At 47.7% G+C, this 113,889-nt stretch overlaps 2 protein-coding genes across 5 annotated transcripts; one reads left to right on the forward strand and one right to left on the reverse strand.

The window, feature by feature from the left end:
- Positions 1-18,133: 18,133 nt before the first annotated feature.
- On the forward strand, positions 18,134-28,928 carry SMNDC1 (survival motor neuron domain containing 1). Of its 2 annotated transcripts, none has more exons than XM_075717231.1 (6): positions 18,134-18,166; positions 18,867-18,986; positions 22,870-23,012; positions 24,924-25,085; positions 26,235-26,388; positions 27,145-28,928. In XM_075717231.1, exons 2-6 carry the CDS (start codon positions 18,867-18,869, stop codon positions 27,280-27,282), a joined length of 717 nt encoding a protein of 238 aa, XP_075573346.1. In that variant the 5' UTR covers positions 18,134-18,166; the 3' UTR covers positions 27,283-28,928. The 2 variants fall into 2 exon arrangements, with proteins under 2 accessions (XP_075573346.1, XP_075573347.1); XM_075717232.1 differs by lacking the exon at positions 18,134-18,166 and adding an exon at positions 18,551-18,689.
- Positions 28,929-36,248: 7,320 nt separating this feature from the next.
- On the reverse strand, positions 36,249-95,385 carry MXI1 (MAX interactor 1, dimerization protein). Of its 3 annotated transcripts, none has more exons than XM_075717715.1 (6): positions 95,202-95,385; positions 82,981-83,113; positions 66,140-66,169; positions 40,896-41,010; positions 39,545-39,716; positions 36,249-38,144 (listed from the first exon to the last, which is right to left on the reverse strand). In XM_075717715.1, exons 1-6 carry the CDS (start codon positions 95,383-95,385, stop codon positions 37,981-37,983), a joined length of 798 nt encoding a protein of 265 aa, XP_075573830.1. In that variant the 3' UTR covers positions 36,249-37,980. The 3 variants fall into 3 exon arrangements, with proteins under 3 accessions (XP_075573830.1, XP_075573831.1, XP_075573832.1); XM_075717716.1 differs by lacking the exon at positions 95,202-95,385 and adding an exon at positions 83,775-83,881; XM_075717717.1 differs by lacking the exons at positions 82,981-83,113; positions 95,202-95,385 and adding an exon at positions 75,125-75,208.
- Between the last annotated feature and the right edge of the window lie 18,504 nt (positions 95,386-113,889).

A 113,889-nucleotide genomic window follows, 5' to 3' on the forward strand; every position in this document is an offset into this window, starting at 1 on the left:
GCTGAATCAGAGCCTTTTGAAATTGAGTCATTTTGTCTAGTTTGCTCTAATGTGATAAGCTAGATGGGATAGAAATTCTATATATTATTACACAGAATTATTTCAAAACATGGAGCTAAGATAAAAGCAGAGTCCAGGGAAGGCTAATCTGTGCCTGGCAGCCCACACTTTAATCACATGCCGATTACTTTGTTAGTCATCTCATCAGTGCTCTCAACCCACTTCTGCTCCTCCTGCAGTAAACTTTAATTAACCAAAGAAACACTGGAGTTACTCACTGAGAACAGAGAAGTAGGAAAATGGAGGAGCTGAATGCCTCTCATCATAGAGGAGAGTGAATCAGTTTGGAGGTAGAGGAAAAGTCAACTCTTTAAACCAAAGCAGCAGAAATACCTGTCTGTGAGTGAACATTTTGAAAGAATGCAAAAGGAAGATTTTTGTACCATTGCACTTTCATGTTTCTTTCCCTGGCATATGTTTCGGGATAGCAGCTGGTCTTTTACAATAAATTAAATCGATAAAAAAGCAAATAGAACAACACATGAGTCACCTACGTGAAGAGTTCACTAAAATCACTGCTCTTCATCTGCTGTGCATCATCCTTACTCTGATGGGACAATTGTTAGCTAAAAGCCAAAAACAAGCAAGTCACATAATATCAATGTCTGTACTTCAGGCTGAGCCTTCAGTTCTTTCTAATTTTAGTGAGCTAGCACCACCCCTACATGTCATGCCGATTACCACAACAGTAACAGCATCTGTCATGCTACCAGCAAGTAACATCTGAGGTGTTATGGTTTTGTTGTGCTCTTAGGGATAATAATTAACCATTGCTGGAAAGGAAGACACTACAGCAAAGGATGATCCCACTGTGCAACTAGTTGAACAAGTTGTCATGACTTGCCAAAGAGAATCCGCAGCAGAGGTAAGGTTTTATCCTCCTGGATCACCATCCTTGCACCAGCACTAGCACTCTTCCCCGCCACATCAAGCCAGGCAGCAGGAGATCTGGAAGATGATTAAAGTAAAATACGGTCCTGGCTTTTCAGCAGGGCCCATTTCCACATCAGTTCTGGAGTGCAAAGAACCTACTAGATTACTTTAGCTATTAGGTAAGTATCAGAGAAACATAACAGTCTGGCAGGTCCCAGACTCTGCTGGGTTTTACAATAGCAGCCTGTACTCTGAGTCACACGGAAGAGCTGTGCTTCGGATGAAAGCTGCCTATTAGCCTTGCATGCTCATAAGAGATTCTGCATAGCATCCTGCACCCAGCATGCACCTGGCACATTTGCATAATTTGCAGTATTAGAGCAGAGAGAGAATTACGAAAACAATGACTGGGGCAATATTCAGCTTCAAATGGATGTGCTGCTACTACCTAACCATAACAGGCTGCTGACAGAACCACCTTTAGACAGATTTGTCACTTCCTTGGCCTCATTGTTCCTAACCTCTGTATTACTCCATTAATGGCTCTCCCAGCTTCTCTTTCCTCCCACTCCTCACCGTGATCTACATTTTGCCCATCCATAGCACTCTGCCACCGCACCACTCTCTCCCTTTCTCCCGCTCACGATGATATCTTTCTTTGTGCCAGCATCTCTGCTTCAGCCACAACAGACCAAGATCAGCTACACCAGGATCCTGCTTTCGACAGTGACTACTGGCCAGATACCAGTAAGAATCAGACTCTTTCCCCTTCACTTGTGGAGCCTCCCCCCTTCTTCTGCCACTCACCTTGCTGTCAGCCAGCACTTGCTCTCATGCCTGATCACGTGAGGATACAAAAGATCCTAATAACTACGTTCGAGAGGAACAAGAGCAAAGCTTTACAAGAGCTCGCCATCTGGACAGTGCTTGGTAGAGAGCTGTCACTCAGCACATTCACATGCCAAGTTGGATCTATCATTAGAGAGATGCCTGTACGCACAGGCTATATTCACAGCTGAAGCAGGGCAAACCTCAAAGAATTAACCTCCATTTTTACACACTCTCCTTTATCTCAGGCAATGCTGTAGAACCAGTGTCCCTGATCTGGCACTTCAAGATGCTATTGCTGCATCCCAAACAGCAAAACAAACACCAAAGGTAACGAGGGCTTGCTCCGCCTAAGCACAGTGCAAGAGGCAGGAGATTCTTTCTTACCATTAAGGCTCCTATTCCCTTTAAACAATTTCAATTTTGTGGCAGCAAACTGCCATCTCCCTCCCCTAATCAAAAACGCACAGTGGTAAGTGCACTTAGCCACCTCTGTATTTCACAGTCTAGAAAAAGAGAATGACTGTTGTGTTGGCACAGGAAGGATATGCAGGCAGCCGCGCACAAACCTGCTGACCTGGCACAACATTCAGCTGTAATGCAGAACTATTTTCCCATGCAACTCATTGTTAGCATTTAATTGTGAACACTGTAGCAAAGGCTAAGGGATTTGGACGGAGGTTATGGGAAGCGGAGCATGATTCAGAATGCTGTTCTGCAGCAGTTGGGAGAAGAGAGCAGAGGCTGCCTGGATAAATGGGGAAGGCTGAAAGAAACTAGCACTGTGCAAACAGCCTGTCTCCAAACACAAATAAGACTGGATTGCCACAGAAATCAAGTTTCATAGCTGCTCTCATGCCCACTGTAAAAGGTATATAAATCACATCAGTAATAAGAGTAATAAATCACATAAGTATCGCAGGATTCGGGGGGAGCAAAGGGAAAATTCAGCATGGGATTTGCAGAAGACTGCAGTCCTGTGACTACAAAGGGGTGGCTTTGGAGCTGAAGGAGCCCATGTTATATAAATCAAATGTGAATCAAATTCAAAACTGAATTTCAGGAAATTCACATACCAATGTAAAACAAGCAGAGCATAACGAACTGCTAATTTGTTGTCAGTTATGTCAAGTTCAGACCCTCTTTTTGATGTAAGGTTTTCAACTCGGATATAGATATGTCTTACAGTTTGATTTATACCAAGAGGTCGTATCTCCTCTAGACTGCACAGAGGAGTTTTGATAGTGGAATAATTACTCACACACATAAAGAACAGACTTCATCATGCCTTCTGTCATGGTGTGTTACAACTCAAGTCCAAATCACTGATAAATGCTGTATCTAGTATGCCTGTAACTGCAGAAATGCAGGAATACCTATATTCCTTACCTGTTCTCTTTCATATGCTTGTATGCTTTGATTAGAGTTCTAAAATAGTAATACAGCCATCAGAGAGGTAGATCAGAGACAGAAGTTTCAAGAGCCCCAGGTCCTCCCTGTGCAAGAAGCTCTTCTAAGCACTAAGTTCTTCTGCTGGTTCCCCTTTGTACTTGCCTGAAGCCCCACTCATTTCTGAAACTCTAATCATCTGTTTAGCTAGCATGAGACTTCCTAATAAGGGCTGAGTTTTCTTCCTAAATCCAAGATCACTATATGATCCATAGATGGCAGAAATCTGCATCTAGACATTTTGTCCCTGCCAGCTGGTAGAGAAGCTACTCTAACACTACGTATAGTTAAAAAAAAAAAAAAAGAAAGTCTTACCTAAGCTTCACAGTCCCTTTATTACAAATAAACATCATGCTTCACTATATCATCTTGCCCACCACAGTCCCCGTCCTTTTGGCTCAGTGGAACCCTTGAGTCCCTTCTGATATCAAATTCCTACCAGGAGCTGTGACTTACTATGTCACCCAGCTGGAACTCTGCTTAGGATATTAAAAAACAAAAATATATGCTTCTCAATAGCACTCTCTTGATTACCTAATTGATTTTTAGAAATTAACAATAATAATGCTAAAACACCCAGCAGCCTAATTATCAGCCGCTTTTCATTTATACTGCCATTAAATTCACAGCTGCCTTGCAAAGTGACAGGCTGCTGTATGAAGACTGCCTTGTATGCTCTCGCTCAAGTCCCTCCATTTATTCCATAGAGAATGACGACACAAATAACTTGGATGCCTGCTTGGTATTTGGCAGATGCCACTCGCATATGACACACTATTCAAAAAGCAAACAGCAAGAATGACATGATGTTCTAAAGGAAAAAACAGGGCATTTTCTTCCTCTCATGCTAATAGAACAGTTAATATTCAAGTATCCACTAATCTCTTCACTATCCAAAGGAATTTTACGTGAGCCAAATCTGCCAGCTTACCTGTCTTGTAACAAACCATAGCTGAAAAGTGGATAGCTGTGAATGCAGCCACTGCTGTTGAGTGGCGTGGGAAGAATCGGCAAGCAAGGTGTCTGTATGACTGGCAGACTCTAGATAGGACCCTGAGGTGTCGAAGTACTGTCTTCCAAAACACATCCAGCTGGGTTCTTTGGCAGGAACACCTCAAGAAGAAGAACGAACCTCCAATTACATTTTGTTGGCTTTGAAACATGCTAAATTGACTGAATATGTGTCAACTTTATGCAGTGAGATGTTTTAGCATCTTTAAAATGTATTTGCAGGTGTATTTCTAATTTGCCAGGGCACTCTCATGCCAAGCATGTGGGCACTTAACTGACAACACAAATCTACACCAAGAACAAGCCTGCATCACTTCAGCTAAGAACTTGAGTAGTTTTGCTAGACAGAACTAGGCTGATTTCAGGCTGGACGTTATAAGGAAACACAGAGAGATGTATCATACCCATCCATTACACAGGAACAGCCTTGATGTAACTCAATCTGCTAGTGCTTTGGCCCCTGAACTATTGTTGCCCGTAAGGTGGTCTGTCAAAACTGATGAAGTTTTTACACGCACATTCCTATCCGCTAAGATGCAGGCTGGGATTTGCCTGCCTGTTTCAGGTTCAGCAAAAGGCTCCCACTGTAAAATTTTACTTACTACGTGTTCCAGCTGGAATCATCCAGATGACCTAAGGAAAAATATTCTAAATAATGAACAGACACCCTGAGGCGTTTTGTTTTCCAGGATCACCTAATCACACTCTGTCTGATAGCTTAATTCGGTGTCTCCAACGGAAGTGAGAAGCACAACTGAGACATCTTCAGGTAATTACATTTTCACAGCAACCAATTTTATCACCATATAAAATGAAGTTATTTCTATCCATACACACTAACCATAACTAAAGAACCAGGAAAAATATAGAACACATGAAATACTGTTTTTAAAGCAGCCATCAAAGGCCAAACACAACCTTCAGGCTCAGATGATGTTTGTCTATTCTTGATTTAAAACAGCAAGAAAATGGGATATTTGGTTTAAAAGTTTTCTTAAATAGAGTCCTCAAAGCCAGTCACAGGACAGAGAACAAAACATACAGGTTAAAATGTTGGACATGCTCAATTTCTGAAGACATTGATTATATTTAAAGAAGAAAAGTTTGTCATGAAAGTATGAATATGAAGAAAAGGTGCTGGACTCAAGCAGGATACAGAGTAATATACAAAACCAGTTTGGCATTATCAGTTGACATGAGAGGTGACAATCCCACATTTTAGTGGTTTAAGAGTTTTAAAAAAGCATCCTCATTTAGCTCAGAGCCCCTGCACCGACAGCAATACTCCTGTACATTCATCTGGAGAGGAGGTTGCTAATTTTGTGCACAAAAATCTTGTGACAGTTGCAGTTTATAAACTACATAACAACCCCAAAGTACAAGATGCAGCCTTAAATACTGATTTGCAGTAAATGCCACAACCTGAGCTGAAAGGAGGGAGAAAGAAAATTTGCACTTGTTATTTTAGGGGTTGACGCTGCCAAAAAGCCAACAAAACCACCGTGAAATCGTAAATTTTGTTAAAATTTTTTGACTAATTTTTGTCTTGTTAACGTTATTTTGAAAGACCAATTAAAAACCTGAAATAGTAAAATACGGAAAAGCATAATAAACCTAAGAGCCTTGCAGAAATCTGCAATAGGATCTGCATGCCTTGGTTCATGTTTTAGAATAAATCAGATGTCAAGTTTGGATTCAGCCTAGAATTTTGTGGGTTTTTTTTATTATGGGGTAACCAAACTATGAATAATATACTTATTTTAAGTTCTGTTACCAAGTCCATCAAAAAAACCTGTGTGTCCTACAGTCTCTTCTAACTACCCTCAGCCAACATACACGGCTTACCAATGACATAAACCTGATGAATTACATCTGGTTCCATCATCATGTAGCTCATAAACCACAAAGCAGACCAAAAGCATGTTTTTACAAAATAATTTGGGGTGAATCAGGTTTCAGAGTTTTAAGATTTTGAACTTGGAAAGAGAGCAAGAATCAGGAGGCAAACACATGTAAATTTACAGCAAAAAGTGTGTTTACTATAAATGATGTTACCTCTCTTGCATGGCTATAAACATTTGGGTGGCTTATTTTTGAAGGGGAAAGGAACAGATGACAAAATTAGATTCAATGATTCTGTTTGTAACAGAAAACAAGATGTTTTTATTTATTGGTTTATAACTGAGTGCTCTGGGACCTTTCCTGATAAATCCTGCACTAGCTGAGTCACAGCGTGCGCAGGATTAGTCACGGCTGTAGAAGAGTCCTAAGGTTTCATTTACATCCACAGTTTACCTGATGTATATTCATTTCTTCTGTAAGTTGAAACTCTCTGAAGTTGTATGCTTCAGAAGCTCCTGGCTCCATCATCTCCTGGCTCCATCATCTCCTCCACATCACCACACAGCCCACCTGCACCCTTCAAACATGAGGGTCAGACTGCGATAGCACGCAGGAAGGAAGGCGATGTCTGCGGGCTGCGTTAGGGAAAAGGAACGGAGGGCTCACAGCTTGCACATCAACATATGTTATGTGGGCCACAACAGAGCAGAGCATGCGTCACGCTGACTTGACGCTATTTTAAGTCGCAACGGGTAACTGAATGACTTAGATGAGTGACCAAGCACCCTCCTTTCACAGCCACAGCAGAGAAGTCTGAGTGTCCAGCAGTACTTCTGTGCGTGTTAACTTCTACCCTGTAGTATTCCCACTCTGCAGATGGGGAGCAAGGACAAGAGATAAGTAACTTTGGCCAAGGTTAAACTGCAAATCCCTGGCAGAAAAAAAACCCTATCAATACCTCAGGCCTCCAGGGTTTAAGTCACCCTCTCCATGTAATCCCTAAAAATCCTCTGCCTGGAAGATCTGATCTAGCAAAGCCCAGCTCTTCCATGAGAGGTGTCAGTAACTGCCTACATCAGATCACCAAACAAACACCAGGCACCTTATCTCAGTTACCTTTCCTCACAAACTCGAGCAAAGTCTGAGCATGGGTGCGTGCACAAGTTAGCCGCGTGTCCTCTGTTTTGAGAGGCTTGCACGAAGTAAAAGGAAGATCAAACCTGACCACGTGAGCAACAGGACAAAACCAGAAACGTAGGATTCCTAAATGGCTTAAATGTGTAGGCAGCCTCTGAACCTTAAGGTTTCCCTTTGAAGCCTTAAGGCACCCAGCTTTTCTGCACCTTACATCCAGCTTTTATACACCTTACATCCAGCTTTTACACACCTTACATCCAGCTTTTACACATATCTTAAACATGGCACTATTTAGACATGAAGAGCCCTTCCACTGGTGCCCACATCCTTACGCTACCCGCGTGAATGATGCTGCTTTCTCAACGGGTAGTTCACTTGCTGCCCAAGGGACACCTCAGAGACTGGTCCTGAACCAAGTGAACTACAGACACATTTGAAATTACCTCAAATGGAAACCTATCTTAATGGAAAAACATTTGAAAAGAGAAAATTGTAAAGTAAAAATTATTTAAACTGCACTTAAAGAGCATGTTAGTACAGGAACAGCCCCTAAATAAACTTACAATCTCTGTTAAATAAAATTTTTTACACAGAAGCAAATCACAGTGAAGCAGACAGTGAAGTCTAAATGATGGCACTTAGCTGCTCTATGCTGCCTTACATTGTTTACAGCTTCGAAGAAAAATACAGAGGCCAATTTGGCTAATGAAAACAAACAGCTACACAAGACTATTCTGTTTCTTGTGAGGTGAATATACATTTTATTCAGTTTAGCATGTCCATGTGGTATGTGCTATGCATTGACTCAACCTTGCATTTCTTCTGCAGCAGAACCCAAATTGTTAACCCTCATCTGCAGGTTAAACCGCCCTAATTTCCTTCCTTCTATTATTCCATATTTTCCTTCCTCTCTTCCTGTTTCTGTGCTAAGGATACTGACATCTACTTATGACAAAATTTTCCTCCTCACTTTGAACAGTTTCTCCAATCAACAAATTGCTGTAGAAGGTTCTTAACTGGTCTTAGTAGACACACTGAGTCCTTTAATACCACGTAAATGCAAATATACTATCTGAAAACTTGACTAGCTCCAAAAGAGAAGTGAATCAATATCTACGGAACACTCTATACTAAAATCACTTATATTATTAATACAACTGATGATAGGACTAGTCCACAGAGAATTATCCAGTGATTTAAAGTTTCAAAACCAATAGTGTTTCCCTGCTCAGATCTATACAGATGCTCCCAAAGAAGTCTAGAAAGATTATTTCCAAAGAGGTTTTGCTAAAAAAAAGGCAAAAGATTAACATAGCTGATCTAGTATTTCAACCACTCTGCACCACAGTTCCTGACAACAGCTCCCTCAAGGTTACCCTTAAAATTATATCACAGCCTAATTTGGCCTTGGTTTACATTCGTCTGAAACCATGTCTATATTTTATTGAACTCTGATTCTGTTACTGGTTTTACATATTATCCAGATTAAATTTTTAAGATGGTTTCATGGTTTGAAAAGCATCATCATCTACTGGTAGGGAGTTTTTAGTGCAGAGGGAAATGGAATTAGGAAAGATCTACTGACTTAATTGAAGACGCCACTAAAAGCATTTGTCAACTGCAAATATCCTGCCCTTCCGATTTCAGCAGTGATCCTGGGAGGAAAGTGTGGAGCGAACTACTCTCCATGCACAAAGCAACTCTACTGTAGAGAAGTCTGTGATATAGAACGGGCCTGCCTATGTACATCAGGACTACCTTTAGACAGTACTGCCTTTAGACCCACTAAAGTCAGAAGTATGATTTTTGGATGTGCAAGAATTTGATATGATAATTGTGTTATGGTGTGCCTGCTCTCTAGCTCCAAAGGAAACACCATCTCTGCAAGGAAAACATAGTTCAACACCACAAAAACCTGTACCTTCTCTACTGCGGCAATGTATATTCGAATCCCCAAAGTGACTAAAAAAAGGAGAAATGTACTATGAGAACTCATCTAGAGATACACAAATGGTATTTCCTACGCTCACTATTCTGATTTACCGTGCAGTTACCATCTTCATTCTACTACAATAAAAGGGAGGTGGAGAACCCAAATGAATGCCCTAAATCTAGACATATTAGCACCAGGAGTGTTAGTGAAATAAGCCTGCTTGGGAATATCTCCAAAAAAAGGCAGAAGATAAAAACCCTACGTTTGAGTTTTGCTACCATGTTTTATCCCTGTGGCTTAAGATATCAGTGTCATGACTCACTCCGGGGATTGAATTGCTCCCTGGGTGACACAACCTCCTCATACCAGCTTTGTTCCTCATACCAGCACAAACTGGTCATCCACAAATGCTGAATGAAGAAACTTCCTTATTAGTCATATCTGGATCTATAAAACTAATACCAGAAAATGATGTTTAAACAAGCCCACTGCTGCTTGGTATGTGGCCTTCCAACATTTCAAAGCTAAATAGTTTCATCAGGTGTGGGAGGGAGGATAGAAAAAGGGAACAAAGTTAGACACATAAGACATCTACTTTGTGGCTCTAGATAAAATCTATAGATCAGCACTGCTTGCAGCAGTTTGGATCCATATTTAGCTTTTCATGTTTATTTGCTTGACTGGCAAATCCCAAGGAGATTCTGAGACTGACGCTTAAAAAAATAAGCAAACATAAAAACCCACCAAGTCTTCAAACTCAGAAGGCTCAGCTCTCAGCCGCACTTCAGCTGATTAGCTGTCCATCTTTACTTATGCTGTAAACCACTGTGTCTTCCCACATTCAATTAAAAACTACACATCAAATCCTCCTGCCAAACACAGGAAGAACAGGTGTTTGTCTACACATGCTCTTGCCTGCATGTCTCCTGCAAAAGCTCAGCACGTTACCTGGCACAAAACTAAAAACTCAGAGAAAAGCAGGCTGCATCTCAATAATTAGTGTGATTATAGGCTCGGTTGCCAAATTCAAAAGATACTGCAATAGGATTAAATAATACCCGTTATAATAGTCACTGACAATAAACATCATCTTGTTCCCACTGACATTGGTTGCTTTTTGTCTTAAGCTCCCTCCACTGGTAACAGTACAGGGTTGAATGCCATTGAACAGCATATTTTACTCTCTCACCAAATTATGTGAATAGGCTTGACCAAGATGAGGACAAACATCCCTATAATTTCAAGGGGACCTAATCAGAATCCATCACCTATCCCTGAGTCAACAAAGTACCAAGCTAAGTTCTAAATGCTCCTGCAGCTCTAAAGCTTTGGAAAGACTCTGCATGTATAACTACACTGAAGAACCGAAACCTTCTCTCAAAGGAAGCATAGCACGGGGAATCAAAATCCTCATGGAAAAAAATCCAGCGTACGAAGCAGCACGACGTATCAACTATACCTTTTCTCCTCTGTAAATAAAGGATGTAGATAGCACTGCACTTAAGAAGATTAAGGTGAAATTGCTAGAAAACTTGAAAGAAAACTTAAAAAAAACAACCAACCAAAAACCTCCCATAGATTTTTAGCCAATACACAACGAGTAAAAATTATCCCAGAGCCCTAACATGGTGTTGATACCTCTGTGTGAACAAGAATCACGTAGTTAGGCTTCCAAATCTCCTGTATCTTAGTATACTCTTGGTAACCTGTCATCTTGGTTTCCATGTCACATGAAGATGGATATCACAATATTTTTTATATGAAATTTAGCATTTAAAGAAATATCAACCAGTAGCTCCACATCTTTTTTTCCTTCAAGTGACATATAAATAGAAACATTGGTAAAGAGAGTTCTAAGTGCCCATCTGATACCCTCTTCTTTTATTAGTAGCCTCTGCAAAGCACCATTTGCTGGCCAAGGATCCAAACTGACTTCATTTGGAGACAGCTGCAATGACATGCAAGACAATTACTGTAAGAGACATTTCAGTTTCATTTTCAGAGGAAACATCTGTAGAAGGACTTTCAGTTTCTCTAGGCATTGGATCAGCTGTAGGATGCGAGACAACACTCTGATTACCAGGAACAGGATGCTAAACCACATGAAAGCAGTCTCACTGCTCAAGTAGTGACTAACATGATGTAGAAGGGAACATTTAACAAGTTCGTTCACGCAACAGGATGGGTGGTTGCCATCTCTCACCGCTATGTGCATACCAGAAATTCTCTCACTTTAGGAAAATGTGTCTGAAAGTCTGTCAGTGAAATGAACGATGGAAAAGTCTGGAACAGTGATGTGCGTATTTTGCATTTTATGCACAATGTTGTACATGTTGTTTATATTGGTGAAGAAAGCACATTGATGCATGTGACTTTTGCCGCTACTATAGCACAGTTAATGTTTTTAAAGGTTCATGTACAGTGTAGTTAGCAAAAATACCCTTATCATAGTTCAGCATTAAAAATGTTAACTGTGGGCAACTTCTAGGTTCACAGGATGGAAGTAGAACCTGGCATGGCAAAGTCAGACTTCAATAGTCCTTGATACTGCTCTGATGCCAGACATTCACAATCTGGTTCTATGTCAGCGGAACTCACTATTTGCCACGGGCTCCTCAAATTCTATTTTAAAGAGAGAATTCTTCACTTTCTTACTGGCTTTCATTTGATATTCATCAGTACTATGTTGCAGCATTTTTTAAGCATTCTTTTCTACCACATAAGGTAGCTTTATCATCCCTTGTTCTACGGGAGGGCAAAGAAACAGAGATACAGATGTCCAAAGGTGTGCGAGTGACTAATTAAAGTTCTGATCTCGTTAACTTCAGGAGAGGCAGCAAATAATCAGAACCCTCTTTATAAATAAGTATCACTGTTTCACATTGCTTCTTGCTATTTTTGACCGCCCCCAAAAAACTACTCATATGGCCTAAGTAACACTGATCAGGAGTGGTAGCTGTCCCATGCCAAGAAGCTATGATTTTTCAAGACCTGGGAATGCGTGACAATTCCTAAAAGCAATCTAACCATGCCCCAGTGGCAGCAAAATTACCTCCAGCTGAATTAGAGCTTCTTTGGTCAGTTTTCAGTGACAAGTCCCATTGGGCAATTAGCTCTAAGTTTACACTCTGAGCTTTCTTTTTTCCTTTTTTCCAGGTCTGCCTCACTCATACTATGTAGCTACTCCTGCAAAGGAGAGTAAATCCAGATCTTTATGGTGGTATTCAGTAGCCCTCTTGCAAAGCTCTCTTCCTCTTCTTTCAGCTCACTTTCCTTTAAAATTCAGCAGAGATACAGGACGTACAAACAACAGCCTATTTTTAACTACACATCCTTGATTACTGTAAATCCTGTGTTCTGAACAGAGTGCTTAGACCAGGAGCATGCAGCTCCTGTGTGGGTGGACCTCCAAAGACTGACTGCCAGCGCCGAGCTACAGCTGCGGGACACAGCAGCGCGGCTCACCGACGCAGGGCGGCCACCCAGCTCTTTGTGGGTGACTGCTGACCGGCTGCCACAAACCCCAGCCGGTGCGTGGCACAGGGCTGGCAGAAACCCGGTGCTGGGGAAAAGGCACGCCGGCATCACTGCTGTCAGCTGCACCTAATATCCCCCTGCAGCACTTAGGTCTCCTCTCCCCCATAGCAACCCCGCAATCCATCACAGCAGTCCGCCTTGTTCTTTACTTCCCAGGTCACTCCCCACATACAAACACAAAATACCCCCACACTGTTCCTGTATTAACCTCGAGTTCCTGCTTCCCAAACCTCCCACGCTGCTGGCTCGCTGCTTCAAGCTCCTCTCCTAATCCTCCCAGGCTCCTCTGCCCACTGCAACGGCCCTTGCTCCCTACTTTCCAAACTCCCCTCATCTTCTCAACTTTCCTGCCATTCAAACCCCTTCTGGCTGTAAGGAATCTCAGCAACAGACTTCCCGGCACCCCGAGAAGAACCAGCATCTCCAGCTGCCTCCTTCTGAAGTCCCCAGGCCTCCAGCACTGACATGCTCTCTGACGCAGATGGCAGAATGCCTCTGAGAAAGAAGTCACACCTTGAGTTGGCATATTGCTCCCAACTGAAGACTCACGTTAAGCTGAAAATACCATCTGACAAACTGCATGTTGCGCAGCCCTGATTAAGACCCATCAAACGGACCTGCTGCTTGTGCCAGTAAAGTAAATGATCACACTGGCAGGCTGTCATTTCCCACGTAAGCCGGCATTTTGTCAGCTCTCACAAGCCGTCAGTTGCAGGGGAATGGAAATCCAAGAGCCTCAGACCCTTCTGAAGCAGATCACGTCCTAACAGATGCAAGCTTTCGGTCCGTTATTCCCAATTCTGACATTTTCTCTTTATCTCCATGCTTGCCCCACCCTGGCTTTTACTCCTCATCCAGTTCTGATTCACTTTTCCTCCTCAGTTTTAGTCACTGAGCCTTCTTCACTGATGGGGCATAATTACCGCAATCATTCAGAGCACACAACATGTTTGAGCTCTCGGTGTCTTTGCTTAGCACCACAATCCGTGTTGGCTACCGCTATTACAGAGAGTTAAATTATGTTTAGAAATGTGCACATGCTCACTTAACTGACTTCACTTCCACACAAACTTCTGTGTAAACAGGTATTTAAAAACCTTACAATTAGGCCAAATATCAGCAGAGTAAAACAGCAAAAAGTGAAGCCTTTCAAAACAAGCAGAACTTCCCCAAAAAGTTTCAAGCCCGTGCTTTAAAATGAAGAGGTGCTTGAACCTCTCAACAGAATAGCTGTGTATTTTAATCATGTGCCTGGCCAGTCAGCATTTCTTTCTATAACTTGATTTTATAAGTGTCAAACTGTTGAAGCTTTCCAAAGTTCAGCCAGAGCCAAACAGCCAGTGCAGGAAAAAAATACAGCCTAGAGAAATTTTGCAGGAGCAACAACAAAAAAAAGCCTCATAATGAGAAATATCACATAATTGCATCTATGTACAAAGTTGACAGCTCTGCCCATGGTGACAAATGGTAAAAAAAAAAAAAAGAAAAAAAAGCCAATTTTGCTTAAAGGCACAGGTGAACTGAAAGAAAAACAACCCCACATCTTCAGGCAAACAACCCTCTCATGATATTTTCTTGATGGTTTGATCCAAATGAACATACCAACGACTTTCAAGCCTGACATACTGCCCTACTAACAGGGCAATGCCTGCCAGGCCGGCAGCCTACCAGAAAAGCCTAAAAAAATCCAGTGTCTCCATTTTGGCCTAGATTTGTCATGAGGACAAACTCTTTTGTTTGCAGAAGCCAATTTTTTGCTAGCAACTAGGTCCCTGTGCTGAGCACAACAATCCATCCATGCAAAGTTAAGAAACAGGGACATTAAACCATTTGGATCTAATTGTCTTTACGGCATTAGTTGCTGCTGAGCGCTCCGATCTCTGACCCTTAGCTGCTTCGGGATTTCACATTAAGGATTGCAGAATATTGCTGATTTAAGCGTACTTATTTAACTTGCACACATTTCAAAAGACTGGATAGTCCTGGCAATCTTCAAAAATAACTTCAGCTATATGTTACCGTTAGCTCTCACTATAAAAATAATGCATCAGACTGTAAAAAAGAGACATAACTGTGGACCTACAACAGAGTAAGCTTCCCGCGTTGCTAGCTGAGCATGGCTGGCGTGCAGACGTGTTGCGCAGCACCACCACCACCTCCTGGACGAGCCCAGCACGGCTGCAGGACGCGCCAGTGGCTCTTCCAACTCTAAATTAGTTTGCCTTGAAGACAGGCAGCCCCTTTATAAGCCCCAAGGCATGTCTAGCTATACTGCTTATTAGAAACCTCACCTTTCCAACAAGCCCTGCCATCCACTACAGAGCACCGACCGCTGCCCACGGCACCGGCATGGTGAGAAAATCTCCAGTTACACCCATTTTCCCTAACTGTTCCCCAAGGACAGTCACAGCTTCCCACTAGGAATCACAGCTGAAAGGCTCAATGCTAACGGCAACAGAGTTTGGCTTAGTTAAAAGCTGATCAAGTTGCCTTTTCTTTCTGTTACTAAGTCAGGGAAACAAATTCTACGGCATTTGCGATGAAGAACTGTCTTAAATTTACATGCCTTCATTTGGCCATAAGCGACACGAAAATTCTATGTATCATATCTGATAAAACACATGGTATCAACTACCTTGTAAGAATGATATCACTGTGGTATAGCTTTATACTCTGTAAATAATACAGCTCAGTTCTATGAATACACTGTAATACCGCACTACAACATACAAACAGCTCCTAACTTGTAAGGATTAATGAAGAGCTACAGTTCTGGTAGCTACTCTGCTGCCCATGGGTTAGAGGAAAGTACTGGATACGTTAGAAACGTTCAGGTACGGCACAACCATACCGGAACTTGCCTGGATCTCCTAATACAGAGAGAACAAAATCTTGACAACTGGATGTACATTGTTTTAAATAGTGCTAACGTGCTATTATGCAGATATGCCTCCAAGCACCAATCATTTTATGAACTGCAAACTGTACTGTTTAAAAATTGTAATCTGTAAGAGAGCAGGAAGAAGTCCCGCTTATACCATTTTTGTCCTCGATATAGTATAAAAGAGCTTCTTCCGTCAAACATAGAAAAAAACCCTCTATTTTGGGGTGAAGACAAATCCAGTTTTAAGGACGCAATTAATGAGAATTTCCAATTTATAAGAGTTAAAGATCAGCGGTTTCGAGATCTGGCTTGTCTTCCTGTACGTAGCAGCACGTGCTCGAATGATAGCATGTGTTGAAATAGCTTCTAAAAAGGCACTATCCTGATCTGAAGAAACCAAGAGAAAAAAAAAAAACCGCTTTTAAAGGTAATTGTACCTTTAGCTTCCAGTCAACTGGGTGGTGCAATGTTTTTTATGTTTCGAGTACTTCATGCTATTTTCCTTTCAAATTAGTTACATGTTGTCATCAAGTCACCTCCGGCCTTCCTTTATGAGCTGAACAGACCGGGCATTTCAGCCTTTCACTGAGGGAAGGGCGTTTTCTCCAGCCATCGAATAACGGTGGTGGCTCTTCTTAGAAGCCTGCAGACCCTATACAACTCCAGACTCTAGAACCATATATACCATTTCAGTATTAACTCTCACCAAAACTTTTATGGAAGTAAAATACCTCCTTACGCTTGCTCCTGCTGATGCAACCACAGAAACGTTCTCCTTTTTGCTGTTGTTGCCTTTGGAGATACCTGGACGCTACAGGCCTCCTCAGTCCCTCTCTGTCACTTCAATCCTGCAGACACGGCCCGGATTTCTTGTTCTGAGGGGCGAAGCGGAAACTGAGCGTACATTCATAGAATCATAGAATCATCTAGGTTGGAAAAGACCTTTAAGATCATCCAGTCCAACCTTTAACCTACACTACCAAGCCCACTCTAGACTAATCAAGGGTAGACCAGACTAAACCATATCCCGAAGTGCCACATCTACCCGTTTTTTAAACGCCTCCAGGGATGGTGACTCCACCACCTCTCTGGGCAGCCTGTTCCAATGCCTGACCACCCTTTCCGTAAAGAAATTTTTCCTAATTTCCAGTCTAAACCTCCCCTGGCGCAGCTTAAGCCCATTTCCTCTCGTCCTATCGCTAGCTACTTGGGAGAAGAGACCAACACCCACCTCACTACAACCTCCTTTCAGGCAGTTGTAGAGAGCGATAAGGTCTCCCCTCAGCCTCCTCTTCTCCAGACTAAACAACCCCAGCTCCCTCAGCCGCTCCTCATAAGACTTGTTCTCCAGACCCTTCACCAGCTTCGTTGCCCGCCTCTGAACACGCTCCAGCACCTCAATGTCTTTCTTGTATTGAGGGGCCCAAAACTGGACACAGTATTCCAGGTGCGGCCTCACCAGTGCCAAGTACAGGGGGACAATCACCTCCCTGCTCCTGCTGGCCACACTATTCCTGATACAAGCCAGGATGCTGTTGGCCTTCTTGGCCACCTGGGCACACTGCTGGCTCATGTTCAGCCGGCTATCTACTAACACCCCCAGGTCCTTTTCGGCCAGGCAGCTTTCCATTGTGCACTTTAACGCCTAGGTACGCTCACAACATCAGTGGGATTGCTCTGTATCGGTACGTTTGTCTGTCTTTTCAGCGGTCGCTGATCCGACCGCAGTGTCTCATCAGAAATAGACGTTTTCTATGCCTATTTCTAGATTATTAATGAAAACACGGCCCAGATGCTCCTGTTCTCTCGTTACACTCGGTCTCATGACCGGCCTGTGAACAGCGCCCAGCGATGTCGGTATTTTCGCTATCAAACCGTACGCCGACACGGAGACACCCGTTCGGTCCTCGCTCAGGATCCCCCGCGGGCACACGCCAGGCGCTGCGCTGCCTTCGCGCCCAGCCCGGGGCGCCCCGCGGGGCCCGGCCGAGGCCGCGGGCCGAGGCGCGGTCGGGACGGGCCTTGGCGGCAGGCGCGGCTCCCCGCCCGGGCCCAGCCCGCCCCGGCGCCTGCTCCGCCCGCCGGGCTCGCGGGCTGCAGGCCGAATTAATTGCGGGATTCCCACCGGGGAATGCTGTTTGTTGTTTGTTTGTTTGTTTGCGCTTCCCTTCCTGTGACAGGCTCAAGAAGCCACCGAGCCGCCGCTGCCCGCGGCAGGGCCGCGCGCCCGAATCCAACCCCTCCCCGCACCCTCTGGTGCTGGCCCCGCGCACGCGCGGTCGGCCCCTCCCTCCCCCTCCCGCCCGAGCTCCCGCGCGCCGCGCTCGCGGCCTCGCGAGGCGGTGGGGGGGGGGGGGGGGGGGGCACCTCCCCCCTCCACGTGACCGCCGGGCCGCGTGAGGCGGCTCCGCCTCCCTCGGCCGACCGGCGCCGCGCGCCGGCAGGCACGTGACCGGCGGGGCGCTCTCGCGAGCGCCGGCGCGCGCTGGGCCTTAGCCCCGCCCCTGCCCCCGGCCCGCGGCGGAGGAGGCGGAAGCGGCCGCGGCCCGAGGGGAGCAGAGCGGCGCCAACCCGCCCGCCCGGCCCGGCCCGGGGCCCGCACGCCCGCCGAGGTGAGAGCCGGCGGCTGCCCGCCGCCCCCGCGCCGCCCCCGCCCGGCGGCCTCGTCCTTCCCGCGGGGAGGGAGCCGGGCCTGGGCCTGGGCCTGGGCCTGGGCCTAGGCCTCAGCCTCGGCTTAGGCCCGGGCCTGGGCCTTCCCGCCGGCGCGGGCCCTTCCCCGCTGTTCGCCGCGCCCCGAGTCGCCCGGCCGGCTCCGGCAAGGAGCGGGCGGCCCAGGACCGGGCTCGCCGCCGGGCCGCCCTTTTGCTCCCGGGAGCGCCCCGGGAGGGGCCCCGCTTCCCGGGTGCCGCCGAGGATTCCGCCGCTGTAAGCGCGGAGGCTGTGGCGGCCGGAGGGGAGGAACTGCCGTGCGCGGCGGTTTTTAAAGGTGTGGGTAATTTCGAGGCTGCCCAGAGAGCCGGCTGCTCGCCTGCCCTGAGTTACGCGTTTTCTCTGAGCGTGCACGCAGGCGCGGCGCGTTTAAGCGTGCTTTTTTTAGAAATTGCTCGGGAGTAGTTGAACAATACAAAAATTAAGGTGAGCGGCTGTCTATAGCCAAATAGTGTGTTCCTGAAACTTGGCGAGTTGTATTTCTAGTATTTCAGTAGGAGTTTTTCGTGTTACTTATCAAGTTCACTTTACTTGCACCAGAAGGCGTGATTAAAAAGCAGCAAGCCTGTTTTGATGTGTTTTGTGTGCGTATGTTTCTTGCAGATGTCGGAAGACCTTGCTAAGCAGTTAGCTAGCTACAAAGCTCAGCTTCAGCAAGTTGAGGCTGCATTATCTGGCAATGCAGAAAATGAAGATTTACTAAAACTGAAGAAAGACTTACAGGTGAGAACTTGAGAGTATGAGTAGCTGAAACTTCAGAGTCTTCAGCAGGTGTTTCATCTTTCCTAAATATTTGCACTGCCACAAAAGTATATACTTGGTGGGTTTATTACTTTCTTTTCACATAATTTTATGCAATTATGGTAGGGTTGGTTTGAAAAGCCTGAAGTGTGGCCTGTTTTAAACCTGTCTTGTAGATTAGTAAAAAACTTATATAGCAAACTCTTCTGCTAAAAACTTCAGCCAGTGATGAAAGATATACTGCTACTGTCCTTACGATCTTTTTTTTTTTTTTTTAAAGCATTTCTCAGAAAGTCATCATGTTTTGTTGCTTTTACTATGCTGAAGCCCAATGGTTGGGCTTAACATTATGCCTTTCTGCTTATTTTTGAGTTGTCAAATAATTTGTTCCAGAATCTGTTTATTCATTGCATGCATTTGCAGTGATAACAGCTTTAGAGTGTAGTTCTGTATTCCTTGTACCTCTTAAGCCTTGATTGTGTTAAGGTTTTTATATAAGAAAGGAAAAGAGTAGTGTTCTTCATTTGCTGCCTTTAAGTTTTTTTAACATTTGAGAGCATACCGCATTCTTAAGAGCTAAAAACCATTTCTGGTTCTTACGGTATTGTTTGGTGATAGGAAGACCACCAGCCTAATTTTAAGTGGATAAGTGGTCTTCTAGATTCTTGTGCATATAAAGACACATTGGCATGTTAAAAAAAGAAAACCAAACCAGCAGTACGGTTAAAATTTGTCGTCAGAGTGCAAGATGCTGCTTCATTTCTGTTGTGGATTGCCTTAGCCATCAGATCTAAAAAATGTATAAAACTATCCAGTACAAGATTCAGTAACCACTATTCTGTATGGAAATAACAGCAAATAAAAATGACACTTCAACCAAAATACAAGTAGTGCCTCAAATCAGTGATCTTTAGAATTCTTTTTAAATTACAAAGGCTTTGTGCCCACAAGGCACTTTATAGATCATCTTAATGTCCTTTGTTGTACACTGTTAAAAGCATGTGTATATTTTTATATTTTTAAAATGCACAGCAAAACCCATATGGGATGATATTTCCGATACCAACACGACCTCGGCTTTGATATGCAGAGATCATTGATGTGAAAGGACAGCTTGCAAACTTTTTTATAAAAGCTTTCTGCACAGAATGGGGAAGATCTTTACACTTTCGTCCCCAAAAGGTTTGCTATCCATATGTTCCACCTTGAAAATGACCTAATGTTTTGCAGACTTAATATATGCCAACCTAAAAATTGTGAAAGTGGGTTCAATGCTTCAGTGTCCCAACTAAATAGCCTTCAAATAAGTTCAAAAAGATTGCTACAATGTACAATAGCTTTCAAATTAGGTCACAATGATTGTTACAATGTAATTGAAACATTTTTTTCCTATCATGAATAGTGATGCACTACTGCATTTTGTATACTCAACTTATTCCTCAGTGACAAGATTAAAATAAATATTACAAGAATTTTTTATTAGTACTTCACTTTTCACCTTTTGTTTCAGTGAAGTGCTTTTAGGACGGTGTCTGTGCACCCAAGGACCAAACTTACCTTTTGTATCATGTAGAATTGATGGCAGCTGTCATCTCCTGTAATTGGAGATGATATCTGTGGGTGTTGTGTTCTGGAGTGTGGATCTCTGGCTTTGTAAAGACCAGTTGGTCAGGAAAAATCTTGGCAAACTTTAACTAGTATTCTCTGCGGACCATACCTTCATGTCACGGGGACGTGGCAGCAAGCCACAATGTTCAACCCATTTGGCCGTATTGAGCTGCTGTGGTAATCTAACTCGTGGTTAGAAATTTTCTGTGAATGAGATATTCCATTACAGACTTTAGAACTATCTCATGGGTTGCAGTAGAATTAATGGTTCTGTCTTGTGTGCTTAGCACTATGATATATGGATATCAGATGAAGATTTTTACCAAAAGTTTGCTATTTATAGCCTGGTGTGTAAGTGACTTTTATCAAATTCAAAGGATCCTTGGCAGACTTGTCTGAAACTACTCACATTTGAGTTCTACAATAAGCCATCCATGAATGTGGCAAGAATAAGTCAACAGTTTCATATTACTGGTAGTCTACATAGCTGAAATACTCACTTTCAGGTAGCCTGTGGCTGATGTATTGTATTTGACCTACTGAGATAAGATACCCATTTCACACCGTGATGCCTCTTGGATCTGCAGCATATAACTGTTTGTTGAGGAATAGTTTGGATTTTTGTAGCTGGGAGGGAAAATTAGGCTAATGCTGTATGTTCTGTGGAGTGCTTTCAAATTGGGTAACTTGATAATCAAAATCTGTCCTGGTTCAGCTGTAGTATTACGGAAAAAGACCAAAGTAGTAGAAGTAATTGTAAGCATGTTTCTGTGCTTACTGTTGCACTTATTAACTAGCAGCTCCTCTAAAACAAAGAGCACAACTTTTGTTAGGAAGGTGCTGGAAATCCAGACATTAACAGCTGCAACAGAAACAAACTGTTAGGCCATTCATGCTAGTTGTGTAGTTTATCACATAGAAATCCATTATATTGTATTAACTTCTTATTTGGGAGCTGCTTGTGGTCCTTTAGGTTCTTGAGGACTGAAGAACAGGTTCTTTACTGCTTTTTCCTGAGCTAGTCTTTGTATGCCCATAGCTGAACTAGAATGTGAAACTGGGAGGAAAGTTCAGGCTCCACTGAGCCTCAGTTGAACATTGTTTATCTGTAACCCTCCCCTAATTTAAATGTTTACTGTTGGTTAGGAGAGTGACAGTGGTTCATGCCAAGATACTCAGAGAACTGAAAAATTTTTATTCAAGGACTGCGGAGTTGCTTTGCCTTATACAGAAAGTTTAAATGGCCTTTTAGGTCCTTTGACTTTTAACACTAGTGAAAACCAGTGGTCTTGACTGTGGAGAATAAGAATATAACATTGACAGGAAGTTGGGGAGGGGGTTTTGTGTGCTCCTGTCTGTGAATGAATAATATTTAAAGGAACTGGAAGATATTTGTTATTTTGTTATTCGTCTTGCTGGATTAGCAAGGGAAGGCCTGACCTGAAATCTTGAGGTCAGGGAATTTAGAGAAGAACACACACATCAAAATGACTTAAGGAAAGCAATTTCTTTATTATGCACCTGAGTGCTTTCTATAAAGGAGAGGGCTTTACAGAGTGGCAGTCTTCGAAGGCCCTCCTCCACCCTGACGGTGGGTGCTTCAGTTCAGCCAATCCATGTATGTTTGTGTAAACTGAAAAATGTTTCATCTCTTAGAAATGCTGCACTTAACGCTTGTAGTTGTTGTGTGTTTTAAAGATTACTATGTACAATACAGGCAGCCAGTCCCAAATGGGAAGGGGTGAAAGAAACTGCCAGCTAGAGGGAGAATAGAAGCATTACGTCCTTTCACGTTTTGTCTCCAGAGCACTGTCCTGCTGAATACTTGCTCTGCCACATGTGTGATTTTTTTTGGTCAATAACCAACATCACATGCAGCCATGTGTACAGAGTCACACCGTTGATATTTTTTTTTTTTTTCCTTGAGACTGTCTAGCTCTGTCTTTGTGCCTATGGATAAACAATTCATCTAGAAAGAAATGCTATAAAAATAATAGGCTACTTCTTGAAATTGTGAGGAGGGCATGGGTAACTTTACGGCAATACAGTGAGGACCGTACATCTTTTTATCTACATTGGCATTGAGTGAGTTTAGTTAAATGATGAAAAAAACCAAACCAAACTTAGTCCACTTTACATCAGCTATGAATTTAATACAGTAACTTCAAAAAAATCAAACCAGTAAGCTTGAGGTAAAAATATGCATGGTAACAGAGTTTGAAAAATTATTCTTTGTGGGTTTTTTTGTCTTTTATAGGAAGTCATAGAATTAACCAAAGATCTCCTTTCAACGCAACCTTCGGAAACTCTTGCAAGTTCTGACAGTTCTGCTTCTGCTCTGCCCAGTCACTCCTGGAAGGTTGGGGATAGGTGTATGGCGATATGGAGTGAGGATGGACAGTAAGTGTAGAAAACTTCTCTAACAGTTACATGAAATAGTTCAATGGTAAGAGACTTTCATTCAGTTTGAACTGCCCCTAGGGTGACTAAAAGCAAAAAGAAATTTGGAAAGAAATATGATATTAGGTATTCTTGTACTCTATTTATTAAAGGTCAGTATTTTCTATAAAAAGCAAAGAGATGTAGAGTTGTTTTCTAGAAATGCCCTGTTTGACACTCACCTTATAAAAGTAGGGTAGCTTTGGGAAATTACCATTTGCTAATGTAATAAATAGCAGACTTTCATGAATTGATCTGTCAGAGCAGTCTTTTGTAAAGGTTTCAGGATGTATAATTCATAACTTGTCATTGCATTCATATATATGTAATTGATTGCTATCAGGAAAAACCCCTGCTGTATCTTAGTTTGTGCCACTAATTGGAAATTAATTTTTAATTGGAAATGCTCTTTCTTGGCTATGAAATAACTAGCTGTGTAATGTAACTATAGAATTAATCAACCTTTTGGATTTAGTCTCCATTATATTAGCCCATGAAGTTCTGGGAACCCAAGCAGTTCATTCTGACTTCATAATCTTTGAAATAAACATTCTAAAATTAGTTTCCATACTGCAAAATGTATAACTGTTGCAGCTTTTTTAAAAATTACAATTTGTGCAGGACTAATATCCAAATCATTACCACTTAGAGAGAAACTCTGTTGTTCAATGAATGTGGTTCTGTTAACAATGTAGTAACCACACAAGAGATTTTGGTATAGCTGTTGATGTCTTAGGTAGAAAACAAATGTAAAACTGAACAGTTTTTCTGTCACAGATTATTAATGAGCAAAGTGCTTTTGTATAAGAACTTACAAATTGAATCTTACTATCTTAGGTCACCACTGGGTCATTCTTGCTCTGATCACTGGGTTAGAGGATCAGAACTTGGGGAAGAATGTGCCAGAGTGTCCACTGAAGTGGATCTTATTGGACTTTAATTGTATTGCTTTTTTTTTTTAACCCCCCTGCTTCTGTTACATTTCTGAAGTGACCAGTGATTCACGAAGAGCTAGCCAGAGATTAGTATTTTTTTACCTCATGCTGTTTGGGTTTCCATGTATTTTCATATAGCTCAATTGAAGATGATGTTGGCCCACTAAAATCGCACAAGAAATTATTTTAGTAAATGTTAACTGGAATATTGTCTGTGAAACATCTCATTTTATTCCTCTCTTTGCTTTAGATGTATCCTTTTGCTCTGAATTTAGACTCAGTGATTTAAAATATTTTTGGAGTTGTCACTTGTTTTTTTCCCTTTTTTGCATTATGAAGTCAGTTTGGTTGACCAAAGTGTTTCATACACATAAATATGAAATGGACTGATTTCTGCTAAAACTTCAAAATTGCTATTTTAAATCAATAAGAAAACTTTTAACTTTAAGTGTTGAAGGGGGAATATTTTGAAAGCTTCAGTTTTTCTTCTTTTTCATATGGTGAAAAATGGAACCAAAATCTGCTCTTGTGAGCTGACATTTTCCAAAACTCCTCAGTGAATTCCCTGAAAGCTGTGTTCTTTGAATGCAGTATTTTGTTGGGTCTTTTTTTTTTCAATCCCATGACCTGACAGAACTAGAACCAAATCAGGATATCTGATTAGATTGGCCCCAGCATTAATCATTAGTTTTGATAACTGTGAGGCCATTGCTTCTTGATGCTAAAGGTCAAATACAGCAGATTCCAGTCTTTGTATTTGCATCCCCTTGACCTTAAGAAAATAATCTCTTGGCTTGATTTGTGTATTGTCCCTGAAAATGAAGGCCGATGTTTGCAAATGTTTTACTTAATGCCATTAGCTGGCTGACAGTGTAGGTGTTGAAGGGCTGAGTATTAAAGCTTTACTCACATGCTTACAGCCATGATATCTTTACAGGTGTTATGAAGCTGAGATTGAAGAAATAGATGAGGAGAACGGAACAGCTGCAGTCACATTTGCTGGATATGGCAATGCTGAAGTTACACCTCTGTTCAACCTCAAGCCTGTGGAAGAGGGAAGAAAAGCAAAAGAGGACAGCGGCAACAAACCCATGTCCAAGTAAGTAATACACAGGCAGAAGTCTGAAAGCTGCTTTGTGTGGGGTGTGTGTTTCCCACCTGCCCAGCTATTAAAAATTAGTTAATGAAATAGAATCTCTCTTTTCTGAAATTTTACATACCTTTAATTTAATCTTCACATGCCTGCCTGAAAAAGGATCTTAAGTCAATCTAACAAATAATGTTTGGTAAATTATTGTGGCTGGTATCATGTACGTTATATATCCTGGCAAGAAAACATGATAGACTCTGTTTTACTCAGATTATGCTATCTCAAGATATCAAGTATGTAAGCAGTAGATTAAAAAAAAAAAAAGGTTAGTACTCTTTCATTGACAGCAGAGAGCCTACAAGTTTCAGCCCAGATCTAGTGCAGGCTCTACTCAGATCTGTGATCTGGCTCACGACAGAGCATACTTACCAGTACGAGGGACTTTTGCTTCTGCCCTGTCCCTGCATTAGGACAGCTGCATTGAGCCCATCGCTGGGGAGATGTGCTTTGCTCAATATCCTACTGTGTCTAACACAGAAAGGTATTTTTAAGGGCTGAAAACTTTTTTTGGGGGAACAAAAAAAGGGGTACAATTACAGAGTTTGTTATAGGCAATGATCCCTTCCCTAAGGGATCATTCTGAGGGGTGCTGCATTGTGGCACAGATCGACTCCTTGAACTTCCTTATCTTTACTGAAGTAACTTATGTTTGTCTTTTCCTTCCATCCCTGTCCAATACTTGGTAGCATGAGAATCCTGCAAACTTCTGGAAAAGTTAGGGCTTTTCACTTGAATGGGCTATTTAAATTTTCCAAACCCTAGATGTTTCTGAAATGTAGAAGAGCTGATAAGTAAATTTTCAGTTTCAGAAACGAATTTTATTCAGTCCCATGAGTTGCTGTGTTTGGCATGGTCTTAATCAGGTGGTGGTGGTTGTTGTTGCTCTTATGCTCAAATATATAAATAAGCAGTGTGGTGCTTATGCATGGAAAGACTTGTTTGGGTTTTTTTCTAGAAGTGGAGAATACTTACAAGCTTTGCTTTGTGTCATTTACTTATGGAAAACTATTGTGCATGTCTGTCTTACAGGGGTTTTAGTTTCTTACAGGAAAAGGCACAAACATAAAATGTTTCTTTTTTTTGATTCCTTCTCCCCAGAAAAGAGATGATAGCCCAGCAACGAGAATATAAAAAGAAGAAAGCTTTGAAAAAAGCTCAGAGAATTAAAGAACTTGAACAGGAACGAGAGGACCAGAAAGTCAAGTGGCAACAGTTTAACAACAGAGCCTATTCTAAAAACAAAAAAGGCCAGGTTGGTTTGGTTTTGTCAGTATGTGAATAACAACAGGATATAGAATTCCGTGCAGTACTTTGGGAGAGAGGAGGAAGTGGTTTTTTAAAGGGATTTAAAGGGGGTTCATCTTTGGGATTCTGAAGTGGGCGGTTTGGTATTTTGTCCACTTAAAAGGCCTGGTTTTGTCCTGGGTGATTCTGGAGGAGTGCTGTTCTTAAGATGCTGAGCTTGCACTTAGCTTGGAGAGCTGGGCTCGCTGTCGGTTGCCAGGTCGTGTTTGTTGGAGCTTAGACCTGAGGGCCTCTCTAAACCCCCAAGCCTGACTTCTTGCTGTGTGTATGACCTGGCAGACGCAGCACTAATTGCCCTGGAATAGCAAGCGTAGTGCAAAAAAGGTAACGAGGGCATTTTAAAGCCTTATTTCATTTTTATCATGGCTTGACCAAGAGCTGCCAGACATAGTGGTAAAACTTCAGTCTTCCTTATGAACAATTATTAGAGATCATCTTACGAGAGGTAAATTTTATTCATTATTGGCCTGACCCAAGGTCCCGAGTACCACAGTCACATCCAGTCCTTAGGTGCCAGGAAGTTCTGAGCTCTCCCGTCTCACCCACTGATAATGTGCCACGGATGAGCTGGCCTTCAGAAAGCATGCCTGTCTATAGAGTAAGAAGTTGGGGATGTTGAACACTTCAAATGGTAACGATTGCTTGTTTTTTTAAGAGCAAGTTAGTAATTATTCAGAAATGGTGTTTTCTGTTTCATTTGCAGGTAAAGAGGAGTATTTTTGCTTCCCCTGAGAGCGTAACTGGCAAGGTTGGAGTTGGAACATGTGGAATTGCAGACAAACCTATGACACAGTATCAAGATACCTCTAAATACAATGTCAGGCATTTGATGCCTCAGTAACAGGGGAAAAAGGAGGAACTTCATCTCTGCAGGGCTTTACACTTATCTTTTTATCATTATATTTTTCTAAAAGTAAATTATTTGTTGGCACATAGCAAGTAGTCCATTTTGTCACCATCACTTTGGCTTCAGCTGATATGAGCCTTAAATCTCCAGTTATTGATTTGACCCCCCTAATCATTAAACTTTTTGTAGTTGCATTAAAATACATTCTGCAGGTAAATGCTTTCATGAACTGCTGTTACCTGTTACTCTGAAAGCAGTAGTTATCTGCAGCTTTGATCTCTGGAATCTTCTGTTCATACTAGTAGAGAAATTTGGGTTTTTTTCCTTAAGAAAAGTGGTGGTATAAAAATGGCACCGTAACAGGCTCCCTTGTTTCTGTAGTCACAGTGCTGTCTGCTGTCTCAGCACCAAGCTCAGCGTTACAGAGCCGCTGCAGCTGTGGGAGAGAGAGCTGGACTCCATCATAGCTTATATGTCACATGGAATTGCTGAGGAAGTTCTAAATTACTCCCTTACAGATCCACTGAAGATCGACTTGTACAGCTGCAAAAGAGGGCAAAACAGGGCCGACAGGGTCTTTATTACTAGTGAGGATTCACGTGCTAGAAACAATAAATCTGACTTCAATTCCAGTCTGAATTTCCTGCACTAGAAGTTAAGTGGAGGAGATTCTTTTTTTTTTTTAAATACTCATCAAATTTTAATGGGAGGTTATTGAAGGGTTATTGAAATATAACCAGAAAACCATAGGACAAAGTGTTTAGGCTCCAATTTCAAAGTAGAGAACTGTACTTAAAAATACCCACCCCGCTGCTCCCTAAGGGTCAGAGAGTTGGAGAACACGCAGGGTTGTGCTTTCCCCTCTTGTCGATCGGGTAGGTTGGATGGTGCGGTCACAGACCTGGAATACGCGGCAAGGGCTTGTGGCTGGGCCTCCTCCATCCAGGCAAGTAGAAGTGCAGCACAGCAGCTGCGAGTGCTAGATCCCACTTAGGTAGTTGTGAGTAAAGGTTAGTCTGAAGTTTCTGTCCTTAAGTAATTGACTGGCCCTAGTGTTCGTTGTGACTTCGGCTGTATTACAGTGCTGCTGAGCCCCTTCGATTTTATTCAGGAAACCACGTGTAAAAGCTCTTGCTTTCTTGTATTTTATATGTGACTTGCTTTCCTCTGTTACTTGTCTCTCACTTACGGTAGTGGTGCCATCTCTGAATCCCTGATGTGTTTAAAGAAGTTAATGGGTAGCCCTGTATACAATGTAGATATTATTTTTGTAAAATCTAGGGCTGAGTTAATGGACAAGAGTACATCGGCTGTTTCCCCCATCGAATAATTAAAGGGTGTGTCTTGTCCATTAACCCTGACCATTATTTCCCTGTATATTATGTTAATGTAGCTCATTTTGTAATTTGTTAACTAGATCAGGTCCCGTCAGCAATTGTTGATGCACTGATTGGTGGCAATGTCCATCAGTTACCCGAGTCACAACTCAAGCTAAACTCTACAACTGGTAGTTTAGAATCCATACATAGAAAAAGGTTCTCCCTATAATGGGAAAAGGTGATTTTTATGAATACGAAGTGTGTTAATTTCAGTTTTGTATGTTTAACTTTTATTAAATAAAGTGTTTAAAATCTGCTGGATATATTTGACAGAGTGAAAGTATATGTGGGGGGCAGTAAACGATCAGGAAAGGGGGAAGTACAGAATCTGCTGGGCACAACGTTGTACTCAACAGTGAATTGAAAATACTTCATGCTCACTGCAAGGTGAAGCAGATGTTGCCTGATTGCTCATCTTTGCTGATGGAAGACCTCAGTGCTGTTTAGAAAGGGAGTTTGTGCTACAGCCTGCGCCCTACAGAGCCGCATCTCAGCAGGGACTTCAAATAGGTGGCAGTCCTGCGAGGCTGACGGCTATCTGTTGAGGAAGGTCACCCCTCTCTGCGATACAGAGGCACTGGGTCGCTTTCAGTATCCAAAAGGAGAGGAACAGTTGGAAGAGAGAAGTTAGAACAGCAACACAGTGAACTAGGCAGAACTGGCGTTTTCAGGAAACCAGATGAGCCTTTCCTGAACTCCACCTGATCAAACTTTTTAAAGCTTTGGAGAAAGCAACATCAACAGTACCTGGCATGCACTTTGGTTTGCTCATCTTTTGATGTAATAAATACAGTAAATGGTCTATCACAGGACTGTTTATTCACTAGTCCTGAAGAGAGCTTGGTATTTGAGTCTGGTAATGGACAGTCCAGCCTAAGTTGAAACTAGCTGGTCTCATGGGCTGCTTTGTATTTGCTGAGCCTTTCCAAAACAAAAAAAAAAAATTTGCAAAACTAGCACATAGTATTGTGTTGTCTTGCTGTAGGAAAAGCACCGTTTCCTTTGAGCAACTTATTTATTGGTCACCTCTTACAACCTGGGCTACCTGGTAAACCTGGCTGTAAGGCCTCTGTCGGGCGTTGCAAAGCAACACTGCAGAGAGAAACCCTTCAGGGGCTTTTTCCTTACCAGCCACACCTGAAGAGCCTGTGCCACGGTGATACCGCTGTGGCTGGGTGGGCTGAGCCATGGAGGAGAGCCCCTTCTGAAGACAGCTTGTATAACCGGCACCACAACCGCTAAAGCTGCCCGCTTGGCCATGCAGCCATCCCTTCTTGCACTTGATTTTTTTTTTTTTTTTTTTTATGCTGTTTCCTCATCTGCAGGCTAGAGTCAGTTCACAGGTAGTCTGACTTTGGAACACAGCCTTAGTAAAGTGCCTTGAGAAATTCACATAGAAAAAATAAATTGTGAGTTAAGCGATGCTGGTAATTGCTAAAACAAACAAAAAGTTCTTTATTTTACAAACTCGAAGTGACCTGAAATGTGCAGCTGAAAGTGTTTTGGTTTGGGTGTGGGGTTTGGTTTTTGGTTTTTTTTTTTTGTTATTTCCCAGTTTTATTAGCTGCTCTAAACAATAAGAAACCTGAGTTTTTTCAGAATGCATGCTCCATTGACTTCTGGGCCTCTCAGCAAGCAGAGTAAGTACCTACCCCAGTGCTAGCAAATCCTACCATAAGGCAGACAGTACTTAGAAATACTGAAATGACAGAGGGAAAGTTAGTTAAGTGTAGAAATAGAGTGCAAAACCACTAAGCTAGAGCCATTATAGAAAAGATATTTGTCAGAGAACACAGATTTGTTCCTTTCAGGTAAGGATACTGTGCAAGATGACTAGTGTGGATCACACATTTCCTCTTAGGAGTAAGTTACCAGAGGAAATAGTTTATCTAGTACAGCCTCAATCTTCTACAAATTTTAATCTGTCAGGGAAATCAAACCAGCAAAAAAATCCAACTCACAAATCTGGGACTGTACCAGTTCATTTAAGTATTTAGAATAGTCTGAAGAGTGGCAACTAACTTTTCATGGTCACGGCTATCCATTTCTCTTTTGCTTTCCCTTATGCCAGCGTGAGATTGTTGTTTCACTTCTGTAGATGCTTGGTCTCAGACGTTTATAAGTAGAAAAAAGGACTTTAACTTCAAAGACTGCAATTCAACACTGGAGATGTTCAGAAGGCAAAGCTGACAGCAGACTTCTGTACTTCCTATGGATGTTCTTCCACTCACCTGAACTGGCACTGCGGCAGGTTTTGGTGAAACAACCACCACGTGCGTGTCTCCGCTAAGCCCGAGATTATGGAAAATGTTCCCGAGTCAGGCCCAAGAGAAGTAACCCTACCTCGCAGCTGGTGCTGCTCTTCCAATTGCAACTTGTGCAATCTTCATCTGAGCTCTAAAAAGCTTCACTTACCAGACTGCAAGGTAAGCAGGGATGTTTGCATCAGGACTACGGTAAACATCCGTGCCACATACCCAAGCTAGCGACCTGTTAACATATGACCTGATTAAGCAACTTCACCAACATGTGAAAACCTCTAGAGTTGAGCTGAAGGCTCTGCTACGCAAAAGCACTTGCATTATTTCCTTCTGTAATGCGACTGCCCTTCTGTGCTGACCTCACCTTGCAACGATGCCTTGGTCTGTACAGAAGCGCAAAGCTTTCCCGCGACGGATGCTGACAGAAAAAGTCTTGCTCCCACCTAGACTGAAAGGTGATGTCACTTCCCAAAGAGAAGTTCTCTGTGAGGAACACAAGTGATGGTAAGTTTTAAACCTTACATTTTTAGCAGACCTGCTCAAGCTGGTATTCCCTAGGATGACGAGTGCTATTTTGTACAGTTGTCCACCAGTCCAGAAGAAGAAAGCATTTTTATATTTCCCCATCAAGCCTTCCAGGAGGAGATCCAAAACAATTGTTTTGAGACAAGTATTTTTGAAATGGGGTTAAATAGAAAGAATTTCCTAGCCTGAACACCAGCTAGAGCATGGGTAGCCCAAGACAAGTAATGAACGAGGTCTGTGTATGTTCTGACTAGCAACCACAACGTTAAAGCCACCATAAAATGCTTTAAATTCCTTTGATGGTTTATCCTGCTTTGCTGCAGCGTCCTTCAAGATCAAAATTAATCCTTGCTGAAACGCAGACCTGCTGCAACATTCATGACTGCGATGAGACCTTACAGAAGGGGTGAATTTGGCCCAAAGCTGACTGCCCGTGCACGGAGTGTCTTTCTTTCAGCGGGAATCACGGCAGGGGGAGAACAGATGAACGCTAAAGCCGTCTTCTCTCAAACCACTCCGTGACTGTCACCTCGCGGAGGAGGCACGCTAGACCTATTGCTTGCTGAAGGCAACAAGAAATGCCAGCATCCTCCAGCCCCATACACGCTGCCGTCAGAGCTGTACGACGAAACACCCTGGAGGACCCTACTGCAGAACATCCCAACCTAGGAGCACTCCTGGAGGTGAGATTAGCATGATTACTAGTGCTCAGAGCCACTTACTCATCATTCCTCTCTGCCCGATTTCTCCAAATTGCCACATTTCCAGTACGTGGGTACCCATCATGGCCTTAAAAGCACTGGCTGAGGCCACCCTGGGCTCCCCAGGAACATAGGGAAGCCGGCTGCCTTCCCTTGACCCGCTGAAGACCAACATCAGTCCTCCGCAGCACTTTGTTTCCTCTGAGTAAATGCTGTATTAACACTTCGGCACAAGACTGTAGCACAGCAGACTACAAGCCACGATGTTGAATGACTTGTTGAAGGCCAAATTAAGCAGCTCACGCCACCAGCTGGTGGGGCCTCATCATTACAAACCGAGGGGCTGATTTTCTCCAGTGCGGTAAAAATAAATTAACATGTTACCCACAGCCCTTACAGCATGGTTAACATTGGAAGTATTTCCGAAGGAAAGCGACATTTCCCACCGTTGACCTGCTTCAGCCAGGCCAGCGGTGCAGCGTGGCTGTCGTTAGCCCCGTACGAGCGCACGTCCTCCCTTCCCAGCGGCTGCTCGGCAATTCCTGACCCTTTGTATTTTTGAAGGGGCCTCAACATGAGCATCCCTCCCTGCGAGACAACGCTTTAGCTTTAGTAAAGCACAGCAACACCCCAAACAGAAACCCTAAATGCTACATAGAGCCATAGTACCGACACCCATAGACTCCTTATTTCCGCTTCTGCCTAATGATGACAGGGATCGGTCCTTTCTTCAGCAGGAAATGAGCAGAGAAGCAGAGGTCAGTGCTGATGCATTATCCCCAATTACACAACCTGCCTTTCTGTAACAGGTCGCTGCAAAGGAAAAGATCGTGTACGCAGACAACCACTCTCCTCTCCCGCGTTCTCCCTCCTAAACATCGCTCAGACCTGCTGGCCAATTTCAAGCAGATTTGACAGCGCATCAGTACTGTCCAGGGTATTTTGTGCAGACTGGTGAACAGAGAGGAAGAAGGACACACTCCTCCTCCCACAGGACGATTCAGAAACTACTGCGGAGGCAGAGGAGTTTCAGTCACTAATCAGGTCACAGAATTTGTCACTCACCAGAGAATCTGTCCACAGCACAAAGCCCCAGGAAAAAACATCAGACTTTATTCTGTTATTTATGGACTTCTTTTTCATTACTGATATTAACACCTCCTTAACCTTAGAACCAAGTCCTGGTTTTTACCATTATCTTCCCAGTTTCTCTTCCCAGTGACATATGGCTGGTGCCAGGAAACATGCAACAACGAAAGCTTATTATCCTGGGGAAAAAAAGAAAGGGAAAAAAAAAAAAAAAAAAAAAAGACTACCTCCATTTAGTGCACACGATGGATCTCACTTCCAGAGAAGCCAAATGCTTCATCCACTTCAACAGGGCAACACAGAAACAGAGACTACAAACAGGGAGCAGCAAGTACAAGAGAACAAAGAGCAGAAAAGCAGGAGGCTGGAGCTCACCGTCCAGAAACAGATGGTAGCAAACAAACAAAAGGAAAAACACAACCACAAAACCTGGAAAATGATAGGTCTGTATAGTTAACCCCATTTCTTTGACCTACAGATTTCTTGAGACAGACAGATTTGAGACCGCCTTCCTCACTGACATGCCTCTAATGGAACAGACATTAAAATGACCTTCAAGTGACAACTCGCCGCAGGATAACCATGACAAATGCAGCCAGATAGTCATCTCCACCTTGTCTGCAGACACGAGGTGACATACAGTAATACGCTCGTGTCAAAAGAGGCCAAATGCTGGACGGTCTTTCTAATGGGTTTGTCCGTAGCAAAAGGACCCACCGGGGATCTAACTTACAGGGGGAGGACTTGACGGAATGAGCTTACGAGGGAGCTGTGCGCACACGTGCATGTGTGTCTACTCTGTGGGCAAGTTGCCTAAGGAAAGTACATCCAGTTCTGTTTTTACAGGAAAAGTCACCGTATTCTTGTAAAATGAAGCAGAGAATAGATTTAGGACTTCTGTTACTCTACAAACAGAAAAATAAAGCAGAAAAACAATAGCACCCATAAAGCAAACCATAAAAAAACCCTCACAGTTTTGCAAAGATGAAAAGAAAACGCGATTCCATGCCCAAATTACCATGTGACGAGAATAAGTGTTATTCTGGATGAAGCTAGACTTAATGTGGTGGGCAGACACCTCGGGCCACAGAGGAGAAGACTGGGAGCGAAGCGTCTCACTTTACTCTCTGCTTGCAGAGGAGTAAAACGAGGCCTCAGAAGTAGCACAAACCCCACACAGATGTGCATTAAAAAAAATACTAGAGTTGGGAACCCAAAGAGCAACATGCGTTCAGTGTCTTTATCTTTTGGGGTGAACGTACTGAACTTTTTTTTTTTAAAGGACAGAGCTTGGGAAAAACAGAGAGTAAGCTTCCATGAGCACTTTTCTGGGGGAAACCAGTGAATTTGACTTGCTCTATTGGATCTCTTAGAGTTCAGTAGCGTGAGGGACCATCTCAGCTTCCAAAGGGTAAGACAGACTTGACCCTCCAGGGTTTGGATCTGCATCTTTGGATGCTCTCTCTGTTTTACAAGATTTCAGGGTGGCTAGGAGAAACTTTGATGGTACTTTGAAAAGTGACATGACCTTAAAGCAGATCTAGCAAACGGGCCTATTCTGGCTTGCCACAACAGGGACAATTCAGGAGATTCGTGCATTTTTAAGCAGAAGGAATTACTATGATCATCTAACTGATGTCCTGCATAACCATACGTATTGGCCTGTGCGATCATCTAAAAGTAACTTACAGCAACTTCTCTGAGCAAATTAGTCATCTTGACCATTTCAATTCAACAGACCAGACCAACATAGGGAGACGCGAGGAGCGTGACGGACCGTGTGAGGTGCAAACATACGCAAAAGGCCAGAGTCCACAACGCAGTAATAAAGCAGTGCAGGACAACCTCAAAAAGCCAGAGGAATGTTTCCATCACGTAAGAAACTATCCAAACCCTAGCTGCGACCTGCTAAGATCTGCCACAAAGAAACCCTCAGCACCAGAGCAACCAACCCCATGTCTTTAGTAGTTATTATAAAGGCTTTTAATTTTGTTTTATCCCTGGTCCTCTTCCTGGCTGGACTGCTGCTGCTAGCTGAGTGGTCAGGCATGTGCCTGGTGATGGAAGCTCATCTCCTGCTACATTTTCCCCATTGTATTTGCACTTGATATCCAGACCCCTTTGAGTCCACAATGCTAGAAAAGGTAGGAGGTCCTAAACTGGCCCTGGAGCATACAAGCAAACAGACTTTTATTCCAACCAGAGACATGTCACTGGTTTATACCAACCAGGAGAGCAAAGCCATTCCTCACCCCTTGAACTTCAGTATTTCTCAGCTGTGGTATCTCCTTCCCAAGTGGCCCTTTAAAACAAACAGGAATAACAGGAAGGAGGAGGTGCTGGGACAGCTACAGAAAAAGGGTCATAAATAAATAAATCCCAGTTGAATACCAACTGCTCAGCACCAGGCCTGCCTGTGGTCAACACTTTCAAGGAGAACAATAATGAATAAATGAATCAGGCCTTGCTAGAGCTAAACTTTCCCACTTTTCACCACTCAGGAGACTGTCCCAAACCTTGTGTCATCCAGAGATTACATGAACCCCAAACATAAATCCAAGCAGCATTTCTTCCTTGAAAATCCTCGGGCCCCATTAGTTAACCTAGAGCTCAGTTCAGTCCATGGCAGACTCCTGCTCCTGCCAGACCACCTCCCAGAAGGAAGAACAGATGTTCTGAGCCGCTGGATTACACACACACAAGTGAAAACAGATTTAACAACAGCAACCTGATCCAGACTTAGTAAGCAAATTTAAAAAACCCAAAACAAACAGAAATTGTTTGTTACAGCCATGGAAAGATTATTGTGTGTTCTGCCTCTTACATGGGATGACATATTTTGGAGGACAGTGAGGGAAACAGAGTATTTAAACACAGGCAACTTATCATAACGCAAAACTCTACAGCAGACTCGCTCAGGATCTTCTCATCGCAGGATCGAAGGGCACAAGATGAACAAACAGTCAGCTAGAGTGATACGAATGACCAAGATGGAAGAACACAACTCATTTCAGATACAGAAATGTTTAATGGCGTTAAAGTGCTACTTTAATGGGGACCATATGCTAACATTTAAACACAATTCCACTGCACTGCTAAATATGGTTGTCTTTATTTTTTTTATTTTATTTTACCTCTTTTTGCCCAACCTTACCTAAAACAATAAAATAAAATCTAAAGGACTGAAATTAACAACCCATTCAAATCAGCAATAAGTTATGAATTTTATAAAGCATTTTCTCCTCTTTTTTTTCCTTAGTAATGAGGGGTAGTTAAATTACTTAAAGATATACAAAGTTTCAAACAATGCCATAGGTGAGGACTCTATTAAGGTTTTTAAAACTTGGAAAACAAAATAATCCTGGCCATTAAAAAGACAAAAATAAAAAAGCAAAGCCCTCAAAGTGCAGGTTAGAATGCTCGTCTCCAAGAAAATTAGACAACATTCGCTATAATAGCTCTTAACAGCACCTGCACAGATAAGATGGCAAGGCCCTTGGGAACAGGACGTGCAGTCGAAACGTTACATTAACATGAGAGACGTGCTGAGCTTAACTAGGTTAACTACTGGACTGGAACTTCAAAAGTCAGCAAAGGGAATGATTCTAAAAAGAAAACCGAAGAAACCCCCACCAAACCTGGCCTCTTCCAGCTAGCACAGCCTTCATCCACTCTGTACATGGCAAAAAGCATCTTTTCATTTCATTGGGTCAAGTGCTTCATCAAAACAGAGATCTTTTCATGGCATAAATTCATATAAAAGACATCTAAGGTTTCATATGGACAAGCTCTAAAAAGACGCATCAGACTTGGGGTGTTTTCCCTCCCAACACATTTACAAATGTTTATCAAAAAATCTCTTCAAATAAAAAGATCATAGTGGCTCAGTATCTGGGCATGACTTTCTGGCATATCACCTCTCGTATGTGCTGGTTTCTTTCTGTCCTCGGCTGGTTGTGTGCCTGCGTGTAAGCACGCATCTACCAGGCGATCTGCTGTCGGTGTCACAGCCTGAGGCATGACACAGCCCACGATGTGCTGGTAGATTACAAGTGTGTACCTCTTGCTTTAGCCACGCATCAGAGGTACTTGCTTTTTAAATGATGTCCAACAGAAAGCTGAGCTGAATGGTGTTCTCTCCTGAACATCTCCTTGCTGCCCCCCTCTCTCTGGGCACAGAATGAGACCTTAATCATCATCATCACTGTTATTCCTAGGCTACGTAAGCCTTCTTAGATTTCCTAGTACATTACAACAGCATTGGATTGCGATAAACTGTAGGATACGGTCCTTTTAGGACCACAAAAGCTCTTCAGAAGGGCCTAAACTAGGTTGTTCAACCTGAATGCAATATAAGAAATTCTGACATTTCTCAGATCTCATGACAGAAAGAGAGGGATGAGTCTCTAGTATCCTCTTTCAAACGAATAAATTCAAAACAAAGTGTTTCATCGCTAAGGTCTAGATCCAGGTCCCACAGAAACAAACGATTTCACTGACTTCAAAGGGACTAGTGTTTGGTCTAACTTTTTGCCAGCAGGAATTGGGATTGGTAACATGACCAAATGAACACATATGGGTTTCTGTGGAGGCTTCCTTTACCCAAAAAGCTTTATATACAGGTCTCTCCAGGATTAGCTGTCAATATGTCATTTCTGAAAGAGGATACTGGCATCTAGGACCCAGTTTGATCACCCCAGTGAAATCATTCGCCCTGCACTGTTGTCTCACTTGGTTCTAGGAAGCAAACGAGAGCTTGACACTGGCACTGGAGTAACCCTCGTCACTCCCAATACTCTGCAAGCTGCTGTGATCATCAATGTCACTGATGCTGGTTGTGCTGATATTGTCCACTTCTCCATGGGAGAACTCTGTGCTTTCAACGTCCACTTCAATCTCTTCTAAAAAGGAAAAAAAGAGAGAAACACACACAGGTTAGCACCACAGACCCAACTGCTCCCTTCAACTGCTGGGACTCGCCCAGGCAGGGATGAAGCAGCAATCCGGTAGGAAGACTTTCAGTGGTCTCCCTGGAACAGGATGTGCTGTGGACATGATTATAAAAAGACTAGATACCAGCCTGGAGGTTTTCTTAGGGACTTGGCAAAGGGGTTTGACTCCTCCAGCATGCAGGCCACCCTGTCAGCATCGGTGGGCCACCCCGTGCACTGAACCTGTTCTGCTACCCCTTTCTTTGGAGCCCTGCCACCCCAGTGTTGGAAACAAAACAGATAAAACAGAGGGCAACAGAGAAAATGAAGCATGAAGTTACCCCGAAACATGCTACTTGCTTGATATTATGTTGCCAAAGCCGGGACCACTCATACAGAGCATTACAATGCATTACCATCGGGATCTGGGTTACCCTCAGAGATGCTCAGTGGACTTTAGAACATAAATGTTATTTTTAAGAGAGACTTAGAAAGCAGACATCTAGTTAACCAGATGTCTTGGTTCCCATACCATTTAGGAATTTTCCAAAAGGTTGGGTTTTGGTGGTTTTTTTTTTTTTTTTAAATTCCAGACTCACACCCAAACTATACAGCATCTTTGGGTCTGTCAGTAAATATCAAGCCATCTACTGTACCTAAGTATCTCTCCACAGCAGATATATCTAAAAAAAGAAAATATCTGAATTCAGTTAGCCATTCAGATCATGTCTATCCAGTTTTAACTGAGAAGATGAACTCTATGGGAAGCTCGGGGGAAAAAAAAAAAAGGAAGGGGGGTGTAGAATGACTCTGGGAATTTTAAGAGGCAATTTGCTTGGTTCTGTTTGCTCGGTTATACCGTGGTACCTTGGTTATACCATGGCCCAAATACAGAATGAGAAGCTGGATGCTGCTTTGCAACATCCATTGCAGTCCCACTAAGATCTTCTCAGATTTTCTTCTTTGTGTTGCTGAGAGATTCAGTAGACCAAAGAGCACACTGGATATCTCAATTTTACCATCAGGTATTTAGCTACCATCTTGTGATCACGCTATTTTTCCCAACTAATGCTTTGGTATTTTAGACAGTTTTTCAGAGACACGGGTCACTTTAAATGCCACAGAAATCATCTCAAGTTGACAATAACAACACTTCTTCCAGACTTACTTAGAACTCATGCAAAATACTAAACTTTTCATATATATATATATATATATGTGCGTGTGCATGTGCATATGTGTGAAAAAAATCAGTAGCCTAAATACCAAAGGCCATAAGAAGGGGGTAGCTGAGAGACAAGAAATGGATGAACCTCGAGCCCTCGCTTCGCAGAGTCCTGAGGATTCAGTGCTAGTTCAGTGACACCCACCTCGCTCCGAGTCCGAGCGATCTGAGGAAATGGTAGATCCAATGCTGTCCATTCGTATTCGCTCTATCTCCTGAGGACCCTGTAGTTGTTCCAGTCTTCTCTTTAGGAATCTTTGTTCTCGTTCCAGGTTCTCAAGCTGGTGTTGGCTTCTCCTCTCAGCCTCTTCAAGTTTCTGACATGATCAAATATTACTCAGTAATTAGTTTCATCTTTTTCTCCTTCCCTCCCACCTCCACTGCCCAGCCACCTGCTTTGCTTAGACCTTCCCAGGCCCCAGAAGGATTTAAGCTGCAAAAGAGCCCCGAACCAAGCTGCCTTGCAGTCTCCAAGAACAATGCCATTTCCTCACATCTTGTCCACCTCCCATGTCCTCATAAATGGTACACATTAGTATAAAAAGTCTCTGAGGACAGAGCCTCTCCTGGGGAAACTATTGGAATTGTAGCAGTTTGTGGGTCATTCCACATGAGCCACTTGCATTACCAGATCTGTCCACAAAGGGGCCTCAATTCCCTTAACCAAACCAATTCAGGGTTTGTTATGATCCACTGTAACATAAAAACGTGCCCTGGGAGTTCTGTGTTCCTTGCTGCATGGTTTAGTAGGATTTCTCAGAAACAGTTTTCTATTCAGTAAGCGATTTACATAACCTACTACAGATTTCTTTGATCACAGCTGGGAAATCTACCAGGGCACTGTTCTTTGTTTCCTACAACAAACACATTGCATAAGGAGGAGTCATTTCAGGCTAACTCTGTCCCTTTGGCAGTGCTTTTTCTCTTTCACCACCCATCCTCCCTCCCGCTATCCTGACCTGTGACAAAGTATTTCAGTCTCTTCCAGATACTGACAATGCTGCATTTTCTTTTCATGCTTCGCTTTGCCAAAAGTGACTCCAGAAGAGCGCTGGGTTAGCTGGCAAGTTCATGCATGAAACCCCAGCAAGCCAGCCCCATCTCAGAGTCTTGTGGTTTGTGCTAATGCTTCGGCAGTGGAAACTCACTAGCACATCAGAAAAAAAGCTGCATTTCCCATCAAAATGCAGTCATTCAACAGTAGGTATGTTTTTCTTTAAAGAGATGCAGCTGTCAACGAACGATCACAATACAGAACAAGACCCCTGCTCTCCAAATCAATCATTTCTGTAGTTAACGGAGTTCATTATGGACTCTTCTAACAATGTGGCTTGTAGCAATGATAAATGATTAACCAAAGGGGCAAAGCTTGCTTGCTTTTTTTTTTTTTTTTAAAAGGTGTTAGTCTCCTTCAACCTCTAGGCAGCAAGAGTGACTGATTGAGTTGCACTTCCCAACAGTCCAGACTGAAGGCAGCTGGGAAAAGCAGCTCTTACCTTGATATGTGCTTTGGCTTTGTTGAGCAGCCCAAGCGTTGTGTGCCTGGTGCAGTCTGGTCCTAGCGGTATCAGAACTTTTAAGCGTTCTAGACACAGGCGGAGGTGAGCTCGGCTGCAAGGGGAGAAGAAGAGGGTCAGAGCTATGCTTTCAGAAATGGAGTGTCATTTCCTTCTCTACTTCCCTCCTGTGAGGCAGTTTTCATGTTTCCCTCTTTCCACACATCACAAGTTAACCCACAGGTACCAGGACAGATTGCCACTAAACTACTGACACTGCAAACATCAGCTGCTCACCAATACTTGCATTATTGCTAACCTCTGACAGCCACTGTTTATTTTCTTGCTGTCTGAACTGATAATCTGACTCATCTGGATGAACTTTGCGCAGGGGCAAGGCACACAGGCAAATGGTACGAGTATCTTGTGGGTTTCCTCTCAGCTATTTGCTGCCTGTTTTGCTGAGCAGAACTTTTGTGAAAGCAGTTTCGAATGACTGCTACCCCCTGCACACTTGTGCATTACTGGCTCAGGAACATTTGCTATGAACTGGTCTAAGTACCGTCTTTTTGCACAAAGTTAAGATGATCAATGAGAAAAATGGTGAGCCCAAAACACCCAAACAATCCCTGCTGGCAACTAAAGGAGCTAGAAGGATGGTAGCGCCCAAGAACTGCACTCTTACTCCTTCCTGGGTCCAGGTCTGAAATGCTGCTGGGGGGCAAGGTTTGTGGGAACGAGAAAACCCAAGACCTTCCCCTGGGCAGTCTTCTGACCTTGGCTCACGTCTACAAAGACAGGCTCAAGCACGACAGTGCTGCCGCCGATATGAACCATTTTCCGCAGAACATGGGAACGTGTCCTGGGGAAAATGATTCAGGCAGCAGTGGCAAAGCACATCATCCTCGGGCTGCGCAGGAAAACTGTTCCAGTTGTCTCCTCCTCTGTATCACTTATGCAGGAATGAACAGCAGATTTATGGAAAACTATCGAGTGTGGGTTGCCTTTTTCCCCTCCCTCTCTCTTTCCCAGACATTAATGATTTATGTCCAAACTTGTCATCCCAATCAATAACACAATGACATCAGCTCCACCATTCACATGCAAGAAACACCAGTGCAAAAGGGTCCTGAAAGCCTATCCCAGCCCCTGCTCATGCACAAAGAAACTGAATCTTAGCCTGATCCATCTCAATGCAGGGGAAGGGGGGGGGGGGGGGGGAAGAGCATGGATAGTTCATTTCCATTTGTTTTTCAAATTCACTATTGCACCCAGTTTGAAAGGGGTGGGGGAGAGGAGTCTGTAATCAGGCAATTATGTCAGTGACAAGCAAGGATGATTAAGGGTGGAAGGGTCAGGGGTTTTGCTGATGAACTGTCAGCACAGGGGAGTGTTCACTAGCGGCGCTGTAGCTGTGAGCTCCTCACTGTTTCTATTATAAATCTCTTTACAAAGGGTCCATCATTCTGTCTCAAGAACAGCCACAGGGCTGCGTATGACCAGCAAGGGCCTTGAAGAACACGTGTTTTTCATTAAATATTAACAACTGAAGGGGTGGGGAAAGGGAACTCGTAATCCAAAAATCAAACTGAAAAAATAGTAACCAGATCAGCCTCATCCTTCACTTCTCAGCTTGCTCTAGTGCAAGCCCCACTGACATTAAACCCATATGGTTGACACGGGGGGATTTTTTCTACCTGGAAGCCCATTTTCAACGTAAAGCTTGATCAACAGGAGTTGTATGCACCTGCTACAGATGTTTGCCCAATGTCCTATGATGACCCGTAGGGCCAGCAATGAAAAAGCATTGCTGGTTCACACTGGCACTATAGTTCAAGTCATCCCATGGGAGACTGGACACTGACTTCTTGCAGCTAGAGAAAGGAAGAGGAGGAAGATCTTGTGGTTAAAGACATTCTGGGTTTTGAACCCATTTTTGGCTGTGCCACAGATTTCCTGAACAGAGGCAAGTCACCGAGTCAGAGCTGTCAGAGCACAGCCACCAAGCTGCAGCACAGAGCAGCACGTCTCTCTTCACAGTGCGAGTATGGGTGCCAACTACACCTCACCTATGGGATCAGCCCAACTTAAAAATGAAGCCCAAGCAGAGCTAAAGATGTGTGCACAGATGTGGGGGCTGAGGAGCAGGGCTGGTTCCACTGAACTTGTTACAGAGTACGGACTGCAGACTACCCCCTGCCCTGGTGGGCAAGGGCAGCTCCCAGCCCACGGTGAAGACTGAATTATTTGTGCAACAGAAAACAAAAAGTTTGGGGAATCAACACCTAACCAGTGTCAAACATATCACAGTCCACTCCTGAATGTAGAGAGAAATGGACAACGCATCTAACAGCCTGAGCTCTGGGCTGAGTCTCAGCACTGGAGGTTTTACCAGGAACCGGGGAAGGCGCTGCACCAGGAACTGCGATTCCTGGAACCAGCAATCAGCGTCGGGCAGGAGCGAGCACTGGCTGCACTGCTGAGACAGCAGTTAAAAGGATGGCACTGATCTGCCACGTCTAAAGCTAGATTATGTGCAGACTCGATGAGATCAACCGTGTGAAGCACCTGAAAGCTATATGCAGAGATCCAGCCACATAATAAAACCCTGGACACTGAAACACTTCCCGTTGTGCCCCAGGACCACGGTGGATTGAAGAAGGTTCCTGCGCTCTGCAGGCCCTGACAAGCGCGGGGAGAGGGCAAAGCAGTCAGAGGGTCTGTCCTCACGAGGACACTTGAAAGCTGCCGGAGCGTTACTTCCCTAGCATGTGTCCCCCCAAAGGGGACACTCCCCCAGTTCTGGATCCTCACATTGGCTCTCAGCACCCGGAAGATTGGCCCAAGCTCACGCAGATGGTTTTCAGAGAAGCCTCCCCTGCCAGCGGCTCTGCTGGCCGGTCGCCAAAGGCCGTGGCCTGCAGCAGGGGTGATGGCCTCTGCCGGCACACAGGCATCAGGAGGGGACACCTGCCTGCGACAGAGGGTGTGAGCACAAGCTGACACGCTCACGACGGCAGATAGCACGGCTTGGGCAACCGGCACACGGCAGGGGCAGGTGGCGTTGGCTGAGCCAAGGCAGGTTTGAAAGAGGTTTGACCGAAGCAATCACTTCTGTGCTGCTGTTGGATTTTCCCCTTATTTTGCACGCAGAGCTGAGCCACACTGGATTTTGACGCCACTGCACACGTAACTGCATTTGTATCTCCAACCACAGCCTAACTGAGGGGAATGCACAGGGCTTTACATTAGCATACAGCAGCGGGCCAGCCTCGCTGAGCAGGCTGGTGCAGATGGGGACAGCCAGGACCTTCAGCCCTGGCAGTCACCTCCGGCTGCTGGGGACGACACCGGTGGAGCTGCTCGGGAGCTCCCTGGCCTGGTGCAGCTGGGACAGAGAAGAGCAACCAAGCCCGCAAACAGTCCTGGCACACGAGCGTGTTGCTTTCCTTCAGAGAGATCAAATCAAACAGCTTCCCTAGCTCTCTCCCCTCCGCAGTGTTCAATACCTTGCCTTTTTACTTTTAAAACCTAACCCGGTCACGGTCCCTGACCTCTCGCAACCTCCAACATCCCGAGCGGACCATGATCGGTTCTTAAATGACAGAGCACGCAGGCAGGTCTGACGCACCGATGGGTGGCTTCAGTAAAACCCAGAAATAAAATTCCAGAGCTCAGAAGCGTCACAGCAGACTTAGCTAAAAGACCATTTCAGAGAGAAAGCAATCACAAACCTATTAATCTTTCTTATCAAGTCCTGGAGCTGTACCTGGACAGCTGTAATCCCACGGGTCAGGCCATGATATGAATGTCTTTTCCCCTTGTTTACCTGGGCTCTGCTGCAACGTGTCTTTGACAACGCTGCAGGCTCTTTTTTCAATGAAAATACCAGCATTGTGCAGGCTCCAGACAGAGCCAGACGGCTTTCCATGTAAACCACTGGATTATGCCAATATTTGACGCATCTGCCAATATCTGGAAAAACAAGTCTAAATGCCCATATTGTTACATAACAGAGGAACAACTCAGGCTTGGCGCAAAGGGCTGCTGCCTCTCGCTGCCTTTATCCTGTGGAAGACAGAGGACGACAGAAGGAGAACCCCAGTTTCAGCCGAGGCCGAAGCCTTTGCACGCTAGCTGCAGGGGAGATGGGAGAAGCTGGAGCCCCTTCTCCTGCCTAAGTGCCCTTGGAAAAAAATCAGGCTCTCACTGCAGCATCCTGAGCACACGGTAGGCGCTGGATGTGCTGAAGAAGGAATCCATGGAGGATTTGAAAGGAGGGGGCTCTCCTCTTTCCCAAGAGATCAGCTCAGTGCCCCCCTCCTGCTCAGCCTGATGAGGGGGAAGACTCCTGTTTGAGATTCCAATGTGGGGCACCAGGGCGGCCAGAAAAGGAGCAAAGTACCTGAGAGGCTTTGGAAAACCAGAGCCTAGCACACACCTCTGTCCCAAAGAGCTGAGGACAACCTTTTATCCTGTTCCACCTGGCAACTCCGGCTAGGACAGAGCCCCTCTGCCACTTCTGCTTCCTCCCCTGTGCGGTGCCAGAAGAAGCCTAGAAGCAAGTTCCTCTGGGATGCAGAGGGCAAGCAGAACGAGGATGCCCTCTCTTCTCTGCAAGGAGCTGCTGCGGAAAAGGTACATCAGCCCCTAAACAGATGGGCCAGGAGATTGAAGCAGAAGAGGGTTGAGCAAGCCCAGCAGCCCCGCCAGCTGATCCACAACAAGCTATAGGTGGCTGTATGTGGAAGAAGGGGGTGCTGGCCCCTGTAATGGCAGCCCCACTGCCAGGGGGATGTGCTGTTCTCCCCACTTTCACTTTGTGCCTGTGTGAGAGCTTCTGACTGTATTTGCATTATCTACTTCTACCCTCCCCAGCTCCCCTCCAAGCCTGAGCCCCCAGGCCCTCTGTCCTGAGCCTCTGTCACAGAGGAGCACAGCCCTTGCTCCGTGCAGCCCCTCCTTGCACTTGGCTCTGCCTGGCTGCAGAGGGCTGTAATTTCACAGCCTGCTCTCCTCTCCTCTCCGGCTCCCAATGACATCATCTACTCTGATTATATAAAGCACTGGGAGGAAGCCTTTATTTATGCGTGCTTTTTGCTCATAGCTTCAGCTGTCTCACTGTACAACACGCACCCAAATCCCACTGCAGCAACTAGGCTCTCTTTTGCCTGGATCAAAACTGCAGTGCAGAAAAACGTGTGGGTGCAAAAAAAAATTCCCCATTTCCTTCCCCCACTCCTCTGAGGATGTTTCTGAGGGGTTTGGGTAGGAATCAACCTACCCCACCACTCTGCACCACAGCAAGCTGGGCACAAAGCTGCCAACCTCTTCGCTGCATGGGGAGACCCCAGAGAGCTGAGGGATCTGTGGTGGCAGCTCCGAGCCTCGTGTCTGCTGGTCACAAAGGGGCTACACAGGGGCTGGAGACCTACCTACCTTCAACGCCCCAGGAGCCCCCTGCGAGGGCCAGCCCAGGGCTGGAGGGCCACCAGCAGCTTCCCTCCCTGGGTCCTGGTGGGCTCAGCCAAACTGCTGTGCACCCCATGCCGAGTGGGTGACCCCCCGCTGCTCGGGTCCACCCTCCTCTTGTGAATGCTGCAGCAATGGCAGCCATCCCTGAATGTAAACATCCCTGGAGAGACTGCAGCTTCTTTGCTAGGGCAGGTTTGGGGTTTTTTTTTCCAGCTTCCACCACGGGCAGAAGTGATGAAAACTGAGACAAGAAACTTTCTCTGCTGAGGAGTCAAAGACACGTGCACACTCAGCTCTGAAGCAGCAGGTTTACCAAATTCAGCACTATCCCCATGTCACACACTGCTGATAGACTTTGCTGAATCAAGGCCTGAACATCTGCAAAACACACACACACACACACACACACACACTCTCTTCCCATCTTTAAAAGATCAAGCCTCCCTCCCAGCAGGAAATGACCGACTCCCCTCCAGCAGCATTCCAAAATGCTGAATTCTGATTTTTGTATGTTGGAAGAAGGGAGCATCTGACGGAAAAGAAAAGCATTTCCCAGATATTTTCCTATTATGCCTGCAGGTCTATAGGGCTTGAATTCAACAGTGGATTTAAGCACGTGCTTAACATTAGGAATATGCTTGAGTCCCACTAAGGCAAAATCAGACACTTGATCTCCAAGAAATGTTAAAAAAACCAGAACCACAACAACAAGAACCACCAAAAAAACCAGCAGAAGGAATATCCTAACATGGAAAAGGACATTATCATCCTTCCCCTCTGCCCTCCTCCTCTTGCCTCTACACCTTTTCAAAGTCAAGTCTAATTTAACCCTGAAATTAGAAACTTTGTTTGGATTTCAGAGCTAATAGATTGCTTAAAAAATTCAGCAGGGATCACTGGTTAAAGAAAGCAATTCCTGGAGAAATATAAGTGACCCCGCATCAATAATTCATTGGACGAGAATGATTTTGAGATAAAAGTAATGAGAAACACATGCAAAAACCACAGGGAAGGGAAAATGGGGAAAAATATGGTTTCCTTCTCAAAGCAATGCACAGGTCAGAGGCGTGCTTATCTCTTAACAGCCTCATACAACTCAATGTTTTTTCCTTACTCTTGTCTCCAAGCCCCAGCCCAGCCCTCTCTGCGACGGTATCTAACCCCTGCTTTACTGAATGCTTGCCTTCAGCGAAGGAAGAGGTTTTGCCAAGCGCCGGGATCGGGAATGGCGAGGCAGCCGGCGCTGGGGGCCGAGCCCGTGGTGTCTGTGCTGCAGAGCGTTATGCAATTGCTGCCAGCCCTCCAGCCACGCGCAATGAAGCCGCGGTGGCGTCCAGCCAGCCTGCAATAAACACACTCACACCCGCTCACCCCAATTCCACAGGACACCAGAGACGAGACACATGTTTTAGAAGGAAATCTGGCTCAGAAATACGCAGTTAAAAGTTAATATTCTCCACCTGAGCTGTGAAATCATTCAGAAAGAGCCTTGCTTTCTGATTTTTAGATCAGGTCTCTTCTCACGATTATTTATTTTCCTGCATTTGCTCCCAGTTGAAGGAGATACTTGCTCATTTGCCTCTTTGTTTCCAGTCAATTTCTACTGATGGCTCCCTGGCATGTAGGAGTATTTGTATTCCAAATGCTAATAAAATACACCATGAAAAAGTAATTGGAAAAAAAAGCCTTTAGATCTTTACATTTTTTTAAGACTTTCTACCATTCAAAATAAACAAAGAAATGAAAATTTAAGACTGACAATAAAAAGACTTGACGATGTATTATAAGTAGGAATTTAAAGGAAAAAAAAAGTTCTATGGGCAACATTTTCAGCCTGATCTTAACCATACCAGATCTATCTGCAAAAGTTAAAGATGAACATACACCCAACTGTATTCTCAAATCAAGGGCAGATGAAAAACAAACCACAAATTAAGGGACCCATGATTAAACAATAGTAAGAAAATAATCGTAGTAAAAACAAAAAAAACAAAGGAATGCAGCTTTTCAAAGTCACACAAATCAATGCACTTCTGCCTGGTGACAAGCTGCATAACAGAGAGGTAACTGGTGGTACAGTGCTCAAGAAAGCAGCATCCCGATTCAAGCCCGAAAGTGGAAACGAAATACAAACAGCAATGGACCGATGCACTCTGCAACAGCAACGTTTTGCCCAAAGGCCACCTCAGTCACACAACCAAGGCAAGGTACGCTGGGAAAGGAAGTTGTCAAACAACTGAAATACTTGGAAAAAATGGCCAGTTTTGTAGCACACAAACCCTTCTCCGCATCTGGAACAGAAGCTACGGGCCTTAATGTAAGCATAAAGCAAGGATTTTAACTTAAAATACACTGCCCACATCCTCCATTGTAAGCCTGGAAAGAGGCTGTCCTACAAACCCTGCCCTGACTGTCCCCAAGCCCTGCACGGCCTCGCACCTCAGAGCGAGCACGCGGCCAAGTGCACCCCACAGGCACGCAGAAATTACTTCTACCCCCAACTCTTCTAGATGGGAAGACTTACCACCGATTTCAACTTTGGGAGAGCTTCAGGCTCTTGGCAAACAAAGGCCGCAAGACGAACAAACCTTGTGCCAAGTGGTCTGTTGCCACCACTGGTCCGTTCCAACATGGGTCTCTCTAAGCTGCGACTGCAGCCTGGAGGGAGACATGCTCTCCCCACCTCTCACACAACTGTCAAGGTCTCCCGCTTTCCTGAGATCCCTCTAAGTATAAAACTGAATGTTATTGAGAGGACTCTCCTAATTTCATTATGATTCTGAAAGCAAATGAATTCCTCCAAGGCTTTCCAAAATCAAAAAAGAGGAACAGAGGGATGGAAGGAGGGGACATCAGGCAGTCTCCAACCCCTTGGTGAAATATGGGGGATCCGGCTGAAAGATCTGGCTTCCCTGCAGGACAGGTGGACAGGTGTCTCCTGGGCTGCAACATGGAGAGATAACAGACACTTTTGGCTCTATCTCCCAAAGGCTGCTCAGTCCGTCCACACCGTGCAGGCATTCAGTGTAAATCAGTCCGGTGGGTGCAGGGGCTGGCCTACAAACACCCTGAACCACACGGACACGTGAGAAGAGTTTCCACTTCCCGGATTCAAGGCCACAGCACTGCAGACATGGCTGTGAACAGGACACTTCTGGAAGACTGGGGGTCCTCCTCTCATCTCAGAGGGTACTTCGGGGAGTAGGACTGCTCTCATCTCGCACTGAGTCTCTATTACCTGTCTTTTCACTCTGGCCAGCACTGCAAAGGCTGGACTGTTTGCTCCACTCTGCTATCACCAGCCTTCATCCTACATCTTGCCCAGGTTCTTGTTTCTATCTTCCTCCCCAGCATTGTATTGTGAACTCTTTGGAACAAGAATACAGCTGCCAAATGCACTGAGGTCTAAACAGGATCCTGTGACTGCACTCAGAAATCAAGCAGGTCCCAAACAATTAGACTTAAGCAACATTATGACTCTGAGGCCGAATTGATATATCTGGGGCTATTTTTATTCACACAGTAACTTCTTAGCCTTTGGGTCCTATTTGCTATATATCTTTAAGTTTTTCTCTTTGAACTAGAGGGCTAGAACACAGAAGCTTCATTTAAATGAATAAAATAATAAAAAAAAGAGAGACCATCAGTAATCTCATGACTTTCAAAACTAAGATGCTTAAAGGAATGGCAAAAACATTTGAATACTGATGCTCACAGTAATAAAAATGATACCATTTTGGAAGGTGCCTCCTCCGGAACGAACTCACAGCTGTTCAGTAACATGACTGCTCATCCTTTCCTAACCCCTTTGATCTTCAGAGGCACCAATGAGACGGACTACTTCAACTCAGTAGAAAAAGATCAAATATAACAGCCTGTGCTTCACAATGAAAAGGTGATGAGAGCAGCATAGGTGGCCATCTGCCCAGCAGAGGAACAGAGTCAATCAATGCCTGGCATTTTCTCTTGCTCCTTCATTTTCATCCAGATCTAGCACTGAGCTCTCAGTGCCCGTTCATGAGTTTCTCTTCTCTCCTCCCAGCTCCTCTATGGCTTTCTGCCTTTCTTTGAAAGCAATTTGGACAGTTGTTAAGAGATGTCAAATAGCAACAGATGCTTTGGAGTGGAGTCTATTATTATTTATCAAAGTTAATCCCCCTTAAAATTATATATTGAGGCTCTACTATTATTGATCTTGGCCATTAGCCATAAAGTATTTTATTCCCTGGTGAATATAATTAACTGAACTTTACTGTAGCACGATATACGATGTTACCAGCTAAACCCCGTTTAGGCTGAGCTGTGCTTACAACAGCATGCTAACCCCTATAGCCATCGCAGGCCATAAATGCTCTACATCACATTCTCCTTCTGACCTAAAAACACAGCCTAGCTGCTGCAGATATGGTCACATCTAGGTACCTCTTGCACAAGATCATTTGGCACCAACATTTCAATCATGCTCACCGCCCATCGTGCAGGTATCGCAGTTTTGCCACCCTGACAGTAAGATACATTTACAATCCTGCATTTGACTATCAGGGAACATGCAAAGCAAGCTGTAAACTTCAACGTGCAACCCAGGCCGATTAATTATAAAGCCCCAACTAGCCCCGTCTAATAAAAACTCCATCTTTGTTAAAAGGTGGTTAAAAATAGACCTGCTCTTTAAATAGCTAACAGTGTCCTGTGCCCTCGTTCTCACTAATACCATTATAATTATCCTTCTAGGGATATGCAGTGTGCTCACAGCCGCAAAGTCTGGCTCATGATGCTCCGCGCAGCATCCTCCTCCACGCCACCAACATGCTGGCAAAGCAGCTGTGCCATTCATCAGAAATCTGCCTCACTGAAGAGGAGGCAGCAACCTGCTTTGCTGCGACCTACGGATTTTCAGCTTTACTGCTAGAATTAGGTCACTGGCAAAGATAGCCAAGATTTTCCAAACTCACCAGCTTTCTTGATTATTCTGTTCAGAGGTTTCCTGGCTAAGCACCATGCCTTTGAAAATAAATGAAGAGGTATTTGAGGCTCCTGCAAGGTTTCTGCCGTCAAGACACCGAGAAGCGGGGATGCTCTCACCTCATAATCCTTAACTGCCTGTAAAACTGCCAGGCAATAGGAAGAACTCTCCAGTTCGGATCTACTACCATTGAGTCCTTGCAGCCTCTCAAGGAGAAATCAAAGACGGTTCACACCAGAAAACAGATGAATTCGCAGGGATCTGCAGAGACCCTTGAAAGCCACCTGCCTGCACTGGCACTGGAAGAACTTGAGATATTAGGCAGCTTCCCACCAGAGAATGCCCCTGGACCGCTCAGCTGGCTACAGCAGAAAAGCTATCCAGGGTCCACAGGGTGTCATAGCAGTAAAGGCATAGACAGTACCTCAAATCAGAGCCTCTGCTTCTTTGTAATACTACTGAAAGAGACCCTGGACTTTGGTGCCTACCAAATATAGTCAGGTTTTAAACTAGTAATGCCACTAACCAGTCAAAAGAAGCAACCACTTGCTTTGTAAGATGGGCCATCAATGAAAGAGTTAAGGATGCCACCAACTTATTTGGGAAAACATATTTTCTGTTTTCAAAATAATGAGTGGGGAAGATGCTGATACCGACAATACATTCCAATCTGGTACTGTATGTTATTTTTGTCATTATCTGTGTAATTTAAAAATTATGCTAAGGTGTTGTTACTAAAAGATATTTTTGCTGTTCATTAAGATAGGATAGAGTTTTTCCACCCCATCCATTTCTTTTCTGAAGCTATACTCTAGTTTCCTCTCCTCATAGAAGAAAATCGTAATTCCTAATGAAAAAATGTTCTAAGAATGTGACCATTTGGAATACTTGTTTACACAAAATCTTTTATGCCAGAAGGAAAGCATGTGGTCTTCATCTAATACCTCTTCACACTGTCAGAAATATTTAAGGAGTCATCAAATATCTACTGTACCTTTCAGGTACAGAGGGCATACATCTGGAACACAGGAAGCAGTGCATGTAATTTCACCTTGTAAAATTATTTTAAATTTAACCTCAAACTTCCCAGCAAAAAGGAATTACCAGCCAAGGTCACTACTGAATGTATGTTTGGAACAAAGCACTAGGAAGGAGAACTTAAGAGGTCCTAGCACTATTTTTCCTATTGGATATGGATTTTTTTGCACAAAGAACAGTAATGCTGTATTTCAAAAGTCTAGGAGTCAACTGATCTTAAGTGACAAACAGTTTTAACTCAAGTTAACTACATATGTTACTCAACAGGGGAACCTGAACAGAGCAGCACAGCTCCCAGCACTGTAACAGCAGATGAGTTATGCCCTGATCTCATACATATGGAGGTACCAGGAAAGAAAAGAGGTTTTGAAAGGAGGTACCAGGGAGTGTGAAAACACACCTTGTTTCTGCCTAACTGGTGTGATGTGCTAATACAAACTCATTGTCAATACAGTTCTTCCAAAGAGCAGCAGTGTTTACCACCTAGAAAATTAAACCAATGTAAACTTCAGGGGACACCACCACCAAAAGAAATGGCTGTCTTGCCCTTTTCCCTTTAACTACCCTTGACACCATCCTTGCATTTATTTTCCTTCTCTCCCCTGGGCAGGTGTGAAGGCCAAGAGATGTAAGACTACTCAAACCTCAAACAGGGGAAGAGCATGAAGTGGCCACTTGGAAACCATTTCCTTGGGTAGGAAGCAAGACAAAAATGTATCTGTAAGACATGCAAATTACTCCACTTTTTTCAGCTCAACTACAAAACTCCTAATGCTTCCAATAGGGCTCAAAAAGTCATTATATTAAGCACAGGGCATTCTACCCAGGGAACTCTTGATCAGCTGGAGAAGATCATTACGACCCCTGCCTGGGTCAGCAATGACACAAATGGATGCAATCCTAATTCCCCCAAACCAAGAACAGCTGTAGTTGAGTAAACTAACATTTGTGGGAGGATTAGCTGCCTTACACTCACTCGCTCTGTATTCTCCCAGCAGGAAAAGGGTTAGGATCCCACCTGGGAATAAACCAAACACTGAAAGGTTCATGATTTGTTTTGGAAAGAAAAATAATTTTTTTAAAAAAAAAAAGGGAGAGGAGCTGGAACACCCAGTCCTCTAGTTTGGTGGAAATTGGTTTCCATTTGCTCAACTATCAGGACAATATTAGGAAAACAACCCCATGAGCTTACAGAAATACCTGCAGTGGCACTGCATTGTAATAATCACAGTCACACCCCAGCCTCCCTGTTATTTTGTAATGCTTATGTCCTTCACAGAGCCTCACGAATTTAGGCAAGATAAATTACTGCTTCATGGTCAGATATTTTCTATACAGCATCCCATCCTGGGATCACTCCTTGTGGGTTTCAAAAAATCACTGCTGTCAAAAATAGTAATAATTAAAAAACAAGGAAAACAACAACAAAAAACATGTTTTACCACAAAGCATTCGCCTGGGGAGAGGCTATGGTGGGTCTCCTCATCAGGAGAGCCAATTAGCAAACCAGAAGCACAGATTTCTTGACTTCCCCAGTGTTGTGCTAGCCAGGAGCTTGCAGAGTTTGCATGCACTTTCAGGAAGGGCGAAGCAGCAACCAAACAGAACCAACATTTCAACTGTCTCCACAAGCAGGAAAGGGTTATGCGGCAGGCAAGACCTTTAAGTGAGAGTCAGGAGACCTGTCTGCAGACAGCTTGCATGACCTCAGGTAAATCCCTCGAGGAACTGAAGCGCGCACCGCTCATCCACAAAATGGAGCTAATCCTAATTCCTTCATGGAGTACTGCACAACTAAATCCACTCTTGGTTTTCAGGTGCTCATGTAGCTCAGTAATGACACTGGTATGTGAAGTGCCAAGAGAGTAGGACACTTGGGGAGGCTAATTCATTCAGCTTTCTCTGCTAATCAACAATGCTCAGAGTACAAGATGACCATGTTTCTCAAAATGGATCAATAACCCCTCACTACTCTCCCCCATATATGCAGTAAAAATTATTTGAGGTTCCTTCTGACCGCTGTCCCAAGAAATTCCCAAGATGGAATTTCAGCAAAGTTCAAAGGAGTTTAGTCAGAATCAAGACCAGAAGATGAAGGCTGTGTTGTTGACTTTGCAATCAAGCAGTCATAAAATTTTTTATTTCTTTAAAACATTAAGTTTCTGGTGTCCTACTGTTAATCCAACATGTCCAAAAGATTATTATTTAGGACCCATAAAAAAAAAATACATCAGAGTGGTTCAGACATTGATTAAAAAAACCCAAACATAAACATCTACATAGGACGCTTCCCCCCCCTCCCCCCTTTCCTGTTTTTTAACTATGTAGGTTACACTGGCTCACACACTGGTTTTATGTGGGGGGTAGAAACACTTCACTCCAGGTGCTGGGATTCAAGAGTCACAGAATATCACCAGAATTGTAGTGGAGATTACCAGAGCTGGCAAGATTAATGATGTTTTTCACTTTAAATAACAGAACAGTTTTAACAAATGCTCCTTTAAAAAGAAAAAAAGAACAGCCTTTAAGAAATTAATTAATTTGCTTTCCCTGGATGGCTGAGGGGAGTGCAAGGCAGCACTGTCTGCACAGACCTGAGAGCCAGCTTGGAGGGCTTACAGGAGTCCCCTACTTCTGTACCACAGCTTTCCACTCTGACTACTGCTAACCATTTACCATGTGCCCAACCCACAGCCTAACCCCCTTCCCACTCTGCTCTTTCCCCACCACATGTATTTTTTTTTCTCAGAGATCACTAAGAAAAAAACCCCACAACTCAAAGAAATGCCAAGAGGCACTCATGACTCCAGAGGGCCTTCACATATTTTGCTGAAGTATATGATACCAGATATAAGATTTCTCCTCTCTTCCTCCTTTGCAATCCCTCCACTGAAACGCATCCCCATATGTGCTTTTTCCAGTGAACACCAAGCCTGTAAGCTGCTTTTCCAAGCGAAGAAAAGTTTAAAAGAGGTCACGCCACAGAGAACAGGCTCCGCGCGTTTCCTAAGAGGGTCATATTATATAGAATATCCACCAGAGACAGTGTTCCCATCCAGTTTCCCACTTCTTTTGGCATTGAAGTTGCTTTTCTGGGTAGGTGAAGTGGCAAACACATGCACTGGGAAAAGGAAAGATTAATCCCCCCCTATTTCCTTACCTCAGCCAGAATTCCTCATCATACTTCTAGGGTCTAACAGACTGATTCTTGCTATGAAAGCTGATTACTATATTCACACACACAGAGGCACTCAACTTTGGATGGCTTTTTTCCTCCCCTAGAACAACACTGAAGTAATTTTCTTCTTAGACATTAGAAAAAACTTTCTAGCAGTAACAACAGTGAATCAGGGCAATAGGTTGCACAGCCTCCCTGGGCAACCCTGCTGTCGAAGGCTTTTAAGGCCATGCTAGATCGGCAACTGTCAGGGAAGGTTTCGATAGAGCTTATCCTGCCTTGGGGCAAGGGGACAGACCAAATGAGCACTGCAGGCCCCTCAGCCCCATCTTTGACAGCTTCACAAAACACCACGTAAGTCTGAAGAGTGCAGTTTCTTGCCCTCCTTTAGGCGCAGGGCCCAAGCCAGCCACAGGGGCAGCGTGCTGAGTTTCTGGAAGGTGCAGGGGAATTTTGCCTCTCTGAGCTATGACCCTGGTGACAGAGCAAAAGATCTGCTCCAGAGTGGCAGTTGTAGCTGCTGCGTGCAGCTGGAAAAGGGCAGCAATGCCACATGTGTGGGAGCAGGTAGGCAAAGGAAAAGGGAGGATCCTGAGGCATCTGCAAGGCATGGTTTCCACTACCAGAATGAGACAATCCCGTCCTGCAGGTTGGCAAGGAAAGGACAGGGGCACAGCAAACAACAGGAGAAGAGGAACCCCCACCCCAGGCTGCTGAAACCGGTTACACCCTAGTCACCCCAGTGAGCTTCTCTGCATGCGGTTATGCAGCTGCAAATGTGGAAAAGAGCAGCTAGCTCTGAGGAGCACCAGGATCCAGCCTATGAGAAACACTGGAAACAAACACAGATCAAAGGGAAACACCGAGCTGTATACACAGCTGGGCCTGTCTTCCCCCGTTAAAAAGAGATGGGCACGTAGATTTTAACTGCAAGCTCTTTGTGTGTGCTTGCACGCAACTGTGTGCATCTGTGCAAATGCGAGTACTCACCCCGCATTCGGCCTCTTGACATTACCAAAGTGTAGCTAATGAATGGTATTTTCCAAGCTGTGTGGAAGATTCCCATACAGCTGGGTGAAATCAGAGTGGGCAACCCACAACTCGACCCACCCCATGGAACGAGGCCAAATAGGTGGGAATGAAAGACATGGGAGATAGAACGCAACTTCTTTTTAACCTCTGATTTCCACAATAAACCTGCTACACAGCTCCCCTTTTCAGAATAACTCATTTGGAGAATGTCACTAAGTTTCCAGAAAGAGCAGAACACTTCCCATTTAAGGGCTGGACTTTGGCCATATGAAATTACAGTGAATTACCCCAAGTGTTCAACAGGTTGTGTCTTTAAGTAGCAGTGGAAAGTCCCTGCTGGAGGACACATCACCCAGAACTTCTCAAGGTCTGGGATAGCTGGAGCAATCCCTCCTGCACAATCCAGATCCAAGTGGAAACAGCAGAGGAATGCACTGTGATATCAGATGGAAATGCTGGCAGCTGCCTGTTCTCAGGTCCTGAGACACTCTTGGCTGACCAGGCTCTTCTTCAAGGCTGGGGGCAGCCACGGCAAGTTCCTCAGGGTTGATCTCACCTCTGAACCCCCCTGGTTCCATTCCTTTTCTCTCCTGGGCTGCTCACAGGGAGATCTACCCATACACAAATAAGCAGCAAAATCAAGCCTGGCATCAACTTCCTTTTCCTTCCCACATACCCCTCTGATGGGCATGTGGCTTTGCCAGCTTTGCTGCTCACAGAAGGGTCCTTGCCCTTTCTCTGCAAACAAAGATACCTGCTTATTCACACGATGGGTGGCATCTATCAAACGCCCTCCTTTTGTTGTTGATTATTCACTGTCCTGGACAGTAAGCCATTTGGTGCAGGAACCCTTGGCACCGCTCTCCAAATGACTAGGCACAACTACAGCTCTGTAGAGACAAGCAGGGGGAGCAACAAGTGCCCAAGCGAAGGAGCAAGTATTCATTTGAGAGTCATTAAGAGCTGTGCTTCTAAATGATTCAGATGCTTTTAGATATTCCACCCTAGCTCAGCAACCAGTCAATGCAGAGATAGCAGGCTGCACTTGACTTTATAAGCATGACTAAGTTTTGTGCAGCTGTTTACTACCTTCCATGATAAAAACCACACCCTTATCATACGAACTGTTATCAGCCTGGACCATATGCAAACCCACTGACACCATTCACAGAGTCTATTTCTGTGAAAGTAACACTGCATTTCAAGCTCACGTCCTGTTTCCACTGGAGGTTTCAGCGCGTAAGCTTTTTTGCATCAATTTCTGTTATGCCTCCTTCTTTCCCTCAGCCCCTCCTAGGCAGAAACCCTCATACAGGCAGTTACAAGATCACCATGCAACTGCTACATCCCCTTTCCTGACTCCCATTCTGTGAGCTGAGCACGCTCATTTGCGAAATCTCCCATTCACGGCAGTGCCTTCTTCATGGGGGGTTGAACTAGATGGTCGTTAAGGCCCCTGCCAACCCAAACCATTCTATAATCTTGAGTCTTAAGGTACTCTACTTAAACCCCTGGGCAAAAAAATAAGAGCAAAAAGCATCCATCCTTTGCAGACGCTTTTCATTTTTCCCTAAATAAGTCATGTTGCCTTATGAATGCACTCTCAAAGGTAAATAATTAACAGGCAAGAGGGACAGAAAATCTTACTACCCAGCTAATGGGAAGTGATGCTCAGGCAGCAGCGTACACATAAAGGATACCTTCAAAAGACAGGCCTTAATTTTTTTTAATGGAACATCGGGCAGAAGACCTGACTCATCCCATTACTCTGGGATCTAGGGATTCCTCTGCGTTCCTCCAGACTTGGACAAATCCAAAACCTTTTTATGAGATTCAGCCTGCATCTGACAGACTCGAACGCCACCTCTGAACAAGTGGATACTCCAATTTTACAAAGGCACTGTGAGGATTTACCAAAGAGCAAACACAAAGAGCACTAGGCAGAGATGACCTGTATTTCTAAACAAATTCAAACTCCCAAGGCGCACAGAAAGGCAGGCAGGTAGATGACACCACCTACTGCTATGTTCTGCCTGACTTAGGTCCTGACTTAGCCCTGTCCACATTACCCAATGGTTTCATGGGAGGAGAATTCCTGACCCTTGGTTGTACATTGTCTATTTAATTGTTTTATGGTTGTCACACGCACTGTTTGGGAGGAAAACTGCCTGGTCTGTTTGCCCACAGCTACGCAAACTGCTCGGGGTGACCAGCACCGTTTGCAGCCAGGCAAAAACCACAGCAACTACAAGATGAAGCCCTCTGCTTTCATTTCCCAGAGACGGTTATAAGTGCCAGTTACACACTCGCGCTACCCGCCACAGCGCCCAAAACAAGGGGCTCCACCATGCTATCCCCAGCCCTGCCAGCTGCCCACAGCAGCAAAGGTACCTTCACTTTTTGCCCCTCTTCTCTCTTCAGGTGGGAGAAGGCGTGAGGGCAGCAAGACAGCGTCATGCAGCACCTCCTGGCCCCAGGCAACACTGACAGGGAGGACACCGAGGGAGACACAAGGAGTGAGGATGAAGTTTTGAAGGAAGCAGAGGTGGGAAAGGGGAAACTTTTGTGAAAGAGAGAAAAAGCAAGCAACTGGCTGGAGACATGGATCAATGAAACAAAGGAGTGGGTCGATGCAAACTTGTTCCCACATGCCCATTACTCCAGCCACTGGATCCACATGTGTTTTCCTGCTCCTCACCTGTTAAATGGGGGTGTCTGACTCTTCCCACCCCTCCTTGGCACATCATAAGGTTATAGGTTCTCAAGGTTGTGATACTTTGGTAAAAATGGGCCACATACAGAAAGGGGAATGAGAAAGTTTCTTGCATACATTTCCTATCCCACGCTGAATTTCCTTTGGTTATCGTAAGTCTGCATGGGCTCTGTTGCTATAGTACCCTCAACACACGTACCAGATATAGCTATAAATCAGCACACACAACTCCAGCTTCTGTCCCAAGAGTACAAAGTCCTGAAACTTGTAGTTAACAGGTAATGTGTCTCAAAAATTATGTTCCTATTACCTCATCTTCTCTAAGGCAGCAACTCCCCAAGTGGCTTTTAGCTAGTAATGTTTTCAGGCCCATGAACAATGTTAGTCGCTTGAACAAGCAAAGTTGTTGCATCAGAACTCCTGGCTCTCAGCATTTCAACAAACAGCACCCCAGGAAAAAAAAAGCCAAAAAAAAGCAGCCTGCAAAGTCTCCAGAGATGCAAAGTCTCCAGATGGGAGAGAGATGGCAAGTACAGAGCCCTGATACAGCTGAAAACTGAGCCAGGAAAGCTGAATGCTTGAGTTCCTACCTGGGGCCAGATTCTTCCCTGGTCCAAGCTCACTGATTACAGAGGGGATTAGCCCAGTCTTTATTTTTTTCAGGACAGTCATAAACATACAGAATTGGAGAGGGTCAGCCTGAAAAAAAACTGAAGAAACACACACAAGTAGAAGTTCAAGGATGCAAGTTTGGGAAGAGATTCAGGAACCAAAGCTGGCAATGATGCACTCCAAATCAGATACCATCTAAGTACATAGGACTGTTTTCATTACACATCCACAGCAGCTACCAGACCCGCTCCTGGCTCCCTGAAAGCAGTAAATAACCAGTAACGCACCATTTGATACCTCTTCTATTCATTACTCTGGAAATCTTAAGTACAGGACGCTGAATGCAAGAACACAGCCAGTAAGTGGGGAGACCTCTGCAGAGCATGTTTCTTTCTGAGACACGGGTTTCCTCTAACGTCTCCCTTCTGGGAGGCAAGATGACGAAAGGATTCTCAGCATCAGGCCATTATGCCAAGGCCGAGCAGATTGCGCTGACATTTCTTTCTACACTATGGGAGGAAAACACATCATAAAGTGTTCCTAAAACACATCTTAGTTGAGAAGTATTTTGTGATAAATATCTGTTTCTGAAAACTGGCTTATAACAGTGATTTTGTTGTGCAACATTGTTGAAACAAAAACACAATAGTAGTATTGTTCTTTTTCCTCTTCCTTCTCCAACTGCTATTGGATTCATAGGGGAGGTGCAGAGATCTAAGAGCAGAAAGGCAGGCATGCATTCGTTCTTCACTGCATCACTTTGAATAAAATATAAAAAAATCATAATGAAACTAGAAATTCCAGTATAAGCAGTACTGAAGGACTTCCAACAAAATGAGGATCATTTTGTTTCCTTCAAATTTTGGCATGGAAACTAACTGTTCCTTTTCAGCAGCTTTACTCAGAGTTCAAAATGTTCTGCTGCCCAGCCAACACAAAACAAAGCCTTTGCAGACTTTCGATTGTAAGTGAATCTAAACACTGCTTCTGCACAAGGAGGCACTTCGCATGAACAAGTGTGGTGGTCAGCAAAAGAGACCGGATCACAGTTTTACAGCAGCTGACTGGTGAGTTCCTGGAGCTATGCAAAGAAATAACTGCAATATAGCAAAAGGCAGACTGACACTAAACAATGACAACTGAGCCTGAACATACCCAGAAAGAACATCTCTCCAATAGCCTTACTCTACAAACTACAGACTTCATTCTCCCCAGGTTAAGCACGATCAGGCACAGCAGTGTCATAGTTATCCAGATCTCCTAGAGGAACGTGTTTCAGCTCTGCTGACAATTCTTAGTCCCAGCTGAAAACGGAGGCATCTGTCACCCAAGCGACAGAGTCGAAGACAGCTAGCTACCTCCAGCTCTTGTTCCATACTGGCCACAGAGACAGGAGGGTTTAGCTACAGCTCCCACAAGGAGCAAGTTTGGATCAGTGCATGCTCTGACCTTTGGATGTGTCAAAGAAAGATGCATGCTCAGCTGTGTTGGCCATGGTTTGACTGCTGCAGGGAACATCCCAGGTTCCAAGTTTCATTAACGAGGAAAACAATATGTACTGTCAATGTTTGCTACATGAAGTTAACATGAAAACAAAGCCCACTCCAGAGAACAAATGAAATTTACTGGATTAGTTTCTTGTTCCAGCTGTCCTGATAAATAGCATTGAACTCAACACCGCATTGATTAGTTGGTTCAAGACAAACACTGATCAGATTGCCTTGGCAAGTATATATAGCATTACAAAAGCACAATCATCCATGTCTATTCAGAGTAGCAAGGATTCACTATACTTTCATTTCCCTTCCCTCTACCTTTCCCAGCCTAGATAGCATGTCTGTACTATTTAATACCTGAACTATTTAAATGCCCTATGTTAAATGCTTTCCCATCCTTCTCTTGCATTTTGCCAATAGACACACTCAAGCCCCTATTCTAGAGAAACAGAACCAAACTGTGCAATTGCTGCAGAGCCTCAGAAGGCGCCACGTTTCAGTGCAAGCTGACCCAGGTCATGGTTTTCTCCTAAGTGCTCAGTAGGGTTTTTCCTTTATCTCATCTGCTACCTCAAATATGCAACCTAGCACAATAGTCAGCTCTGCGTGAGAAACCGTTTTGGAGAAACACTCTGCAGCAGTCTCTCACATTAAAGAGAGAATAGGTGGGGAATCACAGAAGATAGATGGGGGATCCTGGTAAGAGTCAGAAAGGGTAAAAAACACAGTACTCTATTATTGCTATGTGTCTGTCTTCTTCACTTTGCTTCCAATCATCTCAAAAGACACCAGAGAGAAAGGATCTTACACCACTCTGTGCTTTTACACTGAACACAACTCTTTAGCAACTTGGTTTGGAAGTAGTTTTGTCTCCTTTAGACTTTGTCCTTTTTCATTTCGAACAAGGTATTTTTGCAGAGCCACAAATTCTGTGAGATCTTCGGAAAATTTTGATTTCAGTGATTCTCCCAAGGTCTCTTTCCCTCGTCGGATCTACCTTTGGTTCGAGGTAAATTGTTGCTACCAGAAGAAAAATCTGCCCTAATAACTCATTCCTTACCCAATTACTCAGCTTTGTTTTCCTTCCTTCTGCTGTATTACAATGCAATCATCACCAAAACCAAATAGATCAACCTACGATATACAGAGACTTTTTTTTTTTTTTTTAAATCTGATCAATAGCTTTACAAACATCTTTCTTGTTCTATCAGGAGACATAACTTTTCTGACAGACGCCACCACCATGTTGGTCTACCAGAACTGCCACTTCACAGAGCAGCAGGAAAGTCATCTCAGTGTTGTGCACCTTCTCTTCATACCACACTGACCACATCCTTCCAAAACTGCCATGTGTCTAAAATGTTCACAGACAACAGTTAATTCTACTCTATCTTTTTTCTTTTAGAAAATGATGGGGTGTTACTTACAAATCAGTTTTCTGGTAGGCGTGTTAAAGGACTAAGAAGTATTGTTTTAGTTATGCCTTGCAGCAAATGAGAAGCAGAATACTGGTTTCTTGTTTAAATGCAAGCTATGACTCATCCTGGGCAGAGATAAACTGAAACACATAGCCATTAAATAAAAAACACAAACAATTTTCCAACATGAGGATTAATGACAGATAATAACTATAAATTAACTTTAATCTTTTATAAATCAAAGTCCCTTATATAAATGTCACTGCAATCTTTTCAGATAAAAAAACCAAATCAAAGCATAAAGAGAAGTCACTTACATATTACAGTTACTATTCAGTACCAAACCAAACAACTCCTTAGCAGAACCACTGGAGTGTTCATAAAATATTTCAAGACTAAGAAAAGGAGTGGACCTTAAAACATAGCTTTAAATTTTTGAATATATTTTTAGTTACTTTTTGACATCAGAGGTGTACAAGATTCTTAATCCTGATACATTGAAACGTCATCAGCTCTCCAATATTGAGTCCAAGTTAAATCTCATATTTAAAAAGGAAAAAAGGAGGAGGAGAGCATTTTGTTTTTCTACTATTCTCTTGCTACTGCTTGAAGGAAACTGTGGCATTGTTGAATGGGTTAAAACAAAATTTAACTCAACATAAGAAGGCTGCTGTTCGCAGACAAGAAGGGAAAAAAACGAGTCAGAGACCTAATAGTGGACAATTTTGAAAATTATAGTGTGTGTCAATAATGGAGATAACAGTGAAATTCAAAAGGAATAATCTCAAATAATAGAGAAAATGAGCACCTGCCAGCCACAAAGCCATTAGTATCAGGGCTTTTATCTTTGCAACAGTTAAGTCTGGAGACACTGACAAACTTAATGACACAGCAAATAAAACATGGTGAAAATCTAACTGGGAAGCAATCCCCTTCACTCAGAAAACACTGCTGCAGAGTTTGAAAATAAATGCTTCCAGTATGAAACTCGCTGCCCAAATCGTTGGTAACAAACACTGCAAACCCAGCACGGTCACTACAGGGTCTAGCTGGGTTTGCAGATCTGTGTAGCTGGTCAGGCCATAGCAGCTGCACTAAGGGACAGACAATCCCAACCCAGAAGCAGCGGGCTCCTGACCAAAGATCCCAGATATAGGAGTTTGCCTGTACAGACCACCCAATGTGATCAAACATGTGTCCCTCCCAGAAAGATGAAAACCAAGGGCTTGTAAAACCATGTCTGAGACAGATCTGGAATACAGTGCCTCGGGAACAGGAAGCCCTGGAGGAAAGATGTTGCTCAGAAAGCTGATTGTTAGGAATCTTCAACCTGGAGCAGGTGGGGACTAGGGAGTGTAACTGAGACAGAAGGAAAGGAAGAGAGAGAGATGATATTACACCAACTGGAAATGGGAAGACAAATTCTGTAGCAAGCAAACAGCTCGTCAACATTCTGAAAAAGGTGAAGCATAAGTAATAATACTCCTCTCACTGGAAATATACATAACAAAGTGCTGGACAGTAGTCAATCCTCATGATATTCACCACCCCAGGTCGTATTACTGTCCTCAGTTCAAGACAGGGAGTCAAGGCAGAAACTTCCTCAACTCCCACAGACAGCTGGTGTCAGGCATATACTAAATCCATCAATACTTGCCAGTCCTTAGCTGGACAGTAAGTATGTAATGCTAGCTGCTGGGATCTCACCCACAGAGAGCTTGAAGCTTCACTGCCTGCCCCACAAGCCTGAGGGTAGAAAAACATGATCACAGATCCACGCAAACTTGGCCAACGTGAGAAGACCAGGTTGGTACAGGGAAAGATGAAGACAGCTCTGCTCTAAAGCTGTACTGAGGGCAAGCAGCATTTGCAGTAACAATTAGATATGCAAATAAGCACACTGAAAATTAGTGACGGTTTACTGTTGTCATGGAGAAAAAAAAGCACCCTCCGTTCTGGGTCAGACCCAAGCACTGCATTTTCCTTCCCTCATTGGTAAATAAAACTGTAAGGAGCACTGGAAAACCCAGGAACCAACACAGCTCAACCTGGGACTGGAAAGGTTGAGATTCAGAGTGGGACAGGACAGCAACATAACCCAAACAAAAAACCTCTCTGCATCACCCCAGAAAAGCAGGACCAGGACAACTCTGCAGATCCTCAAAGGTACCAGGAGGTAGAAGCACAGCCTGGAAGAAAGCACCCACACCATGCAAAAGCCAAGCTGCTTCCCAGAACTGCTGCTGCTGGGGGAGGCAGATGTGGGGGAAACTGAGGGCAATGTGATGCACTAGGTACTCAGATCCCTTGAAGCTACATGGGAAGATCTTGTCTGAATGGAAATACACACTTGGCTCGAAGCCTCTGTGTATCTTTGGCCATCCTTATAGCGCTCCAATCCCTTGTTAAGTGATGGCTGCTAAGAGGCAAGAGGAGGCAAGCAACCTATTAGACTTAGCTTTCCCAGCCTGGGGGTTTCTTCATAGGAGCAGCTGGCCAGAGCACTGCCTTTGTTCCAGCAGCCACAAAAAACACAGACACCCCCCGCTCAGCCCTCTAAAATCCCACAGAAGAGTCAAGATAAGTTTATAATGGAAACCCTGACACAACCTTCACTATAGCATCCTGAACGGAAGGTGATAATCTGATCTGTATGTGAACTAGCTCCCCTTGCCTCAACGGTATTTATCTTACTTTAACTCCTGTTACAAAAGGGTTGAGTCATATAGCAGAGCTAGCCAAGTAACAAAACTGCAAGGCTTGCTAAAACTTCAGATTCGAGGATAAACAGGCGCAATCCTAAAACAGGTTAGAAGAGAGAGTCTCCACAGGAGCGCTGGTAGCCAGACCTCTGAGCCTCTGGACAATGGTATTTTCTCCTGCACCGCAGAGATTATCGCAGCCCAGCGGAGCGGTGGGAGGGAGAGGGTGTAGAGCACAGGGCTCTGCCCTTCGTTTCATGGTAACACATATTACCCAGGGCCCAAGAAACCTGATCCCGTAGCAACCTCATGTATGGAAAGTGCCCCAATCAGATTTCACTGTGTCAGGAGAAGAACAGTATTTACTCTGCATACAGATTAGTCACAAAACTGGGTCACTTCTTGCCTTTTCAGAGAGAGGGGAAAAAACAGTCAAAAAACAAGGCTTCTTTTTCAGATCTTTTTGTGTCCCCCCCCCCGACTTTTAAAACTACGTGATGCAGCGTGGTCATTCACAGCTGTCTAAGCTGATCAAATGGCACCTGCATGTGTAAGGTTAAAGCACATCACACTCACTAGGCTTGCATTTCTTAGAATTCAGCTCATTAGCTACTTACCGGTTCTTTTCTAGTTCGTTGTGTGTAGACCTGGAAGATAAACAAAAATTTGGATTAGCCACCTTTGACCTCTCAGCACCAAAGTTCAATCAGTGCAAGCCGTACACATCCCCAGCAGCATATCGCAGCGTAAAGCCAACCAACTACATACATTAAAATCTATAGCTATAACCTCAGCCTCCCTGCTGACAAGAGTTTCCTCCCCTCCTAAGTCTGTATTTACCTCCTACGCACAAAGCTGGTACTCTTACTGGTGCTACAGAAAATGTTCCCTAGAGACTTAAAACACATACAAAATCCCGAAGAGAGGCAATGATTAGAACAGGGGACCAGAGTCAGCCATTTCCAGACTACTTCTGGCTCTGCCACCAACTCAGTATGGGACTGCAGTTACGTTTCTTTGTGCTTTAGTTTCTCCATCCACCCTGTAAAAATATTGGTATCATCTGCTAACACAGGAGCTCATGGAGTATTGATTTATGCACATTAAATAATAGGAACCTTCCAGCAGAATTGGCTCTGTAAGGACAACCCCTGGAGCCCTTCAGCGGTCACATGCTAGATTTAGCAAACTTAGTAGAACTCCAGATATGGCCAGCATTTGGGCACGAAATGGGATGGCCAGTACTGCCATGTTTGCAAACATCAGCGGCGCTGAGCAGCACTTTTAGGATGCCTGGAAACCCCTCAGGGATTGAAATGGCACTGCCACAGCACTAGCTTGCAGTGAAGCAAGTGACCCATAAAGTGGCACTGTGACCACTTGACAAAGGAGGGGGCTCTGTCTTTATACCTGCCCGCCACGCCAAGCACGCTGCCAGCACTCCCTAATTTAGAGTTCACAGCTTGAAAATGAGACCAACCAGAAACAAAGGGGAAACATGGCAAGTTCATTCTCTTTTTCTCTGTGATGACAGCACGAGTGGCAAAAAGAGCTTAAATCCTTTCAGGATTTCTAATCTAACAATGTTATTAGTAACCCAGGTAAGGTTGCTGAGGATTATTTAAAAAGAATCGCCATTTATCCAACATTTCTCTTTAACAGAAGGTCACCTTAAAATAAGAGTAAAAGGAGCCCAAGAGCTTAATAAAAAGGATCTATTTTCTGTAATTTGGCATCACATTTCTTCCGGAGCTCCGAGAAGATTATCCTCTATCCCCCATCTGGAGAATCCCACAGAGAATTCTACAATTAGGGAACCGAATGGAGGATGTGCTCCAAGGGAAACCCTGTCATAATTAAACACTTCTTCAAAAAAAGGGAGGAGGAGCGCTTAACAGGTGTTAGAGCCGTACTGAAGATGATGAATAAACCACTGATGTCTCCGAAAAACAAGGTAAATGAGTCTTAGCTAGCTGTGGCTGAGAGCTGTGGGTGGCCAGAGGAAAAACAAAACTTTACTGTATGTCTGTGCAAGGCACCCTGTGCAGCAGGTTATGGGATGCCCTAAAGGCGAGGCACACTATAGCCAAACTCCTAAAGTGGAGGAAACTCCCAAAGCAAATCCTTCCCTCCTGAAAAGAGAGGATCCCTAAAGTCTGGTTCCCAGGAGCTGGAGACATGAACATAATATTTAGTCCAGAAAATCTCCCAAATCAAACCCACATCCCCCACGGAGTCTAAACCAGCAAAATCCATTTGTCCAGGCAACCTGGATGCAAATTACCCCACCAGGGGTGAGCTGAGGCCCTTTAAAACCACTGCCCGTATGTTCTTTGGAACATGCTTATTGTTCTTATTTACTGTATGTTCCTGCAGGAGACTTTGCGCTCTTCTTGGCTATGACATTAGCAGTTACAAAGCCGGAGATATGCAATGGCTTGAATTCCTATATTATATCGAGCCAATTATCAAGGCCAGCACTGAAAGAACAAAGTTTGGCCCACTGCTGTGAACAAAATTAAAACAGCAGGTTCTCCCTACTCCTCTCACACAGGAGACTCTTTATTACCTATCTGCCTTCTGATGAACAAGACAACTGAGAGGGGTCACAGGCTTTTCACCAAGTCAGGAAATTTATGCTGTGACTTTTAACCATATCAGTGGCAAGGAAAAAAACAAACCCTAATCCCCCACACACTTTCCCACTGAAAGCTGAATGCAAAGGAAAGGAAAGAATGTCAGCAATGCTGAAAGAGTCCTATGGGGATGTTACTTCTCTTACCTGCCTATGCTTTGCTTAGTCTTACTGGGAACATTTGGAAAAGTGTTAATTTTCCCTTTCATTTAAATTTAGGAAAAAACCCACTACTTTTTTTAGGGAAAAAACCCACTACTGCCATTCACTAACTCTTACTTTCTGTGCCAGTTTCCCTTTGCTTGGACAACGGATACAGAAAAAAACCCCTCTCTCTCCTGTTCATAATTAATTTCATTTTCTGTAACTCCTGATCTAGAGATTAATTTTCTCCCCTCGTCTTTGGGCTGCACATGTTACTAAGATTTATTTGGAGTTAAACAAGGACAGTGCCGTCAGTGAAGTGGAAAAAAGTACAGGAACCTCTGTTGACATGACATTCAGAAAAAAAAAAAAAAAGGTACAGAAACAAACGCAACCGGACCTCTTTAACCGAGCTGGTCTTATCATAAACTGAGAACCTAGAGACTATCACCAGGCCAAAATCAAAGCTCCATCCTTGCACGCCATCGCCAGCTTTTTGATAGGTAGAAGATGAACACCACAGCCGTAAACTACTGTAGCGCTCGGGGAGCGTTTCAGGGTTACTTGTAACGCTCTCCGTTTACAGCGGCACAACAGCAAGGAACCGGTGCATTCAGTGTGATGTTGCTTTGCTGCTGCCGATAGTCAGTCGCAGCCTGCGTCACCCAGTGAAATAAGGACACCGTGTCGAACATGAACCACAAACCAGAGGAGCTCACATCCCTGCTGTCAGGTGGACAGGGCAAGCAGGACCTTGCCCCCACCTACAAAGCTGAAACCACAGCCATGCGGGTACAAACATGTTCAGAGAGAAAAACAAAAGCCCAAGCACACGTACCGGCACTGCTCAAAACCTCGGCTGCAATTTAAAAGTAGCTCAAGCACAACGTCTGCAGGGTTCTCATTTAAAAGTCAGGTTTCTATAGCAGTCAGCTCTTTAACAAGAAATTGAAAACATCCAAACTGATAACTACCCCTAGAAACTGAAAGAATGTTATATAAGGAGGAGGATCCTGCCGATTACAGTTTGAAAACAGCTTGGGAAAAGATCAAGAAAGAGTTCTAGAAGCTTAACATACAGGAGCCAAGCAAACAACAAAAAACAGCAGAGCAGTCCCCATCAAGATTTTAAATAACAAAAAGCTGGAAGAGGAGAAACTGTAGTTTATCCCTCTTTACCCCAGATACCTGAAACTGCATACAAAATAGGAAGAAACAGGGAAGTAGCAATTGTCAGTCACTCTAATTTAAGGTCAGATGCAACAACCCTTTTGTGGCAGTTACTGTGATTCTGCCTGCAACCTTGCTATCCAACACTGTAACAAGGTGTTGCTGAAACATTAAGCTACACTGAATTCCCCCAGTGAAGGAGATATTGTAAATAATTTATTACTTTACCCCATTTTCTTTATTCAAATAAAATCCCTCCTACCATGGTAGAGGCAGACAAACTTTCCCTGAGCACAGGTAAGCCAACAAAACAAACTGTATCAGGGAGGAACAAAGCTCTAAAGAGCACTGAATTCATTTGTCATTGGGGTTTTTTACTGTAATTAAAATCACAAAGCTGCCACATGACATTAAACACAGCTGACCTTTCTGATTTACACATTTAATATCGATAAATAGCCCAACGAATGCATTTGCAGCATATTTGCATTTTGGTTTGACTTCTTAGTGAGGTAACTATTTTCTACTGGGAAAACACGGCAACTGAGAGTCCTTGTCCTATGTGATATGCAGGTGGCATTTAGACCCAATGACCCTGTCATGTCCTCGTACCTGGTCACCCTCCTGTCTGTATCTGGCACCGGCTCCTGGCTCCAGAGGAGCCCGGGACTCCAAGAGCTCCATCTCCATCAGAGCAGAGACACCGGTGGCTCAGGAGATGCTGCTGGCCATCCGTATGGCCAGGTAAGGGGGTGGGGTGGAATAAAAATAATCTCTTCAAATACATGTCCTTAATGCCAACAGAGAGCCAGTGCTTCTCCTCCAAACTCACTCACCCCACTCTGCTTTAGCAAGAGATTAATCAGGAAGAAAATATTCCATCAGCTTGTGCAAACTAAGGCACAGTTACCTGAATCCCGTTTAGCAAAACAGCAAGAACATCCATCCACAGACCAGGCCAATCATTTTCTGTCTTACTTCACCCTGCCCAGGTTCAGCCACCTCTGCTGCTTATGCATCATCACAGCAAATACAATCTCATTCCTCGTCATCTTACAGACCTTTTCCACCTTCTGGCTCTGTTGACACCCATTCATTTGGCCACCAAATTCCCCTGCAGGAAATGCCTTCTTCCGCTCCCCAAGCCAAGATCAACCACCCTTCTGGAACCAGTGAACTACATTACTGCTTTCTCTTTTATGCAAGTTCTTCCTCAGAAATGACTCCTATTGGAAACAGCCAACTGACAAAACAAAACAAAGAAAAAGGAAGGGTGATCAACAACTTTTCTCAATTTTAAATCCACCTGTGTCCACAAAACAAAACTTACTGGCTGAAGAACCCAGTGTTTTGCCAGGGTTTCAAGTAGCAGTGGATCAACACTGTAAGTAGTCTATGAAACCAACTGCACAAGCCATAGTCCGGGAAGCCTATGGAGAAGCTCCACCAGCAGCAGCGGGTGAGGCTCTCAGCCCAACAGTAAGACAAATAGAATCATAGAATCATAGAATCATCTAGGTTGGAAAAGACCTTTAAGATCATCCAGTCCAACCATTAACCTACACTACCAAGCCCACTCTAGACTAATCAAGGGTAGACCAGACTAAACCATATCCCGAAGTGCCACATCTATAGCTGCGCAAGAGTCAAATCTTCCTGCCCAGATGGAGATGCCCAAGGGCTGAGCTTCTAAGGGAACTGTGAACCCACCTCACCTCTGGGAGGCCCAGGAGCCTGGCTCTCGGAGGGCTGCACAGGAGCCTCAGGAACACAGCAGCTTACGGTACTCAATGCTGCCAAGAGCTCCTACAGTAAGGAGGGGCATGCAGCTGAACAGGAGATGGCATAGCTGGAGCAGAAGTCCTTCTGCTGCCATTCTTATGCCCTTTGCAAATACCAGCCTCAAGTCCAACAAGAGCCTCACCTCAGCCTTGCATATCAGCAAATCTAATAAAACATTTCTTTCTAAGAAATATTAGAGACAAAAGTTATCTTCGCCATTACTATCCCATGATTCCTCTACACTGTCTGGCCTTGAGGTCCAGAATAAATGCTTCTCCATGAAGAGCTGAAGTGAGGAGACAGAACAGACTGTTTCACCTTCTCGCTGATGTCAGTGGGGATGCACCAGATTAACCTGGCCCCTAACTCTAGCTACTTTTTCTGTCACTCGCTCTTAGATGGTATCAGATTCCTCCCAAGACTCTGATCAAAGCTGTTTTCCCAGGATCAAGCCAGACCCTTTCCAAAGTTCACATTCCCCATCTCCAACAGAGAAGGGGACACAACCATACTGGCATCTGTTTGTGCTTATTCATCTTTAGAAAAGGAGAAATGGCCCCACAGTCTGTTTTCAGCTCAACAAGGGGAAAAGAGCTCCTTCATGCAGATCACAACTGCAGAAAGTCATCTAGCCCTGCGCTTCTACGCAGTATCCTGAAAGCCTCCTGCAACACTCAGTCAAAAACTTTTAAAGGTACACTGCGCACACCCCTTGAAGAAGTAAATGTCTTCCAAGCCACCTACAGTATTTACACAGCCCTTGTCAGTTTGGTACCTGCTCCTCAAAATTATTATTTGTTTGCAACACTTCGGAAGTTAACTCTTCCCTAACACTTCTTATGCAGGGGGGACAACAACAACACACAGAAAAGCTAAATGATTTTTCCAAGGTCACACAAGAAGCCTGTGGCAGAGCAGGGTACTGAACTTGGGTTCCCCGAACCCCAGGACAAGGCTTGCATCATTTGGTTGCTGTTCTCAGGCATCCCAGAGAGACATCTAACAAGGACATTTGTGCCATCTGATTCTTGGGTCAAAGACAAAAAAAAATGACATAATCATTGTAAGCTGCAAGTGGGAAAGTGGAAAAAAAAAAACCCAACCAACAACAACCCAGACCTAAAACAGTCCTCTTTTCTCACCCACTGACTGCCAAGTGAGCCAACCCTACTCTCAGACACCACTGTACAAAGTGCCAGAGAAGAATCTAAAATGGGAGCCAAGAGCAAAGTAATATTAGTTTACCGATAAAACTTATCCGATAGACACATCAGGCATAACCCTCAGGTGGGGAAGGAACCACAGCTGCAGTCCCAAACAAAGCATGCTGCTCTGTCGGTGCGTGTTCTGCTTTTTCAGCACAAGGGAGGAAAGAGCTGGAAGACAGCTCTTCCCTGCTGAGCACCACGAGTCCCTTCCAGTCCCAGAGCTGAGCTCCCAAAAACCAGAGCAACACCCCAACAAGCAGCACAAGGTGGCACTCTGCAGGGGAAGGGTTTTCCAAGCCAGGCTGCACAACAGCAAGAATGTTGTTTTGCATTCACTGCTGCAAACTGGGGCCAGCAAAGCAGTCCCCAGCTGGCTTCCCTTCCCACTGTACAGGCTGGGAGCAAGCGTGCTGGTGTGGGCCTTCTCCTGTACCACCTGAGCCCCTACGTGCAGGCCCTAGCCCTGCGTGCTACGAGAAAACTGCCCCATCTCATACACTCCCTCATGCAGGGCCCTGCGTGGTGGCCAAGAGGAACTGGGTTTGCTGAACAAGCAGCTATTCAATATTTTGTTTTCTCCTCATTGTTCAACGTGTGGCCTCAAGCCAAGCCCTGCTCTGAATACAGAACCGGTGGTTTCCTTACAGGCTTTTCGACAGGCTCACCGAGAGCAGTGGCCAGGCAGTTCACAAGCACGTTTATTGTCAAGCATCCTCGCTTTCCAAATTGGAAGCTAAGGAACAGGGAAATCAGAGTTGCAGCTTCTAACCCCTCTGGGTGCCTCTACAAAGACCCCCAAGGGCCTGGTTTTCTGGGCCACTTTACATGTTCAAAGCACAACTCCCGCTGATGCCCCTTGCAGCTGTGCATCATCAGCACTTCTGCAGCTCAGATCCGAGGCTCGTACCTTGGAACATCACAACGTGAGGAACAGACTATTTGGAGGTCTCCTATGACAAGCTGGACTGAAAGGGTCTTGCTGAACACACACAGTGCTGCTGACAGGGGCCAGAAGTGAAGAGAGGTCTCCAGTGTACTATTCACTGCTCCATTCGTCTGCCTTCTAACTTCCGTGACAAGTGCGCAAAGGTCCTACAGAAACCACCTCCTTCACTTCCCAGCCCACAGTTAACCACATCAGAAAGGGCTGGTGCACACAGATCAGGCACAAAGGCTGACACGTGTTCATTTTGGGAGGTACCTTAGCCATTTCAGTAGAGAAACCCTAGCCCACCTCCCTTGGACATACAGCAGTCGACATCTCTAATGATTTAGAACTTGGCCAAATTCAGATAGATTGTCACAGGTCAGGAAAAAGTGTATTCCTTGCCTTCACCAAGGCAAGATTCCTGTCTATGATCCATGATGCAGGGGAGTTTGAGCTTCTTGTAGACAGATTCTTGACTTTTTTTTTTTTTAAAAAATACATTGACAAACCCATGCTTTTCAGGACCTGGTGAGGAGAAATGTCAGGTGGCTTCACCATGGCACCTCCAAGCTCCCCCATAAACAGAGAAGAGCATGGCACAGAATGAGGACAGCAAAATACACACTTCCCCACACTAATGTCAGATGCACGCTGTCCCACAGGTCTCTCCCAAGTGCTACGTGGGAAGGACAACCTCCCCACACTACCTTCATAAACAGATCATTCGAAGCAAAATGAATGATTTAAGTAGGATGAGGCACAGACTTCATCCATCTCCTGCTAACCCCTTAATATGTCTCTGAACGAAATCTTCACTGTTGAATATTCAAGTGTATTACAGAGCAGGGGAAGGCCTGACACTGCAGAAAGCTCTATATGGTCCCTGCCCCACTGACCTCCAGCACGCTCCAGAAGTCTCACTGCATGGTCAGGGACTCAGTCTCTTCCAAGACCACACCAGAACCAGTATCATAGTTGCTGGTACTTGCACGGCAGAGAGGTCGCAGTGATTCACAGAAAAAGAATAAAGATACAGGAGGCAGTTTTCAAATCTACCTAGAAAACTTAGGATCCTAAGCCTCACCTTCTTTCAAACAGCCACAAGCTCCAAAACACCAATTCTGCTTCCGGAAAACAGGATTAGAAAAGCATGCACATTACCCCAACGTACAGATGGTGGGAACCATATAATGTACAGATGGTAGGTCCCATGTAGGTCATCTGACCTGCCCAGATCTTGCAGCCTTTCAGCAGCAGACTCAGGAAATGATCCAAGGGCCCAGCATGCCAGCACTTTACCCTATACCATGCTTCTTCCAACACATAACATTACCCTTTCAAGGAAGATGGTCATATCCAGAAATAGTCTCAGCAATGTCATCTGCAGAGCAACATTCTGTTTGGGGAACATGTACTTCTCTGCAACACGCATCTTCTGACCTAAAGAAACTGCCTTCAGATGCACTGGGGAAAATCAGGCTTTTTGAGTAAACGCCACCTGACTGAAACACATTTTGTTTGAAAAGAAACTGATGGCATTTGTATGGCTGTGGGCCAGGCCAGACTTTCTTCACTTCTATTTAGATTTGTTAGTTATCTTTCATGTTACAACTACATTGCTGCAATACTGTGCCTGGAGGTGAAGGGAGGGGAAATAGACTTGAAAACAGGAACATACATTAACACTACTGTTAGCTACACGCTGAGTTAGGGAAACTGAGGCACAAAGACTTACACAGGCTGTAAGAAAATCAGGAAGAGAACCCAGATGTCCTGATGTCTGGGGTTGTATTCTGTCAACAGGGACATATTCATCTATCACCTGGGAGATCCATGAAAAAGAAAGGCTGAGAAAAATGGAAGAGCTCAGATTTCTTCTCTTCTTACAGTTCTGGCTCACAAGCAGCAGCAACTAACGTGAAGGCAGTGAGGTGACTACCTCCCACTGCTCCCAGATGGCCAAGCTACTTGTGAAGCAGTTCATGAACTGCTGCAGTTTGTAGCCTAACTGTTAAAGGCACACCAGAACTGGTGCCATGTTACCTTACCACATCTATACGTTGCTTTATGGCTGCCCAAGCACCTGGGCAATGACGACTGGAGTAATAGTCTCAACAGCAATCCCAACATCATCTGTCCCTTCCCATAACTTCTCCCTTCTTGATGGTGTAACAGATGGAAGGAGATAAACGAGGTGTTCAGAAAATAATCAACTTATTTATGCAGAGGAACTTTAATCAAAACTGAGGCAGAAGAATTGCTCTCAGTCCACATGCCTGCTTGTTACAGAGCAAGCAGCAAAGTATAAGCAAGTAATTAAGATAACGCTGGAAATCATCTAGGCTACTTCAAACTGGATTCATAAAGCAACAGAACTGAAGTGAAATTACTTTCCTATCAGAGAATGGAAGTACAGTAGGGAGCACAGAAATGAGAGATGGGAATATATCCAGTAGGATGGAAAAAGCAGGCCTGTTCCCTCTGAGCTGATCAACAAGGCAGTGTCTCCTAGAGAACAGATCCAGGCAAAGGGCAGTCAAGTGCATAGCCCCAGAGACCCACAGCCTCTGATCAAGAGAGCCCAAAATAGTCAACAAAAACAAATCCTATCTTTGTTGGTTCAAAGGGGGTAGGGAGTAGGAGCCAACACTCTCAAGAGGAGAACAAACAGAAGCCAGTCTTTGAATTTGGGCAGAAGTTTGTCAGGAGGGGTCAGGAGATGATCAACAGCAGGAACTCCAACAAGACATTTAACCCGGCAGCATGACATAGACTGCTCTGTTTGGGTCAGAAAGAGAAATGGATTTGAAAGCTCAACCAGGAACGAGAAAGGAAAAAGCCAGTCTTACCTACAAACAGGGGAGCAGATGGAAACAGGTGACAACCAATTCACTGTCAAGCAAAGGATCACGTCAGGTTAAACAAAACAAAAGCATGAAGGATAAATCACTGCATGTGTTGTGGATAAGGCATTACACAGAAAAGGTGCAAGAAGGGTACAAATGTAGTGAGAAGGGGAAAAAGACCCAAACCACCTGGCAAACAAGGAATACTACTTAAACCAGGGAACTGACTGTATGCTGAATATAACGGGAAGAGAGAATGAGGGAATTCCACGAACAGATGACCAGGTTTGGCCCAAATACGATCCCTACCATCCCAGGGCACCAAATCTCTCTAGGAGCTGGGGCTAACAACCTTCATATTTCAAAAGACCCTAAGCACCAAAACCTGAAGTTTCTTGTCACTGCACCGGCACTGCTATCAGTGATGCAAATCAGACCATGGCAGTCTGGGTAGAGTGCTGCGACATGAACAGCATGAGCCCTGACTAGCAGTCTCACTGCTGCAAAATAGCATGGTCCTGTAGAGTCTTCCCCCAAATCTGGGAGGACAAAGGGATCGTGAGCCTTCAGCCACAGACAGCAACAATTCATGGCAGACAGACGCTGCAGCAGTGAATTACAGTGAAGTTGCAGACAGCATCAACAACTGGGCCTGCTTCTAGTTTACACAAAGGCCTCTTTGCACAACTTGGACAGTCTAAAGAGACCACAAATTACATTTTACACCTACTGAAGGTATCAAAGTATAAATTCAGCCCATAATCATGGGTTTCTGCATAGACTCCCTGCCACACGGATCTCTCTATGCATGGCTATATTACTAATACACAAACGAAAGCAGGAACTGCAGCTCCACAGGATCATCCCACTTGGAGGGCTATAAAATAAACAGAGTGACAAAGGGGAACACAGCAGGTTCCCCCATGGAAACTGCTATATCAGCCCTAGTGCTTTTGGAGGCCTCATTCCTCACTAAGCAGTGGGGTTTATGTTTCTTGTACCATTTGCTGGGTTCACCCTCACTTTTTGCATTTTGCCTGGTAACCTGCCAGTTGTGCTGCAAAGCCAAGCATCACTGAGAAGACACTGCATACAAAACTTCACCTCCATGGGGTATTTTTTTTTTTTTCCCCCAAATCGTTGGCAGGATCTCAGCTTCTGATGTAGATCAGCAGAGACAAGGAAAGGCACAACTTAGTGCCAGCAGGTTCAGAAACTCCAGCATCACTACAACTTGCTTGTCTACGCTTGCAGACTGCACTGGGGCAAATTACACCCAACGGGCAGATGGGATGTGCTGAGGCTGAACTGAGCTGTTTGAGGACAGCCCTACCTGCCAACCTCCTCTGATCAACTGTACTCCAGTACAAACCTACAGAAGATAGCGGGATTTTAACAAGGGGTGGTTCTGCCTCTCGTGCATGGACCAGCAATCCATTTTCCCAGAAAAATACTCAAACTGTCATTATGCTTTCCCAAAAAGAATTCATGCTCACACCTAACTATAGTCAACACTGCTGGCCAGTCCCTCTCAACATCTCTAACGCAGAAGCAATCCTCAACAGCTCAGCCTTGTCCAGTTTTCCCGTTTTGAAAAATTAACTAGCTTATTCATATATACTCCCTACTGGAAGGCAAGATCCTATCTCCAACTATTTCTAGACAAAATTTCAACAGTAGCATGAAAATTCCAGATAGCAATCACACTGCACATTACCAAAATGTGGCATAAATCAAAACACAGCACAGAAAATCTCATCCATTCTCCGTTTTACACATGTGGATTTGTACTATACGAAGCAAAGCCAAGCCCTGAGCCATGAATAGAGCTCCCTGGCACTACAAGGCTTGAGACAGAAAGCAGTCTCTATCCCCAGCATATTACACAAGGGCCAGATTCTAATCCACCTACACACAGCGAGTCAAAACTCAGCTCCCACTAGCTGTGGAGTAAGGTGTGATCCAGTGCGAGCGCAAGTGGCTAAAAAAACAAAAGCCCCCAAACAAATAAACAAAGTATCATCCAGAAACAAAAAACAACTGACAGAGGCTAGGAAGCAACAAAGCTGTCAACAAAAAGCCTCAGAGACGAGCTCCCTGGGATGTGAGGAAAGGGGTAGGGGCTTTGTGCAGAGAAGTAGAACAACACAGGCTGACACAGCGATCTACTCTTTCAGGAATTTCTTACACAAGACAGGCAAACCACTCAGCCCCCTGCACCTCCTCTCCCCCAATAAGATCGGAATTACAGCACTGTCCTAACTCCAGAGGCTGTAGGAAGGACTGAAAATTGCCAGGTACTCAGTCATCAGCGCAATGCGGGGGCAGTGAACCTCCTCTGACAGAAAATATGTAATATATTTAAAACTGTGCTTAAGCAAGTGTTCACCACCCGCCCTACTCCTCCCCTGCACAGCCAGGTACAGCTGCACAGCACTGCTGTTCTGGGAAATCAGGCTTTCTTGCACACCAGACAGCCAAGGCTGACTTGCAGCTACACATCACATCCTGTTAGCTTCCGTGCCCATGTTTGTGAACCTGTGGCACATGAAACCATCACCTGAGGCATGTGAGGTACCTAATGCACACCTACCTGCCTCCCCAGTCCTTGCTCAGGGACACTGTGAGCAAATTAAGCTTAAAGCCAAGAGTACCTGAGGGTTTCAGTAATACAGCCCCCATCCCTACCCTCAAAAAACAGCTTTAGAGGTTATGAGAGTGGAGGGCTGCAGAGAAGATTCAGCACAAAACCAAGTGATGGGATTTAGAAGCATGGGGAAAAAAAGTTTCAAATGGGGCAGAGGAGAACGCAACAACTTAGAAAATGAGGAGCTGCATCACTAGAATAGCCAGAAGGGCAAAGAAACCCAGACACCCAGATTTTCAAGACACCATGTCCAAAATGCCTTACCATACCCATTACAGCTGCTGATTCCAAGCTCTGCAGGCAACCTGCTACCGGACTGTAGATGTCTGAAAGGCCTTTGGGAAGCAGCCTCAGACACAAGGGAGGATAATGGGAAGAGAGGAAAATGAAAGGAAAAAGAAACTGGACAGAGATCAAACCCTCCCCCATGGAACCGAGCAATAGATTCTTTGAGTGCCCTTAACAACATGGGCCTCTGGGGAGAGCTGAGGGCTCCTAGCGCTGCTGGGAGGGTGCCTGGCATTTCCCCAGGATCAGACCAAAAAATAACAGGCTTTTCTACATGCCTGAGAGTCCAAATAAAACCAAAACACAAATGACAATCTAATATTGTAACGTAATTTCAAATTCCGTTATAAATCTTAACTTCATTAAACTGATTGTATTATGGGGGGGAAAAATCATTTAGCATCCCTGCTGTTTATTTTATTTCCTGCTGACACAATGATTTAAATTGATTAAAAAGTCTTCTCAATTATTTTCCAAAATGTATAAATATCAAACCAGTTGTCTAATCCTAACTAACTATAATGAACCTTTCAAATAACTGGGTCTATTTAGAACTGCAGATGTAGGGTCCGTAAGAGCACTTTCCAGTGACATCGAATGCAAGTTCATGTACCCACAGAACTGTACTCCCAGTATGGACTATTTCACTTTGCTAGCAAGTTTTTAGAACTCAGCTTCTGTCCCAGAAAGGTCTTCAGAAGGATGAACACTGAATAAGTGATACATATGTTAAAATAAATCTCTGCTAATTTTTCATCCCAGTCCAAAAACCAGAAGATACCTTTGTCAAGAACAAATTAAAACAGAGGCAAAATTGAAATCTAATTTAATACGGGTTGGCTAATTGATTTGTTTGGGTTTTTTTGCTTTTAGCTATGTGTTAAATGGGAATTTTTAAAAAAAAAGTTCCCCTTGTTTATTATGAACTCCAGGTCATAATGACTGTGATTCTCCACATATTTTTTGTAGGTGGGTAATTTTCAGTACCTAAATATCCCCGACTAAAGCAATCCTGCATATTTTTAAATATATTCAGGTTTTAACACACAGCACGCAACACTAGGTCTTTAAAATACCCATGCAAAACACTACACATACATATAGATAATGTCCCGAGGATTGCAGAGGGGAACCCCTCTGCAGCAATCTGCATGCTGTCAGTTGCACAGCTGAGACAAACGAAGGAAGACAGAACCTGAGCCAAAACATTCTTCTTTAAAAATGCATCATGTAAACTAGAAATAATGAAGCAATGTTTTCCCTCTTATCTGCACACCCCTGTTTGGGGTAGGAAAAAATTATTTTGCTGGGACTGGGAGACCATCATAGTTCTATAAGAATAAGATTTGCTCCACCATTGCCATCCAGAGCTGGGCTGCCTGTTCCTCAGAACTTTCTGGGTGTTTGTGCCATGACAGCACAGAGCCTGTTGGGAAGAAATAGCTGTCATGTCTGGGCTGCAAATGCTGAAGGGAAATACTTGGATTTAAACTATGAATTAAAGAGCATCTAGGCTCTGTAAATACACTGTGACACGTGATCACGGATTATTTGGTTCAATAAAGACCATCAACAATGCACACGTGTCAATTTCTAAAAGTGTATAAATAAATAAAAAAAAAGAAAACAACGGTGCTTTGCCGGGGTTGCTTGGGAGACATTTTTACAGGGGGCTTTTAAATGACAAGATCTGCACGAGATCTAAATGCATAATTTCTCTACACTAATTAAACGTTTTGAGACAAAAGTAATCTAAGAAAATCTCTTGTCCACACATGAAATGTTAAGTTTTGCCCCTCATCAGGGGCTTGATATCTAATTCAAAGCCCATTCAAACTCTACTAGACAGAACTTACTGAATTGTCCCTTTGATTTTAACAGGAAGGGATGATACAGAGCCTTCCTTAAACAAGGCTGATGCTATACTCAGCGTCACACAAAACACACTGCAGCGAATTTGGAGGCACCCTGAACTTCACAGTTGTCACTTCCAGGCACTGCAGCCATCTGGAAGGCCTGCCATCTCCTACAGCAAGTGCAAGCTGCTACGACTTGCACTGAAAGAAACTTCCATTTCCAAATGTGTGTGTAAGGTCTGAGCTCCCCAAAAGAATTGCTCTGGTCTCTGCCTGGAGCAGACCTGACGCTGGCCACTCCCTGAGGCCAAAACAAGCAACACACCAGGTAACGCTCTCACTCTAAAGATTCAGTTTGGCCTCAGTATTCCTTGTATAATGAAGGTTTTAAATAAGACCAGAAAGTATCTTTTCTGCTTCTCTGTTGCCTTTCCCCCCCCATCAATATATTGAGCCTGTCATGCTAAACGGCCCAGCGGGCTGGTCTCAGCACAGAAAGGTGCTGTGCCTGGGGGCTCTGTGCTGGCAGGGCATGCTGAGCACCCTGGCCCCAGGGACGGGGAGTGCTCTGCATCCCTCTCTGGCCTACGGGCTGCTGGATTCGGTGCTAAGGAGCTCCTGAGGGGGATGTGCTTCCAGCCCTCCTCTGGAGAAGGGCAGGTTGCCATGACAAAGGCCTTTGAGAGAAAGAGGTGTGGGATGGAAAAATAGTATGTGAGAAACCTAGAGGGAAAAATGCAGATGTCAGTTCAGCATTTGCCATCATTTCCCAACACAAAGTCACTGGGATTTGGGACTTTGGTTCATGGGAAACAGTAAAGAGCTACAACTGCCCTGGAATCAGGAGAGGCTGGATGAAGAAAGGAAGCAAATATAAACATGCAGCATACAAAGAGCTCAGGATATGCTGATCTTCATGAAGAAAACTTCCCCACCGCAAGGTGTCCTAACATCACTTCAAACAACCTTTGTTATCAAATGCTGCCAAAGCAGAATCACTGCAAGCAAAGGCACCTTTCCCCTAGGCCTTTTCAGGTCCTTCCCAATGGCCTTAAGAAAGCTTTAATCACCTGGGCCACCTGCCACCATTTCATGGATTGCACAGGCCTTGCTGCAGTAAAAGCAAGCTTGCAATTGCCTCTTCAAAATTATGCTTCTAAAGTTTCTCTGTCCCAGAAGGTCTCAACGAGGTCTGAACTTCTACAGAAGGGAGCAGAAGAAAACAAAAAGAACAGGGACGAGAGGGGAGAGGCAGATCCTACCGCAACGCCAAGTGATAGGCTTAATCCTGTTGTCTCTTCTAGATTTAAGAAACCAAGAAATATGGCATTGGGTAATAAGGGAAGTGTCAAAAACACGGAGTTCTACAATTACCAAGCAATCAGAAAGCTGGGAAATCCCACCGCCCTGAAAGGCAGAGTGAAAGACAGCTTCATTTTCCTGAACTGAATTTTTAACACGTTGTACATAGCAGCCAGTCATCTCCCTCTTTCCCATTTGTTGTAGGGGATCCATTTCAAAACATCATTTCCTCGCTTCAAATCATGCCTGTCATTACAATCCCAAAGCACTCAGGCTGCACGCACGCTATCCCTTAAAAGCGGTGACTTCTGGGTTGGAAAGGCATCAGCTGTATATAATGGGTATAGCTATTGCCTGCCTCCTCCCTGAACCCTATGAACAGATCTCCCTATTCCCTTTCCCTCTGCAGCTTCTGAGCCTTGGCACAGAGTCAGCTGGCAGTGCCACTTCAGATACAGCTCCCCCGTGTCCCCTCTGCTCTCAGCGCTATGGATCCAGAAGGGACACTGTACTTGTGTGTCCCAGCTCTGAATCCCCCCGCACTCAGGCTCTTCCCCGCAGGGTAAGTTTCTCTCTTCTGCCTCCAGCTTTCCTCTCCAGCTTCATCCTCCCAGCCAGCCCTGCACCCCACGCTTTCCAGCCCGCACCGTACCTGTTGGCAATACTTGCATTGCTACCACTGCCGCTGTGTTTCCTCGCCCGGCTCAGCCTCCGCGTGGGCCTTGGGTCTTGTAGTCCAGGACTTGGAACTGAGGGGAAGGTCGAGGCATAGCCATGTTCGCATTCTGCATGAGAATCAACAGGCAGGGTGTAAAAAAAGAGGATCATTAAAAAAAAAAAAAAAAAAAAAAAAAGGTAGTAGTCAGCAGGCAGGCCTCACCACTAACCCTCCCTTAACCACAACAGCCCAGGGAAATGACTGATGATGTATTCAGAGGGAAGTGGACTGGGAGGTGGAGAAAAGAGAGGAAGGGGAGTGTAAAGGCTCTGCCAACCTTGGAGGAAGGACATCACCACTCAAACACCTGAAAACATCAAAAGAAAACACGACAGCCCAGAGAGCGCCTCGTCTCTCTCCTCCTGCCCAAGCTATCCGAACCAGGCAAACCAGGCGAATTTCACTGTGCCATCGAGTTCTCTGCAAAGCCAGAGCCACCCACCACCATCCTTCCTACCCGCTGGGAAACTTTCACACCAATCCCCACTTTTCCTTCCAGAAAACGCGTTCACCTCGATCTCCCCGCTCTCTGCGGAAGCCTTCCACCTCAGCCACCACCTCAGGAGGACCTGTCCGCCCCGTCCCTCGCCAAGCCCCTCACTGCTCGGTGATCTGCCACCAGCCCGCCGGCAAACGCTGGCTCCGACCCCCTCCGCGGGGGTCTCTGGCCCCAGCCCCGCTCCCCCCACGGGGGGCTGTTACCCCAGCACCCCTCCTCCCCCCATTACCTCTCTCCCTTCGCTCCAGATACTCGGCCGCCTCCAGCAGCCGCTGGATGTTGATCATCTGGACCTGCTCCATGGCCCCCAGGCCGGCAGCCGGGGGACTCCGCAGCCCCGGGCCCCCCTCCGCCCCCACGCTCCCAGCTCCCCCGCTGGAAACGGGGGCGGCTGCGGGGGGGAGGAGCGAGGGATCGCCGTCGCTCCCCAGTCCGCGGGCCTCCGCGCACCCACAGCCCTCTCGTCCCGGCGGGGGGGGGGGGGGGGGGGGGGGGAGGCGGCTCTCCTGGCAGGGCGAGGGGTGGGCGCACGGAGGTGGCAAGGGAAGGCGTGAGGAGACGCCGGCGGAAGGAGCGGGAGCGGGACCCTCCCGCCGGGGCAGGCAGCGAGGCGAGAGCTGTTCCTGACGCAGACCCGTCCCCACCGCCCGGCCGAGCGCTGCCCCCACCCGCAACCCCCGCTCCGGCCCGGCCCGCGGCCCCCCTCGCCCCCGGCCCGGATTTACCCCCACTCCGGGCCCTGCCGCGATCCAACCCCCTCGGCCCCCGCCTGGGCTCGCCCCCCGCCCGGCCCGGCCCCTCGGCCCCGCGGCGGGACCGGCCCCTCGGCCCCGCCCGCCTCAGCTCAGCCCGCCCCGCCCCGCCCCGCCCCGCCCCGCGCGCCCGCCGCCCGCACCACTTTGTTTACCTCTGCCCCGCGCCACGGGGGGGGGGGAGGCGCGCCGCCGCCGCGGGGCTGCCTGGGAAATGCAGTTCCCGGCTGCGGGGGCCACCACGCGTGGGGGGCCCAGAGCCTCCCGGGGCGATGGCTGCGCGCCCTCGCGCCTGAGGAGATGGCTCCGTGCCCACCCGGGCCCTGAGGCGGCGGTGGCCGGGCCCTGAGGTGATGGCTCCGTGCCCACCCGGGCCCTGAGGTGATGGCTGTGCACCCACCTGGGCCCTGAGGTGATGGCTGTGCACCCACCTGGGCCCTGAGGTGATGGCTCCGTGCCCACCCGGGCCCTGAGGCGATGGCTGTGCATCCACCCAGGCCCTGAGGTGATGGCTGTGCACCCACCCGGGCCCTGAGGTGATGGCTGTGCACCCACCTGGGCCCTGAGGTGATGGCTGTGCACCCACCTGGGCCCTGAGGTGATGGCTCCGTGCCCACCCGGGCCCTGAGGCGATGGCTGTGCATCCACCCAGGCCCTGAGGTGATGGCTGTGCACCCACCCGGGCCCTGAGGTGATGGCTGTGCACCCACCTGGGCCCTGAGGTGATGGCTGTGCACCCACCTGGGCCCTGAGGTGATGGCTCCGTGCCCACCCGGGCCCTGAGGTGATGGCTGTGCACCCACCTGGGCCCTGAGGCGATGGCTCCGTGCCCACCCGGGCCCTGAGGCGATGGCTGTGCATCCACCCAGGCCCTGAGGTGATGGCTGTGCACCCACCTGGGCCCTGAGGTGATGGCTGTGCGCCCACCTGGGCCCTGAGGTGATGGCTGTGCATCCACCTGGGCCCTGAGGTGATGGCTGTGCACCCACCTGGGCCCTGAGGCGATGGCTCCGTGCCCACCCGGGCCCTGAGGCGATGGCTGTGCATCCACCCAGGCCCTGAGGTGATGGCTGTGCACCCACCTGGGCCCTGAGGTGATGGCTGTGCGCCCACCTGGGCCCTGAGGTGATGGCTGTGCATCCACCTGGGCCCTGAGGTGATGGCTGTGCACCCACCCAGGCCCTGAGGCGATGGCTCCATGCCCACCCAGGCCCTGAGGTGATGGGTCCGTGCCCACCTGGGCCCTGAGGTGATGGCTGTGCATCCACCTGGGCCCTGAGGTGATGGCTCTGTGCCCACCCAGGCCCTGAGGTGATGGCTGTGCATCCACCTGGGCCCTGAGGTGATGGCTGTGCACCCACCTGGGCCCTGAGGTGATGGCTCCGTGCCCACCCGGGCCCTGAGGCAGCGGTGGCCAGGCCCTGAGGCAATGGCTCCATGCCCACCCAGGCCCTGAGGTGATGGCTCTGCACCCACCTGGGCCCTGAGGTGATGGCTGTGCGCCCACCCAGGCCCTGAGGTGGCGGTGGCCGGGCCCTGTCCTTCCTCACTGCCGGCTCGCAGCCCCTGGTGCGTCAGCGGCACAGAGTGGGCTCGCAGTCCACACGCCCAGCTGTAAATGGTGGGGTGACGAGCGGGCACGGCTTGCCCCGCCACGGCAGGCTGGGGAAGCCACCTGCGGGCAGCGGCCGCTGCCACACCACAGCAGCCCGCAGCTCCACGCTCCACCAACACGCGAGGGGCGAGACGGACATGGCCTAGGAGGCAGGAGGGACCTGCAGCCACATCATTCCTCTCCTTGCAAATACCAGGGCTTTCCGCACGTGGAAGTGCCAGGACTGTGGCAAGAATCATACGATCATAGAATGATAGAATGCTTTGGGTTGGAAGGGACCTTTAGAGATCATCCAGCCCAACCCCCCTGCAGTGAGCAGGGACAGCTTTAACCAGATCAGGCTGCTCAGAGCCCCGTCCAACCTGACCTGGAATGTTTCTAGGGATGGGGCTTCCACTACCTCTCTGGGCAACCTGTGCCAGTGCTTCACCACCCTCATTGTAAAAAATTTCTTCCTTATATCCAGGCTAAATCTATTCTTCTTTAGTTTAAATAATAATAAATAATAAAGCAAAGAGAGGCTACAAAAGAAAAAGCTGCAGCCACAGGGTGGGAGCTTTCCACATTTCCCCTGTGGAGATGTAACTAAGGGTGTCAGGCTCTGGGAAGTCACACCTGGAGTGACGGATACAGTGTTTCTGATGGGAGACAGAGGTGCAAGACCCCTTTTTTTAATGTGAACACAGCCCTTTGAGATCATAGACAAAGGATGTCACAGACAGCAATCTCACTAGATTTGAAGCAGCACGTAAACAAGTAAGAACAGCGACCATCTCAACATTTTAATGAATACTGTCGCACCTACACCTTGCAGTCTGATCACTCTTCTCAGCATCTTAATAATGTATTTACAACCTGATTTTCACATAGGCACAAACCCTCAAGATCACTGCTGTGACTCGGAATTTTACTGACTTCAACATTTGCTGGAATGGAGTTTAAAAACCTGTTAACATTTAATTGAATGATACCAGTCTCTAAAATATTTGATCTGTTCTCAAAAAGGGCACAATCAGAGAATGTTCAAAATCAGAATCAGAACATTCAGAGTAAAAATCTGAATCTCAAACTGATACTGACTTAGAAACCCTCCAAGGATTTTTTTGTGGTTCTAACTGGTGTTATTTTCATGGGTCTGAACCTTTTAGGCTATGACTGGCTACATTTGCAACCATTCCTCCATCAGAATGGGAGCTGGAAAAGTACCTTGAAGAAAACCAGAAAAGCTGAGATTCTTAATTAATAGCTTGTGTGTGACAGCAAGAGCTTTAAGCAGAGCACAAAGTATCGGGAGACTCATGATGAAGTTGCAAGAGTTGGCAGCACTCAACTTAAGAAGGCCTGAAAAAAAGCGGATTCAGGGTAGCTAACTTTTCTTTAAACACATTTCGCTGATTCGCCATTTCTGAGGTTTCCTCAGAAAACTGCAGGCTTGCAGCTGATGGAGGTAAAAATAATACCACTATTCAGTTCTTACACAGCCCTTTTCATCTCCGAATCTCAAAGGGTTGATTTGTTTTGTTTCTCTTAAGATGGGATAGGTGAAGAATAAAGGAAGCTGGGACACCTTCAGGACCATACCTCCCTCATTCTGCACTGCAGGAAAGCAAACCCCAGCCCTCGCCCGGGCAGGACAGCCGCCATTCACGTACCTGCGCTGAGCCAGACCACAGCACTTGTAAAGATCGGCTTTTGTCTGGGGGAGAGCTCAGGGAAGGAAGCATGCGCTCCCTCACCACCTTTTTCTACACTGGGAACTGCCGATAGAGCAGATTGTTAGAAGCACATGGAAAGTTTCACATCTGAGCAGTCTCAGGGACTACTTACATGATCTTGGGTTACTAACAAAGGGAAAAGGACGCAGGTGTGCACACCCCTCTGCAACAGCGGGGTTAACGCAAGAGCCTTTCTGGGCTCTAACTGTGCTTCCTCTAACCTACTTCCAAAACCAGGGAGCCATCTGCCTCTCAGGATTAGCAATACTAAACATTAAACCCCACCTCCCAACGCCCCCCCAAAAACCCACGATGAAGCCCCAAAATCACTGCAAGACACGTTCTTGTCAGCATCCACTGCCACTAGCTTTTCTGATGGCACATTCGGAGATAGGCGGTGCCGCTCCAGGGATTAAATAGGGAAAGCCACCGCTGGCAAAGGAAGGGGTAGCTTAGGAGCACATCAAAGTGTCAGGCTACTAAAGCTAAGTTCAAGATACAAAATAAGAGAGTATGAGGGAAGGGGACACTGATACACGTGGTGAATCAAATCAGCACTGGAATGAAGTAACAGCAGGATCAGTTCTGCGTGAAATGATGTAGGATCAGCTCTTCCATTTACGCATCAGCTCAGCTTCCAAGTCTTTGTTTCTGAAGGAAACAATGTACAATTAAAAAAAAAAAAAATCTGTGTGAAACAAAGACAAATTTGAGAGTAAGCTGTGGGACATCTTCCCAAAGAAGGAGCCCTGAAGAGGCAGGCAAGCCAACCGCGGAGCCACAGCAAAATCTTTCAGTTGCCGCCCCAAGTGCTCGTGTGGGCAGGTCAGCCTGCAAAATGCCAGAGTTGTATGTGACAGAAACAAAAGTGGGTGGAAAGTGAATGGCACGAAGAGGCCCGATGCTATTCAACTGCTGACCAAAAACCCCCCAAAGTCACATTTAAAATGTGGTTGAGCAATCCACAGGCAACGCTGGGGAGGGGCTAAGGGAAGAGTATTTTAGGGGAGAATGAGATCATTTAATTTAGTGGCTCCGAATGATCTGTAAGTACAGTTTTCTGATTATAAGTGCTTGCTGCTTGGCATCCCTTCTGGCAGCTGTGATTCACTTTCATTGTGTGTTCTGCTGCTTCGCCCTTTAGAAAAGAGCTTTTTACATTTTATTAAATGGCACTTCGGCAGCCCTCCATTTCCAGCCTTAATAATGGATTTGTTAATCTCCCTGATAGCCTTTCCCTCCTCCTTAGCAACAATTTAAATATCCAAGAAGAAATCTGCAGTGCAGAAATCAATTAATATTTACATCTGAAACGCTGCTGTACTATTTTAATCAAGTAGAACAGATGTGGTCTGGTTTTTACCAACACCACCATCACTTGCATCAAACTAGCATCTTCCATCATGGAAATCTTCTAAGACCTTTCCAGAAAGTAATGTTTTAAGCTTCTCAAACCTGCAACGACTTCAGCTCTTTTCTTTCCACTCTGCAGGAAGGGAAACTGAGGTGTAAGCAGCGTAATTGCTCGCATGAAGACACACCCTAAGCTAGAGGTGGAACAGGAACACAGCTCACGAATCACGACGCCCAACCCTCTGCTTTGAACACAAGGCTTAGAAATAACACAATGCTTTGCAACATGGAAGTTATTTTCAATAAGGGCAATCCCTTTGGCTAAACTGCCTAGTTTTCCATCCCTTCTTTGGCTTTTTCTAAAATCCTCCTATCCCCAACTCTTTGCGACCTCTGGGAGGAACGGCAACAGTTGGAGGAGCTTCCTTTGCCCACCTTCACACACAGCCTGCAAATTCTTCATATTGCTTTCAAAACCTTGAAACCTAACACTCCTGCAACCAAGGCATGAACAGAGATCCCCGGTAGGACCCATTCTCTGCTGCTCTCAAAGTAGTGAAAAGATTTAGAGATTCCCCAAATTTGTGGGGACAGTAGATCCATAAAATTCCTGTTTTTCTAGCCAGGGGAACAACGTCCCTGGCATACCTGAATATCCCACCTACCAGCACACGCTGTAACAACCAAGTCTCCACTCTTGTACTCGTTGACTGTAACAGCTCAGCATCGGAGGGCTTGTAGCAGCGGGCTGCAGAACATCCCACGTCCCACCTACTCAACACCCTTCTAATGCTTGCAATACCTTCAGTAAAGGACCTACACCGCCTAGGACCTGGCCCCATTTCTCATCCAGGAGCCTCATTCTTTCGCAAGGCATCAGATAATCCCTTTCAGCACTCCCACCGGTGCCTGGAACCCATCCACTGGTGAGGACAGACGTTTCTCAGAGCCAAACCACCTGGATATCCAAGAGTTTGAACAGGAATAAAGCACATGCTGTATACCTCACTCTGATTCAAAGACCAAGCTCCGCCAATCAATAAGGCAAAAGCCACAGGTGCACCAGCTGGCTCTTCAGGCTACTTGCTCCTTTCCTCTGGGAGACGCGTTGCTCTGTTTTGAGACCTGCGCCGTGCCCCACTTTATTCTGAGTCAGTGACTTATTCTGGGACTTTGGTCAAGTCACTTGACTGACCCTGCTGCAAAATTAAGAGGACCTCCCAGGAGAAAAAAATACATCATACGCAGGGTGGGGTCCCTCAGCTAAATAAGACGACGGTGGGATTCTCCAGCCAACAGCAGAAGGTGCTTCTCTGCCAGCTCTCGGGATGCTCTGCTGACAAAGAATGTGATCGGTTCTCAGCAGCACTTCTGGCACAGTCCCATGGTTTTACCTCTGCCCTATCATTTCTCCTGCTGTGGCTTCCTTCTGAATTTTATGCTGAGGTCCAAACAGCGTGAGTCAAAATAACCCAACCTGGAAGTGGCTAACACATGAATCACTGTGGCCAGGTCATGAACCAGGAGGAATGAAATGGGTTTATTGTGAGCTGGATGAAAAATATATAAATAAAGGAGCCCTGAACTGCTCCATATATCACATCACCACAAGATCCAAGACCATCTATACTGACCTTGAGCCACATGTTCAGCTCTCATTGATTCCATGACAGCTCTGTGCACAGACTGAAGGCGGTCTTGTCTCCTTCTGCCCTCCGCTAATTATAGGTTTCTGATACATCTTTACTTTGGCTTGTCAAAAAAAGACCCCAAACAGCGCATAAACAATGGAAGAAGCCACATGATGAAGATACTGTTGACTCACCCTCGAGGCTCAGGTTTCCTCTCCTTCAGAGAGGATTATTCAGGAGCAAAGACACATCTAAGGTCACCCGTTTGTTATTCCTGGTCAGAAGGTCAATAAACATAGCCAGCACTTGAAGAAGATCCAGCTGTCTTCTGTGAGGGGCCAAAGTCCGCCGTCCCATGCGTGCACACCTCTACTAGACTTGTGAATAAGGACACCGCTGTTACAGTGGCTTGCTTGCCTTCATGCTTTTAGAAGAGGATATGGCAACATGGGTCTGTATCTGTAGTGAGATCAGTATGTATTACATACCATGTCTATTACAGATAAGTCATCATATCCGAAGAATTCATCACGTGTTTATGCAACTCCTACTGACAAAGTGTGAGTCCACGCACACAAAGGGGATGCTTGGCACATACTAAACCTCAGCTGAGTTTATTCCAGGTCCCTCTAACAACATCTTCCAAACTCTGGCATTTCAGCTGCTACAGATTTCCAGCCATGCTTATTCATGAAGTGGCATTTGCAGAGGTTACAGATACACCAACAGAGCTGCCCTCAGCACAACTTTCATTTTTGAAAACAGCCACTGTAATTTTTTTCGTGTGACATTTCTATTCCTTAGATACCAAGCTTAAATTTCTAGAAACAGGTCATTTGGAAACCTGTACATGTCAGTTAGCAAGGTGTGTTGGGACTGGGTTTTGTGGTCTCGCCATGAGAACTGCAGCAAGCAGGCACGCAGCACTGTTACTCATTTCCAGAGGCTCAAGTGGAAAAATAATTCAGTTATATTTCGGTAGCTGAAATACTCCAGTTTACCCAAGCAGTCTGACAACAGGACTCTAGCTTCCCCAGTCACCGTACTGTAATACAGATAAATTTTATTCCAATTTTTTTTAAAGGTGAGTGAATACTAAAAGGGTGGTTTCACTGCTGGGCAGAGGTGCTGAAAGGGCACTGCTGAAGCGTGGTCTCCCACTGCCATAGTCCTGATGGTACATCCTACGCTGCCCCATGGCTCAGCCTGGTGCTTCTGTTTCCACACCATCCAGCCAACCCATGGCCCCTCTGCTATTATTCACGACCACGACGGTGGGATGGGGAACCCATAAATGTTAAAAACCATCTCCTTATTTCTCCCCGGGCACCAAGCGGCTAGGAAACTCCTGCCTTAACTGACAGTCCTGCCCTAGACATGGAAGGCTCCGCCGCCCACCTCGCACCACTGACCTGCAGGCAGAGGTGGGAAACCGGTGTGTTTTGGGGGCTGAAAAGGGCCTCGTAGATGCTCCTCTACTACCAGCATATGTGACATGTACGCTCTGGGATATCCAAGAGTTTGGACCCACACGAGACAGGGTCGCCTCCACCTCTCAGGGGGCTCCTCCATCAAATAGCATCCACTGCTGCTTGGGACAGTGTTTTGTTTTAAAGTACGGCCACCAAGGCCTCGGAAGAACGAATGCTGACACTGACTGTGGTTTATCAGAAACTGCGTAAAACTACTAGGAAAACCACTTGAGCTCCCCCAGCCATAATAGCCCTTCCTTAAATTCCTGCCTTTGGCTCCCGAAGCCCTTCAGCTTCCACACAGCTGTGATGCTGACCCCAGCCAGCACCTTGGAGCTTCACCCAGCCCTGTCCCCATCACCCATCCTGGCCAGGAGGAGACAAACCTGTTACCTCTGTTTTTTTAAGACTGCGTTTCCTTGGGGCAGGGCACTGTCATTCTCCTACGTGTACAGCACCTAGCACAACAGGGCTGTGACTCAGCCACCTTCCTGATGGGAGTAACACCAAAATAACTCGTTACGGCCCTGCGTAACACCGCGGTCAGATGCCTGGGCATCCTGCAGGAAGCAGGCGAGCGCCAAGCCTGCCTGCGACCGAGTTTGGCCGCAGCCTCCATCACCACACTTTTTTGCGCTGGTCTCCCCTGTTACTGCTAATTGCCAGGTTGGAGACTGTAACGAGGAGTGCCCAGCCATTACCAACGTCTCTGCCAGGCCGCCAGCATGGCGTGCACCGAGCAATCGCTCCTGCGCTGGCAGACGAAAGGGCATAGTATCCTCTCGGCGCAATAACCTGCGGTCCGCACGCAAATCTCTTCCCGGTAAGACTATGTATGTACGTAACAATATAACCCTCCCGCTTCTGCAGCTATTCCTCAGTTTAGATAGAGCCCGCAATGCTTGGAGATTGTTTTCCAATCCCAGCAGCGTTTTTCTTTGTTTGGGAGCAACATGTAAAAGCCGCCTGGTTTACGACGGTCACGTTCTGAACAGCACGTTCAATAGTTGAGCCTTTGGTTAAATGGGACTTTTCAACCTAAAATGTCCTGATTGCAAATTAAAATACTGAAAGGTTTTGCAGAATTGCCTAATAAAAGTGAGGATTTTTAGTACTGTGACCACGATGATTGTTAGTGAAAGCCTCAGTGAAAACAAGTGCTCGGGAATGGAGTTGTTTGGATGCAAACACCTCTTTTCAAAATTTAGCAATAAAAAAACCTTGTAACCTGCTGTCCTGCCCACGCAGGAGAGCCAGCAAGTTACACTGGTCAGCCCGTTTTCCAGTTCCAAACAAGGAAACGCGCAAAATGATGCATTTCTAAATGGAGCGCATAAAAGATCAGAAATTATCCACCTAGAGGGCAAGAAAAATTCCGCTCTTCCCCCCACCCTGAGAAAAACCGTGGTTTTGACAGTTCCCCTTCAAGACAAGAACACTCTTAAAGGAAAAACAAAAGCAAACCAGTGGTCTCGCACTTGATCTCCAAAGCAGCGGCGCTGCTGCTGTCGCACGCAAGCCCGGGTTTTGCTGTGACTCCTGTCATTGCGCTCGCGGCCGCGGTGCGTGGCTCCTCAGACGCACGGCTTTGCAGGTTCATTACGAAACAATTAGCACGGGGGAGGGGGGGGGGAACCCCAAAACCCAAAGCCACCCCAACATTAATTCAACTTTCGAAAAGAGAAAAACAGCCTGGATTTGTTCCGGGCGAGCGGAGAGCAAGGGCTTTGGGCCCACCACCGCCACGGCCGCAGCGGCAGAGCAGCCCCCCCGCAGCGGGACCGCCCCCCCCGGCACCCACCCGCGGGCAGCGCCTCCCGCGCAGCCGGGGCGCCCTGTGCCGGCACCCGCGGGGCGGGGGACCCAGCGGCGAGGGGAGGGCGACGGCGCCACGGGGAGGCGCGGCGGGGGCTCGCGGATCCCTTTGTGAAGTTACGCGGAAAGGAGAACGCGGCACGCGCTCCATGAAGAGGAGGGAAAAAAAAGAGAGGGGGGGGGAAGGAAACTGCGGAGGAAAGAGGAAAAATAAAAGGGGAGAGAAGGAAATAAAGAAAGAAACGGAAAAGAAATGGAAAGAGAGACGAAGAGACTAGCAGAGAGGCCGGAGGAGGAGGGCCAAGCGCCGGGGGGGAGCTGGGCCCCCCCGCGCCCCCCGCGCCCCCCGCGCCCCCGCCTCCGACACCCGGGGCTCGGCGGCCCCGCGCCGCCCCCCCGCGCCGCTCCGCGCCCGCTCGGCAACGCGTGACGTCACTCGGGGGGACCCCGGCGCCGCGCATTGGCGGAGCGCGCCGCGCCGCCCCGCCCCCCGGGAGGCCGCCGCCAATCAGCGCGGCGCGCTGCCTCCATGTGCGAACCATGTGGCCGCGGGGGCGGGGCGCCGGCGGGCGCAGCGCCGCGGGGCCGCGGGTGTCCGCTCCGCGCGTGGGGCTCCGCGGGCGCGCAGCGCCGGGGCGGGGGGGCACGGCGGCCCCTTTGTTCCCATCGCGCCGGGCCCCGCGGTGCCGCCGCCCCGCGCCCCGCTCGGCGGCGCCCTCCGCAGCGGAACGGCGCGGGCTGCAGGCGCGAGGCTCCGCGCACCCTCCGCGCCCGCGGAGCTGGGGGCCGGCGGCGCGGCGGGCCGCCGCTCCGCACCGGGCGCTCGCCCTGCCCGGCCCTGCCCTCCCCGCCGGCTACCTGGCGAGCGCTGCCGCTTGCCTACGTGACTCTGCCCATGCCCCGGCGGGGGGAGCAGGGACGTGTCACCGCCTCCTCCCCCGCCGCTCCGGCTCCGCCACCGGCTCCGGCTCCGCGCGGGGCCCCCCGGCCCCTCTCCGTGCCCCCCGCCCCGCCCTCCCCGGGAGGCGGAGATGCGCCCCCCCCCCCCCCCCCCCGCCGTCCCGCTCCGCTCCCCATCCCAAACTTTCCCCCCCCCGGGCCCCAGCCTCCGCGGGCGCGGAGGGGGGTGTCCCACGCGTGCCTCCGCCGCGGCGGGCGGGGGGGAGCCGGCCCCGGCGCTCTTTGTCACTGCGGCCGCGGCCCCTGCAGCCAGCCAAAAGTTTGGGCTGTTATTTTTCCCCCCTCGTCGCCCCTCCCCCCCCCCGGCGGTCACGCACACGCGCGGCCACAAGCCCGCACTTACTTTTATTCTCCTTCTCGATGCGCTCCAGGTAGCTGGCGGCCTCCAGCAGCACCTGCACGTTGTACAGGAAGGTGTCCATGCCCGCCGCGGGGCCCGTGTTGCAGATGTCCCCGAGGGGGCACCGGGCCCCGCCGGCCGCCCCCGCGCCCCGCGGCTCCCTCCGCGGCCGCCCGCGCTTCCCCATGCCCCGCCGCGCCGCCGCCTCCCGCTGCGGCGCTGCCGGTCCGTCCGTCCGTCCGTCTGCCGGCGAGCCCGGCGGCCGCCGCGGTCCTAGCGCTGCCGCCGCCGCCGCCGTCCCGCCCCCCCCGCGCCCCGGCGGGGCGGCCCGGCCCGGCCGCGCCTGCGGAGTGCGAGCGCCGGCGGCTGCGCGGCGCTGGGCGCGCCGGGCGGGGGGGAGCGGCCGGCGGGGCCCGTGCCGGGGGCGGGGGGGGCACCGGCGGGTCGCCCACCGGCAGCCCCGGGATGTCCTGCACCCCCCCGGCGGCAAACGACCCCCTGGAAACGGGGAGGGCGGGGGGGCTGTGGCAGCGGCGGTGGGGGCCCCGCTGCACCCGCACCCAGCACACGCAGGCACGGCCGGGCCCGCGGGGCCCCTTGTCACCCCGTATCGCCTCCCGTCGCTGCCCGGGGGTCCTTCCCTGCTCCGGGACCCGGAGGGGCAGCCCCCAGCTCCTGCGGGCCCCCGGCTGCAAGCACCGGCGGTTTAGCACCGCGTTCCTTCTCCTTGTCGAGCGGTGCCCCGCAGAAAGCTCGCTCTGCGGGCAGGCTCCAAGAGCAGCCAAGAACCGCGTTTTCTCCAAAGCAAACCGAAGCTGGCGAGCGGGCAGGCTCCAAGAGCAGCCAAGAACCGCGTTTTCTCCAAAGCAAACCGAAGCTGGCGAGCGGGCAGGCTCCAAGAGCAGCCAAGAACCGCGTTTTCTCCAAAGCAAACCGAAGCTGGCGAGCGGGCAGGGGACGCGCCAGCCTCCCCCAGCCCCCGTGCCCTCCTCCGTCCCCGCAGACCCGGGGTCAGGGCCGGGCACACCGTGGCACACCGTGGCACGCCAGGCACACTGTGGCACACCGTGGCACACCGTATCCGCTTTTTCCCCTTGTTTTGTGGCCGGGCAGGTGGAAAACGAGTGCCTGCGCCCCGGGGAGAGAGCGCAGGACCTGACCTGGACTGAGGAGGAGGAGGTGGAGGCGTGTGAGCCTTCGCACTTCCACAGCCCGTCTGCCATCCCGGCTCCGTGAGTTTGGAGCAGGCAGCAGGAGGGGACCCCGCTGGCACTGGGCTGGCCGCAGGTGCCCCCCGACACCCTCCCGGCTCCGCTTCCACCCGTGGTGGCAACGCCTGAGCCGCGGCGCTGTGCCAAGCAGCGCGAAACCCCGCTCCTGCCCGGCTGGTCGGGTTGGCCCGGATCCGCCGAGGAGCCCTGCGGGAGCAGCCGGGGTGAAGCATCGCCCCGGAGGGTGCTGGGGCGCGGGGACCTGCGAGTGCCCGGCTGCCGTGGGGCTCCGCAGGCCTCGCCAGGCTCACCGGCCTCGCCGGGGCCAGCGCTGGCTGGAGGTAAGGAGGGAAGAGAGGTCGCGGTGGCGTTTAAAAAGATGCCATATTAGTAAGTGTTAATTGGTACCTGGAGCCCGCAGTGTCATGGGGACCTGAATCACCCGAGAGGGGACGATGCCCCAGACGGCAGCGCATGCAATGAGTCCCTCCGGCTCCCAATTGCTGGGGGCCAGCAGGCTATTTTTGGGAAGCATGGCTGCGGGATTTCACAGGTCACACGCCCTTCCCGAGGCACATGTCGGAGCAGGGCTGGCTCTCCGGGCGGCTCAGCCCAGCCTCCCCCGTGGCCCTGTGGCTCCTCCGTGCCAGCAGCACCACGTGGCCGACTCGTTCTTCCCAAGCTGCTGCAGCGTCAAAGGTGCCAGGACTTGTCCCGTCACCGCGTTGGGCAGAGTGCCCCTGCTACCACCTGAGATGGGCTGATGGATGGCACAGGATGGGCCGGCAGTGCCCGGAGATGGGAAGTCCCCAGAAAATTAGGAAACAGGGAGGCATGAAGCATCCGCTGGATTCAGACATGGCCTGGAGAAGAGTGGGGAAGGCAGAGGTGAGAGCCCGGTGTGCCAGGAGCGGAGCAGGCTGCCGGGCTGGGGCATGCTCAGCACCTGCGGGCGTCTGGCCGGGCGCAAGAGCAGGATTTCGGCTGGAAGAGCAGGGGCTGACCAGAGCAGGGGGTGGAGGTGGGAGCCAGGCTGAGCCATAAAGTACATCCAGGCAAGCAAAGGACTCAAAATGTACTTGGCTTTTATTAACTCCACTAACTAGCTGAGACAAGACACGATTCCTGCTTTATAAATGTGCACCGGCAAACGCTCCCATTAAAATATCAGGCAGAAAGTCTCCGGCTTTCTAATTGCACAGAGCCCAAGCTGGGGACGCGGCTCTGCTTTAACCAGGAGCCCCGCAAGCAAGTGCCCAGCTCGGCGCAGCGCTGAGGGCATCTTTCTGCCTGCTTACCACCAGGGAGAAGACTTTCCCTGACCTTAGCTTAACGTAAGAGAAGTCGTTACCAAAAACACATCAAAGGCAGCAGAGTCAGACAGATTGCTTAAAAATCACATGATTTAAAAATCTTGGCCCCTCTCCCAGAAGAAGACGAGGATGCGTATGGTCATCTGGAGTTCATACTGTAGATCCTGTGCCTAATGGCAGCATCCTGGTACCTACTGCATTTCTTGATCCTCCTCAGGCACCTGTGCAACCCTTCTGGGATTTTTGGAATGCTTTGTGGGAATCGGTGCTGATTCAGCCGTCGGTAGCGGGTACTGCTTTTCTCAGTGTGACATCCCCAGGGTTTGAAGCCGGAATAATCATAATTTTGATTCCTTTCCCTTCTACCTTAATTCTGAGATATTTTTTTCTTTAAAGTTACTTCCACAGAGAAAAGTGATCTGAATTATAAGTCTCCCCAAACAGCTTGCCCTGGCAGGGTTCCAGCAGCTCTGCCCTGGCTGGCCAGGCTGCAGGATGTCCCAGACGCCCCTGAGAACCGTGGTGGGTCTGGCCCAGCTTTGGGCCCCAGCTACCAGCCCCAGAGCTCCTGTCCGGCAGGGGACCGTGCCCCAGATCCTTTGATGCTCTGTTTCTTCTAATGTTTTTTTGCTGGGCGGCCATCCTTGTCCGCCAGTGGCAGGACACTGAATTGGCCTGGCTGTCCTCGTGCTTTGCTGTAGCAGCCCCAAATCACAGCTCCCATCTGAATCCTGGCAGCACGGCTGGGTCCTTGGTGGAAAAGTGTTGGAGGCTGCGCCTGGACACCTCCGATGGGGACGGTCCTTGTCCCATGATGTTTGTACTCGGGGCAAGGCAGAGCTCAGGCTCTCGCCCGCTGGTGATGCCAGGAGGTGCAGGAACACTCCCCTGTCCTGTCTGCTCCTGGGAGGGTCACGGCGTTTGCTAGGGAATGGGGTAGGGAGACACCAGGATTTCCAAGGGAATGGTCCAAGGGCAGGATTTCCAATGGAACTGGCTTAGCAGAAAGAGGGTTTCTAGGGGATATGGGCTGGGAGGTATGTTGCAAAAAAAGGGGTGGGCAGGAGAAAGCACACAGACAGATTGGAGGGGCAACACAGACGGAGCAATAAGGGAGGAGGTTTTTGGGTATTCCCAGCTCCGCACATCTAGCAGCCGTGGTCCAGCACCCTCATCCACGGCAGCCTTCTAAATACAGCCTGTTAAGGGCCTGCACACTTTATTTGCCTTCTCTTTTACTTTGTTTAACCTTTGAGCTCACCCTGAAGTCTTATTGTCAATTTTTTCTCTGCAAGGCGATGGTGGAGCTGCTTCTTGGACAAAAGTGGAGGGACCAAGTGCAGCTCCGTGGGCCCATGGGAAGCGGAGCCGGGGTGAGCCGGGGTGAGCCACTGGCACAGCCCCGCTGCCCACACCGCTGGCACAGCCGCCGCTGCCCGGGCGCCTCGCCAAAGCATCGCTCACCACGTGGGAGATCCCCGGACCTTTTATCAGCAGCCCGTGGCTGCGTGCTGCCCTCGGTACGGCGTGGCACGGCGAGGGCAGCGTGGCCCCGGGGTGCGGAGGTCGGGTGCCCGCGGTGCCGCTGCCAAATTCACGCTCGTGGGAGTGGGGAAAAATATGCACCCCATCCTTCTGGGATTGGGCCAGGTAAGAGGCCTTATGAGGAGCAGCTGAGGGAACTGGGGCTGTTTAGCCTGGAGAAGAGCAGGCTGAGGGGAGACCTTATCGCTCTCTACAGCTACCTGAAAGGAGGGTGTAGTGAGGGGGGTGTTGGTCTCTTCTCCCAAGTAGTTAGCGATAGGACGAGAGGAAATGGGCTCAAGCTGCACCAGGGGAGGTTTAGATTGGAAATTAGGAAAAATTTCTTTACGGAAAAGGTGGTCAAGAATTGGAACAGGCTGCCCAGAGAGGTGGTGGAGTCACCATCCCTGGAAGCGTTCAAAAAACGGGTAGATGTGGCACTTCGGGACATGGTTTAGTCTGGTCTACCCTTGATTGGCTTAGACTAGACTTGGTAGTGTAGGTTAATGGTTGGACTGGATGATCTTAAAGGTCTTTTCCAACCTAAACGATTCTATGATTCTATGATAAGAGGTAAGATTGCCGGAGTGCTTTTGTTTTACAGTGCTCCATAACACAGCAAGCTGCGGGTTTAGGTGCAGAGCTGCCCGGCGGTGGGAGTTGCCATGAGAAACCCCCAGGACAGAGAGCGAGCATCCCGCTCGGCTCTGCAGCGGGTATCTCGTGCGTGTGTGCCGTGCCCTTGTTGGGCCGAACGGTGAGAAACAGCCGCCGCTCTGAGCGCGAACGGCGAGTCCCCTTTGGTGGGTGTATTTTGACGCTGTCCTGGTGGTGTCACGCGCTCACAGCCGCTATTTCCCCGCATCGCAGGTGTTACCTGTTCACTTTGTCCCAGTGGCAGCACCAGTGTAAATCACCCCCTGGACAGACCTGGCAGGGTGTGGAGAGGGTTTGAAAGGGTGGGTGCCAGGACAACTCTGGATTTCGGTCTGCAAAGGCTCCTGGAAGCACCTGCTCTTTCTCCTTTCCAGGTAATCCCATTGTAATCCTTTTATAAAATTTCACCTGCCTTTAAAAGTCTGCTGCTGCCCTTTTGGAAGGACGAACCTGTTTTTCCAAGCGATAATTGCGCTGCCCATCTGCCAAGGGCAGGCATTTGTCACTGCACGAGAGTGATATCAAGATATTAAAAAATTGTTTGGAGGGCTATCATATATCTTTTTTTTTTTTTTTTATGTACACAGTTGTTGTTGTGGTGATGGCCTAGAGCTGGTCAGGAGCAGTTGTACCCGGGAGGGGGAGCAGATCTCTGACAGATCCTGGGTGGCTCCTAAAGGCTCAGATTTACTGTTGGACTTGGGAATTTTATAAGCTCAGGCCCGAGCCAAGAAGCTGCTGCTGCTGCTCCTACCAGGATGGCTATTCTAGCAGCGCTAGTGGGCACCGTTAGCACTTGCAGCCCCTTTGGGTGCCCATGTGGGATGCCCAGCAGTGCCCAGCAACTGCTGTGTGCGGGTCAGGGTCTTCCCACACCACCACCTTCACTGGGACACGCTGTGGGTTGCAGCAGGGAAGCAGAAAGCCTCCATCCCTGCTAAGAAGCATGGCCACGAGGAAGAGCATTTTCTTTTTCAGCATGTCTTCTCCCACTCTGATAGCAGCCTTTTCACTTCCAAATATCCAGGCGCTCATTTGTTCTTTTGCAACCTGGTTTGCAAAAAAATCAGCCCCTGGACTTGGCACTCAGCGCGGTGTGTCAGACCGCAGGGGCTCGCTTTGCGGATGAGCTCCGTCCCAGGAGATGTGTTTCTAGCGTTGCTCTTTGTGGTCAGCCAAGTGGGCCCAGCCCGACGGCGAGCACAGGTGGTGCCCGGCTCCTCACCCAGGTGCGCAGGCACGATTTCATCGGGGTACAGAAATCTGCCAGCACAGAGCAATGCACAGAGGTCACTCAAATCTTGTGTATCATCTTTTCGGTGTCCCATCTTTGTTGGAGACAATTCATGATTTTGCTAAGGCCACCACTGAAAGTCTTGTGCATCATCACGTGGTCTCTATACGGTAGCCAAAACCAGCCTTGGGGTCTGGCTGCCGACAGGTTTGGGCTTTAGGGGGTCAGGGAAGAAGTGGTTACCAGCAGTGGGCTTCCGCGCCAGCCTCTGTCCCCTGTGTGCCCACAGCACATCCACCAAACAGCGCCCGAGCCCCCGGGTGCGGGTGCGATGGTCCATCAAAGCACCAGCATTTCTCCAGATGTTGGGGACCCGGCCAGCTCTCGGACGCTTCCCAGCGCTCCCTCTTTCCTGCTGACACTCATTCCGTCAGTGGGTTATTTATGGGGAAGAATCCAGTGTTACTGATCAAATATTTCCCTTGTTCAAAGAAAAAAGGGAAAAGGCTCATGGCAAGAAAAAAGAATTGAGAAGAGGTTTAAATCAGACTTTTTTTTTCAGTTTTTCAAAGCACAGATAAACCTCATGGGCCATCAAACACCTATCCTCATTTTGAAGAGGAAAGGCAGAAGAGGAGGAATGTTGCTATTTTCATTTCCTCTACGATATTCATCTGATTTGTTTCAAACTTTTAGATGAAAGTTTCGAGTTCAACCCACAGATTTTGCAAGGAGTCAGCCAGGAAGTTTTGCGGGCAACGTTTTAATGGCCTGTGAGTTTCTGCTGCTGAGCACCCTCCACTAGCCAGCAACTCCTGAACTGAACTCTCGCCGGCATGGGCTACCGGCTCTCCTGCCAGGCCCTCGGCTGCCGCCCGCTATTGCCGCCGGCTGTCCCCGGTCCCGAGGCGCGAGACGGGGCCGGCATCTGCCGCAGGGCCACAGGCAGGTGGATGTTTGCAGCCAAGGGTTGTGTCTCTCCTTAGAGACGCTGCCACAGCCTGCGTCTCCCTTGGCCAGACCCGGAGCGGGGGGGATGCATCCAGCCCTCTGTTACGAAGCCATCGTTACAATGACCTTTCGCTTCCCCAGTTGCTCCCTAAATTTAAACACGAGATCGGAATGCATTAGCGGTGCCGCAGGAGAAGGACAGCTGTCAGCGTTTCGGGTGCCTGCTCCAGCAGCCCTTAGTGGGGCTGCTCCCTGGCCCGTGAGCGGTCCCGGCGGCTCTTAGCTGGCTTCGGGGAAGCGCCGTGGGTTTGCTGCGGGGGTCTCGTGCCGCCCGACGCTGCAGTGGGCACAGCAGGCAGCGGGGAGGGTGCGTCGCCTTCGCGGTCTGTCGTCTGATGCTCTTTTTTGTGTGTGCGTGCTAGAAATAACCGAGCTAGAAATGGTGGTGATGTTCCCTCTTGCCTGCTCCTGTCTCGCCCAGCCATGCTGTTTCTCTCAGATCCATTTATGCTGCTATTATTTACAGTTTCATCCTTCTAGTACCTCTAAAGCTCCTACTTCATTTCCTTTGAAATCCCTCCTTGCAAGCTACCTGTGTGGTGCCTCCCGATCTCCTCTGGCATTCATTAAGCAAACCTGAGCTATGAGCTCTCCTTTCACAATAAGCATTTTTTTATTCCCCCCCAGCCTCCTAATTGCCCTCCTCGCTCTCCACCTTTGTAACTGTAAGTTTGCTGTCTCAGAGGCTGTGAGCTGGCACGAGCTCTTCTTGGCTCTTACTAGTTCTTTGCCGTTCATGCTTGGCCTTTCACTGGAGTTGCTACGCAGTACTGATATAAAAATAATAAAGAATTTTTTCTTGCCCACCCTTAAGGGAAAGCACGCATATGGTCTAAAATTGTGTTGTGCCAGCAGAAAAAAAGCACATCTCTTGGTGGGTGGATTCACTGCTGAATATTCCTGGCAGGTCTGGGTGTCTCCATAAGGGGTGGATGGGATCTACCGAGGTGGGTGGGAGGAGGGGCGTGGAGAAAGGCCTGAGAGGGTGTCCCTGGTGAAATGGGCCAAGTGGACGATCTCGTTCTCTGGATGCTGAACTGAAAACTTTCACCACTCCTAGGAATACACCGCTTGATCCTCGAGTCTAGGCTTGCGGATAAAGAGAAGGTCATTTGACAATGCTCCAGCCAGGAAGGACTTGCAATATTTGCCATGTGCAATTTTGCATGCTCTGCCTTTGGGTTTTAATGTTAAACTCAATATCTGTGACATCCAACACATCGCTGAGATTCGTGCTTTCTGGGCCGGGGCCGAGGGGCCGGTAGGACAAGCCCTGCAGGATGCACTGGGGGAAGAGCATGGGAAGAGGGACCCGCACCTCCCAGCAGATGGTAGTTTGAGTCCCCTCTCGCTTTTGAATACCTGGTGTCCCTCCCCCCAGCTGGCCTTCTAACTGATTTCATAGCAAACAACCTCCTGATCCCCCTGTGTTTTGATGCATTAGCTCAGGACGGGCTTCCCGAGGTGCTGACAGCTATGAAACCATGCGTCCCCGGGACCATGCACAAATTTTAGCTGCTCGGGTGCCTCATTTTTCCATTTCACCCACCCGTGTCTCGTGTCTCGGCAACCTAGCTGCAGAAAATAAAGCCTAGAGGAAGAGAAGGGCAGTGGCTTTACGAGGAGAGATGTCCTGGGAGGTTTCCAGCCATTCTCCCACGGGATGACGGAGCGCGTGGAAATGATGCACAGGGGTTCGGAGGGACGGGGCATTGGTTCCTCCCTCCCCAGGGCCGTCTCTTCAGCAATACCTTATTTCTGCTTTGCCAAAGCGCTCAGAACTTGGACTCATCACACAGTCTGTACAAAGAGGAGATCCCGGTGGATGCACAGACGAGTTAGTTCCCTCGGCTTTCGTGGCTACACTGGGCTTTGTAATAGCTGGGGCTGGCGTTAAGGTGGGGAAATCCATCAGGGCACAGCGCACACTTGGCTCCAGTAATGGTAGCAGCAAAATAACAGTGAAAAATTACCCACTGCCCTTCAAAGAGGCTCCCCAGTTATTCTGAATAAAAGGATGGATAAAGGTTTAATTTAAAAAATTAATTAAACTTTAGAAAAAAATATCATGTGCTAAAGGGGTCATGCCCAGACCTGGTGTTATTGCTCGCCTGCAGCCAGGAGAAGGGGTCAGTGCCCAGGGAAAGACTTCAGGAGCCTGATGGGCACAGGCTGCTGGGGTGGTTTTGGGGGCTGGGGGGACACAAGGATGCTGCTTTTGGCCCTACTGCCAGGCCACAGTGGGTAGGGGGAAGCAGCCCCCGGCCATGGTGGCAGCAACACCGGAGACCAGCTGGGGCAGGGAGCACGCGGCTCAGAGGTGACAGCGCTTTTGGGAGGAGCTCCGCTTCGGGAGGAACCTGGGGAGCAGCCCGTGCCACCAGCCACCGCCTCTGCCGGGTTAGCATGGGAGCGATGCGTTGAGAGACAACTCGTGAGTCTCGCAGTGTAATTACGGTTGCCTAATGATTTCCTTCATTTCTCACCAGCACCTCCCTCCAACACCTCCGTGGCCTGCGGCACGGCTCGCTGTGCCTCTGCGGGGCACTGGCAGGCAGGGTTTGACCCCAGGAGCTGATGCAGGAGGGTTTCCTGGCACATCCCAAGAACAGAAAAAGCACGGCAGCATGTGGATGCAGTTTTGCTCATCTTTATTTGCTTGACATAATATTAAAATACAAACAGACCGTCCCCGCTGCTACTCAGAGCACCTGGTGCCGTAAAGGGAGGGCGAAACCGGAGGGATTCTGCTGGGTCATTTAGTCCAACTCCTGCTATTCTGAGCAGCCACGCCATATAATCCCTGGCACAAATTTCCCAGCCTCCCAGCAGCCCCCACCAGTTAATACCCATTTGTTCGTGTGCCAACATTAGCTACGGTTTAAAAGCTATTCTCTCTCCCCAGTATTTCCCTGGGGCTTCCCACTCTCGCTGTAACTAAGGAGAAGGATCGTGCATCCTCCAGGTTGATCCCGCCCGGCATCCCCGCCTTCGCCCCAGGCACGGCTGACCATTGCGCCGGCACCGCTGGCAAGTTGCGGCATCTCGGCTCCCGCTTTGCCGCCCACAGCCATGCCGCGCGGATGGCTTCTGATTTCTTTCCGCTCAACTGAGATCCCCGCACCTTACACCCACCGTACGGCAGCAAACCCCGCTGCTCCCAGTCCCGACTCCCGTTTTGTGCGGGTCCCGGCTCCACCGAGCGGGGGGGATGGCGTCCCCAGCCCCGCCGCTCCCCTTGGCCAGCGCGTTACCCATGCTGCATCTCATTTACTAATCCTCACTTGCTCCCGTTCCACTCACTTGATCTGTTGCATCGCTTGGCCTAGAAAAGTCACTGGTTGTAAAGGAAAAAAATCAGTGTGACCTGTTCATTGCACTTTTAACCCTTTCCCCATCCTTTCCAGGCCCTAACTGTTGTTTCCTCCAGAACCCCAGGTGCTGTAGGATCCCCCAAAGAGCAAACTGCCTGCAGAGCAAAAACCAAATAAAATGCCTTGCGATGCCCCCGCTGCCCCCAGCCCGACGTGCAGGACAGGAGCGAGTGGCTGCGGGCCCCTGGCAGGGCCGGCCGGGCAGCACCGTCGGCAGGAACATGCTTCAGAACTTGCAAAACACTCTACAAACCTGCGGGTGTTGACTCTCAGAAAGCCGGCAACAGAGAGGAATACAAATTATTCTATTTTCATACTGCTGAACTCGCTGGTGGATGACTTGGTCCACACCAGCCAGCTTAAATCCGCGGCTGCGATGAGACTCCGACACCAATGTTCCCATCCCCTGCTCCAGCTGCCTGACCGCTTCGCCACGAGCATCGCTTTGGCGGCGCTTAAAGACGCTGTTTGCAAAGGTACCCCTCTAAATCCACCCAGCAGCGCTCTCGGCACCTGCAGGAAGGCAATCTCCGAGATCCTGGTTCAAACCTCCCCGTGTTTATTTGTCTAACACCCAGAAAACACTCCAGCCCGCAGCGAGATGGTCCCATCCCTCAGAGCACTCACAGCCTCCGGGGAGCGGAGAGAAAAGGGTTTATTGGGGTGCCTGGGATCAGCAACAGGATTCGTTGCCTTCAAGACGCTTGGCGTGATTCAGTGTTGGAGGCTGAGGGAGGGAGATGTGAACGTGCTGCGGGTCGTGGCGCGTGAAGCGGGATGGGGACAGAAATCCTGCCGGGGGACGGGGCGGGAGGCCGGCGGGGGGACGGCACCCGCACAGGCTCGGTGCTGGGAGCCGGGGCACACGGGCGCTGAAGAAGGCGCCGTAGAAAACCGGGGTTGATTTGATGGGCAACCGAGCTGAAGCACTAAATCTTACGGGGGCGGGCAGGACGTGGCCACCCGGCGCCGCTGCCAGCAGGAGCAGCCCGCGGGGCTGGGAAGCAGCCGGAGAAAGGCAGCGATGGAGGGCGAAAGCGGAGTCAGTCCTGCGGCCACCGGTGAGCCGACGCGGCACTGCGCAGGACGGGCATCGCCGGCTGTTTGGGCTGAAGTCAAACCAGCGAAAACTCACTGGATCCAGGCGTCACGCACGCCCGCTCCCTGCCGAACCCTGCCCTGCGCGGGTTTCACCCAGCCGGGCAGCCAGACACAGTGGAGGTTAGAGCAAAGACATAAATAAAAAGGTTAATATTTTCCACCCGTCTCTCCCAGCTGCCATGCAGATTGCAGCTGTTTCTCCCCAGTCACGTTGGCCGCAATACTCGTTGGGTTGGTATTTAATTGCCTCTCCCTAACAACGCATTAGGCAGGGTGTAATTTGCCAGCGCTGGTCAAACAATAAAGATAAACCCGGTTTGCACACAAAGGCAGCGGAGCGGGGAAACTCCGCCGCCTGATCCTGCTCCCCTTCGGAACGGGTGGCTCCAGACGTGGGCGGGATGCGACGCGAGGGGCGGCTCGGCCTTCGGGAGGAAGAAGGAAAATGGCAAATAGCCGGAGACGCCCGCTCGCGCTGCGGCGAGCCGGGTGAAGCCCTAAGTGCCCCCAGCGTCACCAGGGCTGGGCCGCCGCGCGCCGGCTCAGGGGCTTGCCACGCGTTCTTACAGCTCAGTGCACCCCTTTTCCTGGGCTTTTCCCTGAATTTAAGGTGTAAAGATACTTTAAGATCTCTCTCTGGGCTATTTTTTAACCTTAGTGGTGTGAGCACGTATATGGGAGATGGCAGCTTTGCTCTCATTTGGAAATTGCCCAGCTGATTAAGCGCCCAACAGGTCTTTACCTTAGGAGCCATACGCCGACGCAGGCCCTTGGTGGGTTTTGTGACCTTGGCTTCAGCAGAAGCAGGTAAAAAAGGAAGAAAAAAGGGAAAGCTTCATCCCGCAGCCACAACTTCTCACCCCGGCTCTGCAGCACGGTGATGCTCAGAGCACCTCTGCCCTCCCCGGCTCCCCTTGCACCCCAGGCTCCGGCTGGGGGAGAGAGATTTCACCCAGGTGCTATAAATAAACAAGAAGGAGAGAGCTGAGAATTAGCCTGCCTTCGCAATGCGAGCACTGAAAGAGCAAAATACACCCTTCCTTGTACTTGGCCCAGGGCACAGACCGGTGTTTACGACTGTGTCTAACACAGCCACGTATTATAAAAAAAGATTGAAAAGGGGCAATCCCCAATATTGATACAAAGAGAAGGGCAGTTACACAGATCATGGGTGGATTTTAGTGTTCCTTAAATATTTACACAAACTACGCTGTTAGTCAGAGTCGCTTTTAAAGGACTGCACATTTCCAGCACGCAGTGAGCTTTAAAATGCTGAGAAATGAAGTATCGCCATTGAAATTAATTGGGGAATCACCTGGTTTTGGACACCCCAAGTATTTTTAGGATGGTGGGTGCATGATCCTGCCTGCGCAGCTGTGACTCCCGTGGGTCACCGGGCTCCCGCATCCCATCCCTGGACCGCTCAGCATCCTCCTCCCGTCGCTAACACACCACACGCATGCGGTGAAACCAGCTGCTTCGTCACCAAGTTGTACATTAACGCCCACACCTGCAACGTGGGGTAATTCATGGGAAACTGTCAGATAACCCCGTCCCGGCGCCCGGCATCCTGGCACCTGGTACCCGGCACCCAGGGTGCGCCCGGGCGCAGGGGACGCCACCGACGCCTCTTCGGGCACAAGCTGGGAGGAAGCAAACAACCAACAACAAAAAAGGGGCCGTTTGTTTGAAGCTCTCTGGAACAGGAGGAAATCAAGGGCGCGTCAATATGGAAAAGCACAAAGCCAGCAGGGAAACGGGGTTTATTTATAAACTTCTAGAGGACGGCTGCGAACAATGGGGTGGGCGTTTTTTATCCCACCCAGAAATGGAAAAGGAGTCTGGGTCCATCTGCCGCTGGCGCGGCGGGACAGGTTTGCTGGGGAGCCCCAGCTAAGCTCAGCCCGCGGGATGTGGGGGGTCTCCAGGGTCCGGCTGGATGTCCAGAGCCGTACCCTCGGCGGGCAGGCACGGGATGCTGGCCGGCTTCCTCCAAAGCTCCACTGCACCAAACGCTCTGCGCTGGTAATGGTAAATGCACTGTCCTGGTTTCAGCTGGGATAGAGTTAATTTTCTTCCTAGTAGCAGGCATAGTGCTGTGTTTTGGATTTAGTAGGAGAAGAATGTTGATAACACGCTGATGGTTTAGTTGTTGCTGAGTACTGCTTATGCTAGTCAAGGACTTTTCAGCTTCCCATGCTCTGCCAGGTGCACAAGAAACTGGGAGGGGGCACAGCCAGAATAGTTGACCCAAACTGCCCAAAGGGCTATTCCATACCATATGGTGTCATGCTCAGTATAGAAACTGGGGGGGGGGGTTGGCCAGAGAGCAGTGATCGCTGCTCGGGAGCTGTCTGGGTATCGGTGGGCGGGTGGTGAGCAATTGCATTGTGCGTCACTTGCTTTGTATATTGTTATTATTATTATCATTATTATATTATTACCATTATTATATTATTATCATTTTACCTTATTTGAATTCTTAAACTGTTCTTATCTCACCCCAGGAGTGTTTCTCACTCTTACTCCTCCGATTCTCTCCCCCATCCCATCGGGGCAGGGGGGAGCGAGCGAGCGGCTGCGTGGTGCTGAGTTGCCGGCTGGGGCTAAACCACGACATGCACCCAGAGTGCGTTTCCTCCCCGGGGGGGACGGGAGCACCCACCGGCGGGCAGTTCTGGGGGCAGGTGCCCCTGTCCCCACGCAGCAGCCGCCCTGAGCACGTTTCGGAGCAGGCGACACACGGCCAACCTCGCTGCCGCTCATCGGGTGTCCCGCAGCTGCTTGTAACCTACTGCACATCCTCTAGTGTTTCTAGTGATTTTTCTCTTGTATGCAGGGAGCGTACAGGTAAGCCACGGCCAGCGGGAAGTCGCACCCGGTGGTGTTTCCCGAGCGCGGGATCAGAGCAGGAGCGGGCAGAAGTTCAGCTCCTGTACGCCACGCTCCCGGCCAAGGGGCCCTTCGCCTCTCCACCCGTCCTCTGCAATATTTCCAAACGAGCCCAGGAGACGCGGTCAGCCACCCCGGCTCACAGCATGCTCTCCTGTGCAAAGGTTAAGCCATGGTGGATGGTAAATTAAAGAGCACCCCATCAAACCCCCATGAATGAATTTGATCATCATCTCAGTCCTGCCTTAGCCTTCCCTCCCTAGTCAGAAGGAACATCAGCAAGTTTTTCAATCAAAACATTTTTGGAAAAGCACCCTCCCCAACTATTTAAGCTGGGGTTGTCCCTCCCTGTCGCCCTTGCTGCTGCTCAGCCCTCGGACAGAAGCCAAAGCAGGCGCCGAACCTGAGCCCCCTGCCCCGGAGCCCTGGGGACAGGGGCTGGCAGCACCAGGGTCAGACCCGGTCGAGGTTTAAGTGCTCCCTGGAGGGTGGCGGACTGGGCTTTAGGGACAAGAGGGGCATGGCTGAACCCCGGCAAATCGGTTAACCGGTGTTTAAGGCCACGTGGTAAAGCCAAGTGCTCGCCTAAGAGCCCTGCAGAGCCAGGCCCAAGCAAAGCAAGTTTGTGACTGCAGCTCCCTGCTGCCCAGGGCAATTTTATACACATATAAAAATTAAATCTATGTTACAGGGAAATTCTTCTACAGACTCTCCTTGCTTTAAAAATGTTTGGTCTTTTTTTTTTTTAATATGACGTTTGCACATTTTTTTACCCCAGCAGAGATGGCTGAGGAAGACAGCAATCCTGGAAAACATGAAATGAAAAATGGAAACGACAAAGATGTTTTTGCCGAGAACAAATACATACATGCATATACATGTATACACCCACCACCATAACCCCACACTCCCATTTTTCCTATCCACATTAAACGCTCCCTCTGATGCTTGCAGCCGCCTGCAGCGTTAATGAGAGCGGCAAGGTAACTCACAGAGACCGGGGACAGACACCGCGCCAACGGAGGAGCCATGGGATGAAAGGAGCTGTCAGGAACTTGGCGTTATCCCTGCTGCCCCGCAAGCGCAGCACCCGGCATCGCCGTACCCCGGCTCTGGATCCCGGCTCTCTGGCGAGGCCGGCGGCTGGTGGGGAGGAGCATCCACCCCGGCTGCGGGAGCTGGAGCGCCGGAGCGGCCGTCCCAGCCCCTGGCTACAGCCTGGCAGCACTTCGGCTAACGCGGGAGCTGAGAGGTGCTGCCATTCCTTTGGGACTGGGGGACTCGCAACGCCTAATCCTAAAATCAATTCGTAATCACTTCTATCAAATTAGAGGCAGCTGTCAAAAATGGCACTGCATGCGCGTGTTCCTTGAAGAGCCCAGCTGGCTTCACACAGCAAAAGCATTTAATCCATATGCTGGGCGCAGGCTGACGTGCGGGAACGCGCTGCACATACCAGACCTTCTTCTTTCTCCTTATGGTAATATGTCCCACTTAATCTAAATGTTCATAGAATCATAGAATTGTTTAGGTTGGAAAAGACCTTTAAGATCATCCACTCCAACCATTAACCTACACTACCAAGTCTACTCTAAACCAATCAAGGGTAGACTAGACTAAACCATGTCCCAAAGTGCCACGTCTGCCCGTTTTTTGAACGCTTCCAGGGATGGTGACTCCACCACCTCTCTGGGCAGCCTGTTCCAATGCTTGACCACCCTTTCCGTAAAGAAATTTTTCCTAATATCCAATCTAAACCTCCCCTGGTGCAGCTTGAGCCCATTTCCTCTCGTCCTATCGCTAACTACGTGGGAGAAGAGACCAACACCCCCCTCACTACACCCTCCTTTCAGGGAGTTGTAGAGAGCGATAAGGTCTCCCCTCAGCCTCCTCTTCTCCAGGCTAAACAGCCCCAGTTTAAGCCATTTGTGGGCTACAGAAACTTGGGCATCAGGGCAGGCAGAGTGGCCTTTGTGGTTTGTCTGTCGGGGGAAAAGCTTGCGTCTGACCTATAGATCTGAAGAGTTTGCCCTTTTAAAACCCACCTGAAAATGGGTTAGTTCTGGCTGCCTAAGCCCCAGAGGAGCTCGGAAAGGCGGGCAGCACATCCAGGGCTCCTCCCGCAGCAGCTAAGCTTTGGCTTTGGAGCCTGTATCAGCCAAGGGACAAACGGTGACGGGACCTGGGCACAGCAGCTCCTGCTCTGGCGCGTCTCTGTCCGTCCTGCGCCCAGGACCGCACCGCGCTCACGCGGTGCCCAGGCGGCAATCGCGCCGTGTACGAGGCTCAGCCCTCCCTGACAGCTCTACTGCAGATCTCAGGCTTCTGTTCAAAGTTACTTAATTACGGTAAGAACCACTTTTCCTCTCCCAAAGACTGCCGGAGCAGTCACGCAGGGATAATTTGCAGCCCCTTCTTCAAGCACCCGCTTGGGCACGGAAAGGCTCCCGGAGAGGAGCATCAGCTCCCTGCGCAGCCGAGCGGGAGGGCGGCTGGGAGCTGCCTCTCCCAGCACCTCCTCGTTTCATCAGGAGCGGAACGCAAAGCAACTAAAGATGCTCCAGATGACAAGTTTGCGTTAAAACGTAACAGCATGTCATGATCTTGCCACCGCAAAGAGCCACCTAATTTATGGACCCCGGAGCTGAGGGCGTGCTCCGCGGACTGGGCGCGCCTTTGCCCTGCGTGCACGCCGTGCGCTCCTCCAGCACGCTCCGCTCGCTGCCCGGGGCCGTCAGCCGGGGCGGCGCTGATGCGGCTGCCGGGGGAGCACAGCGCCGTCTTTCCATCCGCCCAGGCACCACTGTGGCTCTTTCTTGCAGTATCGATTTCTCTGAGTAAATGTTCTTCCTGCGTGTCCCATAAATCAGCGGTATTGACAGCCTTGAGTAGATCTAGATGAGAACAGGGGCCGCATTTTGGGGTCGCCCTGCTCCAGGCAGCAGCGCTCCCCTGCTCTGGGGGGCAGCACCCAGGGCGCACCGGGATTAAAGGCCGAATCCTGATCTCGCAGGGGGTGACACAACGTGCGTGGCTTGCCAAAATCCACCCCAAAACAGCACTAGGGTTGCATGCTGAGTCTCAGCAAGCCGTGCCGTGTCGATGTGGGGTTCGGGGGGCTAGAGGTGCCGGCTGGGAGCCCGGACCCCTCCAGGGGGACCCGCTGGCAGGCACCCTCTGCGGGTCAAAATTTGGACGAAATTATTTTCACACAGGTAAAGGTGCTGATCCCCTGCGTAAAACACGCCGATGTCTCCAGCCAACTTTGATGCCTCTCACCACGCTGTGCCACTCGCGATGGCGTGCACCCCGTGGCGCTCACACCAGCACCCACGCGGGCTACATCGGAGGAAGAGGCTGAGAGGAAGAGCGAAGGCTTTCGCATGCGTACCTTGCTTTTGAGCCTGAAATGCCTAACACAAGAAAATCATCAAGAACATTTCCCCTCCTCCCTCCTGCTGACACAAAGCTCATTTTCAACGAGGGGGTGGGACACTGTTATTTCTTGGAGCGCTCGTCACAGGCTGAGCGGCCCCCGCGAGCGGCCGGCGCCGCCGGCGTCCTCGCCAGACGGCGGGCAGGGGGTGCCGGGGTGCCGGGGGTGCCGGCGGGACGGGGGGTGCCGGCGGGACGGGCCAGCCAAGGCACGGCGCCTTCGCCCTCGGCCCGAGAAGGCGCGCGGGGCGTCTCTAGCACCATACAGCAACCGCAGAGGCAGAAATCAAGCCGAGTGGAGTAAGTCAGCCCAAAACATCTGGTTATAAGAAAAATCACTTCAGTACCCAAATATTCTCCCATTACACAGACCACGGCACCTCTTCCAGGCCATTTGTGAAGTTGGCTCCATTAAACAAATCCAGGAAGGACCAGCTGCTCCAGCTGAAGGTGAGTGATCGCATTTAGGTGACGTGCCAGCCAGAAGATCAATGCTTAAATGGATGCGATTACTTATTAGATGTAAACGCTGTTGAATAAATCTAAATAAACTCTAATTATTTATACAGCATATTCCTAATGCTGGTTGAATGTTGACTCTTACCAACTTTAAAACAGAACTGAAGCCAGGCAGGATAAGTGATTTAATGCCTCCGTAGATAGATATAATTAGCATGTGTTATATGTATATACAAATATACATATGTAATTATAGGTATTGGTGTTTGAGAGAGTTGTCTAGCCAGGTGGAAAGAGTAAGTAGTGACAACACTTTGCTCCTACCTGCTAGAGAGGGAAGGATATTTGAAGTCACTGGAATAAGAAATTGGTAGCTGATATTTGGGGAAGGGAGTTGTTGCCCCACGTTACCCTTCTGCTAGAGTGGATCTGACAGCCAGCTTCTCCGTCTTTTCCATCCATCTAAAGAGCAGTTGGGGC

The sequence above is a fragment of the Pelecanus crispus genome, chromosome 10, assembly GCF_030463565.1.
Source record: "Pelecanus crispus isolate bPelCri1 chromosome 10, bPelCri1.pri, whole genome shotgun sequence".
Taxonomy (NCBI): domain Eukaryota; kingdom Metazoa; phylum Chordata; class Aves; order Pelecaniformes; family Pelecanidae; genus Pelecanus; species Pelecanus crispus.

Coding starts and splice junctions, on each gene's coding strand:
- SMNDC1 (XM_075717231.1), top strand. CDS start 18,867: ATGTCGGAAGACCTTGCTAAGCAGTTAGCTAGCTACAAAGCTCAGCTT. Junction 18,987..22,869: donor AACTGAAGAAAGACTTACAG/GTGAGAACTTGA, acceptor TGTCTTTTATAG/GAAGTCATAGAATTAACCAA. Junction 26,389..27,144: donor CTAAAAACAAAAAAGGCCAG/GTTGGTTTGGTT, acceptor TTTCATTTGCAG/GTAAAGAGGAGTATTTTTGC.
- MXI1 (XM_075717715.1), bottom strand. CDS start 95,385: ATGGGGAAGCGCGGGCGGCCGCGGAGGGAGCCGCGGGGCGCGGGGGCG. Junction 66,170..82,980: donor AATGCAAGTATTGCCAACAG/GTACGGTGCGGG, acceptor TTTATCTTCCAG/GTCTACACACAACGAACTAG. Junction 41,011..66,139: donor AACGAACTAGAAAAGAACCG/GTAAGTAGCTAA, acceptor CTCCCCTTGCAG/CCGAGCTCACCTCCGCCTGT.